This window comes from Medicago sativa, chromosome 1 (assembly GCF_051527215.1).
Source record: "Medicago sativa cultivar Bolivia chromosome 1, Bolivia_mono, whole genome shotgun sequence".
Classification (NCBI taxonomy): Eukaryota; Viridiplantae; Streptophyta; class Magnoliopsida; order Fabales; family Fabaceae; genus Medicago; species Medicago sativa.
In genome coordinates, this window is record NC_140749.1 from 56817901 (window position 1) to 56962079 (window position 144179).

The 144179-nt window shown below is 33.6% G+C and overlaps 12 protein-coding genes, 1 long non-coding RNA gene, 1 other non-coding gene and 1 pseudogene across 21 annotated transcripts; 8 read left to right on the forward strand and 7 right to left on the reverse strand.

Annotated features, from left to right (window-relative positions):
• Nucleotides 1–23422: 23422 nt before the first annotated feature.
• Nucleotides 23423–26740, reverse strand: LOC146955640 (2-Cys peroxiredoxin BAS1, chloroplastic-like). Its single transcript, XM_085722326.1, has 7 exons — nt 26491–26740; nt 25513–25587; nt 25289–25370; nt 25126–25205; nt 24382–24507; nt 23864–23977; nt 23423–23725 (listed from the first exon to the last, which is right to left on the reverse strand). Exons 1-7 carry the CDS (start codon nt 26698–26700, stop codon nt 23609–23611), a joined length of 804 nt encoding a protein of 267 aa, XP_085578452.1. The 5' UTR covers nt 26701–26740; the 3' UTR covers nt 23423–23608.
• A 6478-nt stretch (nt 26741–33218) lies between these two features.
• E2F3 (E2F transcription factor 3) lies at nt 33219–38938 on the forward strand. 2 transcript variants are annotated; one of them, XM_085722328.1, is made up of 14 exons: nt 33219–33589; nt 34660–34849; nt 34955–35008; nt 35124–35209; nt 35299–35387; nt 35505–35559; nt 36806–36858; nt 36942–36992; nt 37103–37151; nt 37277–37345; nt 37442–37518; nt 37683–37914; nt 38096–38162; nt 38271–38938. In XM_085722328.1, exons 1-14 carry the CDS (start codon nt 33389–33391, stop codon nt 38393–38395), a joined length of 1398 nt encoding a protein of 465 aa, XP_085578454.1. In that variant the 5' UTR covers nt 33219–33388; the 3' UTR covers nt 38396–38938. The 2 variants fall into 2 exon arrangements, with proteins under 2 accessions (XP_085578454.1, XP_085578455.1); XM_085722329.1 differs by having other exon boundaries at nt 37280–37345.
• Nucleotides 38939–42121: 3183 nt separating this feature from the next.
• Nucleotides 42122–43173, reverse strand: LOC146955642 (blue copper protein 1a-like). The gene is made up of 2 exons (XM_085712387.1): nt 42960–43173; nt 42122–42586 (listed from the first exon to the last, which is right to left on the reverse strand). Exons 1-2 carry the CDS (start codon nt 43120–43122, stop codon nt 42282–42284), a joined length of 468 nt encoding a protein of 155 aa, XP_085568513.1. The 5' UTR covers nt 43123–43173; the 3' UTR covers nt 42122–42281.
• A 14644-nt stretch (nt 43174–57817) lies between these two features.
• CKS (Nucleotide-diphospho-sugar transferases superfamily protein) lies at nt 57818–65080 on the forward strand. Of its 6 annotated transcripts, XM_085722343.1 has the most exons (11): nt 58801–58983; nt 59125–59369; nt 59457–59574; nt 59876–60217; nt 61541–61586; nt 62142–62228; nt 62303–62427; nt 62722–62861; nt 63171–63222; nt 63325–63435; nt 64481–65080. In XM_085722343.1, exons 4-11 carry the CDS (start codon nt 59987–59989, stop codon nt 64571–64573), a joined length of 885 nt encoding a protein of 294 aa, XP_085578469.1. In that variant the 5' UTR covers nt 58801–58983; nt 59125–59369; nt 59457–59574; nt 59876–59986; the 3' UTR covers nt 64574–65080. The 6 variants fall into 6 exon arrangements, with proteins under 6 accessions (XP_085578461.1, XP_085578496.1, XP_085578469.1 ...); XM_085722335.1 differs by lacking the exons at nt 59125–59369; nt 59457–59574 and having other exon boundaries at nt 57818–58983; XM_085722370.1 differs by lacking the exons at nt 59125–59369; nt 59457–59574 and having other exon boundaries at nt 58590–58983; nt 59914–60217.
• A 3215-nt stretch (nt 65081–68295) lies between these two features.
• LOC146955644 (histidine--tRNA ligase, cytoplasmic-like) lies at nt 68296–78710 on the reverse strand. Its single transcript, XM_085722380.1, has 7 exons — nt 77343–78710; nt 76503–76682; nt 76059–76316; nt 75200–75334; nt 74068–74349; nt 69369–69509; nt 68296–68918 (listed from the first exon to the last, which is right to left on the reverse strand). The coding sequence occupies exons 1-7, from the start codon at nt 78645–78647 to the stop codon at nt 68613–68615; spliced, it is 2607 nt and encodes an 868-aa protein (XP_085578506.1). The 5' UTR covers nt 78648–78710; the 3' UTR covers nt 68296–68612.
• Nucleotides 78711–82028: 3318 nt separating this feature from the next.
• On the forward strand, nt 82029–84661 carry LOC146955645 (uncharacterized). Its single transcript, XM_085722388.1, has 2 exons — nt 82029–82126; nt 82271–84661. Exon 2 carries the CDS (start codon nt 82328–82330, stop codon nt 84302–84304), a length of 1977 nt encoding a protein of 658 aa, XP_085578514.1. The 5' UTR covers nt 82029–82126; nt 82271–82327; the 3' UTR covers nt 84305–84661.
• Nucleotides 84662–89040: 4379 nt separating this feature from the next.
• LOC146955646 (uncharacterized) lies at nt 89041–91331 on the reverse strand. Of its 2 annotated transcripts, XM_085722399.1 has the most exons (8): nt 91210–91327; nt 90527–90814; nt 90332–90430; nt 90030–90239; nt 89807–89935; nt 89606–89716; nt 89389–89509; nt 89041–89299 (listed from the first exon to the last, which is right to left on the reverse strand). In XM_085722399.1, exons 2-7 carry the CDS (start codon nt 90795–90797, stop codon nt 89391–89393), a joined length of 939 nt encoding a protein of 312 aa, XP_085578525.1. In that variant the 5' UTR covers nt 90798–90814; nt 91210–91327; the 3' UTR covers nt 89041–89299; nt 89389–89390. The 2 variants fall into 2 exon arrangements, with proteins under 2 accessions (XP_085578525.1, XP_085578530.1); XM_085722404.1 differs by lacking the exon at nt 90030–90239 and having other exon boundaries at nt 91210–91331.
• An 8249-nt stretch (nt 91332–99580) lies between these two features.
• Nucleotides 99581–99654, forward strand: TRNAI-AAU (transfer RNA isoleucine (anticodon AAU)). Its single transcript has one exon. It is a non-coding gene; the product is annotated as a tRNA-Ile (tRNA).
• A 6900-nt stretch (nt 99655–106554) lies between these two features.
• LOC146955648 (putative HVA22-like protein g) lies at nt 106555–109239 on the reverse strand. The gene is made up of 7 exons (XM_085722418.1): nt 108867–109239; nt 108627–108701; nt 108417–108515; nt 108069–108125; nt 107884–107947; nt 107501–107716; nt 106555–107127 (listed from the first exon to the last, which is right to left on the reverse strand). The coding sequence occupies exons 2-7, from the start codon at nt 108656–108658 to the stop codon at nt 106801–106803; spliced, it is 795 nt and encodes a 264-aa protein (XP_085578544.1). The 5' UTR covers nt 108659–108701; nt 108867–109239; the 3' UTR covers nt 106555–106800.
• Nucleotides 109240–116981: 7742 nt separating this feature from the next.
• On the forward strand, nt 116982–118168 carry LOC146955649 (transcription repressor OFP6-like). Its single transcript, XM_085722435.1, has one exon. It carries the CDS (start codon nt 117153–117155, stop codon nt 117705–117707), a length of 555 nt encoding a protein of 184 aa, XP_085578561.1. The 5' UTR covers nt 116982–117152; the 3' UTR covers nt 117708–118168.
• A 4664-nt stretch (nt 118169–122832) lies between these two features.
• On the forward strand, nt 122833–123951 carry LOC146955650 (uncharacterized; annotated as a pseudogene).
• Nucleotides 123952–124363: 412 nt separating this feature from the next.
• On the forward strand, nt 124364–125026 carry LOC146955651 (uncharacterized). The gene has a single exon (XM_085748900.1). The coding sequence runs from the start codon at nt 124364–124366 to the stop codon at nt 125024–125026; it is 663 nt and encodes a 220-aa protein (XP_085605026.1).
• A 6862-nt stretch (nt 125027–131888) lies between these two features.
• LOC146955652 (uncharacterized) lies at nt 131889–134303 on the forward strand. Its single transcript, XM_085712487.1, has 3 exons — nt 131889–132457; nt 132661–132787; nt 133747–134303. Exons 1-3 carry the CDS (start codon nt 131889–131891, stop codon nt 134257–134259), a joined length of 1209 nt encoding a protein of 402 aa, XP_085568613.1. The 3' UTR covers nt 134260–134303.
• A 2739-nt stretch (nt 134304–137042) lies between these two features.
• Nucleotides 137043–137791, reverse strand: LOC146955653 (uncharacterized). Its single transcript, XR_015011423.1, has 2 exons — nt 137437–137791; nt 137043–137171 (listed from the first exon to the last, which is right to left on the reverse strand). It is a non-coding gene; the product is annotated as an uncharacterized LOC146955653 (long non-coding RNA).
• Nucleotides 137792–139599: 1808 nt separating this feature from the next.
• Nucleotides 139600–140604, reverse strand: LOC146955654 (transcription repressor OFP13-like). Its single transcript, XM_085712677.1, has one exon. It carries the CDS (start codon nt 140438–140440, stop codon nt 139745–139747), a length of 696 nt encoding a protein of 231 aa, XP_085568803.1. The 5' UTR covers nt 140441–140604; the 3' UTR covers nt 139600–139744.
• Between the last annotated feature and the right edge of the window lie 3575 nt (nt 140605–144179).

A 144179-nucleotide genomic window follows, 5' to 3' on the forward strand; every position in this document is an offset into this window, starting at 1 on the left:
GAACCAATGATGATGTAACTTTATAATTATGGTCCTGTACACTTGAACAAATATTAGCTAGTCCAATTTACAATTTTTAATACCTTGTTATCATCAAAACCCTTTAAGGTTCATTGTTAAACACATTTTGTTCCAACACATATAACTATGTACACGTGAGTATATATAGGATCGTTTCCACAGGGAGTTACGTTTATTATAAGCATTTTCACAATAGTTCACATTAAGGGTTTGGATATAATTTGTTTGTTTGTAACACTATATCCATAGATTACCAAAGTAAAAACGAGAGGGTATCGAACTATTTCGCTTGCGGTATAAGATAACGAGCAAGCACAACAGTAGCAATCTCTCGATCGATTAACAGATTCTAGCTTTATAACCAATATTATTACAATCATTTCTACAATATCCTTCGTGTCCAAAGCGACATCGTTATTTCCAAGTTAGCGTTTAAACATTCGTGTCCAAATTCCTTAAACGATAACAAAGTCGATCGGATAACTTAATCGACCGTGTCCAGCCTGATTAAGTATCCAAAAGCATTAAAATCTTGATTAAAAGTAATTATCAAAGGTTTACAAACTTGTCATGAGTGATATAACATAAGATAGATTGTTATTCTAGTTCTAGATTCAAGAGTTTGTGTCCAAATCATCTTGAATCTCTTTGAAAGCATTAAAAGCAAGAATAACAACAATATTGAATCATTAAGCTAGAACCTTATATATTAAAAGATCAAAAGATTACATAATAGCTTGATTGTTACCTCAATACTACAAAGAAGGTGATAGTTACACATAGACATGTAAACTAATGCAAGGAATGAAGGAAAGATGAAGATTCCATGCCAAGATCCTTGATGTCTCAATGAATCTAGGGTTGAATCTACTCCTTAATCACTTGCTTTGTGTTTCTCTCTCTGAAATAGCTCTAACCTCTCTCTAGAAATGTATAAAATGTTTCAATGGAATAGTGAATAGTCCTAGAGAGAGGGAAAACTTGTATTTAAATGGGCTGAAAACGTGTAATCTCGCTTAAGCGAGATACATCTCGCTCAAGCGAGATGCCTAAATATCCAACCATGGCCAATGAAGTCTTGCCACGTAGCCCTGCTCTTTGATGAAGTTGCATCTCGCGCAAGCGAGTTAGAACTCGCTTAAGCGAGTTTGCTTGATCTTTAAACCGCCTTAGAATCCTGCTTGAGCGAGATGGAAAGCGAGATGCTCATCTGCTCCCTGGAGAAATCTCGCTTAAGCGAGATGATCTCGCGTAAGCGAGATTCTAAAATTGCACAAGCGACCTGGAAGCGAGTTGTAAGCGAGTGTTGAGCTTCTTCCTGGAGAAATCTCGCTTAAGCGAGATGAGCTTGGTTTACACACTTGAGTTTTGGTCCTTGCTTGTCATTTCCTGCATAAATTGGGTAGAATTAGGCATATAAAGCATAAATGGTATAATTACAACAATTGATTGCTTTTCCGTAGATAACTTGCATAACAAGTCACTAAAAATGCCTCTTTTAACACATGAAATATATTACTTTTGAGCACTTATCAAACTCTCCCCAACTTAGCTTTTTGTTTGTCCTCAAACAAAAGAATCAAAAGGAAACTCACAAGGCTTTGGACAAGCTTTCTAGCACAGTACCAAGCAATTCAAATCAAATAAAAATTTTCAAGTGGTGATTCAAATGTGAATGCACCGGCAAGCATGAAGTTCTCCATTATTCCTAGCACAGCTATAAATGTGAAACAAGTCCTAAGCACAAAATACACATCATAAACTTCAAAACATAAACATAACTATCTATGAACCACACCTAACACACTTCTTTAAAAGTAAATACAATACTATGATAGCAATAAGTGAGGTAATGAACACACATCCAACAATCATGCTAACATCCTATTTAAGTTAGGTGTTCATCCAAATATCGTCTCAAAAAGCATAAAAGCATGGATCAAAAGGTCTTGCAAGGGTTATAACTTGGCCGGGCTACAAAGGAAATGTCATATGTGGGGCAATTGATCAGAAAGCCTATCAAAGAGGAACATTCTTTGTAATACAACTTGAAATTCAAAATCTTCTCTACCAAAAATTACAACCTTTGATGGTTAACAATCAAACCAATAACCTTGACAACTTATTCTATTTTTGATTTTTCTTTCTTTTTCTTCTTTTTCTTTTCTTTTCTTTTCTTTTTCAAATGTACAACTTTTTCTTTGATTCAATGTTGTCAGGTTATTTTACAACTTCACCAGAACTTAACATATAATGCCTCCTTTTTCTCCCCAACTTGAATACAACAAAACTCTAATTGAATGTTCCCCTATCCTAAGGCAAGGGACAAAGTACAAAAAGGTTAAGGGTTCAACAAAGTAAAATTATCAAAGTCCTATAAGATTCAACCATGAACTGGATTTTTGAAAAATTTCAGGCAAATTCAACAAGCATTGTGCTTATGAATATTGACAGTTCATGTTTGAAGACTTGATTCATTTGGCTCAGATTGGGGTATCAGATACTCACTCTTCTCACAGGTAGGCTTTATGTGGTCAAGTAGGTTACTCTCGATTCAAAAAGTGCCTTTATCCTTTCCATGCTTTCAAACAGTTCAATATAATTATCAGATTTAACATAACTAAAACAAGTTAGACGGTGATTATCGGTCTCCAGCATATATACAACAGATTGAAGCTACCTCACATTTAGGTTAAGTACTAAGTGGTTCAAAATTATTTATGTTTATGAAAAGAATTAAATGAGATACATTTTGTGCAAAGTACAAGTTTCAAATTCATAGTACGACCTAGAACAACAGGAAACCAATACCTTGGCATTGCGCTTTCTCACAACTCATATCATTATCACTCACCTGCTTTTGCTCAATAATTGGCTCAATGGAGCACTTTAAACTTTGATGTTCATGAGCAATGTTTCTTTTGACTAAACACAAGCAAGATTAAGCAAAAAATTTCATCCAAAGCACTAAGTTAAAAACCAAACAACAAGCTAAGTTATTTAACCCAAAACGAAATTAAAATTAAACCAATGTATTGAACACCCAAAACCGTGCTCAAAAAGTATAAATTCAAAAGCGATAAATTGTTCCAGCATAAAATAAAAACATACTAAAGAGTCAAAGCAAACTAAAAAGTCAAAGCAAACTAAGCATCACTAAACAATCAAGAAATACTGTCAATGTGCTGCATCGTCATCCATATCATCAGATGGATGGAAAGTGGCTGTCCTCTCTGGATCATCATCAACACCATGATCAGCACCCGCTCCACTGCCCCCTCCTGGGTAAATTGGCCTGTCCCCAGGCCACAGGCAAGAGTCAGTGAACTGTGTAGGTGTGAATGCAAAACACCTCGGGTCCATATGAGCATCGTAGAGATGCGAGTAGATCCCCTGGTTGCTGCGAAAAACAGCTGTCATCTGGCTCATCATGTGCATATCTCTCTGCTCATGTGCTTGAGCTAACTGAAAGGCTTGCTGCTGCTGTGCCTGAGCTCACTCAACTGCTCGCTGCTCATACTGAGCCATATATGCCTGAAAAGATGAAAAATCAAAAGTACCGAACTGCTGAGGTGCATCCTGCTGTGGCATGCTCTGATGAGGATCATCCTGCTCTGGATCGTCTTGGTGAGGCTCATCCTCAGGTGGAGGTATAGGTGGGGGAACAGTAGAGGAGGAGGGTAATGGCTTAATTGCAGCTTTCTTGATGTAGCCCCTAATGTATCGATCATCAATAGGAGAAACCAGCTCTTCTAAAAAAGGTTCGGTGACTGGCACCTCATGATGCTTCAGCAATCCCATAATAAAACCGAGAAAAGCAAGTCTGGTCTCTGGTCCCGCTACACCACCGAGAGCTACATGCTTCAGCTTTCTTGAAATAATCGAAGCCAGATCCACCGGCCTTCCTTTGCAAATATGCCAAATCAGAGGAGGCATTATTTTCTTTGGAGTTGTGGTGACATGGCTTTTTGGCCAGACATTATGAACTAAGAACATAAACAGAATTCCAGCTTTTGGCCTCATATCAGTGAAGGCCGCCAAATTGCGGTTACCCGCTTTGGACTCAGTATATGTCCTACCCGGTAGCAAAATCTCCCTCTCAATCTTACCCAGATTCCAATCAGCAGCTCTCTCTCTCTCCGCATAAGGACACAAGGCAGGTGTGTCAGGGTCATCAGACTCAGGTAAGGTGTAAGGGTTGCCTAGGTATTCATTAATCGCATCCCTATCGAAGCGGATGGTCTTTCCTCTAACCATGGTGGTGTAAGAAAACGCAGCATGCATTTCCTTAGCATCACAATCTGGTAAAGAATTGGCATAGAACTCCCTTAAAAGGTCCAGGTTGATTTTTGGGTAGGGGTTAATGAGTTTCTCCCACTTTCTCTCAGTGAACACAGCTGCAATGTCCGCATACTCACCCTCAGGGTTAATCCGGAAAATTTTGTCATGCCAAGTTTTCTCTTTTTTCAGCTCGAGAAACCTGGCATAGGTTTTGTTTGAAGTGTAAATGGTACGGTCCGGGTTTCTGGGTAAGGGTGCAGGACGGTCTACAACACCGGATGAGGAAGCAGTGGTTTTTCGTTTCTTGGTTGGTTGATTTTTGGGTGCCATCTGCAAAACAACCAGGAAAAACCATATACAGTATAGAACAATGATTAGCACATGTATGGAATCAAAATGGGTTAAGGCAAATAGACTTTAAAGGCATAGGTACATACAATCTCGCTTGTGGCTCGCTTGAGCGAGTTGCAAGCGAGAATTTTCCAGATTTCACTTGAATACTCGCTTGAGCGAGATTTTTGGTAAAGGATCTCGCTTGAGCGAGATTGTTCTGCACCTGCGAAAAATGACCCATTTCCAGCATAACACAACCAAAAACACAAAATTTTCAACAGAATTCAACCTCAATCCTCTACTAACCAAACCAATTCATGAAAAGGAACCAAAATCACGACTTGTGTTCAACATTCAATCATAACCCTTATTTTTCAAAGATTTCAAAATGGGTCAAAATATACAAAATTGAATGTTGAAATAAATCAGTGATGATTTTGATTCATTTGCATTGTTATGAACCTAAGGAAACAGTCTCTAAACACACCAAAGTCACTAACCCTAACCCTAGCCAATTCTACACATGTTCAAGAACATGAAATTTTTAAAATAAAAACAGAGCAAAGGCATGGGTTCAAACCTGTTAGTGATGATGAATGCTGTAAGATGAATGGAATGGATGCAATGGAATGCTTGAATTGAAGTTTGTGTTTATGTGTGTGAGAGAAGAGAGAAAAAGAAATTTTGATGGGAAGAAAGAAAGAAACCGTAGAAGAGAGAAATGAGTGGGTGTATGGTTAAGGGGAGTTATGACATATGTTGGGAACCGTTTTAAACCATCTCGCTTGCGCGAGATTAACTCGCTTACGCGAGATTTCTCCCGTAACCAACAATTCAAAAATGCAACAATCTCGCTTAAGCGAGATTAACTTCGCTTGAGCGAGATTTACCCAGATATGCTTCTTACTTTGCTTTGCAATGCTCATGATATTATTCTACATGCTATAAAACATAAAAATACTTACAAAACTGGGTGTGCCTCCCAGCAAGAGCTTGTTTTACGTCCTGAGCTTGACGCATTTTGAAGAAATCATGGTTCGATTAGTGAAATCGTCGTCAAACATCGATCAATTTCACCACCGAAGTAGGGCTTAAGTCTCTGCCCATTCACAGTCCAGTTGGCTTTTGTGACTGGGTCCTCAAGCTCAACAGCTCCATATGGTTTGACCTCTTTAACATGAAAGGTCCGGACCACTTAGACTTCAATTTGCCCGGAAACAGTCTCAGTCTTGAATTGAAAAGTAACACCATTTGCCCAGGTATGAATTGTCTCAGAGTGATCTTCTTGTCATGATACTTCTTGGTCCTTTCTTTGTAGAGCTTTGAAGATTCATAAGCTTGATTTCGCAATTCTTCAAGCTCATGCATTTGAACTTTTCTTCTTTCACCGGCCTTCTCTTGATCAAAGTTTAGGAACTTCAATGCCCAAAATGCTTTATGTTCGAGCTCGACCAGTAAATGACAAGATTTACCATAGACCATTTGGAAAGGAGTGAGGCCTATAGGAGACTTGTATGCAGTCCTATATGCCCACAAAGCTTCATCAAGTTTAGCCGACCAATCCTTCCGAGATGTAGAGACTGTCTTCTCAAGTATGCGTTTGACCTCCCGGTTAGAAACTTCGGCTTGTCCATTCGTTTGCGGATGATACGGTGATGCTACTTTGTGCTTGACTCCATAATGATCTAGGGCCTTGGCAAGTTGTGCGTTGCAAAAGTGTGACCCTCCATCACTAATAAGAACTCTTGGTGTACCAAACCGGGTGAAAATATTCTTCATTAGGAACTTCACTACCGTCTTGCTATCGGCTTTAGGCGATGCTACGGCTTCCACCCATTTTGACACATAATCAACAGCTACCAAGATGTACTCATTTGAATATGATGAAGGAAAAGGGCCAACAAAATCTATACCCCAACAATCAAACACTTACACTTCAAGGATGAGTTGTAGAGGCATCTCATTTCTCTTTGACATTGATCCAGTTCTTTGGCATTCATCACAATGCTTGCAATGTGTATTGGCATCTTTGAATAGAGTTGGCCAATAGAACCCGGATTGAAGTACCTTTGCGGCTGTTCTCTCCCCGTTGAAGTGACCTCCATAGGGCGAATTATGACATTGCCATAGGATCTTCTTTGCCTCTTCATCATCCACACACCTACGCAAGATATTGTCCGCTCCAATTTTGAACAAATAAGGCTCATCCCACACAAAGTGGTTAGCATCATGGAGGAACTTCTTGCGTTGTTGCCATTCAAAATCTTCCGGAATGAACCCGGTTGCTTTGTAGTTCACCATGTCGGCAAACCACGGTCTCACATTGATTGCTAGCAACCGTTCATCTGGAAATTCTTCACGAACCTCCGGTTCATTCTTGGTTACCTCATTGTTTGTCAACCTTGAAAGGTGATCAGCTACAAGATTCTCCGTGCCTTTCTTATCCTTGATCTCTAAGTCAAACTCTTGAAGCAACAACATCCAACGGATGAGCCTTGGCTTTGAGTCGGACTTAGTAAGGAGATACTTGATAGCTGCATGGTCAGTATAAACAACAATTTTGGAACCTACAAAGTAAGAACGAAATTTCTCCATTGCATAAACTATTGCAAGTAACTCTTTTTCAGTTGTGGCATAATTGATTTGTGCCTCATTTAAAACCTTACTTGCATAGTGAATAGCATGAAAAATTTTGTCCTTACGTTGACCCAAGACCGCACCAACAACATAATCACTTGCATCACACATTAATTCAAAATTTAAATCCCAATTAGGAGCAATGATTATTGGTGCGGTGGTCAACTTTTCTTTTAAAGATTCAAATGCATCAAGACATTCATTATCAAAAACGAAAGACTTATCTTTGTTGAGCAAGTTGCTCATAGGCTTTGCGATCTTTGAAAAGTCTTTGATGAACCTCCGGTAGAACCCGGCATGACCAAGAAAACTCCGAACACCTTTGACATTCACCGGTGGTGGAAGCTTTCCTATGACATCGACCTTTGCTTGGTCTACCTCAATACCCTTAGCAGAAATCTTATGACCAAGGACAATACCCTCGGTAACCATGAAGTGACATTTCTCCCAATTGAGCACCAAGCTAGTTTCAATACACCGCTTCAGCACGCTATCCAAGCTATTCAAACACACATCAAATGACGAACCGAAAACTGAGAAATCATCCATGAACACCTCCATGCATTTACCAATAAGCTTGGAGAAGATTGCTTGAACACACAGTTGAAAAGTTGCGGGTGCATTACACAAGCCAAATGGCATTCTTCGATAAGCAAAAATACCAAAGGGGCAAGTGAAAGCCGTCTTCTCGTGATCATCTGGGTTCATGGCGATTTGATTGTAACCAGAGTAACCATCTAGGAAGCAATAAAAGGATTGACCGGAGAGTCTTTCAAGCATTTGATCCATGAAGGGCAAGGGGAAGTGATCCTTCCTTGTTGCTTGATTGAGTCTTCTATAATCTATACACATCCTCCATCCGGTGACGGTTCTAGTTGGGATCAACTCATTTTTATCATTAGTGATCACCGTCATTCCTCCTTTCTTGGGAACTACTTGAACTGGGCTTACCCAAGCACTATCCGAGATAGGATAGATCATGCCGGCTTCAAGTAACTTCACTACTTCCTTTCGCACCACCTCTTTCATGTTTGGATTTAAGCGGCGTTGTGGTTGTGCTACCGGCTTGAAGTTTTCTTCCATCATAATCTTGTGCATACAATAAGATGGACTTATCCCTTTCAAGTCGGATAATTTCCACCCTATTGCTTCCTTGTTGGCCTTGAGAACCTCTACCAACTTCGTTTCTTCAACGATGGACAAGGAGCTACTAATGATTACCGGTTTTGTACCATCTTTCTCAAGAAAAACATATTTCAAATTAGATGGTAAAACATTTAATTCTACCTTGGTGTCATCAACTTTTGCTTCTTCCTTGGATTCTTCTTTCAAATCTTCAAGAATGGCTTGATTAGGAAGAACCTCCTTCAAGGAATCTAGCTCCTTCAAACACTCTTCAATGGCACTTGCTTCGTCTTCATCAATAGCATTGAGTGCGTCCACCAAAGCACTCTCAAGGGGTGTTCTATTGTGCAATTGCTTCCGAGTAGTCAAGATGACTTCTTCGGTTGCATCCATTTTGAAACATGCACCCTTGTCTTTCGAGTACTTTAAAGCTTCTTGGATGTTGAAGGTAACCTCTTCATCATTTACCTTGACCTTCCTGATATTATCATCAAGATCAATCATCATCCGAGCCGTTTGCATGAAATTCCTTCCCATTAAGATAGGCACATCCTCATCTTCTTCGACATCCATAACCACGAAATCAGCCAGAAAAATAAATTTGTCCACTTTTACAAGAACATCTTCGGCCATACCTAGTGGTTTTGCAAAGGATTTGTCGGCCAATTGCAACATCATCCTAGTCCGCTTTATACAAAGGTCACCAACTCTTTCAGCAACGGCGCCATTTTGATGTAAGATTTTTCCTACATGTCATATAACTATGTACACGTGAGTATATATAGGATCGTTTCCACAGGGAGTTACGTTTATTATAAGCATTTTCACAATAGTTCACATTAAGGGTTTGGATATAATTTGTTTGTTTGTAACACTATATCCATAGATTACCAAAGTAAAAACGAGAGGGTATCGAACTATTTCGCTTGCGGTATAAGATAACGAGCAAGCACAACAGTAGCAATCTCTCGATCGATTAACAGATTCTAGCTTTATAACCAATATTATTACAATCATTTCTACAATATCCTTCGTGTCCAAAGCGACATCGTTATTTCCACGTTAGCGTTTAAACATTCGTGTCCAAATTCCTTAAACGATAACAAAGTCGATCGGATAACTTAATCGACCGTGTCCAGCCTGATTAAGTATCCGAAAGCATTAAAATCTTGATTAAAAGTAATTATCAAAGGTTTACAAACTTGTCATGAGTGATATAACATAAGATAGATTGTTATTCTAGTTCTAGATTCAAGAGTTTGTGTCCAAATCATCTTGAATCTCTTTGAAAGCATTAAAAGCAAGAATAACAACAATATTGAATCATTAAGCTAGAACCTTATATATTAAAAGATCAAAAGATTACATAATAGCTTGATTGTTACCTCAATACTACAAAGAAGGTGATAGTTACACATAGACATGTAAACTAATGCAAGGAATGAAGGAAAGATGAAGATTCCATGCCAAGATCCTTGATGTCTCAATGAATCTAGGGTTGAATCTACTCCTTAATCACTTGCTTTGTGTTTCTCTCTCTGAAATAGCTCTAACCTCTCTCTAGAAATGTATAAAATGTTTCAATGGAATAGTGAATAGTCCTAGAGAGAGGGAAAACTTGTATTTAAATGGGCTGAAAACGTGTAATCTCGCTTAAGCGAGATACATCTCACTCAAGCGAGATGCCTAAATATCCAACCATGGCCAATGAAGTCTTGCCACGTAGCCCTGCTCTTTGATGAAGTTGCATCTCGCGCAAGCGAGTTAGAACTCGCTTAAGCGAGTTTGCTTGATCTTTAAACCGCCTTAGAATCCTGCTTGAGCGAGATGGAAAGCGAGATGCTCATCTGCTCCCTGGAGAAATCTCGCTTAAGCGAGATGATCTCGCGTAAGCGAGATTCTAAAATTGCACAAGCGACCTGGAAGCGAGTTGTAAGCGAGTGTTGAGCTTCTTCCTGGAGAAATCTCGCTTAAGCGAGATGACCTCGCTTAAGCGAGATGAGCTTGGTTTACACACTTGAGTTTTGGTCCTTGCTTGTCATTTCCTGCATAAATTGGGTAGAATTAGGCATATAAAGCATAAATGGTATAATTACAACAATTGATTGCTTTTCCGTAGATAACTTGCATAACAAGTCACTAAAAATGCCTCTTTTAACACATGAAATATATTACTTTTGAGCACTTATCACCGATTTGCATGATTTCTTCGTAAATTACTTCAAAAACCCCCTAAAATTGCTATGTTTTGGGAAAACTAGATTTCCAGACTCAAATATATAAATCATTACAAAAGCCTGAAAATCATAGGCAATCGTTCTAATACTCCTTCTTTTTGCTGCTAAAACCTACTGAAAAACATGCTAAGAATAACATAAGATGACCTGTCATCACAACCCCAAACTTATTGTTGCTTGTCCTTAATTAACGAAAGAAAAACATATTTTATTCTTTGCATTTTCTCAGGAAAAATATACCTTTCCGAGAATTGTGCTTAGGACATCGTTCATTGCATTTATAAAGAGCAGCATTTAACTTACCATAGTACATTCAAGCGGGTCCAGCTTGGTGAAATTAACCTATATTCTTAGCCATACTCTTTTCCATGATACATGTATGTATCTCCTAAAGCCAGTAGGGCTGGCCACGACATTTGCCCACTCCAGTCGTCACATGAATGTTTCTTGCTATAAATTTGAAACAATTCTAAACAGACAGTCAAAATCAGATTATTTACACACTTAGAGGAATTTGAGGGTTTTAAATTGGCTTAGGTTATGGGTGGATATATTTGGGAAAGTAGGCTATCAAAAGAACTTGGAGTTAGTTCATTAACCTAATGATTCCTACTAAATCATGAATGTGCTGCCAACCTACGCCTCCTTGATGTTTATAACCATCAAAATGAAGGTGTCAAAGCTTAAATACTACATATGTTATCAATTTTGTGTCCATTCAAGGGTTGACGAGATGCAAAAGCGACACGAGATTGCTATGAAGAACTTGGAAGTGCAGATGGGACAACTGTCTACTGACCTTGCAAATGCTACAAAAACATAATTTTTTGGAACAACTCTAGATAATCCTTGGAATGAAACTTGCAAGATGATGGAAGTGGAAAAAGATGAAGGGAAAGAGATTGATCCTCTGACAACTAAAAGCAAGATAACAGAAGCATTGATGCATATGGTGAAAGAATGGCCCACTCTTAGGGATGTCTTACAAACCAGGAAGGTGGCCAAAAAGTAATGTTGCAATAACCTTTTGGATTACTTAATCTCACCACCTGGTAAAACACTTCGTGAGAAAATGGTCGCTGTTACCATAAAAGATCGCAAGAAACATGATGACGAGCCTCCAAAGAAAAAGGAAGACCCAGGAGGTTTTAGCATACCAGTTACCATGAAGGGATTCCATGTTGGAGAAGTGATGTGTGACCTCTAATCTAGCACAAACATGATGTCACTATCACTATTCAATAAGATTGGAGGATTTGAGTTGAAGCCTTGCAAAGTAAGAATAGGACTTGCTGATGGTTCTCTCAAGAATGCAAAAGGTGTGATAGAAATTATGAATATCAACTTTGATGGAATCACATTCCCTATTGAGGTAGTAGTTATAAAAATGAGGGGATTAGATAGAGTTTAAATGATCTTAGGGAGATCTTTTCCCTCCACTGCTCGGGCTATAATAAAATGTGGATCAAGGGGAAATTATCATCAGATCAGGAGAAGACTACATCACCTACAAATTTTCTAGACAATACCATTACCTTAAGCAAGATGGAGTACCGAAGGAAAAACCTAACCTGAAGGTTGAGGAGGAGAAATAAATCAAGGAGCCTGAATAACAGGGGCTCCCATGCACAAGTTAGACATATCTGTCAGGCTCGGGACGCTAAACATGCGCTGAATAAGAGGCAACCTATTTTTTCAAGCTAATGACTCAAAAGAAGTGATGGATAGGAGGCAACCTATTGACCTTCGGGACTCAGACGTTAAACAAGCATTAAATGGGAGACAACTCATTATTTTTATTTTTCTGCATTTTTATTTTTGCTAAGCTGAGATGATCTGACTAATCAATTTCTTTTCTTTTTCTGTTGCTAATCCTCAGTATCATCTAATAAAATTTTATTTCTTTTGCATTACATTTACAACATTTCCTTTTATGCTTAAATTTCTTTTAGTCTTAGGTAGTCAATCAAAGCATTTACGGCGGAGGCTAGTTTGCCCTTACATTCAAGAGCACGATATTTTTCGGGGCTTGCTAGTGAAGGTACTTATAGGATCACCATCTCTTTTCTGAATTGCATAGACAAATATTTTCATATCCATTGTAGGTTGTTAGATACTTAAATATTCCCAATTATGAGTGTTCCATATGAATGCTATTTTTGCTTTAATTTACGGCCGTTCTTTACGGACGATCAGTTAGGTTATTATACACACGAGGCATTTTTCTTTGGTACCTTCAGCCTTTCAAGCCATCCTTTATATACTCTTGGCTTAAATGCACTTTTCACCCCCTATGTTTCAAAAAGTTACGATTTTGGCCCCTATAAAAAAATGGATATTTTGATCCCCTAACTTTTGGCCCTCTTTTGATTAGCTGATTTTAATGGAGATTATGACAATTTCTCAGTTCTGATGGTGTAAAGTGGCATGGCGATAGAAGGATGCTGATAAGTGGAGTCCAAACTGGCATTGTGTAACTTTTGGTCCCCCTAAAGAAGGATCCACTTAACAGTTTGGACTCCACTTACCATGTCAGTTTGAACACCATGCAAGTTAGGGGGTCAAAAGAGGGGGGGGGGGGTCCAAAATAGGGCCAAAATATGAGTTATTATTGGCATAAAATCAGCTAATCAAAAGAGGGCCAAAAGTAGGGGGTCAAAATATCTATTTTTTTATAGGGGGCCAAAATCGCAACTTTTTGAAACATAGGGGGTGAAAAGTGCATTTAAGCCTATATTCTTATTATCCTTTGTGAAACCACTTTGAGTCTCCAGATGAAAATTTCTTTCTTGTGACAAATCATGTCAAAGTCCTGAACTTAAAATGCTCCCTGATTGATTTCACTAGGAGTTAGGTAGGTATTATTATGGTTGTGTATGGTTTGAAACTAAGTTTGAGGTTGCTCTTTGGAATTAGCATTTTAAGTTTGGGTGGGGTAACAGTAGAACACATTTGTCAGAAAAAGGAAAAAAAGAAAAAAAAAATGTAGATGATCAAGGATCTTCACAAAAAAAATAGAAAAAAGAAAAAAAATCAAGAGCCAAGAAAATGGTCTCTTCAATTTTTTTTTTTATCTTTCTATCAAAAATAAAAGACAAATAGTTCTATTGTTTTACCCATTTTGTTTGAATTAAGGAAGGAAAAGGTTGGGAGCACATCATGATTAAATATGAATTCCTAGGTTGGTGAACTAACTCCAAGTTCTTTTGTTAGCCTACTTTCCCAAATATATTCACCCTTAACCTAAGCCAAGTTATAACCCTCAAAGTCTTGTAAGTGTGTAGATAATCTGATTTTGACTGTCTGTTTATAATTGTTTCAAATTTATAGCAAGTTACATTCATGTGACGACTGAAGTGGGTAAATGCCTTAACCAACCCTACTGGCTTTAGGAGATACATACATGTATCACGGAAAAGAGCATGACTGAGAATATAGGTTACTTTTACCAAGCCAAAGCCACTTGAATGTACTGTGGTAAGTTAGTTGATGCTCTGTTATAAATGGGATGAATGATGTCCTAAGCACAACTCCTGGAAAGGTATGTTTTTCCTGAAGAAAAAAATGCAAAGAATAAAATATATTTTTCTTTCGTTACTTGAGGACAGGCAATAGTTTAAGTTTGGGGTTGTGATGTCAGGTCATCTTACGTTATTCTTAGCATATTTTTCAATCAATTTTAGTAGATTTTAGCAGCAAAAAGGAGGAGTATTAGAACGATTGCCTATGATTTTGGAACTTTTGTAATGTTTTCTATATTTGAGTCTGTAATTCTATTTTTCTCGAAACATAGCAATTTTAGGGAGTTTTTGAAGTAATTCACGAAGAAATCATGCAAATCGGCAAATCAAGACCATCGGAAGAATTGTCAAGACTTTGGGAAGACCAAGAATGAAGATTCAAGAGGCCTCAAGAGACTTTACAGTGGGAGGAATTTTGTTCCCAAGTTCTGAGGCAAGTTGTTTGAAGACGCATACCTAAAATGACGGAAAATCTGAGAAACTGGGCCCAAGAAGCATAACCATGCGCCTAGAGTACATGTTATGCGCCTAGAGCATGGAAAAAAAATAAGCCATGTGCCTAGAGCATTCTTTATGCTCCCCGAGCATCTGAAATGCTCGGGGCACAGGCGTAATTTTATGTTTTCTTGTGGGTAAAGCCCGCATTTTTAGCCCAAATCTAGTTAGAAACTCTCACTATAAATACCAGCCTTCCTCATTCAGAATTTCTTGTTCAGAACTGTGGCATTTCAAGAGGAAGACAACTTTGGAGCTTCAGGAGAGTTTCTATATTCTCCTTGATTTTCTAGGGTATGTTTTTATCTTTAATAATTTGTTTTTAGTTACCATGTGTAACTAATTCTCTTTAGGTTAGAGTTCTAAGATGAACCTCTATTTATTTTTGTTGGATATTTATTTAATTTAATGTTGTTTTTATTCTATTTATCTTTTATTCGCTATTAAGTTTTATTAGGAATTATTTATTTCAAAGGATCGTAACCCTTGATTTTACTATCTTGTTGGTTATATCTTGACATTTATAGCTCGCATACTAATATCTATCTGTCTAGGAAGTAATTAGTTAGTAACTAGCGAAAGATACCAAAAGCGAGTTGACCTTAGTAGTAAGTGCTTAGGAGGTGACATTACTAATACTGAGTAAAATCTACTGAACCTATGAGGTAACTAGTTAGTCATTAAGGAAACAAGCGACTCCGGAGTATAAACCTAATATAATCATTCTCTTAAACCCTTGGTAAGGTAGAGGTTGAGATAAATAAACGTAACATGATTGTTATTTAATATCCAACCATATAAATAGAGGGGATTCGAAGAATCCTAACCGCTACTTACTTTTCTGCAACCACAAACATGTAAACTTGCTCTGTTGCAAACAGATAAAAATTGCAAGCTTTTAACCCTTATCTTTTATTATATCGTCAACTAAAAAAAATAAGCAACGCGAATTATTTGGACGAAACGCTATAGTACATTTGTCTAATCCACACATCAGCAGTATTATAGTCATATCCAGTATAGTTTCCGAATTCTTTTTTGTTCTTTCGACAAATGACTAACTTCGTCTCTTTTCCAGAATTTGAGGAGAATTGGGTCAAATGAGCCGAATATAATTTTTTGCACGGTTTCAGCAGTTTGAGCAACTTTCTCTTCGAAGTATTTATATCAACATGGACACATCTTCAATTCACCCCTGTTGTTTTTTTGACAAATGAAGTCGTTATATGTTTCATTGACCCTCACGTAAATGTCGAAAAGGTCCTTGCTGAAATCACCATAATAGCATACATTGATCATTATGATATTCATATGTTGCTGATACCCTGCTAGAAAGGGTTCATATCAACCTCCATGTATGATTTTTCGTTAGCAAATTTTAATCGTCCCGTGTTGATTGCTTCCTAAATCATACAATCTTTTACCATTTAATATGTACTTACATCCTAAATCATACAATCTTTTACCATTTAATATGTACTTACATGACAAACTTATTATATTTTAGAGTAAATTACATTTCCCTCCCTTAAAAGAATCTTGAATTACACTCTCCTCCCATCTTAAGTTAAAATATACACTTCCATTCCTTGAAAAATAAAATTTATACTCCCCTTCCTCATGAGATGCTTGAATTACAAGTCACTCCGTTAATAATAATATGCACTACAATTTAATCTATTTTAACATAAATAAATATTTTTAGGATATCTACTAATTTTTAAAACACCATTTAAGGAAAAAAAATCATTTATTTGTAATTTAAATGTCAATGATGATTAAATTTATATATTTTGTTATTATTTTTTTTTGAGGAAAATTTTGTTATTAATTGTATAACCTAGAATATAATTCATTTTTAAATAATCATATTTTATCGACTTTAGTAATTTTTCACTCATTTTAATTTTATTTTGTGTTGTTTTATATTTTATAATTTATAATAGAGTTTAAAACCAGATGTTAATGAAATTGTGAATAAAAAATAGAGAAACATGTGAATTTGAATTCTGATTATATTAAAGTGGGCCCACAATACTATTTTTCTTCGGAGTGTGTTCCATTTTTTTTAGATAAATTACTAGAAATGAAAAAAAAAACTTATTAAGTGAGGAAATTGTATATTTTAACATAAGAGGGGTGATGAATGTAATTCAAGCTTCTTTCAGGGGTGGGATGTGAAATATTTTCTAACATGTTTTGCATAAGAGAGGATGTGAGTGTATATTTTAACATAGAAAAAGGAAAGTGTAATTCAAGCATCTTTCAAAAAATAGAAGTGTAATTTACTCTATATTTTATCTCGTTTTATTCGTTTTATAATGGAATATGGTCAAGTCTAAAAATCAATGATGCCAAAGTGGATAACATGATATTGGATTGTGCTCATCCCTTTTTGAATTTACTACTCTGTATGGAGTGGTTAAATTCATGAAAAGTCTTTTACACATAATAAAAGTCAACATTCAAATTTCAATCTACAAAAGTAAAATTTTAGTGAACACAAAGACACCTATGTAGTTTGGTTAGATATGTTTTCATCATCTAATTATTCAATGACATATCATATTTTTATATTAATTTATTTTAAAATAAATTTAAATTTAAACAAATTTTACCTAGAGTATTTATTGATAACTAACTAAACTTCGTTATACCTAAAAAACCAAACTTCGTTATACCTAAAATTTACCTTTAGGTTTAGAAAGAAAAAAAAAATTAGCTTTTCGAACCATGTTAAAAATCTTGTTGTCCCATGCCACTTCTTTTAAATTATTTTATCATTTTCTTATTCATAATGGCAAAGATGGTTGTTTCCTTCATTTAAAACTATATTAAGAAATTTTTACTACATTGTCACTTGCCAGATTATATAATAACAGAATTATGCCACCATATATAGAATAAGAGAACCGTGATGTAATGCAATACATGTGAGGCACATGATATGTAGTAAATTAGATTTACAATACAATTATCTACTTGCTAAATGCATTTGATATTATTAATCGTTATCATATAAATCTAATCCCAATATGCTTGGAAAATTCCAAGTAACCGACCATCATAGACTATTTTTAATGAACTAAATGTTTGATAAAAAAAATATAATGAACTTAATGACGCTAACCAATTTCATTGGTCTAATGTTCTCGTTCAACAAGAAGCTAAAGAATTCCCAACTTCTGGCACCCTTCAAAAAAAAAAAAAATTCCTAACTTCTGGCAGTGGGTCTATATCTGGTTTGGCTGTTATAGCAATATTTGTATCATTCAATATTCAATGATCTCCTGTACTGTCACTTCAGCAATATAATCAAATAGATTCAATAAAAAAAACATATATATAATATTTTTTTCTTTTGGTGAAACAATATATATAATCTAATACTTCTTAAGAAAGACTTGCAAGAAATCATAACAAAAGACCGGCAAGAAATTAAAGAATTATTCCCATCCCTAGCTATGTTTGAAATATAATCCAATAAATTTGGAATCCGCTTCGGTCTCCTCAGCCAAACCTCAACAATAGAGGTTTGAAAGGGTTATAGAGTCCGCAAATGATTTGGGTTGATCGAAACTTTAAGTTAAAACCGCTAAGATTGTTTATAAACACACACGTTTTTAACTCACTAATGTGTCTTTTAACTAAGAACAAAACCCTGAGAACTTACATTGGTGTTGTCTGTGAGTAAGCATTTTTAAGCCACGTACCCTTTAATTAGCATTGATTGGGGACTATTTTTTAGTACAGTAAAAAGTCCCACATTGTTTAAGAATCGATATTAATAGGTATTTTATAAACTCCTCATCAACCCTCTAAGTCTCCCTTTAACTAACAATAAAACTGTGAGAATTTACACAAAGACCTAAAATGGACAATACTCTAGAAAAATGGTGCAACGAACTTGAAATCAAAACAAAATCCTTATCAAGAAATTTAGTAGACAAAAAAACATAAGAGAATTTGTTTTTTCATCCTACATGCTTCTCGCGTGCCCTTTACTTTTTCAGTTTACCCATATTCAGATTATATTATCCGAAGCATTTCACTTCAAGAATGACACAATGTTGGGTGGTTTGGGTTTTGGGTGTTTTGGTGGATTGTTAGGCCAAACATTGTAAGTGCCGGAATGAGAGGAGACTTCTAATTGTTGTTCATACATAGACATGTTTCATATTATATAATATGAACCGTGTTTTTTGAGTTCGGAATATATAATTTGAACAGGATAAAATAAAATAAAATAAAAAGGCATGTGAAATGCTTGGAGGATGAGAAAAAATTCTCAATTTTTTTTATATCCGAGTTATTTTCTTTATTCATATGGCCCATGTTTAACATGGTCACTTGCGTATACCCGTATGCCATTCAACTGCCAATCGTAACGACCTTAGATGCACCTATTCTAGTAGTGTATGAATGTTCACACAACCGTGTTGAAGGAATTCTAAGTCACAAAAATATTTTCAACTGAGAACGGCCAAAATGATATATAATAACTTAAAAAAGATATTGAACATAGATAATTAGATATGAGATATCCTATCATTAACTAAAAGATATTCATAATGAAGATCAACTAACATGTGAACATTATATTTGATGCAGTTTTATTAGTGTGTGTCTATATATATATATATATATATATATATATATATATATATATATATATATATATATATATATATATATATATATATATATATATATATATATATATATATATATATTATAGTATTGGTTCCGGATAAAATAGTGAAGGTATAACTTCTATCTTAATCAAAGTATTGTTGCATTTTATTTACCTAACAACAATTTAAAATAAAAAAAGCCAAACTGGATTTTATTGAATCTGCAGGCCGCAATACCCTAAACCAAATTATAGGGATAATGATAGTTTAACTTATGTAACATGACTCTCTCAACAAAAAAAAAAACTTATGTAACATGACATGAATCATGATTTTGTCCCATTGTAGGAAATTTGTATATATGAAGCAAGTGCTATGATACCATGTTTGGTGAGTTTGACCAATGGCTAAGGCTAAAGCAGTGCCTAAAATCGTGTTGTATCTAATAGAGATATCATAGATATACAGAGATTCTCTTTTGTTATTTATTTCTTTTTTATGTATTGTCAATCTCTAAATTGTCTCTAGTTCTTACTAAACCATTCCTTTTTATTAGTATTTAGTTGGGGAATTTGGAAGCTAGATACCAACTAAAGGGTTACAAAGTATTGGAAAAACTTAAATCTCATATTGAAAAGAGAATATACTTAAAAGAGTTTATAAATAATGACATTACTCATCTTGTGAATTGATTAAAGATGGCTTGGATAAAGTATTGCTGTCCTTGAAAATTAGTTGAGAATTGGACTAATAACTTTCAAAAGTGATACTTTTTTTTTCTTCAAACAATTGCAACAAAGAAGAAACTCCGTTTTTCGGTTGTGAGTTTCTTAACTCCTCTTAAGAATATTAAGTATGGATAATGATTTTTGAGAACCAATAAGCTAGGAAAAACATAAGTAAAACTGAAAACATAAAAATATAGGAAAATTGCTAGTAAAATAAGTTGAATGATTAAGTTTTTCTAAACTTAAATGTGTAAGTGATATTTATAAAACAAAGGTTCTGAACATGTAATCATATTGGCCATAAATGTTGCCTACAAAGACTAAGCTCTAATTTCATATCCGGTTAAACTCGTGATGTATATGAATGTGATTGTTGTCACATGTATGTTCGATGGTCGGACAAGATAGAGACAAGATATGATATAGAGCTGGATAGAGACAAGATATGATAAACATTAATCCTATCATGTGTTTGATGTGCACATGATAACAAATATGATATCATTATTTTATTATAATTAAATGTGAAAAATTACTCTTGTAATTAATTAAATATTTTAAAAATGACATGTAATTAATTATAAATAAGTAAGGAATGACAACATTTTAAAAATGGCAAAATATCATGGTAATAAATAAGTAATGAATTTCTAACGTGTCAGGATAGTTTCTAACTCAGCTTATTCTCAGAATAAAAATTACACATGCAAATTAAGATGCAATAGAAAAATGGTTTATTTTATTTTATCTCTTTAGTGAATCAAACATGAGATTTAAACAAAATATGAATTGTATAACTTACTAGGCAGGTAATGTGTAAAAGTGGTAGTATGGTAATTAGTGTCTGCCAAAAAGCAAAGGTCATTAAGTACATACATTCTGCTGACTAAGAATTCTACAAAGAGTCGGATACCGCAATACAACATTGTATGGTGTGTTCATTATATTATATATATTGACATAAAATGAAACACATATGTAGTCAGGGCATGTAGTGAACTTTTGAAGCCTAAGACAAGATTTAAAAGACATACAAAACTTCCCTCAAAAAAAAAAAAAAGACGAACAAAACTCAATTCTCTACTAGGAGCAAATGATTTTTCAAGTTTTACTATGCAAGGTGAAATTATGGAAATAGTGAATACTTGATGAATTTGTCTTATGAAAATGTTTTTGCTTTCATTTTCCTAAAAAATGTTTTTACTTTAATTATTAAGTGCTATTTTTTTCAAAAAAACAAAAAAAAAACATTATTAAATTACTTGATGATATATAATTAAACTTAAATAAATATTCAAATAGTTTTTTTTTGGTACAATAGAGGGAATCCTTAATACGTTATATAAGTGTTATTAGTGTGAATGGTATTAATAATGAAAAACAATATTAATTAACAAAATAATGTTTTTAAATTGTAAAAAATAAAATAAACCCTTGTACAGTTTTTCAAAATAGCAAAACAAAGAAGGAAAACATTGGACCCAAGGGAATATGATATTTTTTTCTTTTACAGAAGAATTATATGATAGACTTTTTTTTTTACAAAAGAAAAAGGATGGACTTGCTTACAGTGAAATAAAAGAAATCCAATCGAATGTTAGAATTATGAAATGAAATATCAAATGTAAAAAGGAAATCAATAGTTTTTTTTGTTAACTCTTCTGTTCATAGGGGAAATGGGCCCTAATAATTTGAAGTTTAGCTGGAAAGTAAGTAAAGTTTAAAAATGAGTCAAAATGGATAGCATTGTTTTCTTTGCATATTAATTTGTCTGAGATATAGACACTATATTGTTGAGATTTGTTCATGTTATTCAAGCAAGTTTGATATGTTCCAAGACATACAAAGAAATCAAGGTGTGCCTAGATGAAACGATGAAGAAATTAGTTTGATTGTTATTATTTTGTTTGTGTTTATTTATGTTGTCGTTGTTGTAGAATTTGATTTAATGCAAAAAAAAAAAAAAAATTGGTCTTCTATCTTCCCATTGCTTTTAGATTCTAGAATCCAAAACTCTAAAACCATGCATCGGATTCTAAGATCCAAACATGGGTAATTTTGGAAATGAGAAGGGCAAGTGAGAGGGGGGTGAATTTTAGAAACTCTTTCGTTTTCCTTTGAGGTCTGTTCTGATTGAGCCCAGTTTCAGATTTAGGCTTATACAATTTCTTTTCCCACCCTCCACGCCTGGTTCAGATTATTAAATCTGAAAAAATGTAGGGTGTTGGAGGGTGTTTTAACGTGTTTTTACACCTTTCAAATTAAATAATCAGAAATGTTGTAAGGTGTGCGAGAAATTAGTAGAATGGAATAAGAAATTGTGTTAGTCTTATGGCCGAAGGTGCCCTACTGTTGGTCCAATTGCTTCCTTGGGACCCCGGTATATATCTTTCCATTCAAGCTATAGTATCATTTCCAAAGAGCACATGCAAGGCTCTCTCCAGGATAGCAATATCTATATTCATCTATGGGTAAGCTATAGTTGGATGATACTCCATCACAATTGATGGTAAAAGATTTACTCACCGTTTTAAAATGAGTGTCATTTAAAGTTTTTATATTTACACATTAAAAAATGCGATGATGTTGTCTAAAGACACGTCACTTTTAGTAAAATAACCTTGTTAGCTATTGGTGCATCTCCTATCATTATAAATTAAAGTAGAATTTGATACTTGAGAATAGTGTGTAGTAATAATTAGGGATATTATTGGAAGGAAAATAATTAATACTACATTAAAAAATGATAATGACATTCATTTTAAAACAAATTTTTTAGGTAAAGTTGCCCTCATTTTGAAAGGAGCGAGCATCATTTTGTCAAAATTGCTAGGGATAAACAACATGGACAAACTATTCGAACACCAAAACTCAGCAACAGGAAATTCTACAAATAATTGGGTTAACCACTGCTTTGGTTTCTGAAGTGTAACTCATTCTCACATTGGTCTTTGATTGTATCAAAATTAGAAACACATCTACAAGTGTCTTTTTTATTAGTCATTTCGCTCATCAAATGTGTTTCATTGATCAAATTAGTCCATAAAATTACCAATAAAAGAAACACTAGGATGTTTTTGCAATTTTAACACATTTAGATAGCAACAACATCTCACACATTTACGGACCAAAATGGTTATATGCCCAAAAATAATTCAAGCTCTACACTGAAACACACATGTAAAGTTCGAGAGATTATAAACTCTTTTTCTTTTGATTTTTTTTTTTTTATTATTGTTCAAACTTATTTTTCTTTTTTTGTGTACAAACTTAATTTTCAGTCTGCACTAATTTCTAAATTTCATTTTACCAAAGTGATAATTTCCAATTCTATCCCATTTAGCACAGGATCTCTAGAAATGGTAAAAAGGTATACATCACACCCAAATATGATCATGCAGGCACCATAATCAAAAGAAATTGCAAATTATTATTATAAATACATAGTATACATAGTACAATACAAAATCGAAAACACCAGTGTGCAATTATTACCACCTTGAGGTTTCAAATTTTAGGACTAATATTACATGATACCCTTTTATAACTCACAAATTGATACAGATGCACATGGCTACTCTTAACTGTCATTCACGTTACACCGCGGCAAAGTAATCTTTGCTAAGTTTTGGGTCTGGTTTCATGGACTTCTCCCCAGGCTTCCATCCAGCTGGGCAAACTTCATCTGGGTTCTCCTGCACATACTGCAAGGCCTGCAAGACCAATGCAGATCAAGGGGACAATGAAGTTATGTACACAGTAGAACGATATAGAAGTGAACAAATAAAAATGTGATATTCTAAATAGATATTGTTCAATCTTGATGTGGTCCTAATTAGTTGTATAATCACCTGTAGTGTTCTCTTTGTCTCATCAACACTTCTACCAATTCCCAAGTTGTTGATGGTAGAGTGCTGAATAACCCCTTCCTTGTCAATAATGAACAATCCTCTCAATGCAATTCCCTGCAACATTGGGAATTTTTAGGTACATTATGACACGAGTCCAAAATAGTGGAATGGAAGACAGTAGTTTAGATGCCAACTTTTGACCGGTTAATGCTATTAAGCAATGTAAATTTCATTCCAAAACAACATTGAAATATGAGCGTAAAGGACAAGTGTTGGGAAGAAAAAGCAATGTCCTAGTTCAATTCCTTAAAAAGTCGAATAAAAACTTGCTTTGATTAGATAGCAAGTCTGATAACTCAGAAAATTCTGCAAATGGGAGAGCCTTCCCCGTAGATATGGCATACCCTAAGTTCGTTTAGGGAGAGATGATACAACAGAAAATCTAGACGGCTGTTGCTTTATTATATTTATAATTCAGCCATACATAAGTTACACTATTTTCATATGTTAGGACATACCTGATCAGGAATGAGAACACCATAAGATTTTGATATGGATTTGGTGACATCGGAAACCAGAGGATAATTCAAGTCACCAAGGCCACCTGACTTTCTATCTGTTTGAACCCATGCAAGATGCGAGAACTGCACGATAGAAACAATGGCATCGCTAATAAAAAAAGAAACAGATGCTGGAATTTCCGTTACATAGGTTATACCACATACATAAGAGCATAAAGAACCTATCAGATACCAAGACAACAAGCCTTGTTTTTCAAGGGTATGTGTCAGCACTCAGCATGTGAGCGTATCCTTGTAGTCTATGTAAAGACTGTGGGCATTGGTTTACAAATGCTATGAATCTCATTACATATGTAGATTAACAAGATATATTTGAATTATTTATGTTTGAACAAATGTTCATTCACATTTTTTCATTTTCCTTTATTTATGAAGAAATTCCCTCTGACAATATTCTTATTCAATTCAGCAATTATTCAGAGACGTAAAAATACAACATGTATGAACTGTTAACCTTATAGTAAGAACTAGTTTATCTCTACAAAATAAATCCTTAAACGATATGGAATCTTTAAAATGCCCTATAATCCTTTGCAGTTGATTCATTTTTCTTGCTAACTAATAGACAGACAGCAGGTATGTCATAATGAAGTATAACATGAAATTATGCAGACACACATTGACACACAACGTTAACTAGGTCAACAGTAATGATTAAAGAAACATTATAAACCAACGTACCACACTGTCCACTGAAACACCCAAAATCTCGGTATTTATTGCCTCAAACTCTGCATGTCGGTCACTGAAAGCGGTGATTTCTGCAGTCAAGTAGCACACATTATCGTTAGGAAGTTAAAGAAAGAAATTTAAAAGTACAACTAGATCGACCTGACTAACCAACCTGTTGGGCAAACAAAGGTGAAGTCCAATGGATAGAAAAAGAGGATAACATACTTCTTCCCAATGTAGTCAGAGAGTTTGACCTGGAATGACAATGATTTAGTCAATCAAACATGGAAATTTCCAAAAGCGATTACTCAAAAATAACCACATAATAAAAATGAAAAAACTTTTCAAGACATTAAGAATCAGTATTCGTATTCGCGTAGGTTGGTGGCTGCGTACCTTGATAAACTCCTGATCAAAAACAGCCTCTGCTTCAAAATCAGGTGCTGCATTTCCAACCAATGGAAGCTCACTCTGTGAGGTCAAACCAGAAATTTAAAGACTATACTTAGACTAAGATTTAGTCATTTAAAGAATAAATTCTCAAAAACGCACATGAACTGGAAATATTGAAGAAATTTCAAATTTTCAATACTTTATGCTTAAAATTTAAAAACACCCAAATGCATTAAAGCATTCTAGCTCGGAGCAAGGACATAATTTGGATAAACAACTTGCTTATGTATAGTCAAACTGTTTTCTAGACAGACGGTAAAATATAGTCAAATTGTTTTCATAGAAGCTATAACTTGCTTTCATAAGCTATCTTGGAGATATTATGGAATTTGGAAATAAGATGAAAACAGCTTATAAAAATGTTGTAAGTTGTTTTCATAACCTCTCTCAAACACACTCACAAATGCTTATATGCTAACATATTAGCTCAAATAAGTCAAACGAAGACCCTAATATTTAGTGATTAAAGATAAAAATCCCGAAAATGCACGTGAACTAGAAACATTGTAGAAATTGTTTTCATATAAGCTATAAGTTGTTTTCATAAGCTCCCCCAAACAGACTGACAAATGCTAATGCAAGTATATAAGCTCAAATAAGTCAATTCAAGCATATGCAAAATTTAGCAATTAAATACAAAAATCCCAAAAACAAGCATGAATTATAAATATTGTAATTGTAAAAAAAAAAATACATGTTGTAGAAATTTCAAGCAGTGTTGCTGAAATACTCAAATTAAAACAAATTGCATAACCAACTAGCATATCTAATTATCAACAAACCCAATAATCAATTAATGTTCAATTAACATAATTAAGATACAGAAAAACACACACAGCAATAAACAACAGTAACATTTTCAACAATGCAGAAAATTTCAAAATCAAAATTGGATAAATGAAAATTGTGGGAAAAGCTTACAGAGGATTTAACAAGGAAGCTACTACGGCGAGAAGAATGTTGAAGATTGGGGCGAGTGAAGGAAAGTGAAGGGAGAGAGAATGGTTTAGGAAGAGAATTAGGGATAGAGAGAGTAGAAGAAGAGGGTAATTTGGGAGAGAAAAGTGAGGATTTAGGGTTTAGAGATGAGAAGAGAGAAGAAGCAGAGGTAGTAGTAGCTGAGCATGCCATTGTGGGTGATGATGATGATGATGGGAAGTGCTATGAGGTTGAAATGAAGTGGTTTGGGTTTTGTGGGGTAAGATAAAAAAGTGGTGAAGCAAACTAGGTTGGTTGTGAGAATTGAGAAATGACAACACGGTCACGGATAGTAGCGCAATAAGACAAGGACCACCAAAAATACGAATTGTATCACAGTAGTTATGTCAGAATTATGTTAATCTATTGAGATTTTGAAAAAATTACGTGGGGATCTACCATAATTTTGTAAAAGTTACGTGTATCTTTGACAAAATCATGGTTAAATTATTGTGATTTCGACATACTCGTGATGATAGCAAACATGCATCAACTGGTAAAAATATTTGCATTTGCAGGTAAAACTAATGTGTCTTTATGCTTCTCTGTAACTAATGTTTGGTCTAGTCGTGCGAAGATAGGCTTTAGACATGGAGATTCGGAGATTGAATTCCCTTTAAAAAAATATAAATATGAATATCTTTGTAAGTCTTAGGTTTTGTTCGAAAGAGTAAAGGGAAGAAGATCAGAGAGCTATAAGAGTGGAAAATTAATAGGAAAATGGATAAATCTTTTGTATTTTTTAAAGAGTAATTTTTGTTGGTGTTAACCCTCTTGTTTCTAGGGGAATGAGTTCTAGTAATTCGAAGTTCGGTTGTAAGGTAAGTAAATTTTGGCCAATAATTGTTGCACTGGAGAATCGACATCGAGTTATTTCGAATGATTCGTCCTTTGGTGAAGCACATTAACCCTTGAGCTCAATCATTTGGTTTAAAGAGTGTTCTTTTAGAGGATTATAAATTAATGTTTATGATTAATCATTTTTAATTTTAAGAATATTAAAACAATATATATTTGTAGTATTCCTATAGGCCTTGTATACAACCTAATGAAAATAAAAATGCTGAAAAGTAATGAGAATGCAAGAAATAAAATGTTTACATGAGTGGTTAGGTGATTTTATGTCAACTATGGTGACTTGCATGAGGTAAGGGATGGTGCAAGTGAGGATAACCTATGCATATTGGGGGTGGTGCAATTAAGAGGTTCTATGTCTTGACTCGTATCATCCTCTCCGGGTTGAACTGAACTCTCCCCTGGTGAAAGGTCAGCAGCATTGACGGTTGTTGAGACACCATAGGTTCCTGACAATTTTACCTTGTAAGCATTGTCGTTGATTTTTTGTACTATTTTAAAGGGACGATCAACTCTTTGTGGCAACTTGGCATTTGGTTATTTTGGAAATTGTTCTTCGCGCAAATGTATCCACACCAAATCTTCAAATTTAAAGATTTATTTCTTTATGTTCTTGTCACGATTAGTCTTGTATCTTAAATTTTGTTTAATTATATAGCGTTGAACATGTTCATGCAATTTCTTGATCTCTTCTGCTCTACTTTCTGCATCTGCCTTAAATTGATGTTTATCGGATGACGGAGTCAAGTCTAACGGACTATGTGGTCGAGTTATGTATGCCACTTCAAAAGGGCATTTTCCTCTAGCTTGATTAATTGAATTATCGTAAGCAAATTCAACTTGTGTCAGTATAAGATCCCATTGTTTTAGGTTTTTACTGACAAAGCTTTGGAGTAGGTTTCCCGAAATCTTGTTAACAACTTCAGTTTGTCCATTTGTTTGGTGTTTGACTAGCACTACTAAATCGAAGCTTGGTGCCCATCTTCCTCCACAAGGTTATCCAAAAATGACCCAAGAATGTAACATCCCTATAAGAAGTGATGGTTTTTTGAATTCCATGAAGACAGACAATTTCCTTGAAATATAAGCCAGCAACTTGAATAACATCATTAGTCTTCTGGCATGGGAATGAGCCATTTTTTGAAATCTGTCCATAATTACCATCACATAATTTGCCTGGCGTTGAGTCTGAGGCAATCCAAGTACAAAGTCCATGCTAACATTTTCCCAAGGTGCTTTTGGAACGGGGAGTGGCATATAAAAACCAGTCTTTTGGCTTTTCTCCTTGGCCAAGTGGCGGACTCAACATCTTTAAATATGTCTGTAGACATCTCTTCCAAGTCTTCGCCAACAAAATTTTACTTTCACAAAAGCCACGATTTTATCTCGTACAAATGACTTGTTAAACCTCCATCACGGGCTTCCCAAACAATTGCTTCTCGTAGTGAGGACTAAGAAATACATAAGGCTTTTCCTTGAACAAAAATTCCTCGTGTTTGTAGTAGTCTTGAGAGGATTGTAAACCAGTGGCATTCCAACACCTTTTAAAATCTGGATCATCTATATATAACTCCTTTACTGTCTCAAATCCAATTACTCTCATTTTCATAGTGGTAAGTAGGGTATGACGCCTACTAAGAGCATCTGCAAGAACATTTTGAACTCACACCTTATGTTTAAGTAAGAATGGATAAGGATGTAAAAACTCACTCAAAGTGGCATGTATGTGATTGATCTTTTGTCGAGAGTTCAAATGTTAGGGATTCATGATCAGAATAAAGAATAAATTATTTATGCAACAAGTAACGACTCCAAAACAATGGCATAATTTTTTATCATAAGTTGAGTATCTAAGTTTACCATTGTTGAGCTTTTCACTAAAGAAGGCTATAGGATGACCTTCGTGACTTAGAACCGCGTGGATTCCAGAACAAGGTATCATGGAAGGAGTGTAGTGGTGAGACAACTAGTTTTTGGAAAGATGGTTGGGTGGGTGGTGCCCCCTTGTGTTTGCAATTCCCCCGCTTATTTTCAATTGCAACTGATAAGGATGTGAAGGTGAGGGAGTTGAGGGTGAGAAAGGAAAATATGTGGGTGTGGAAGTGGTTGTGGAGACGTATATTATTTGTATGGGAGGAGGATTTATTGCGTCTTTTGGTGGAAGTGGTTGATTCATGGGTAGTGGGAGAGGATGTTGATAGGTGCATGGTGGTGGAAGCCAAAAGATAGTGGAGTTTTCTCGGTGAGTTCGGCCTATTTATTGTTGGAAGAGAAACTTCTTACCACAAATGAAGTACAACCTTTAGAGAAAAAAGTCTTTCCGTATTTATGGAAGAGTCCGGCTCCATTGAAGGTTATTACACTCTCTTAAAAGGTGTTACTAGATCGTGTCCCAACTAGAATTAACTTAAGAATCCAGAGGGTACTGGCTCCTAATGAACCTTTGGGGTGTATTAATTGTGACGTTGGGGAAGAAGAAGCCTTGCATTTATCTCTACATGTGCGGCTATGCTAGATAGGAGTGACAATCTTGATTCCTGATAATTTGTGTTCCCTGTTGGACTTTGTAATGCGTGCGATGTGAGATAAAAAAAATCCCAAAAAGGGTTATCATTGGTTTGGCATACAACAACATGGGTGATTTGAAAAACAAGGAGTTACAAAAAATTTTACCAAAAGGAAGGGGGGGTAAACGACGTCGTCGAGGAAATTAAAGTGACCTCGTGACATTGGGTGTGTGGTAGACTGAATGTTGCACCTTGTTGAATGTTGGTTTATTGTGGCCAAGTGTTTTCTGCACAGTTGTACGCATGGTTTGGGCGCTGATTTTTTGTTATGGCGTGTGGTGTTCTTCTGTTTTTACCTCACTCCAGTTAAATTGTAGGAGAGTGTAGAAAAAGAGGAAGAGATAATGTTGCTATTCAAAGGTTTCTTCATCTTCACACTTCCAAGCATGTTGGATTATGTTTTTCTTTTTAAGAACGTGGGTTACAACCAGTGGCGGAGCCAGGATTTTTATAAAGCCCGGGCGAAAAAAAATTTGCAATACATTTAAAGGGGTTTACATAAGAAATTGCAAGCAAATAATAAAAAATTTAAGGAAATTGCCCAATTTATAGGGGTTTATATAAGAAATTCAAGGGGATTTACATAAGAAATTGCAAAAAATTTGGGCCAGAGCACGGGCGAGTGCCCGGGCTCGCCGGGCCTTAGAACCGTCCCTGGTTACAACTATATGCGGAAGAGTTTATAATACCAGCGCCATACTAGCTTAATTTAATGGTAAACAAATTCTTCACATGTACCTTATCATAAAATCATCTAATAGCCTTTCCAAAAATAAATAAATAAATAAAATCAACTAATTAATAACATTTACATGTATAAAGAAAAGCTGTTGTATCAAAAATGTGTATTACTATGACAATTTTGTGAGATATATTACTGTGACATATTCACCTCTACAATTATGGGTTTGGAAGAAGATGATGAAGATAGTGAATTATTTTGGATTTGAAGAACCCTAAAAAAGAAAGAGTATAAAGAAGAAGATGAAATTATTTATTTTTTCTTTGTTGTTTTCATGTTATTTAGTTTTTTTTTTTTTTATAAAAAGTTAATTAAATAATGACTCAGCCTCCATGTCAATGATTTTGGACAAAAAAATAGAAATAGGGATAACCTTGTGTATTTTTTAAAAAATAAATTACCTAAACAGGCCGAAAAAATAAGATAAAACACATGTGGAGTAATTTTTGCCTATTATTTTTCTATAGATTCCCTTCATCAAATGTAATCATGCGTATCGGACACAAAATATGGGTTCTTTTCTACGCCAAAATTTGAACATTGTTTCCATCATATTGTGGGAGTCTAACATCTTTGTTTAGATCCAACTTCCCTCGGTTGCACAATGTAATACTATTATCAAATAAGAATAAAAAGATTGTGATGATTTTTTAGCAAAAGGATTATAGCATTTCATCACTTAAACTTTGTTTCTTTCAAAAACAAAAATCACTTTTTTTACAAAAATCACTTAAACCTTGTTCAATACAATTTACACCAATATCTTAAATTCCTCAAAAAAAACCAATATCTTAAAATTAACCGACAATAATAATAAGATTTGCAACAACAATGTACACATATTACAAATGTACAAGCATTAAATTATACCATCAAGACATTTACTATTTTATCATGCACAATACTAATCACATTAATGACTCTAAAATAGTGGTAGTGAATAGTAAGTAGTAAAACATTTTTTTAAAAAGGAAATATTACACCATATCATTTTTTATGTAATAAAAAAAGTTCTATTTTTTTAGTCAGTAAATCCCGATATACATCTATGGTATTTCATCAAATTCACTTACACCGAATGTTCCTCATGTGAAGACGGTTCAAAAGTATCATATGTGAATTGCACGCATCTATTACTACTACTAATAAATTAAATAACACTTAACCAAAAAGATAAAAACAATAATACATTTCTGTCAACAGCAAAAACACAATAATAGATTTATAAAATATAAAAAAATAATTATAAAAATCATAATCATAAAAACTAGCCATATATGTTTGCTTCTAAGGTGCGATGAACTACGTTAACTTTTCTACCTAATAAGAGTTTTTTTTTTTTTTTTGACCGAATTCTACCTAATAAGAGTTGACAAACGTAAATGATAAAAGATATTCATATTTTCAGACAATGATCCCATATTTTGATGAATCCTCTCATTTGTTACCGAAAACATCTACATTTAATTCCACTTAGTAAACACTATCAAAACATTTTATGCGACTTCTCATGTAAAACCATCTACCTTTAATCACACTAATAATGACTAAATAACGAATATTTATACTTCCCTCAAAAAAAAAAAAAACGAATAGTATTAATCTAACCTTCAGATATTGTGTCGTGAATTGAACTGATCTATTAATACTACAAATAATAAAGATTTTTTTTTGGTTACTACAAACAATAAAGATGAAATGATAAAGAAAATAATAACTTTACAAATAAAAAGATTATAAAAAAGAGAAAAGCCTTGAAAAAAAGAAAAAACTACCCTATATCGATAATAATTTGATCATGAAATATATAAGGGTATCTCATCGAAGTCATAAAAGTTAGCCATATGCTACTAAAAATATGTTAGCCATATATTTTAAGGTGCATCAACTACATTAACTTCTCTAACAAATGAGAGTTTACAATCACAAACAATAAAAAAAAAATTCACATTCTTAAAGGACGATCCCGTATATTTTAAGTAATCCATTTTACATTTACGTCTGCACTATTAAACTCTACCAAAATACTTGAGTCGACTATTATGTAATAAAAAGACATTCATATTCTTAAAGGATGATCCAATATATTTCAAGTAATCCTCTCTACATTTACGTCTACACCAATAAAATCTATCAAAATACTTTACCCAACTATTCGTCGTGTGAAACCATCTACCATTTATCACACTAATAGCTAAATAACGAAGATTAAAAATAACATCGTGCCGTGCATTACACGGAATCCATTACTACTAATAACGAATAAGAAAATATATGAAGAAAAAAAAGAAATAATAAATGTATAAATAGAAATATTCTAAAAATGAAAAAAAGAAAGAAAGAAATCAATGATTCATTTCATTTCACATTAATAATCATAAATCCAAAGAAAGAAAATAATAATATTTTGTTTTTAATTTTGTCTTATTTGGTCACACTCCCACACACACTCATACACTAACTCACGTAGTCACGTAGTTATTATTAAGTTTCTTCCCTCCACATCTATCCGAAACAAAATTCCCTCCCTTCTTCCCTCCCTTCCTCATTTTCTTCTCTCTTCTCTCTTCTCTCTCTCTAAACCCCACTTTCTCTCTCTAAAACCCTACTTCTCCCCCAATTTCTCTCCGATCATTTTCCATTTCCGTTTCCACTTCGATTCTCCGCCGTAACCGTAATGTCCGGTAACGCTGGACCTTCCGACCGTGGCTCGCCGATGCCGACCGGAGCACAGATTCGGCCGCCGTTGAAGCGTCATCTGGCGTTTGTTTCGACTAAACCACCGTTTGCACCGACTGATGAGTATCATACTTTCGCTGCTGTTGATTCTAGGAAAGTCGCCGATCATGTCAATGAAGCCGTTATTGTTAGATCTCCGGTGTGTTCTTCGTTTTAGTCTTTCTGTTCTTCGATTTTGCTTAGTAATTTTGTTTCGTTCATTTTGCATCTTTTGAATTAGAAGTTTATGTGTTTGTGTTTGTGTTTTTGTGTTGTTTGTTTTGTGATTTTTTTTATTTTTATTTTTTGTGGAAATAGTTGGATTCGTGTTTTACATGCTTTTGATTTTTGGTTTATCGGAGTGAAATTTTGATTCTATTATTAGTTAATTTTTTGTAATTATTATTATTAAATATTAATTTCACTTTGAAATGTTAAAATTATTTCCGAACACTGGATCTGAATTCAACTTGGTTTAATTAAAATTGGAGGGATTTTCTGAGGCTTTGAAATTTCACTAGTATGGTAGTTCTGTGCAAAATTGTGTCGAAAACATTTTCTGCGGATACGATTGTTGTACATTGGTATGTTCATTTGCAGTTTTGCTCTTGAACATATGCCTATTCTTGTTAACTGGTGCATGCGAGTGTGTGTTTGTTTGATAGGTGTAGTTCATTAAGTCTAATGCTTGGCTCGGTAGCACTGACACTTTTACCAAAGGCGTGTCTGGTGTTTGGCATGTGTTTGTGTCTGACACTGACACATGTGATTACATTCAATTATGCCATTTCTTTTTAAATTATTACCGGTGTGGACGTGACCGTGTCCGTGCTTCATAGATACTTGGTGATTATGTGCAAAAATGTGTGGATTTTCGGCGGATAAGATTACTGTACATTGGTTGAAATTGAATGCATGTTTACTCTTGTTAACTGATATAGATGTTTTTGTTATGTGTAGTTCATAAACTTTGAGTGCCTTGGTAATGCTCACTTATGAACTCTTTTCATTTGTGGCTTAATGTGATGAGATTGAATTGCTTAGTTTGCTCGTTAACTTTTATAGCTATCATTGTTATAAACTTGTAATTGTATGATTAATTGCTACTTTGGCTTAGTTGTTTGAAATATATCACTTCCATTTCACCGATATATTGATGTGTGTGTGTATCTTTGGTCATCACTTTTCTCTTGCTAGTCTTATTGTTTATGAACATGTTGGTGGTGTAAGGTCATAAAGCGGAAGAATGGAATGAATGAAAGTGAAGGAGACTCGCAAAAGTCAAGTAACAGCCCTGGATACACTAATGTAATGAACAGCCCCTTCAAAACTCCTTTGTCTGCAAAAGGGGGAAGGGCAAACAAGTCAAGGGCATCCAAAGAAGGCAAATCATGTCCTCCAACACCTATCTCAAATGCTGGTCAGAAATTTTCCCGATTAACTTTCCATTTATCTACGTTATGTTCAAATTGTAATTTGCTTCTTCCTTGTTGTACCCCAGCTTATAGTTTCTTATGACATGTAGGTTCCCCTTCTCCGCTCACTCCTGCTGGTAGCTGTCGTTATGACAGTTCCTTAGGTAATTTTGGAAGCAATTTTAATCAACAAGCTCTTCCCATTCACCTTCTAGATATGTATTAGTGTAGTTATTTCTATAAGAATAAACATGAGAAACTTATACAAAAACTTCACAGGTCTCTTGACAAAAAAGTTCATCCATTTGCTCAAGCGTGCTGAGGATGGTATTCTTGACTTAAATAAAGCAGCAGAAACTTTGCAGGTCCGTATTTTATACAAAAGATTTGGCCAATATATCTGTTACTTTTTCTTTTTGTTTCCTACATGAATTTAAATTCTCCTATACTATAGGTGCAAAAGAGGAGGATATATGACATAACTAATGTTTTGGAAGGCATTGGTCTCATCGAAAAGAATATCAAGAACAGAATATATTGGAAGTAATGTGACACATTTTGTAATTTTTCCAAAATATATACATTTTTTCTATCGTTTAGCGTAAAGTTTAGATGTATATGTTTCAACAAAATTCTTACATCAAACCTTGTGGCATGCAGAGGAATTGAATCTTCTACGCCTGGTAATGTGGATGGTGATATCTCTTTGCTTAAGGTAAGTGATGTAGATGTTGTTTTCTTGAGACCTATTGACACCTGGAACTAATTGTTATACAATTGTCTATGTCAGTGACACCGCTCGTGTATATTTGTTTCCAACTATAATGTCTATTTGCTGCACTCAACATTTAACGGCTCGGACTCTTGTTGGTCAAGATCCATGTTTATATTGATGCTATCAATATTGAAAAGGATTAGTAATGAAAGGATAGTATCAATCTCTTGGGATAAGGGATATAGATAATGTTTCACTGTTGTTTTCTCATATTGATAAGGGTAGATATTTGAGTTTAAAGAAGCACTAGAAACTCCATAGGAGAGAGAAAATAAACTGAATATTAAACTGTACCTTAATAACCACCACTAGCTCACTGTGGCTCAAGGCTTTTCCGTCTCAATGGGGAGTTCTAGAGTACTCACTCTACAACTCACGATATAGTGATAACAGACACATACTCACACATACTCATTACATTACCTCCTCAAGCTCAGGGTGGTTGAGGCATAGGCAGTACCCTGGGATTGTTTCTAAGTAAACAGAAACATTGAGTAGACAGAGGCTTACTCAGAATATCATCTACTTTGTCCAATGCCAGACCACAAAGTAATCAAGTTAGAGCCAATACAAATGCATGCCGCAGAAGTAGAACGGCTGTCATCAATGTTTGAGGTCCAATCAGCATCACAGAAGACCTGCAAAGTGAACGGGTCATAGGAGAATGACGCTGCAGCAGAAGCCCATATGTTAGAGGAGAATGTTCCACAACTAGTTGAATATTGTAACTCAAACTAGGTTTCTTGTCCACTAACCCGAAGATCAGTACCAGGGTACTTGATAAAACTTGGCCCATCTCACATAATCCCCATGCTCCAACATGAGGGAAAGAAAGAGGACAGCGTCAATATGTTGTGATAAGGATAAGGAGAATATTCGATTTTTTTTGTTTTTGCATGTTGATAAGGGTAGATATTTGAAACTGAGTTTGGTAGTTTATTAGTAGTTCTACTTCTAAGATTATGTATATCAAGTTGTTAGAGGCACATGTATGCAAAGGTGATTATATACAATATTTAGCACTAATCAGTCAAACCAGAAATACATACATTTTATTAATTAGAATGACTTAGTGGCATAGCATGTTTTAACATATGAATTATGTTGTCAGCCTTGTGGCTTTGACTTAGAACTACCATGCAACATGTTGTTAATTGGCTGTTGGCCTTGTGGCTTTGTCTTGCAGTCGGAAGTTGACAACCTTTCTCTGGAAGAGCAGAGACTAGATGATCAGATAAGGTTATATGGTTGCTTTATATCACAAAAAGGAGAAATTTATATTACTATACTGTTGTCTAATGCTTTTGAACCATTATTAACAGGGAAATGCAAGAAAGACTGAGAAGTTTGAGTGAAGATGAAAACAACCAGAAGTAATCTCCCATTTAGTTCTTAGATTCATTTTTGCTTTGTCCTCCTTCCAGAAGGAAAAATATTATTATTGATAAATGATAAACTTACACCAATTTTCAATTCCTTTTAGGTTCCTTTTTGTGACCGAGGAAGATATTAAGGGCCTACCTTGCTTCCAGGTGAGTTCTTTGTTTTTGCATTGCACAACAACCTTTTCCATTGTTATTATCAACATTGTTGTGTTCTCCTTTCATGCTGTTATTGAGGTTTTTCTTTTTATTTAATACTAGTGCATTTCTTGTAGCAGAATGAAACTTTGATAGCAATCAAAGCTCCGCATGGAACCACCTTGGAAGTTCCTGATCCTGAGGAAGTAAGTTTAGGGAATCAACTGATGAAAGGTTCATGATCTTTGTAAAACTAGTGTTTCTGATACATGATGGAAAATTAATGCTTCCATATGCATTAGGCCGTTGACGAACTACAGCGGAGATATAGAATCATTCTAAGGAGCACAATGGGTCCAATTGATGTCTACCTTATCAGGTATAACTACTTGCTCATTACTCCTACATATTAGTAACACACACACACACACACACACACACACACACACACACACACACACACACACATTTTTCTAGTTTTGTAGTTTATCTCTTTGATAATGCATTCTCCAGTTAATTTTGGAATTTTTGAACCGTTTTCAGTCAATTTGAAGAGAAATTTGTAGAGATTAATGGTGCTGAGCCCCCCGCAAGCTTACCTCTTGCTTCAAGTTCAGGGTCTAATGAGCAACAAGTGACAGAAATGGTACCTGCTGAATGCAGTGGAAAGGAACTTGAACCTCAAGCTCTGCTCTCTTCTCAGACATATTCTGATTTAAATGTTTCACAAGAGTTTGCTGGGGGAATGATGAAGATTGTCCCTTCAGATGCTGATGTAAGTATATCACAGCCTTGTGAGGGTTCCCCCTCCACTTCATACTGGGGATTTTGGGCTGCACTTGTCTAAATCGTTTGTATTGATTAAACACTTCGGATGTGGTCCTGCAGTTGTTTTTTTAGTATTTAATGATTGGTTAAGTGTGATTCTTTGCTGATACTTTTTGTCATTTTTGTAGAATGATGCTGATTATTGGCTTCTATCAGATGCTGAAGTTAGCATAACAGATATGTGGAGAACACATTGTATCCTTTTTGTTTTAATGCTTTTCTGCAATGCTTTTTCTCTTTTCTTCATGTGTCTTATGTCTTATTTGAAGTAATATGTATGATTCCTTAACTCCAGCATAACAGCTAATGTTGATTGGAGTGGAGTGGACATGCTTCATCCTGACTTTGAAATGCTCTCGAGGCCACAAACTCCATCGCCGGGACTTGCGGAAGCACCATCGACTGTAGCTAACCCTAATCAGAGATGATTTTGATTTGTTTATTATCACTAAGTTAGAAAGTATGGTTATCATCCTCTGTATTGAGGGGAAGCTACTTCAGTAGAGTAATTGCTAGCTAGCCTTGTGAATGTTGAGGATGCTGTGAGGAGCTGTTGAGTTTCAAGCTGAGAGTTCTTACTACACTTCAAGTAAATCACCGACTCTCTTAGGCATAAACGAGTTATAGTAGACATACTAAGCTTGTGGAGAATTTAGCTTAGAAGTTAGAGAAGTTGCGATTAGTATTATTACAGAAAATGTTGCTACTGCATGAAATGCAAGGTAGGTAGACTCGACGATCAGTATTTGTATCTGGACAAGTTATTAGCCATATTTGAAGTGTGGCATAGTGGGTCATTTTTTTTCCTTTTTGAAAAGGAGAAGCTGCTATGCAGATGCTGACCCCAAACAACTTCAAGGGTGCACTGGATATTGTTAGGACAGGACTGCCTTATTATTCAATTATCATTCATGCTTGTAAACATTTCATAAACATTCTGCTGATAAAATTATGTCATTTATTATCCCAAACTACTCCCGTTTTTTCTGTCATTTTGCTCTATCTTTGGGATGCCTATTGCACGAAGGCTTACACATGTTTGAGCTTTCGATAGTTTCGAAAGCATCTGAGGATGGGACCATTTGCTATATGATTTCAAGCATATCTAAGTGGGAACAAGGATTTTTTTTCTTCAATGCACTGCTGTGTTGCGTAGTCAGGGACATTCGATCAACAGGTGTTGTTAATGAGTGCTACTGTGGTAAACTGTTTTCTTTGAAGCACGCAAAGTTAATTAAGTCGTTCATTGGATAATAAGGAGTGGATGCAGGCTGAAATATCATAGGATGTATTGGAACTAACCAGTCTATGGGCTATTTTGCTAAAGCATGGACAGTTTTATTGGTTTGTCTTGGTAAATTCAACACCAGAGTTTCGAAAAGAAGACATTATGTCTATAATATGATAATATGGTGCTGAAGTTAGAGACATCATTAGGATTGTGTTTAAAATCATCAACTACTCTCTTATCGTCCAACTCAAATCAAAGTTACTAAGTTGGAAGATGATAATCCATTGTAATGCTACTATTAAACTATAAGCTTCCCCTTCATCAATCGAACATAAAAGAGACTTTCAGACTATCTTGGTAACTTTGTCATCTCTAGTACACATACCGATGCCAACACAACCACATTGGGAGGGGGAAGGAGGCGTCTACATTACACTTATAGCTTCCTAAGCCAAACAATGTGAAGTAGATCCATTAAAAGGTTGCACCATAAGAAATTGGCATGACACTAAACGCCGAGGAAGTGAAAAATCTGCTAGCAATGATATCCTTCGACTCACAACCTAAATTGGGGATTCTTTTAAACCATCCGAAACCTTTACTTTCCTACTCTTCCACAAAGATCACTAGATGGTAAGCTACATAGGAGCCTTATATGTTGGAGTGGAAACAAGAACATATAAGAGTAAGTCTAAGGTTCTCTACAATAGAAATAACAATCTCCAAATCATGCCAAAATCCACTTATTTTCCAAAGGAAATTTGTGCCTGCCATCCTCCAGTTCAAACTCAGAAAAGACACAACCACTTTGGTATTGCAATCCCCTTATTTGCGATCTCACTCAACCAGTTAAGACATTCCTCCAATTACGCCACCAAAAATTATAGACTTTTGGTGGGGGTTTAACCTTCCGAATCAACTACCGAGGACCATTTACCTGACAAATAGGGATGATTAGGGTTAAGGAAATTGACGTATACAAAATTTATACAAAATCTTAACAGAATAAAGGTCATGAAGATCTAAGCGAGAACTGAGGTAACTAGCCACATCTTCATGGGATAAAAGCGAAGAAAGCAAGTTAGTTTTCAAAGCTTTAACATTGGGTTGCAATAAATCATTCACCATAAGAGTAGGTAACGACATTTCTATATTGGTATAAATATGCCACATTGAACCATCTTGTTGTCACGATTTATGTCAAACAGAAATGTCTTCCCCTTATTCAATGTTCCGTTTGAACCCCTTCTTTAAGAGGAATTTAGAACGCTAAATACTACGCCAAATATAGCTTGGTATGTGACTGATATATGAGCCTCTAAAAAATAATTTGTTAAAAATATTTAGCTTTATAAAGACGTCTGATTAGCCCATCAAGATTTGTTAAGAGATTCCAGCCTTGATTTTCTGACTACTCAAATTAAAGATACGAAGAGTCTTGAAACCCACACCACCACAAGACTTGCTCATATAGAGAACTTATTTATAATGCAACAGATTATGAAATCAAAGAATGTGGAGGAAGTTAAGTACTCATAATATAGGTAGGAATGACTTGCAAATATGATTTTATGAGCCGTTATCTGCTAGCTTTAGAAAGATTTAAAACTTGTCATTTGTCAAGGAATAATTTTTCATGTTGCTACCAACCGTAGATAGAAGACCCATAGAAGTATCAGCATTCAAAAAATTACGAACCTCTAGGCTTTCAAAAATTCTGGTTTTAAGACTATCATCCACGTATACCATTTATGTATGAGAAATGCTATCAACCCACATTTTAACACACTCTCTTTGATCGGTTAAAATTTACATGAGACCCACCAAATTTATATGTGACCCATATGATTTTTAACCAAGTAAAGACAATGTGCTAAAAAATCTATGCTAAAATGTGTGTTGCTAGCATTCCTCATTTATGTATTGGTCAGAAGCTGCTTCATACGTTATCAAAATATGTTTCATGAACAAAGCCTCCGATTCAATAGCCATAAGAATGAAAATAAAAAGCATCAGCAAAAAGAATATGGCCATTTCTCTACAAATAGGGACGACAGTGTGTAAAATCTAGGGGCGTTGGGTAGCTCCACGGGTTGTAGCTAAGAAATTAGGAATTGGATGTTTGGGTTCTAACCCGGATGAAAGAGAAAAACTTATTTAACAACGTTAATAACATATGACAATAAAAAAGGGTAAAATCTTCCTTAAAAAAAAAGGGTAAAATCTAGGTGTAGTAATAAGTTTTTTTTAAACTTAGGTGTAGTAATAAGCTGTCATTTTATAACATAAAGACTAAATCGGAATAAAAAAATAAATGACAAAAGTGTTACCTGAAATTAAGTTAAGGGACGAATTGTGTAATTTTGCCTAAAAAAACATATACTTACATTAAATTCAATTATTAAATAAGCAAAGAATTTGTTTTTTTTTACTGGGAAAGGCAGAAGTTTTTATTAATTAAATGGCTCTAGTGTGTCAATCAACTTTTTTTTTAAAAGAAACGTTGGGAATGAGTCAATTTTTATTAAGTAATATCAATGATCATTTTACAAACGTCTCAAGAAGGATTCAAACTCAACACTTTAAGATTAGAAAGATAAGTTCAATCCTCGTGAGCTTAAGTCAGTTGGTATGAACAATGCATAATATATGTAAGGTTCGGGATTCAAACCCCAACCACCACAAAAAAAAAAAAAAAACTCAGGTTAGGATTTTAAAATATAGTAGTGTTAGTCACTTATTTTAAAATAAAGAATTATATTATTAAAACCTATTGTTATTTGGAATAAATAGACTGTGTATAAAGATTAGAAATGTATTTAACCCTTTCTTCAATTACTATATGGTACCTCCCATCAATTAGTTCTCGCAATGGCTAAGGATTAAAATTGAAACTTATAAAAATATAGGAGTACACTAAAAATCAAGATAAATGACTAAAAATTTATTTTGGCCAAAATAATCATCACATGTAGTTCATTCAACAAAAGTAAAAAGAAGAAAAAAACAATACTTGCCAAATGGTCACTAGAAACTCTTATTTGAATAACAAATCAAAGACATAAGAAGTGAACTTGCTCTAACTAAAAGATGGTTGCAATGGCAATTGTGGCTACCATGATGACTCCGAAGATGGATGATACAATAGAGTGAGCAGACGAAGAAGGTGAAGGTGCACCTTCTGCTAGTACATTGATGACAAGCTTCATTTGACGAGCAGCGCAATGATCTGCCTTTCCACAAACATACCACTTTCTTCCATCGGTTTTCAGTGCAATAACGTCTTTTCCGGTGGAAAGTGCTTCATTTTCTGATGGAAAAGTGCAGCTTTGAAAGAGTTTACCATCCACTTTGAAGACATTGTGCTTGGTGTTATCATAATTGAACACTGAAATAAAAAAGACATAAAAGAGAAAGAGTTAATTTTTAAATGGCAAGTTCTATATACAGAAATTTACATGTTCCTAAATATTGCTAAGCAATAACATATGGAGCAGTAATGTCGAAATGGTGAAGACAATATCTGTGAATGGAATATATAGTACTTCATAACATATGGTACGTACTAAAAAATTGGTTACATGTTTGCTAGAGTCCAACTAGATTATAATATTGTGTAAAAAAACTAGATTATAATTAACAACATAACGTAAAATCATTTATAAAAAAGTTTCTTCTGAACAAAATCTAAAAAAAATTAACCAATTAACTATCTGATATGAAGCACATTATGTAAATGGTAGTACAAATCAAATTTTTACCAAGGTTGTCACCAACACGAAAAACTTTGTCTTGGGCCCATTGAGTGTAGTTGAAATCAACAGTCCAACCCTTGTCATCACCCACAACGTGATCAGCTGCCATTGCTACTGAGGAAAGCAAAACCATGGAAATAGCAAGGTAGATTGCACGAGAAGAAGTCATTTTATCGAAATTTGTGTAAAATAAGTATTTTCCTAAAATCTCAATCAAATGCAGAAGTTATTGCTTTTGAGTGTTATATGCATTTCAAGTTTCAACTTGGTATATTTATAGGACTTGTATATTGATCTTAACGAATTAAAATATATGAAGCCTTGCAAATAGCAATAGGACAAGTACCGGATTAGGTCGGCTTATATTTTCTACATTTCAAAAGTTCTAGAGTAAATAATGTTTGATCCTTGTTTTAGATTTAAGAAAATGGTATCTAATTAATTTAGATTTCAGAAAAAGAATTCATTAAGTTTAATTATCAAAAAATTTAAACAATCAAAATAATAATGTTTGATCCTTGTTTTAGATTTAAGAAAATGGTCTCTAATTAATTTAGATTTCAGAAAAAGAATTCATTAAGTTTAATTATCGTACTTGTCAAAAAAAAAAAGTTTAATTATCGTAATGTGTTCTAATGTAATAGCTATTTTGGACAATAGAGTAATAACTAATGTGTACTAAGTGGGCTAATTTTAAGAGATTATTTATAGATTTTGTTGCTAAAGACTAAGATCATTTGTTATAGGTTAAAATAACAATGATTTTGATATAAATATTTTGGAGAATTCTGTTAGACAATCTTAAGAAGATCATAAATCATGCTTGAAAAAGCATTTACGTTAAAAATCATGCATATTATTTTTTTTGAAAGAAAAATCATGCATATTATATTAATAGCTTCTTATTAATCTGGTTATAGATCCCGTAAAAATATATTTTATCTCTCTTCTATAGAAAATGACTTTCTTCAAAAAACTAATGAACATAGTTATTTCAATTTTATGAGAAACCTAAATGATGTTGAAAAAGCATTCAAGTTGAAAGCTATGCATATTAAATAGTTTATTATTAGTATGGGTGAAAAAACATGGACACCATAAACTATATCTTTTTTCTCTCTTCAATTAAAGTTTTTTTTTTTAGAAAATTATTTCATTTTTAATAAAATGATTTTTTTTATAGAAAATTTTACAAACAAACATAACTATAAGATGAAAATGGTTTCCAAAATATCTTAATCAAACGGCCCTGAATTGGATGCTACATGTTTTTCTTAAGATCGAATCTTTGCTCAACATTGATTAAAATGAAAAGAAATTGAAAAAAAAAAAACCCTCAATTAATAAAAAAGTAGACAATTGTAAGTACTATGATCTGTAAAAAAAAAAACAGTACTGTGAGTCCAAATAGAATTAAACTTTAAAGTAATTTGGCCATTGATAATTAAATAAATGTGCTTACAACTTTGTTTCTTTGTAAAAGAAAAAAAATAAAAAGGCTTGGTTTTGGAACGGCAAGTAAATTCTTCAACAAGCAGAAGTCAAAGAGAACAGAAAGATATTTGTTCCAACAGCCTGCAGCATTATAGTGTGTTCTAGTGTCGTATTATAGATATTTTCTCCTCTTTCACAAAATAATCATCACATAGTTTATTCAACAAAATTCAAAAATAAATATAGCAACATTAGCCAATAAATCACTAGAAACTCTTATTTGAATAACAAATCAACGATATAAGAAGTGAACTTTCTTGTAAAAACAAAAAAACAAAGAAGTGAACTGGTCTCTAACTAGAAGATGGTTGCAATGGCAAGTGTGGCTCCCATTATGACTCCAAAGATGGATGATACAATAGAGTGAGCAGACGAAGAAGGTGAAGGTGCACCTTCTGCTAGCTAGTACATTGATGACGAGCTTTATTTGACGAGCAACGCAATGATCGGCCTTTCTACAAACATACCACTTTCTTCCTTTGGTTTTCAGTTGAATAACGTCCTTTTCGGTGGAAAGTGCTTCATTTTCTGATGGAAAAGTGCGGCTTTAAAAGAGTTTACCATCCACTTTGACGAGCAGCGCAATGATCGGCCTTTCTACAAACATATCATTTTCTTCCTTAAGTTTTCAGTTGAATAACGTCCTTTCCAGCGGAAAGTGCTTCATTTTCTGATGGAAATATATAAAAAAAAAAAGTTTATTTTTGATGGTAAATATATAAAAAAAGTTGACCCTATGCAAAGTAAGGAAGACCATATTTAAAATATGTTATAAATGAATGGCTTGCTTTAAGGTGAATACTTGATGGAACTGTGGTACACATTGCGTTGGTGCACAACAAATGGAATTTTAACCCAGTTTTGTGTCAAAATTGAAAATACACTTAGTTTTGATGGAGCACAATAGATGGAATCCCAACGTCCTATGAAGTTTCAAATACATGTGGAATTCAATTTCTTGTGTCCCATCAAAACTATTGATTATGAACTACATGTGTGTTCCAGTTAATACCTATATATACATGAACTTTGTTTGGAGTTATCATATTCAATTGTCTCACATATATTCTTAGGAAAATTTTATGAAGTCATGAGAATGACTTTTTTGGTGAAGTTAACTCTATGATCAATCATTGAGCGTTGTGTATTTAATTCATGTCACGTCAGATTATATGGTGTATTGCACATTTGCCCAAAAGTTGTATCAATATATCTTTACTTATTGCAATTTAGTCCCTGATTAAATCAAAATTAAACATTTTTATTATTATTATTTTATTTCGTAAATCATAAAGCTTATGCATCTGAAACAAAATTTGTTCCTTTCGAATCCCTTTCATTTGCATAAGTCTGAATATGTTCATCTTCGTTCCTTTCGAATCCCTTCAATGAGTCGAAATGAATTGAGACTCAACAACAAATGTATAACTAACTGCAACTTTATGAATTTGAATCTCTAATCTTAAATGAATCGAATTTAATTGAGACTTCATTATAAACAATACCAAAAAAAAAACTGAAACAAACGTGAAAAACTACCTTTGAAAATCTCGGCGACCTCCAACAAATTGGAAGACGATGAAAATCCCTAATCTTGGAGACCTCCATGAAAATGCCTAATCTTAAATGAATCAAATTCAATTCGAGATTTATGACGGTGAAAGACAAAAAATTACTAACACAGTTAAATGAATAGGAAGATGAATTGAGGTCGAAATTTGAGGAAGATGAGTTGAGGTCAAAAAATTACTAACACAGTTCAGTACCTTAAATGAATACCAAGTACGCCATTATCTGAGATCGGAAGATGAATATGGGTTAGTGATTTTTCGTTTGGCATATAAATTGAAAGATATGAAGAACACGAACGAAAGCGGACACAAAGGAAACTGAATTTTCAATTTTGTGTGAATTCATGTTTGTATGAAGAAGGACGAGGAAGATGGAGACGAGGAAAGTGAAATTGTAATTTGAAAATGATTAAAGAGTTTCTACATAATTACAATGGTCCACCAGCAGTACACTGACATGGCATCAACAGTTATCCTATTGGTTAAACAAAATAACTTTTTCAAAAATGTCAGTTTCCCGACTGTACCGTAGAAGTGTCCATGTTCTTATGCTGAAACTATTTTACAATAACAATGCATAAAAATTAAACTCTTAATTAAATGAGAGCGCAAATCATATTTTTCTCAAGGTTGTCACCAACATGAAAAACTTTGTCTTGGGCCAACTAAGTATAGTTGTGATAGTTATTGTGGGAAAAAAGAGTAATAATTAATGTGTCCCAATATTATACTTTTAAGAGACTATGTATAGTTTTTCTTCTTCTTATGACTAAGATTTCTGGTTATAGATCAAAATAAAATTGATTTTAATATAAATAATTTGAACATTGAGCATAAATCATAGTTGAAAACACATTCAATGGCTTGATTTTAATATAAATAATTTGAACATTGAGCATAAATCATAGTTGAAAACACATTCAAGCTGAATCAACTTTTTCAAATTACTCATTTGAAATAACATCAGGTTATGTTAAGAATCTTTTCATCTAAGTGTCATAACGTTATGGCCAAAAGGAGTTATTATCATTCATATCACAATCTTGTATATTATTCCACTAATACTGTAATCTATCTTGCTCCTTACAGACAGCTCCATGCAGTGTTCAGCACCGCAGTTACAACTTTAAAGCCTGAAGATGCACATGATCGAAACAAAGTGAAATGTGTGGTTGATAATCGTGGTTATGCCATGTATTTTTCACGAGGATTAATCTCATTCAATAAGTAAGCTAGAACCAAAAAAAGTTATTATCTGCCTATAGAACTGAACATCCAGTGACACTCTTCTGTATTAGATGTTTTATTATCACTATCATGTTCTTTGCAGCTTGCACTACAGTAATCTTGAAAGTTGAAATCCTTCTCAAGGGGAATATGTAGCAAATGATAGCTTCCATAAACATTATTTTGAGGTGTAGTTAGATGTGTTCTACATAATTGTAATGAAGTTGTATATTGTCTTTGAGTGACATGAATCTGCATGTAAAGGTGGGGGAGAAAATCCCAGAAGTTGCCCTTAAATTTTGTTTTTATTAAAGCCTTAGGATTCCTAAGGCATATATTTCAAGCACGGATACCTCTCTAAAGTGTCGTTGTTTACGTGTATGCACATTTCCAACACCTATACTTCTTGGACACATCTTAGATATATGTTAGGCATTTCTCAAGGGTGTTCAATTAATAAGTTTTGGCTCAGACATCTACTCTTGACTGGACACTTTTAACTCCTAACTCTAGATTAGATCTTTTATACTTTGAGAAGATTGGCAAAATGATGCCTCTTATAACTTTTTGTAAGGCTCATTATCATTTAACGAGTTAGTTTTGTTGAAAAAATACATGATTAGTCTTATATTAGGATTATATATTATTTATGTCAGGATTGCATTGTAAATGATTCCTTTTAGTATACTATTCGTTTTTGTTAGGGTCGTTATCTTAACCATAACTTTGTTTTTAGGATGTTTACATGTTAATCTTAATCGTCGTGTATATAGATTTTGGTTTCAGTGTCTAGGTTTTAGATATTAACCGCGTTGCGGTGTTCATGTTAGATTATGTGTTTTATATCATAGGATACATTTCATAAAATAGTCTTCTATTGACATTTACACCAAGCTTATTACTGCTATAGAGTCATAAAATCATAGTTATATAGTTAATAACTAAGTTTAAGTAACCTTCTCATGTATTATGTCCAGTCATATCAATGTTGTGTATTTTTGATTTTAACATAAAGAGGTAGGAATCAATTTTTGTTGTGTTGTAGGTAATAAAGGTTGACCATGAGGCCCATGGTGTTGACACCCCTGAAGATGTTGAAAAAAAAGAAGCTCTAATTCGTCAGAGGAACTTGTCTTGAACATGAAGGTGTAGCAGTAAAATCGTCATAAAATTAGCAACTATTACTAGGAGAAGTCATCGATAAGGATGTGTTGGATGAATCTTTGAGTAAAATTACTCATCCTTTTGCTTTCGATAGAGAACGTGTACAAATGTTATAATTTGATTTATAATGTTACATTTTTTAGGGAGGAGAATAGGGCTAGATTTTCATATACACTCAGTGGCAGATCTTGACTTAAATTGTTAGGGGTGCCAAACTTCTATGGAATGTATATTAAATGGTTTCAGGTAATAGCAATAATTAATAATTAGACTAGTGGTATGAATTGTTTGAATGTGGCATGAGAATGTGGGTTTGAATCCCATCAAAAACGTTTTTTTTAATACAGTTTGTAAAAGTAAAAGATAAATATGTAAAAAAGAAGTCATAGAGGTGTCGAACCCACGATCTTTAGCATATTGTGGCACCCCCTATCCACTGCAACGCCCAAAATTTATTTGTAAAACCCATCTAATATAGTATATAAGCAAAAACTGGAGGATGTCGTGGCCCCCTCCGGTCCTTCAAGAGATCCGCCACTGCATACACTAGTATATGCTAGAATGGAAATTTTATTTATACATATGTTGCACATGAATGATTATCATCATTAGAAAAATATAGTGATCCTTGGATGATATTATCAATCTTTATTAAAAGCATCTACAATGCTTATAATGTTAAGAAATAAGCTAAAAACACAAGATCAAAGAAGAAGAGTAAGGAGAAGATGAAAGCACTTTGTATTATTCTCTTCACAAGTGTGTATTATACATGGAAATCTAGGTCCTATTTATAGGATACAATATGAGCAAGTGAATGATCAAAGTAATTAAGGACCACTAACCATCCATTCACTTATGGAAGTTATAGGAAGGTGGAAGACCAAGGATGGACATCCACTAAGGTTAATTATTCATAACACTCCCCCTTGGATGTCCATCAAGATATGCCTCATTAAAACCTTACTAAGAAAAAACCCAATGGAAAAAATCTCAGTGAAGGAAAAAGAGTACAACATCCTTTTGTGTCATAATCTGCCTTGTTAAAAACCTTACCAGGAAAACCCAGAGGGATAAAACCATGGTTAAGGGAAAAAGAGTGCAGAACACATATTTGTCTCCCCCTCATAAAGACAACGAAGAAATTTAAATAATCTTTTATACTATTTACTCAAAATCTTTACTTGGCGGTGACTGAGTAGAAAGATGTGATCTATCTCCATACTCTTCTTCAAATTAACGGCTCTTGAGATATCTTCATATTGAGTTGTCGAAAGAACCTCCTTTTAAAATTAGAAAATCGCAAGTTTCTTGTATGTATAAAATCATAATCTTTAATAAAGAGCATTCTCCACTTCCTTGATATGGTGTTAGCATTTTCAAACGATTGGGTGATATTGTTCCTTCTCAAATGTACAAATTGTATGCTTGAATATGCTGCAATACCTGTATTAACAAAACTAAAATACCACTATATATATATATATATATATATATATATATATATATATATATATATATAATAAGCAAAATACATTAATGTCCTCACTTGATCAATTCAAGTTGTTCATAATTTTCGTGAGGACGACATGATCTTTACTCACATCAAGTGACATCACAATCATTCTATTACATAATCAATTAGATTTGTCCATGTCAACATTTATATAATAACAAATTTTAGAATATCTTTAGGATTTCTAATAATATTTTATACCATTATCATAAAATTGATTATAACAAATTCATTTCCAAATCCTTAAAAAGGACAAATGATGTCATCTTTTTCAATAATTTTGATAGTGTGTATTATGCAAATGAAATCCATCAGGGAGTTTCATATATCACTATCAAGTGAGCCATACAAATATATTGTAGCACAGCTTTCATATAATTTGAGTCTTTCATATGCTACTGAACTTAATCAAGTACAAAAAAGTTCTTCAATTCCCTTCAGGTGAATATATGTCTAAAGAATATATGTCTCTTAAAAATAAATGGTATACATTGACCATTCTAATTCCCTTTTCGCGGCAAAAATCATATATATCCATTTAACTTCACATCTTCGAGTGTGCGGACTACATGTCCAAAGAGTTTGATTTCACTGGAACTGTCTCTTTTCATCTGCAGATATTTTCCTTTTCTATAATCTTTAATAGACTTGAATTCATGATCCTCATTATTACTTATCACATATAGCGTTGTATTATATCCAAAAACACGTCGACGTTGACTTCATTACGGTTCCATCTCATTCCATTGAGATCTTTCATTCATGACATAATTTATTAATATTTCATAAGTTTCAGGTACCTGATTAGTTCTTCTGGAACTAAAAAATCAATTATGTCATAAAGCTCTTTTAGAGTTTCTATATCCTTGTTTGGGTTTTCTTTCCATTAAGCTCCATTTCTTATTCAAGGATTTTTGTATTTGGAACCGATTGATCTATCATGCTTCAGGCACGATTGAGACTCATTTGCATATTAGATATTCCGACAAGGACATTTATTTCGTTTGGAGCATTAGCACTGATATTTGATTTATTTACCTTTGCAAATGAGTTATATCTTGAGGATCAAGATGAGACAATAATATTTCCTTTCAAATAATTTATTTGAACTTCAGGTTCACATTTTCAGCTGCTTATTATCTCCCCCTATTATTGGGAAAATTAATCCATCAATTGATAATCAGCCTACTGGGCTGTAAATAAGTTGGCTCAGCACAATTAATAATAGATGGAGATTCATATCAAATATATTTTCTCAATATTCTTTCAAGGTTTATCTTAGTGCGTTATATTGGAGCAATTGTGATATACACAACACATCCAAAATCCACTTGGATGAGAAATATTAGGTTGTTAACCTAAAACCAATGATAGATTAAGGGGAAACTTATATATAGTAATCAGTTGACTTGATGCAGATCAATATCTCAACATACAATATTGTTGATTCCCAAAATAGAGTTTATAAGACATGGTCTCATAACCAAACTAGAGTTTATAAAGTATGGTCTGATAAGTATCAATTATACAATTAACTTTAGACGTCTAAAGAATGGATCTTCAAGTCCATTTTTATGAGTATATGCTATTGTTCAATATCAATTGACAAATGATACTTATCAAATGCAAGTTCAGAAAATAAACTCTTAGTCAAATTTGTTGACATAATAATCTCACAAACTTCCGGTTGTGGATATACTGATGACATGCTGTCATTACGTAATTTTTAGGACTTATTTTGACATTTTGATAGAGTTCTAAGCAATATTAAGTATCCAGGAGATGTTAAAATCAACAAAATTGGAAGAACTGGAAGCTGTCAATCGTATTGCGATTATGCCAGTCGTAGTACGATTTCTTGAAGTCAAAGAGCATGTTTTTGAAGGAGTTGGATCGCAGTACGATCCATCTAATCGTGATACGATTTCAAGAAGGGTTTTAAAGGAAATTAGGGTTTAAAGTATCAATCTTGGTACGATTGTGCCATCGTGGTACGATTTTGGGCGATCCAGATTTGCCTATTTAAGCTGAAGTCAGTCTCAAACAAAGGGGATTACGATTTTGGAGAACTAAAGTGCGATTTTAACACCCAGAAGGCTGCTGCGGAGAGGATTTCATCATCTCTAACCTAGTTTATGTATGTTTTAATTCTTTCATTGATTATGCTATTTGTAAACTCAATTATGAGTAGCTAAATCTCTTAGAGATTAGGTCAGAGATGAATCTATGTAACCCTAGTTGATCATATGTTGCTGTGAAACTCTATTAGTTTATTAATGAATTTCTATTCTTTATTCAATTCAATTGTTCTTAATGCTTTTTATATCCTGATCAAATATAAACATGATTTTGTGAGAACGAATGACTACTGACCATAGCTTTCGACTTAGACCTAATTGAATTGTTCTAATAAACATGGTTAGTCTAAGAATGGATAATCGTTTGTTAGTGATATTAGGTTAACGTTCATAAAACCTTCAAGGATTATTAGACCACCTAAGGAATTAGGGGTTGTAGTTTAAGAAGAGGGTCCTAACTCAAGGGATTGATTAGGGCTAATTTGTTAACTATCGTGAAACTAGAGAATCATTAGTAATAATAGGTGCAGTAACCAATTAGGGGAAACATAGAGGATTTGACAGACCTGATCTCATCTCTCTCCATATTTTCTTAATCAAATCTATTTCTTTTATTTGATTTCATAAAATCAAACCAAATCTACTGCCTAGTGGCAAACCAAAATAAACTTTTATACATCCTATTTTTATAACACGATTGAATTATTGAAGTTAAAAACAGTCATCGTGGGATCGATATTTTTACTACTTCGATAGTATTTGGTGCACTTGTCAAACGCCTATCAAGAAAATTATTGCAAAAATGCTTCCCCCCATCACTAATCAATACTCTAGGGATATTAACTGTGGACAACTAGTTTTGTTGTATAATTCCAGGTTAAAGCTGTTTCCTGGGAAGCTCAAGTCAAAATGGTCTGGACCATTCTTGGTCAAAAGTGTGTCACCATATGGAGCTGTTGAACTAGTGACACCTGAAGGAGAACGAAGTTTCAAAGTGAATGGACAAAGAGTTAAACCATACTTAGGTGGCGACCTACCAAAAGGAAGGGTGGGACTCATTCTAAAGGACCTCTAAGGATCCTTGGCAGTCAAGCTAGTGACGATAAAGAAGCGCTGAGTGGGAGGCAACCCACTAGATTTACTTTGTTTTCGTTTCATTCCGTAATGTTTTTATTTCATGTATTGTCAAAAGTCCGTTGAACTTATTTCCCCGTTTGTGATAAATTTGCACTTGTTTATTATTGATGAATTTGTTTGTTAGTTGACTCTTTACAGTTTAGTAACAAATGTTTGATCAAAGTGATATTCCAAAAGTTCAAAAGGAGGAGTGACTTGGTATTTCAAAGGCGAAGTGTACGGCAGTAAAGATAGGTAGTCACAACTCCCAGAAATCTCAGCCATAAGGTTCATTGCCGAATTTTGTTTTTCAATTTACATATATTAGAATATTCCACGCATCTACATTTCTAGAACTTGCGATTTTTCTCTATTGTTGATTGATCTTTGTCATTAGCACACTGAGGCAAAAGTGTTTGGTCTTGTGAGCCTTTTGAAGCCTACCATGATTTTAATTGTTATATATTATCCATTTCTTAGCCACTTTGAGCCGGTAGGATTAGAACTTTTTGTTCGGTGACAAACTACATTACAAGCTTAGAGACTTTTAGGACTTGTCCCTCATTGTTTTTTCTGAGTTAAGGCATTGGGACTATATCAGTCGGAGGTGTGCCAGAGAACAATGTTCATGGGGTTTACTACGATGAGGGATGTTTTACAAGGCAGTGTCAGCTAAGTACGGGTGTTACAAAGACCTTAGTTGTTTCTATTTCAAAAAAAAAAAGACCTTAGTTATTTCCTTCTTAGAAAAAAAACGACCTTTAATAGGTTTAATTGAAATAAGCTTTTGATTGAGTGCCACATGGTAAAATGCATAGGTGGATGATCATGAGAAAAGAAGCATTAAAATTTGGTCATAGTAAATTCATTCTTAATTATGTGTGTGTGTCTACACACACACAGATATATATATATATATATATATATATATATATATATATATGCGCTTACGGCGAGTAAGTTCTATGGTATGCTTAAGTCAAAGAAAAATAGAGAGGGTATATTTGTTCCAACGACCTGCATCATTACAGTGTCTTCTAAGTAAAAACCATTTCTATTTAATTTACTTAAAATAAATTAAAAATATCATTTAGTGAGAGAAAGACATGAAAAAGTAGTTTGTGAGTTCTACTACTGAGTAGATCTTACCATTATTTATTATTTATATTTTTTTCAATATTTTTTGTATCTTTATCTCTTAAAATGAAAGAAATGAAGAAGGTCTTAACTCGTAGTGGCCTTGAGATGATTCGTAGGCATGCAACCAAGGCACATGAACAAAATTCACCGACGGGCCTTTTTTCCTCTAAATAGACAAATAAATATTGAAAGACCGGGTTTCTACAATTTAGGAGGAAAGGCATCATGATTGAAGTGTAACATACCACAAATTCTCAACATCGATTTCTCCAACTCAAAACCTTTGACTCACAATTACAATCACACCGTAAGAACTCGAAATTGAAAATAAAAAAAAATCATGATGAATTGTTGAATTTACCTGTTCAATTTGAAATCTGAACATGCTTAATTATGTGTTGTTTATGTATATGTATTGTTTAAGTTCATATTGGGTTCGGTGGAGAGAAGGAAGAATGTGGTGGTTGTTGGTGGTGATAAGGTGAGTTGTTTATGTATATGTATTGTTTAAGTTTATATTGGGTTCGGTGGAGAGAAGGAAGAATGTGGTGGTTGTTGGTGGTGATATGGTTGTTGTTGGAAGATGGATGATGAGGGATTTCAGTAATTGTGGCGTGGTGGTGGTGGTGATGATGGTGGTGGTCGTCGTGGTGGTTGTGGTTGTAGGGGAGAAAAGAGAAGTAGACAAGAGAATGAAGAAGATGAAATTGAGGGCATTTTGATAATTTTCAGTTGCCTGAAAGTCACATGGGTATTTCTGCCCATTTACATGAAATTTTGATGAGTCAGCAAGTGAATCAACCAATCAACAGTGTCACGTCAACTAATCAGTGACGTAGCAGTTATTAATTGGGTTGAGGGACTAAATTTTAAGTGATTAACATTTTCAGTGATGAATTAAAATAAGTCTAAGATAAAATATAAAGTGAGGGGATGAGAAAATTCTTGTAATAAAAGAATATTACAAAAAAAGTCCAAATATTGTTTTCTTGGAGCAACTTAACCCGTCTACTTATGCAGTTGTGTGTAAAGTGACGTATTTGGTAAACTAGACTCTTGACCCGTGCTACCGCACGGGTCCTACCGCTTAAAAGTTAATCGAATAAGTTGCAACAATGTAATCATATATAGTTAATAGAAGTTTTATAAATTAAACATTTAAAAGACCCGTGCTCAAATAGACCCGTACAATATAATTGGCAACGCAACATCACTTTTTGAAATTCAGATGAATATCGAGAAAAAAAGGATAACACCTTGAAATATATTACAACTTTTATTATTGCGGTTGCATTCTCACTATATTAAGGAAACCATTCTTAGAATTTTTTTAAAAAAAAATTGTAGGCATAAACTTTGTGTTAAAAAAAAGGTAGAATAATAAATTGCATCAATAAGGTAGCAATATTATGACTTTTCTTATTGCGGATGTATTGTCACTATATTAAGTACACCATTCTATGAAGCTTAAAAAAAACATTTTGTAGGCATGTTGTTTGTGTTAAAAAAAAAAAGGAAGAATAATGACTTGCATTAATAAGATAGAAGTTTAGTCACAATAGCCTAAACTATAATAGTTGACTTAAGATTTAACATGATTGATTTACAGGATCTTCTGGCTGTTTAGTATTTTGATATGAAAATCTGCAACTAAATTATAAGGAGACGACATCAATATATAGAAAGTATTACATGTGAATGACCATTCACTTCTTGCAGTAATAATTCCTATTCATTGCAGCCATAAAATCAATTACTTTCAAATGCTTTGTAATGCATTATGACGTTTCCAATTCCAAAAGTTGTTAGTGTCAATCAAAAATATACATTTGGCGTGGCCATTGGATAGTATTAATGAACTATCTATTGATTGAAATAATTTGACCTCTGCAATAATAAGTATTAATTTATCTTTTATTCACAATTGCATATCATTAAGTTCCATAAATATTTGAAATTTTAATCGTAGGTCTTTAAATGTATTTTCAAATTTGTTTGGTGTCGCCTATAAACTATAACTAATATCATTAAGTTCCACTAAGTTCTATATGAATGGCGTGATTGAAGAAGGTTAGTACTTGCAAATGATATTTGAAAAATGTTAGACTTGATGAACACCATATGTATGGAAATAAACTAATTATCCTTTCCTAACCATACTTAATTGTTATATGCTATTTCAAACTGTTTTATGTTGACATAAACTTTTTGACATGCTAATACGTTGACAGTATATTTAAATTAAAAATGTTAGACTTCAGGCACATCTAAGAAGTGAAAGTATATACAAAGCCTTAGTTGTCGAGTCGAAATAACCACTGAAATAAGTTTTGAATAATATTGTTTTTCAGAGTTTTAGCCTAATTGTAAATACACATGTGATTAGCCATCATTGACTTCAGAACAGATCACACATATTACTCGAAAAATTTTATCAAATAGAACTTGAAACAGAAGTGCAGAATTATAAATTTTATCCATAGATGTTGTTTGGATTACAAAACCATCAACATAGAAAATAAATACTCAAACTAAATAGGAAAACGCAGAAAAGAAAGCAATTAAAAATGAGTCGTTGATGAATATCACATCTGCATCATACATGCCAATAACCCCTTGATCACGTTCATTTCAAATTCATTGAATGCAAAAAACCAAACATAAGAACAAAATGAACAACAATGAATTATTCAATATTAGAAATGAGGAATACAAAAGCTGAAATTAACAATTAACCTTGCAAAGTAAAAGAAGCATCCGAGAGCGACCCTGACACAATGAAGAGCGAATTCCGACGTGGTGTACAACGGCGGTGGTTCAACTCCGGCGTGGTGGAAAGAGAGTGGGTTTGTAGATGATGAAGAGATGAAGACATTGATGTTTTTACTTTAGTGGGAGAAGGACGAAAAATGATCAAAATGAAGGTAGAAGATGAAGGGTTGGTGTGTGTTTTTGAAGAAGGAGAAGAGAAGGGTTTGTGTTGTTACGCGTGAGAGAGAAAGTGGGTTGTTAATCGAATTGGCATTAACTACGTTTTCAATTGCCATTAAAAGTGCGTTATTCGTTTTCAATTGCATTAAAAGTGTGTTATTCGTTTTCAATTATCATTAACTAAGTTTTATGAGAGAAAATGAGGAGTTTGAGAATAGAGATCGAATCAACGGGTGAGATTAGATTAAAATGTTTAGGAGGGAAAAATGCTAGGCATTAGGGCAAATTAGGGCAACATGTTTGCTAACCAAGTCTAGCTTTTATAATAAAGGATAAATAGCACATTCTTTAAATAAATAAATGACAAAATTTAAATTGAATGAGTGCTTGTGATTTACAATACATTTCTCTTATTCATTCAAGTGACGTGAGAATTTCAGATAGTATATTTAAGAATACCTTTTTTGAAAGAGTAATTCTAAGGACAAACGCTCGAACACTCGCTTTTCGTCACACGCTTAAACAGTGGTCCACGTTGCCTACTTTTTTCAATCACTCACCTGTTAACTTGTTCTGTGTGTGACCCTAGTTTTTATTTATTTATTTTTCTACTTCCTTCTTCTAATTATTCAACATCAGAATTAAACAATCCATCCAACAAGTCCAGAAACTCCATCAATCTCATTCAAGATTTTTTTTCCCTCAAATTTCTTCAAAAACAAAAAAAAAAATTCCTCAAATTGACATTTTTGGTCTCTTTCTTACATCAACCATGTTGGACAGATTCACCTTTCAATCAATTTTCTCAGTTATTCAACAAATATAGATAGCAGAGACATGAGTTTGGTTTCTGGGTTTGTGTTTTCTTCTCCAATAAAGCTGTCTTGACTTCATTGTTTTTGTATGCAAACTTTTCTTCTTCCTACATACCCATTTCTTGCACTTCAACCACATGCATGGCCTCTTCAAGCATGTGTTTCTTGTTGGTTGTTGGTGTTGCCGTGTTGGAGATCTGGTCAAGAAGGATTGAGTTTTGTTGATGAGGGATAATTTTTGAATTTGTGAGCATGAATGAGAACCAAGATGGTGTGAGCTTCTAAAATTGGTGGAAATCTCAATTTCTGGTATGAGTTAATGAAAATTGAAATTTCTGGTTTGAGTTAATGAAATTGATTATGTAAAAAAATTGTTACGGTTGTGGTGAAGGGGAATTCAGCTTGGTGTGGAGGATTTGTTATGGCTACTGGATATTGGTTTGACCGTTTGAGAGAGAGAAGGAGACGTGGGAGGAGACTTATTGTTCCGGTTGCCTGTTACACAATTAAATTAAAAGAATGACGTGGACCACTGTTTAAGCGTGTGACGGAAAGCGAGTGTCTGAGCGTTTTTGAAAATATTTGAGAATGCTTAGAGCATGTTAGCTGTATATTTTGGGGCATTATCATTGGAACGCACTTGGGTGACTTTTGAGCGGGAAAGGCATGTGCCTTTGGCTCAATCTCATCCATCTGATCAATCGTGCGCTCAACATAATGACATGTATCAAACATTTTTAATTTTTTATTATGAATAATAATAATAATAATAATAATAATAAAACAAATCAGATAGAGTCCATCCAAAATCGCAACCAGTTTCTTCACCGTTCGCCGTCGTCGTCAACCCTAACGTCGCCGGAGTTGTGACTGACGCCATCGACCACGCACTAACGTCTTCGCCGATCTTCCATCACTGCCAGATTTGTCTCTACTTATAAAACTCTTCAAATTATAGATTTACACAATTTTTTACAGGTATAGATTTGAACGAATGTTTCTCATACGCATCATAATTTGTTGATTTTTCATTCATCTTCAGTTTCTTTGTTGTTGTTGCATGTTGATGTTAGTTTTCTGTTTGATTTTGCTTTGTGTAATGATTCTGTTTGATGTTAGTATATTGGTGGTTGAGAAGAGAGAGGTGAATAGCTGATGGCCGAAGGTGCGGAGGAGGTCGGTGGCGGAGGAGGGCGGTGAAGGAGTTTTTGATTATGGGTGGTGGTGGATGAAGAGATTTTGTTCGGTTCTGTTCTAATTTTGCTTCTAGCTCTCCATGTTCTCCTTCCCTTAAGAAAAACTAGTTTTTGATTTTTTAAACAAAGCAAGGACACTTGGCAACATTTGATTGGGGGCAAAGGCAGGTGCCCACTCTCACCTTCACTTCCATCATTTTTATCTTCATTCCCATTCACCCGTTAACGTGATCCTTTCCACGGATTTCTCAATAGGAATTTCATCACCCGAAGTACCAAGCTTTTCGGCCACCGGTGACTCCACCGCAACAGGGTTGTTGTTAACGAGATTTTGAGGCATCAGTTCCGGTGTCTCCGCCGTAACAGGGTTCGGGTCAGTTTCCAACCCGTTGTTGTTTTGCGTTTCCATTGTTAAGGTGAAATTTGTCGGAATTGAAACACGAAATGGGGCTGTTTTGTTTTCGGGGCTTAAACCCTAACCTAACTAGGCCGAACCGCGGAAGGGGTTTTGACTTGATATATTTTTCACCATATTCAAACATTATTATTTTTATTTTTTTATCTTTATGTGTAATAATAGTTACTATATTCTCTGACGTTAAAATATTTAGTTAATATTGACATGTGTTTTTTTATTTTTAATTTTTTATTTTTTCTCTTGCTTCTGGATCCAGTTTTGTTCATGTTCTAATATGGGAAATGCATATAACAGAAGACAACAGATCTGAGACGATTGTCCACTTTGCCACTGTCACGTTCTCTCCCTAATTACTCTTCCTTGTGCCATGGCAACTTGTTCCTCACATTCGTCTTCTTCCAACAACTCCAAGGCATGGATCATCCATGGCATTTTGGTTGGAGTTGTTTCAATTGCAGCTGCAGCTGGTGCTCGCGCTTATCTCAATCGATTCAACAAATTCCGTAGCCGAGTCGTTGGCATTATACCCGCTAGATTCGCTTCATCCAGGTTCCAGGGAAAGCCTCTCGTTCATATTCTTGGCAAGCCTATGATCCAGGTACGTCACTTCCTCCTCTCTCTACAAAATCCTGATTTCAACTTCTTCTTTTTTAAATTTGTTTTGTTTAGTTGAAATCGTGATTTGTTTATGAATAAGTGTGGGCAGTCCTCACCTCATAAACCGGATTTTTAATGAGAGTTTTTAAAGAGTGGCACCGCAAATTCTAAGAATATTAAATTTTTTAGTTCGGCGTGGGCCTAACTCATCTTTACAAAACCGGTTTGTAAGGTAAGGAGAGGGGTGTCTAGTTTATAAACTCATCTTCCCAATAAAAGCAACAATGCCCGACATATACAATGATCAAAATGATTGTCTATTATTTTTATTTTGAGTTCATTTTTCATAAACAAAAGCGTAAGACTCCTAAGTTGATTTTCAAAGGTGAGACCATGTTTTGTCATCACATTTGCTTCTTGGTTGGTCTCTTCTAATATTTGAATCCAATATCTGTAACTCTTCCATTGAATACATGTCATTAATTATTACCAGAAAAAACACCTCATTAATGACTTAGACAAAAAAAAAAAAAAAACCCATTTTGTAATCACCTATACTGCCATCTTGTCTTGGAGTTAGAGAGAACCGTTACATTATGGAAACCCCTATCCTAAGCAAGTTTGATCCCGCAAATGATGGTCCATAAATAATGCAACACTAAGAGTAGTACAGCTGTACCTAACTGGTTAACTGTGAAGCAAACCTGACAACAAAATAACCTTTGTCATCTCTAATCATTCCCCTGCATGATGCACGGTGTCCATGATTTGAGGCTGCACCGTCGCAATTCAAAAGTAACTTCCCTAGGATTTGATGGTTCCCAACAAACCATCATCTCCCCTGTACTATTCGTATTATGAATCTTCCATATGCAAAGGTGCTCCCACTCAGAATAATGGACTCTACCATCATATTACTCCCTTCCGACAAAGATCTAGCATCTGGATGCTCTTCATTGAAGAGTGATTCATTGTGCATTCTCCACACTTGATTCATCATCGTCCTAAACACAAAGGAAATGGTACAAATTGTTGCTTACATCAAAATCAGTTTTGTAACCAAACAATATGTAACTGTAGCAACAGATTTTCATCAAATCCATTGAACTGAAATGAAATGATCGTTGGGGGCTTCCGGAATCTCAATCAAACATACACTACTAAATACTTGGTTTTTACATTTTATAGTTGATTAGAAGTAGATACTTTCAGTATGACTTGTTAACATATTAAACTATTCCCAACACTTTTTCTTGTCAAAAGTTGGTTGTCTCTTGTGATAAAATAATGTTGTGTTTTACCTACAATGAGCTGAATTTTACAGAGAACATGGGAAAGCGCAAAGCTGGCAGCTTCATTGGATCATCTAGGTAGGTCTATCAGTATGATCTTCCTTCAATCTGGCTTAAATAACTTTAATATATAAACTTGACTTGGAATAATCTCTGAGCATGACATAGGGATACGTGCCTCTAAATATGAATCTAGGACCACACACTATTTCATGCACTTGACTGTAAAATCCTAAATATGATATACGGAGAGTTTTGCTTCAAGAGTAAACCACAGTTTAATATCTGTTTTCAAATGCATGTCCAACATGTGTTGCTTCTGAGGGGCATATTTGAACAGAGCGAAATTTTTTATAGACGTGCCCGTTTATAACTATAACTGGATGAGTAAACTGCTTGTGTTTCATTTCACTTGATTTGGACTGTGGTTCTGTATGCACGCCGATTGATGTATCATATTTGTTGGAATATTTGCCTATTTACTATTTACCTTTAATTGTTACAGCTACTAGGATTCTACTGTTTTTTCAACAACAAAATATACAGTTTCACATTTTAGTATTTGCTTAATGGGCATGTGTATATCTGGCTTTGCTTCTTTGAGCTCTAATTAGTAATTTTCTTTGGTTCTAGTTGTGGCAACTGATGATGAAAAGATTGCTGACTGCTGTCGGAAGTTCGGTGCAGATGTCATAATGACATCAGAGTCTTGCCAAAATGGTAAGCATATCAGTAGCATTTTAGCTATTCACTACTCTCCAGCATGGTTTAACACACTATGTTTTGTATATTAGGTACTGAGCGCTGCAATGAAGCCCTTCAGAAGCTTGGGAGAAAATATGATATAGTTGTAAACATACAGGGTGACGAGCCACTTCTTGAACCTGAAGTAATTGACGGTGTTGTCAAAGCTTTGCAGGTAAGATTTGATAAAAAAAAAAATTTATTCTTTTCATACCACAAAAAAAAAAAAAGTTTACTAGCAAAACATTAATGATTATTTGCTTTAAGTTGTAATTATTATGTGCACTTTCACTCTTAAGTATCAGGTGAATCAATTTTTCTAAACTGCTCATTTGAAATAGCATCAGGTTATGTTAAGAATCTTTTCATCTAAGTGACATAATGTTATGGCCAAAAGGAATTATTCTCATTCATATCTCAATGTTGTATATTATTCTACTAATACTGTAATTTATCTTGCTCCTCACAGGCAGCTCCAGATGCAGTGTTCAGCACTGCAGTTACGGCTTTAAAGCCTGAAGATGCACATGATCCAAACAGAGTGAAATGTGTGGTTGATAATCGTGGTTATGCAATCTATTTTTCACGAGGATTAATCCCATTCAATAAGTAAGCTAGAAATAATTAAATCTTCTGAATTTTAGTCTTTGGGTATGTTTGAATGGATGATTTTGGAGGGGAGGGCTTACTTTTCTTTTTTAAATTGAAGGCACAAATGTTTTTAAAAATGAATTAAGTGTGATTTAATTATTATATCATTTATCGCGCTCTTTCAAATTTAAGACATCCAAAATACAGTCGCCATACATACCCTTAATTATTCTGTCATTCACCAGACATCTTGTGAAAATGTTTTCAATATTTTATTAGAAGTATACATTTGAAAAAGATGGATAAATGTCTGCATACTTGCAACAGGTCAGGGAAGGTCAATCAACAGTTCCCTTATTTGCTTCATCTTGGGATTCAGGTACAAATGTCAAATTCCTTTAATTTGTCGTGATAACAATCATTGCTCGAAGTTTATCTGTTGCTTTGTGTTTTAATAGTTCTTTGTTTACTGATCTGCCAGAGCTATGATACGAAGTTTCTAAAGATATACCCAGATCTTCAACCTACTCCATTGCAACTTGAGGAGGATTTGGAGCAGCTTAAAGTCCTTGAGAATGGCTATAAGATGAAGGTACTCTGAGTTTTTTATACCTCAGCAAATCTTTCAGTTTTTTACTTGATTACTTTCAGTTGACCTTATATAATCTCCTTTTCATAGTCAAATCAATATCATTCAAATCCTAGGTTTATCCAAAGCCAATTCATCTTCTGGTTCATTGATAATCAATTAAATGCTTTATAGCTTTTAGCAACTAATGATACCAACCAAAAAATTTATCTGCCTATAGAACTGAACATGTAGTGCCAACTCTGGTGGATTAGATTTTTTATTATCACTATCATGTTCTGCCGCAGTAATCTTGAAATCCTTCTCAAGTGGAATACTTGGCTAATTATAAAACTTCCAAAAATATTGTTTTGAGGTGTTCTACACAACTGTAATAGAGTTACAAATTTTCTTTGAGTGATAGGAATCTGCATGAAAATGTGGGGCGGAAAATCGCAGAACCCTTAAATTTATTTTTATGAATGTCTTAGGATTCCTAAGGCATCTTTGAAGCACGTATACCTCTCCAATGTGTGTCATACATCTCTTAAGGTTGTTCAATTAAAAAAGAAGTTTTGGCTCAGACATCTGCTCTTGGCCGGACATTTCTAACTCCTAACTAGTTGTTTGTAAGGCTCATTATCATTTGACTAATTAGTTGTTATAAAATACATATTTTTTTGAAGGATTGTTATAAAATACATAATTCTTCTTATATTAGGATTATTTGTTATGTATGTCAGTATTGCATTGTAACTGATTCTTCTTAGTATTCTACTCGTTTTTGTCAGGGTCATTATTCTAACCATAACTTTGTTTTTAGAATGTTAGTAAATTAATCCTAATCCTCACGGTTCCAGTGTCTAGATTTAAAATATTAACTGCGTCGCGGTGTTCATGTTGGATTATGTGTTTCATAGCATAGGATACATTTCATAAAATAGTCTTGAGTCGACATTTACACCAAGCTTATTGCTACTATAGAGTCATAAAATCATAGTCATATAGCTGATAACTGAGTTTAAGTAACTTCTGATGTAGCATGGCAATTCATATCAATGTGTTGCAGGTAATAAAGGTTGACCATGAGGCCCATGGTGTCGACACCCCAGAAGATGTTGAAAAGATAGAAGCTCTAATGCGTCAGAGGAACTTGTCTTGAACATGAAGTTGTAGCAGTGAAACAATCTAAAAATTAGTAACTATTAACACGAGAAGTCATCGACACGGATGCGCTGGATGGAATACGAGTGTTATAATTTGATTTGTAGTGTTACTTTTTTGGGACGGGGAATATAACTAGATTTTCATATACACTAGTATATGCAAGAATGGAAATTTTATTTATACGTATATTGCACATGAACCATTATCATCTTTAGAAAAAATGTAGTGATCCTTGGATGATATTATGAATCTTGATTAAAAGCCTGCAGAAAATTCATTTATATTATTTGTACTTTCCTTCTTTAGTCATTTAAAATAAGGAAAAAACTTGGCTACTGTGTGTTGAGATGCGAAGCATGTTTAGTTTTACTTTTTGGTTTGTAACCTTATAATTTCAATCCCATCAACATTGGTGTTGGATGATTTCATAAATTGGGTTCTTTTTGTGTGATATACAGTACATGAAAAAAGTTGACATGATCGGTGTTTATTTCTATACTTGAGAATTTCTACTCGTCATAGATCCATTGTTATAGGCGACAAAAGTTTGTAAACAACCAAATTTTGAGATTGCTTATACAATTGACATTCCATAATTTTAAACTCTTGTTACCACTTCCGACTCGTCGCAATAATATAGCCAAAGATAACTCATTTTCTTAAAAATCAAATATCTTCAACTTACCTATCATTTGATTTAACTCAACAGTTGTTTCCAATGAAACAATTTACACGGCCTAACCTTGAAAGATAAAATATAAATGATTTTTCAAATGAAATATTATACTCCTCTCTTCCCAAACTATATATCATTTTTTTAACAAAATATGTGTGTCACATCTTATATGTCATTTTAAAGTGACATATAATTTAAGACGGAATGTGCTCCAAAAAAAAAAAAATTAAGACGGAATGCGTAATCAGATTTTTTTTTTTTTTTTTTGCTGAGAGAATCTATATATTCTTTTCTCTCAATGCTTGATTTTCTCGGTTTCAATGATTAAAAGGAAATCATTTGGTTTTTTTTTTTTTTTTTTTGCTGAGAGAATCTATATATTCTTTTCTCTCAATGCTTGATTTTCTCGGTTTCAATGATTAAAAGGAAATCATTTGGTACAGCTGCATGTGGAGGAATTTTGAAGTAGTGTTGTTGTTTTATGGGTTGTTTTGCAGTCAACCTTGATACTAATACCGCTCTTCATGCTGAAATATTTTATGTTATGCATGCTATTAATCTATGGAAATTAAGAACTATATGTTTAATTGCTTGCAGTTAACTTTATTAATTATGAATTTTACTATTACTATCCCACACATTTACAAAGAAGAAAACTATTGTGCTGATAAAATAGTTTCTTAGGAAATTCACATAAGTTGTATGCAATGGTGTCATTCTATTCCTTCTAAGTTCACTGGATTCGACCAAAAAAAAGGAGAAAATTGCTTTTCTGACATAGAATACTTCCTATTGACACAAGTAAATGACCAAATTACCCCCAACGGTAGTTAACTACCGCTGGAATATCCGCCGGCAGTTAACTGCCGCTGGGACCCAGCCGTTGTTAACTACCGCTGAGTTACTTTAATTAAACAAGATTCACGCTTTTAATCGATCCTTTTCACTACTGTGTTTCTCTCTCTTTTTCTCTTGAAACTTCTCTCTTCCTGCTTGCTCCCTGCATCTCTTTTCCATGAAAAACCAGCATCGATTTAATTCTTTCTATTGATCTCTGTTATGGTTATCTATGTGTTTTTCTTGAAATTAATTAATTAGCCATAGATGCACCCCTGAACATGAAGAACGAAATTAATCTCTGCATTAAATTAAATGTGGAGATTGCATATTGGAATTTGGAAGGAATTAAAGATATGAATAGACATGAATATTGGGCAATTCCTTAAAATTGAAGATCTGAATCATTCAAATAGTCTTTTAAAATCGTGGATTACATCTGAAGTGGATTGGAGATTTAGAGTTTTTAATTGATAGATTTACGAAGAGTTTTATAAAAACACATAGAATTTGTGGTGGATGGCAGATTTAGAATAAGTAAAAAACACATATAGAGGTCGTGGTTGGGGTTGAGATTGTTGGCAACGAAGGTTCTGATAGTTTAGATCTGTAATTGGAAGAGAAGGGAAGCCGAACAAAAGAAAGGGATGAAGAAGATAGTCAAAAGGAATTACATGTGGGAAGAAGAAGAAGAGGATGAAGGAAGTAACTCAGCGGTAGTTAACAACCGCTGGGTTCCAGCGACAGTTAACTACCGGCGGATATGTCAGCGGTAGTTAACTACCGCCGGGGGTAATTTGGTCATTTACTTGTGTGAATAGGAAGTATTCTATGTCAGAAAAGCAATTTTCAAAAAAGGATCACTATGGATTTTTATTAGTCTTCCTGAATATAGATTTCATTAATCCATGTATGGACTTTCTTGTCGCTTTGGTTGTTTTGCAATATACTCTTTTCTCTTTCACCATAAATCTTTTAATAAGGTTTTTAATGAGGCAGATTTTTTTTAAAAAAAAAGAAGCTTTTAATGAGGCAGTTAGTGTTCATGCATTCTTTTGTAACCTTGGGTTTTCGCCTAGTTCATGATTATGAAAGAACTTTACTAAAAATCATAGAAGTTGGTATCTTTGACATGGTAATTTGCATATATGAACGTTACTTTAAATCAAATTGTTCCCAATTTATTTATTCTTTTTCCAGCATGAACGACATGTTGTGAACTCAGATACGCAAACAAGACACAAATGTTTAAGTGCACGAACGACTTGTGAACTATACGGCAACATGACACAAATGTTTATGTATTATGCTAGCAACACACTTTTAAACATTCACTTTTATTGATTAAAATTCATATAGGCCTACCAAATTTATACGGGGCTGACATGATTTAGTGGGATGCGGTAAATTTTAACCAATAAGAGTATAGTAAAGAGTGTGTTGCTAGGACATCATGTTGAATTATAAAGTAGCAACTAAATGACTCCATTGACAGAAGAAATAAGCACAGAAATTACCCTCGCGGTGAATATATTCATTCAACTTATTTTAAATTTGTTTAAATTCAAAGTAATTTATAAAAGGGTTAATTATGTTTCTAGTCCCTATAAAATAGCGACCTTATAAGTTTAGTCCTTACTTAATTTTAATAGCATTTTTAGTCCCTAATTTTGTTTTTCTGCACTGAGTATTAGTCCCTACTCAATTCAAATTTGTTTAATTTATGCTTAAACTCTTAAATTTTTGAACAATTTTTTGCAGACATGTTTAGAACATTACTAAAAGTTCCTCTGAAAAAATTATCGCAAAATTTGATTTCTACATCCAGATTTTATTACTTTTTATCTTTAACTTTTGTCGTTTTAAAAAATTCATATTTAATTCATTTCATGTCAGAAAATTCTAAATTTTAGTAAACGAACCTTTCATAGTGTTCTAATCTTGTCTCAAAAAAATCATTCAAAAATTTAAGAGTTTAAGGATAATTAATCAAACTTTGTTTTAGCAGGGACTAAAATTATAAGTAAATTTTTTTTATAGGGACTAAAAATGCTATTAAAATTAAGTAAGGACTAAACTTACAAGGTCGCTATTTTATAGGGACTAGAAACATAATTAACCCTTTATAAAAATAGAGGGTATAAAACCAAAAGCGTATTGGAGGAAAATTAAAAAAAGAAAGAGACAAGTACTACAATTTACAATTTTACACAGATAAACCACAACGGAACAGTTATTTTAGGTTGGAGCCAAAGTACAATTAGTCTACTCCACAACAAATATCTTTTTCGACAAAAACAAACTCAATATCTTCGTAAGTTATTATCTCAACTAAATTTGATAAATGAAAAATGAAACATCAAATGTTAGCAAAACCTATACTCCTTCAACTAGAGTACCACAAACAATGGAACCACCGTGGCACTGAGAAATTATCTCAGGTAACTTAGGTTGCCGCATTATCACTGTGAAAACGCTTACTCCAAATACATGCTAAGTAGGATGCTACAAATAAAGGGACTTATGGGTTTAACCGTTTCAGAAGTTCCTCAACAAAATTTTCTCTAGGGATGTTTATGTTTACATCATTACCTGACTCGAGGCTTTTCAGTTGCACCGTGCCTTCTTTTATTTCCTGCTCACCAACAAGTATCATCCAAGGGATTCTTGATTCTTTTGCATAGTCAAAGTGCTTTGGTCTTCTTTTGTTGACCAAGAATTCTGCTTTAACTCCAGCATCCCACAGTTCACCAGCTAGCTCTCCAGCTAGTGTTACATCATTCCCTAATATGCTCACTAAGACTTCTGTCTTGGTTGGTCGAGCCATCTAACAAAATCAACAGATTATAAAAAGGAAAACAGTTGGTTCATCTGTCTAGGCAATAATATAACAAGGACGTTCCCAATTTAACAAGGAAACAACTCAGATCAGTTTTATCATCACTTCATCAATCAGGTGAGAAAACAGGCAGGAAAAAAGGATCAGTTTTAATAAAAAAAGAAAACAGGCAAAAGTCAACTGCAAACATCTCGTGATTAGATACATCCCCGTGGTGATGAATCAAGTCATCAACCAGACAGTATAAGAAACAGCAGGAGTATCTGTCTGATGGAGGATATGGTTTAGGAAATAATTAGTGACACAATTATGTAATGGCAGTTAGGATTGGAAAATAACTTGTGTTAAAATGGGATTCGATACCCAGAATAATCAAGGAATATTTCTTTGTTTTGACATAAAAAACTACAAAAGTTAGATATCAAGCATTATGATCACCTGGTTCTGATCCTTCTGCTGTTGCTCCATTATGGCAAATACTCTCTCGATTCCCAGACTTACACCAACTGCTGGAACTTGCTTCGAACCAAACATCCCTATCAGGTTATCATATCGACCACCAGCAGCAATTGAACCAACCTGTGTAAAAACCATAAATCCATCACTAAAATATAAGCAGAAGATTTCAATGAAAACTATGTAAATGAAACTGACACAGGAGGGTATATGCAATGCAAAAACTTGACTGCCATAAGCCAGCCACTCACAAGAATCAAGAATTTCAATTTATTTCATACATAATCATATGCTTTCTGAATAAGAAATAATTGCAGAAAAATGATCAGAAAATCGTGTTGAGACCCATCCCAATTTACAACAACAACAACCATGTCTTATCACATTAAGAGGGGTCGGCTATATGGATCAAACGACACCGTGATGTTCTATCATATACCATATTTCTATCAAACTCATTAATCTCTAATTTTTATTAATAGTTATCCTAGGCCTTCCTCTACCTCTAGTGATTTGACTACCCTCCATCTACTATTTCAAGTTAATATAAGTGCTGATCACTGAACTTTTTCTACAATATATAGCATGCACAGAACATGCACTGCTTCAACCATACAAAAAGAAATTCTTAGCATCATGTTTCTCGTTTACTGATCAGATAGAGGAAAGGTGCTAAAGTAGCTTAACCACTATCCTGCATATGTTTTGCTACATTAGAAGTTAAAATTTATATGCCACGCAACAGAGAAAGAAAGGGCTTATAGGAATGCAGGTAGGTTATTGAACTTGGACCTCTTCTTTGAACAACCAGTTTGCCAAAGTTTGACTATATCCCATTGAAGTACAAGTCGAGCTATCAAAGAATTAGTAAAAATTAGGCTAAAATATATTTTTCGTCCTTTCTCTTTCACTTAATATCTGTTTGGTTCCTTTTTTAAGATTTCTTAGAATTTCGGATGAGCCTAACCTTAGAATTTCGGATGAGCCTAACTCAACCGGCTTTTAAGGTGAGGATTGCCCCCACTTATAAAGTCATGCTCAGACCTTATGCAATTTGGGACTCTTTTAACAAAAAAAAATACGACAGACTAACTTTACCATCACTAAATGAACAAGAATGCATAACCAGATTTGTCCGAAAGAGGAAATTAAATTTTGTCTCATACACGGTGCAACAAAAGTCTCAACTAAATCCAAATGAAGACCAGTCTTTAATAATAATCTAAAAGTCCCTATAGCATCTGCTGCAACTTTATTGCCATCGCCCACATAGATGAATCATTCAACATCACTTGGCAGACACCTCCACAAGGAACCCATTCTTTCACACCATGCGGTGTATTTGGAACAATTGTTCTTCATGTGTTCTGTTTTCTTGCAGAAGAAACATGTGGATTCCATTGGTTGTTCCTTTGCCTTCTTGTTTTGAGAAGAGTTTTCCGCAGTCCTTTTCCTTGTATTCTGAGAGCTAGTAGTCGGGTGAGCACTCTCAGATTTTTCCCTCTTCAGCATCTCTTCCTCTTGCAAAGTGAGATATAAGCTAATCAAGGGACCATTGGTCCTTCCGAGTATTGTAACTCACGTTGAATTGCCCAAAGTGTGGAGGGAGAGAAGTCAAAACCAAATGCACAATCAAGACAACTCATTTTCACCAGCACATGCAACCCCTTCTTTCACGACTCCATGGATCCAACAAGCCAACAAGTGCTCGTTACTCATCCCTATATCTTTGTGTTTCAGATTATTGCTAGAGACTTTTCGCCATGGATCCAGTTGTTGCTGCTACCGCTCCCAACTTCGCTGACCAGATTAACAATAACCTCGTGCCGAATGGGATGAAATTCAAGTCTTGGAAGTAATATGTGGAGATAGTCATTGGATGCATGGATTTGAATTTATCCGAGGAAAAAACGCCCCACTGCCACTGCCGAGAACCCAAATGAAACAATTGGAAAAATGAAACCGATACAATCGTATGTGCCTCATGATTATCAAAATATCCATACCTGAAATGATTAGGGGCTCAATTACAAAGTGAAAGCGCCAAGAAATTCCTTGAAACTGTGGAGTAATTCTTTGCCTTGAGTTTTGAGGTGAGATTGGCCATTTCCATAATATACTCCCTTATGTTCCCTATACCTTTATAATTCATTGCGCTATGGTTACAAGGAATTTCTTGGCACTTGTACTCTCAGTAATTGAGCCCCTAATCATTTCAGGTATGAACCTTTTGATAATCATGTAGCACATACAATTGAATCGGTCCCATTTTTTTAATTTTGCTTCATTTGGGTTCTAAGCAGTGGCAGTGAGGCATTCTTTGCTCAGGGATAAATCCAAGTCCATGCATCCAAGAACAATATCAACAGATTCCTTCATAAACTTGAATAGCATCCTAGGGATATTGTTAATCTGAGCAGCAAAGTTGGGAGTGATAGTATAACAACTGGATCCATGGCTGAAGGTCTTTTGGCAGTAATCTGAAACACAAAGATATAGAGACGAGTAACGAGCACTTATGGCTTGTGATTCTTCATCAACCGGTACTCCTAATGCTTTGAATACTCTTCAGATGAAGATAAGAGACAATATGCTTGTGATTCAGATTATTGCCGAGAGGCTTTTCGCCATAGATCTAATGGAGTCGTGAAAAGAAGGGGTTGCATGTGCCAGTGAAAATAAGGAGATGTGTTGATTGTGCACTTGGTTTTGACTTCTCTCCCTGCACACTTGGGGCAATTCAAAGTGAGTTACAATACTCAGAAGGACATATGTCCCCTCAATGAGCTTATATCTCACTGTGCGCAAGAGGAAGAGAGGCTGACGAGGGAAAAGACTGAAAGTGCTCACTTGACTACTAGCTCAGAAAATGAAAAGGAAAAGGACTGCGGGAAATTCTTCTCAAAACGAGAAGGCAGACATGTTTCATCTGCAAGAAAACAGGACATATGAAGGACTGTTCTAAATACACCCCATGGCATGAAAAGAAAGGGTTGCATGTGAAGTCGTCTACCAAGTGATGCTGAAAGATTCATCTATGTGGGCGATGGCAATAAAGTTGCCGAAGCGATCTTCTTTTAGTTGCGGGACGAAATCCGGCAGCCGCTGGCTGGTGTTCAATTGGATTTAGACGAGAATTTTGTTGCACCGTCTATTAGATGGAATTTAATTTCTACTAGATCTATTTTGGTCCTTCGTCTTTTTTAAATAGGTAAATGTTAATTTTGGCACATGTTCAATATGAAAAGGAAAAAAATGCTGACTTTCAATGGTTAAATAGGCGGCATAATTATTGTCTCAATTGGCATCCAATATCTCAATTGACATCCAACATGTCACAATTACTGTCTTATAAGACAACTAATCACCCTAAGCCTAATTTTCAATTTGTTGGTTTTGTTGAAGTAGACAACAATATTAAGGCAACTGTTAGTTCACGTATACAAAACCTCAAATAAGCATTGTTAAGTCAGCATTTTTTATATTTCATATTTAACCTGCTGTGAGAAAAAGGCTACGTTTACCCACTTAAAAAAGTTAAATGACCAATATGTAACTTAAAAAAGATAAAGGAAGGACCAAAACAAACATTAGGTATTGTAAAAAAAAAAAAACAGGTATTAGGAGAACCTATTCCTGAGTGCAACAATTCTTGGCCAAGCATTACTCACCGGCCGAACTCTGGATTACCACGGGCTCCCCTTGGGAACCGAAGGGTTAACACAAAAAAACAATATTCGGTAAAAGATAAAGGACAAAATATATTTTAGCCTTAAAATACTATTGCAGCAACCTTGATCTATCTAGATTATGTGTTTCTCTTGTGGAGGAAGTGATAATCTAATTAATTACTCAATTTTGTTTTTTTACCAAAGGAATAGATCATTGAGGGTAAGAAATATCCCTATAGGCTACAGCAGCAAAAGATAAAACACATGTGAGAATTAACAAAACCATCATTTCAAAAACAAACTAATTTCTCTGATTATCCAAACGCAATATACCCATCTACAAAAAGCAAGGGTAAAAACATAGAAACCAACAAAATAATTTTCTGACAAAAGATTAAAAACAATCTTAGTCTGCGCAGATTTAAATATTGCAGCATAAAAACCAAATCATCAAAAAGCAATTCAGCTCTTACTTAAATTCAACGCAAAATCCATTAAAAACTAAATCCTAATTTAGGAGGTAATCTGTACAGAAAACACATATAACCAAGGATTGGACCTTAAATCGCATTTGCTTACCTCCTATTTATCTTGACCACTCAAACCATTAACAATGTTTAAATTCACAATCTTTCATTCAAGAACTCTCCCAATTAAAGTTAATATCTCCACCTAAAAAATCTAAAGCTTCTGTTGTCTGATATGACTTGAGATTTAAATAGGTCTTTCCATTGATTTAATTAATCTCTTTTCAACCTTATATTGAGTGTGAAAGCTCCTTTGGTTTAATCCAGCAAAGAACTGTTAATCCTTCATTATATCTTGTGTTAGACTAGCATGTTTTAAACCAACTCGTGAAAATGGGTCTAGCTTGTTGCATCTAGAGTTTAACAAGACAGTGAACATCCACTATATCCGGGCAGATATAATGAATTTTTCCTCTCAAAGAATGAAGGAAATAAACAAGAAACATTTCAGAATGAAAAGAACATAAAAGACACGGGAATTACCTGAGCACCCCCTTTAAAAACAGCTTCAAATATAACTCCAGTATAATAATCAAGACCCCTGGCAAGACTCAAGTCAAATACAACCTTATCAAGGCGTTTTGATTTATCCAGAGCTCTGAACAAAATTTCCAGGTCATTCAATGCATCAACAGATCCAGCATTTTCTAAGAAAGCACTGCCTTCTTGTTTAAGTTTCGATAACAATGTTAATGGATGTCCTTTCTCTTTAACAAAAGTTCCAATTCTGTCGGCTGTCTCAGCAGTTAATCCTTTCTCTTCCACCTACAGCATGAAAGTCAGTAAAAACCACATTAATAAAGATAAGAAATCACAGTGTTGCAAAATATAACTTCCCAGTATTAACAGTTTAGATTTAATTTCACTACCAAAAAAAAAAAAAGTTTAGAGTTAATTTATTGTAATAATGTTACAACGAATTGTGTCGGACATATTCTAAAGAGTTAATATTGCACATGTTAAAGTAACTAAAAGTAGTAACTTTTTATTGAGAAACAACAATTATTTATCAAAAGGTTATATATTTTCCATTAAATGCACAAGTTCCAATGCAAATTTACTATTTTAAACTTCTTAACATGTGCAAATTTGCACATGATAGAAAAACCCTATTCTAAAAGGCAACAACTTTCGTATGTCTCAAAAAATCATAAGCTAGTGTAATGCTGTATACTTGAAAGATTAACACTCAGTCTGATGCATCCAATGAATCCTTTTTCATTTAATCAAGTCCAACATTTGAAAACATACAGGTCATTAGCAAAGTAATGTAATCCAGAGTCCAGATATTTGCTCAAAAATGAAGACACGGCAATAGAAAATGTATATGTGAAGTAAGTAACCAGTTACAAGGTGTTTGCATCTTCAATAAATCATGCAACTATATTTACCAAAAGAATGCTAAGGCACCAACTTAAATTTCATCCCTAAACCAAACTATTTACCATTGATAAAGGATAAACTATGAGTATTTAGAACATGAGTATAAAAATAAAAGCCTACATCTTTCCAAATGTAAAACACAATGAACAGCTTAAGCACAACAAAATTGGTCCGTTCAATTATAATAAAATCAATTACAAAGGGAATAGAAACAAACAACATATGCCCTCACCATTTCTTTTCTTATCTGTTCAAATGATTGTTTGTCTAACTTGTCAATACTTGAGCATATAGTTCTAAACTTCTCAGGAGGTACTCCACATATTTGCATCATGCCATCCAGTAACTTTCTATGATTCAACTTTACCTGTGAAACAAAAAATAATTACAACAGAATGATCGTAATGAAACAAAAAAAATATAATTTGAATACATTATTGGATGTGAAATTTAACCGCTAAATTAGAGAAGTACAGTCAATCACCAGACACATTAAAATGAATGATATTATACGGTTAAAATATCGCAGATAAGTTTGGATGAGTAAACTAGTCACATTTAACAAGATCATGGGTGCCCGCAAAACTCAATCAGCAGGCACATCCAAATGAATGACATTAAAATGTTAAATTATAGCAAATAAGCTGGGATGAGTGAACCAGTCACATTTAACAATATCACTGAAAGATCACATCAGCCAGCAGGTAATCTGATAATTGACATGACAAAGACTTGATAACAAGGTTAAACTGTAGCACATGAGACAGGTTGATTAAAATCAAATAGATTTAGCAAGACATTGCAAAAACTCATCAACCAGCCAGCAGGTATTCTTATGACCAGATGCCGACAAATATGGCATTTCAGGTTGAACTTCAAATGTATAATGAAACCTATAAGCCCAGCACATATACTAATACATATTCTGATATTGTGCTATGTTAGAAATCGCTCACCAAAATACATATAGACAGACCATGAAAAATAACGGTTATAGAAATATCAAATCATGAACTCAGTAAAAAGTCTAAATAGTTCTACAAATTCAGAAAACCAATACTTTTTGTAGCAGGGACGTTATAAACATTTACCTCAAAATCCCCAATATTCAGCTCATCAAGCAATTCAGTCAAAATTCTAACAACCTCAAAATCTGGAGCCATTTTTTCAGCTGGACCAGCAATATCAAAGTCACATTGATAAAATTCACGGTATCTTCCTTTAGATGGGTTGTCCCTTCTGTAGACTTTAGCTATTTGGTACCTTTTCAAAGATGTCAGGCCATTCATAGCTACAAATCTAGCAAATGGAACTGTCAAGTCATACCTCAAAGAACAGAGCTCTCCACCCTGTCAAACAAGTTGATTACCAGTTAGAATGAGCTGAAATTCATCAACTTTATCTATGGATTTGGTGCGAACCAATCCTTAATGGTGGTCTGGTTTATAAATAAGAAATCTAGATTCATGAACATGATCAGAAATATCAGAAAGAAAAATTATACAGAGCAAAAATATTCAAATAAGCAATAATACCTGATCAGCAAGATCATAAATCAACTTTGAGTCTTCTCCATATTTTCCCATAAGAGTTTCTCGCAATTCAAAGACAGGTGTATCCAAGGCTGTGGCACCATGCCTCTCAAAAACTTCTTCTATTACTGAAAAAGCTTTCTTTCTAATTGTCATTTGTTCTTTAGCAAAATCACGTGTTCCCTGATATTTTCATATTGTGAGACTCAAGGCAAGACTACCAACCAATTGCATCCCAACCAGGAACAGAAATTAACATATAAAAAAAATTCAATTATCTACAGACAACAATTAAAATTAAATGCCTCAAAACACAAGTTCAAAAAGGAACACCAGTTCCAAATTACATGAGGTAAGAGTTAGAATATTTGTACAAGATTCCTTGAAATATGATTTTAACAATGAAAATTATCACTCCTGTCATACCAGATCAGATTACAACTCCGCCAAGGTTGTCAAACTAAAAGAGTCTACGTAAATAATTTGTCAGAGCATCTGTAGGCTCGACTCGTAAGAGACTACTAATACATGATTGTTTTCTACATTCTGACTTTATAACTAGACAAACCATAATAATATGATACAAGCTTATATTCAATCAAACTTAACTATTTCATAAATTGGAAAAACTATGCACATATTCAACAACTATAACCAGCCCTTCTAATGAATGGTTTTTTAAAGCTCGTTACAGTGCACAAATGCATTGAGTAGAGATATAATCAATTAAAGTGTTCAAACATAGTTTCTATTTGTCCACGAAAAAAGTGATAAAGTTAAGAGAACTATAGCATGCGTAAGTAATGCATTTAATCTTATCCCTAAAAGAATCAATAAAATCACCTTAGGGATCTTGGGCAATCTTCTGCTTTCATTGCTTTCAACAACATCCTTTACTTTCAATAAAAATTCATTGAATTCAGGCTTAGCTAAATCCAAAAACGACAGAAAATCAGCAACCCAACTCTCCAATTTCCGCAAATTCTCTACATCACTCTTTTTTTCACTCGACAACCTTTCCTTAAGCAACGCCAAGATCGAACTAGTTCCTCTCCCCAAAACAGCTTTCTTCTTCTTCTTTTCTACTTTGTTATTCTCTCCATTTTCCCGAACATTTCCAATCTTTTCATTCAAATCAGCAGCCTCGAGTACAGCATAAGCAGTCACAAGTTCCCACGCCACAATTTTCCACACAAGCCCAAACAACACATTGATTTCATGTGCAAAATTATCATAAACCCTACCAGAATACAACTTAAAAGATTCATTAAAACTACTAACCAAACTAGCATCAGTTGGACACTCCTTCCCAAAGATTTCACCGAGACCCGATTTCAAATCATCGCTACCAATTGACAACAAATTACTTTTGGCACGAGCAAAACTACACTCACCCAATTCCCTCAACGCCATTGCCAAAGGAAACAACACATCACACACAGTATGCTCACTCCCAAGATCCAATTTCCCCAACTTATGTCCCGAATTCAACTCAACCCGCATCCTCGAATGCACCGATTTCGCTTTCTCCCTCATAACCCCATGAACTTTAACAATTTTCACAACCTCGGGAACACTTTCCTTTCCAACAAACTTAGATCCATTAAGCAAAATCCTCATATCACCAGCAACACCAACTTCCTCCTTAGAACTATGTCCATCACCAGAATCCATCAAATTGAAAACCGTCACATCAGCCTTCAACGCCTCACACGAAAACGCTGCCGCCACATCAGCAAACCCTAACAAACCCGCTGATTGATGATCCAAAACCGCGGAAACCCCAAGCAACGCCGCACACTCGTTGTTCATCAACAACGAGTGTTCATCTTCAGTTACATCAAACTCTTCGTCGAATCGAAAACTGGTTTGATTCGAATTGAGAGATTCTGAAATCGCTAATGCAACGTTTTTGGATGAATTGCAGAGGATGAGTTTGTTGAGAAGAACGATGAGGAAGGCGCGAGTTTCATCTAGGGTTAGGAATTCGGGGATAGTGATATTCTGCTTTGAGGATGGTGGTGAGGTTAATCGGTCGAGTGCGGAGGAATCGATTTTGATTTGAGATTTTCCTGTGGCGGTGGCGTAGACGGCGGAGGAAGAGAGTGATGAACCCTTGCCGCCGAGTGTTACGGCGGACAGTTCCATTTTGTGAGAGAGACAAACAGGGTTTAGGGTTCAGTTCAGAAATGCAGGGTTCTTTCTTTCGATAAACTGTTGAGTGAATAGGCAAATTATTTTTAAACAATTTAGTCCTTTAAATTACAAAGGCTTTTTTTTTTGAAAGATTTAAATTACAAAGGCTAAAATGCACTTTTGACCCACTATGTTTGGTTACGTAACAATTTTGGCTCCTATTAAAAAAAATCGCTTTTCAACCCCCCAACTTTACCCTCATTTGCAACTCAGTGACCCCTTCTATTTTGACCGAGTCAAAGCCTACGTGGCCACTCACATAAGTGAGGTGGACGCCACGTAGGCAATTTTTTAATTAAAAATAAAGGATAAAGTTATATGCGTATTTTATGCATTAAAAAAATAAAAGGAAAGAGGAAGGGGTGTGTGAGCTTCAACCCTTCTCTCTCTCTCTCTCTCTCTCTCTCTCTCTCTCTCTCTCTCTCTCTCTCTCTCTCTCTCTCTCTCTCTCTCTCTCTCTCTCTCTCTCTCATCAAACTCAGAACCGTGAATTTCTATGTCTTCATCTTCTTCATCCAACACTATTATCTCCTTCATCCTTCTTCACTCATCACTACCCTTCTCCTTAATTTATTGTTTGTTGAAAAACACAAGTCACACCAAACCAATAACCTTCCCTTTCCATTATCTCAAATCACCGTCGTTTTGGTACCATCGGCGGCGACGCCACCGTGACCGAGAAAGCAAAGCAACAGCGCGGCGGCGATTTCACATTCTTGTTTCCGGCGATTTCATAGAAAAGAAGCTGAAGCCAAATTTAAGCAAATCTCATAAGCTTATGATGTAAGTTTTTTAAAAGTGTATCTTAAATTTTCAATTATTAGTAGATCTTATATGAAATTATTTATTAAAGTTTTGATTTTTGCATCTGGGTCATGCTGATTTTGTGTTGGGAATTTGTTTTTTGTTATTAGGTATTGAGTGGTTCTAACAAAAGAGCTGTTTATGATCAATATGTGGAAGATGGGTTAAAGGGTCAAATGCCACCACCACCTGATTCTCATGCTTCTGGTAGTGGTGGGAGTATAAACCATTACTTTTCGTCGGATGACTTTTCGTTTCAGTTCAATCATCGGAATCCTGATGATATTTTTGCTGAGTATTTTGGGGATCGAAATCCCTTTGGTGGAATGGGAGGGATGGGAAGAGGTAGCAATGGTTTGGATCCTATGGGAATGCTAGAGGAAGTGTGCATCAAGGTCCTCCTCGTAAGGCGCCTGCTACTGAGAACAAGTTGCAATGCTCTCTTGAGGTATATATATATATATATATATATATATATATATATATATATATATATATATATATATATATATATATATATATATATATATAAAGGGACCACTAAGAAGATGAAGATCACCAAAGAAATTCTTGATTACAGTGGATGAGTTGTTGTTCTTTCTTGCCTGGTTCTTTTTTCACGGACCAAGATTGAGAGAATTAGATTGGGAGATGATGAATCTGGAAAAAAAAGATTGGGAGAATTAAAGCATCACGTTCCTTTCTTTTCCATTTCCTTTTTTAATTTTTTAATCAAAGAATTTCAAGTGGTTTTTTATTATTTTTTAATTAAAAAATTGCCTACGTGGCATCCACCTCACTCAAGTGAGTGGCCACATGGGCTTTGACCCGGTCAAAATAGGAGGGGGCCATGAGTTGCAAAAGGGGGTGATGACTTTATATATAATAGCTAAACGGGTTGCTTGGTAGGTTGGTTGGTTACCCGGCCCAATTCGATATGCTTTGCTTAATAAATCTTTTCTATGCTGAGAAGAGAAATGCTGGGGTCACACCCTCTAGCACACTCTTTAACACCCTCCAATAATAACTTGCCATGCTGTCCATTTTTTTTACTTTAGTTACTTGTAACCAGATTTTAGAAGACTGTCATTTATTTTATTTTATTATTGTTTTGTTATTTCGAATTGAACTGTTCATCTTCACTGCTCAACTCAACCATTCACCATTACTGTCTCTACATAACGTTCTGGCAAATTCAACCTTAGTTTTTTTTTTTTTACCCAAATTGATAAATACTTGCAAGCTTTTGCAGAAAACCTTCCAGACCTAAATTGTTTTTCTCACATGTTTTTTCTTCTTCTTAAAACACAAGAAAAATACATTTTTCCCCTCAACGGTAGTTAACTACCGTTCGGTCTTTCCATTAACCTCTGTCCATACACCTGTGTAAAAATACATATAGAGGATATACAAAGTTTCGTAGCATTCTAAATAAGCCTCGATTTATTTTTATTTTTCGACTAAAACGTGCAAATTCATAATTGATGCTATGTCAGAAACTGCAATTAACTGCAATTGAACCAGTGGTAGTTAACTGTAGCTGAGCCAGCGATGGTTAATTGCAGTCGGAAAGACTCAACGGTAGTCAATTACCGTTGGGGGCAAAAACGCATTTTTCATGTGTTTTTAGGAAAAAACACATGTGAGAAAAGCAATTTTCATGTGAGATTAATGACATCTTATAATGGCCACAAAGTAGGCCCCTTTGTCCTGAATGATACTTTTTCATGCCTTCTTTTCATTGTTGACACACTTTAAATTGATATGAAACTTCAACAAAAAAAAAAGTTTGCATAAATATATATATATATATATATATATATATATATATATATATAAGTTGGAGTATCTTACTTATTCGTCAAACATACGCATGTGCATATTTTGATGATACTGGTGAGCATGTATACATCACGTGGCTCGCTAGGATAGAAATCTAGTGTACGTGGCTCCTCAACCACAAGCAGCGACGTTCGCCTCCTCATCGTCATGGTCTGAAACATCTTCCTCCTCGACATGGTGATTTGCCTGGGGTTCAGACTCGTGCACCTAAGATTGTCCAGCTCTATTGGAAATGCAGCCCATGTCCCTATCCCTTCTTGCTATGCAATCCACTACAACCTTCTGCATTTGTTATCGAATAGAGAATGCAGTTACGTCGTTCCTAGCGTGGTCCATATATAAAAATCACATATTTAATCAACAAAAGTCAAACAGTTTCAGCATATTGAACATATTTAGATTATATAATCTCATGATCAATTTGGTTTGGCTTTTTTTTGGTTTGGTTTGGCTTATATAATACAAATATTCAGTTTCTAGAAAGAAAAAAAACTTACGAATCAACAATAATAAATCGAAGGAATGCAGCCTTATCTTCAGAGTATTGGAGCGTGTGTGAGAAGTGAGGAGAGTGGGAAAAGAAAAAAAAACATGTTTGGGCCAAAATGGCCCAATTTTCTCAACGAAATATCCAAGCCTCTGTACTTAGTTATGAATTAGTCCCCCAACTCTCTCGCTCGCTCGCTCTGAACCCTAAAATTAATTACTTGTTTCATTTTCACTCCGATCCCGCCACTTCACGGCCGCAAATTCAACACTTTCGCACTTCTCCATCTTTTAAGGAGGTATGTTGATATAACTTTTAATACTTTTTCATATTTTGTGTTTAATATTCTGAGCTTCTTATTTCACTTCATTGTTTTTAGATTTATTGGTTTATTGTATTTTGATTTTCTGGTACAATTATTTGAATTTTTGTTTGGATACAGGTTGGAGTGATTCAGTTCAAGAGTTTTTTGTATTTTGTTGGCCAGCCAGCCTCCATAATGGCTGTTCAAACAAAATACCGTCTTATTACTTACTCAGAAGAGCTTCTAGATGGGCAGCCTATTTTTGTTTCGTCAAACTGTCTTCCGGTTAAGGCGATGAAATATGACCCCGCTGGTCACTCTTTCCATGCCGCTGCACTTAAACTTCGCGGTCTTAATAAGAAAGAAGATAACAAAGATGATGATAATAATAAGAAAGTGGTTGAAGATAAGGAACATGTTTATTTGCCATCTGATTCTTACAGCAGCAAGAGCAAGAAAAAATCTGGTGGCGGCGGAGATAAGCAACAGCAAGATCATTATGCATTATTGGGTCTGAGTCATCTTAGATATCTTGCTACGGAAGATCAAATTCGTAAAAGCTATCATAAAACTTCCTTGAGGTTTCATCCGGACAAACAGGCAGCTGCTGTTCTTTCCGAGCAAACTGAAGCTGCCAAAGAAGCAAAGAAGATTGAAATTGACGTTCATTTTAAGGCAATCCAAGAGGCTTATGCAGTGTTGGTTGATCCCGTAAAAAGAAGAATTTATGATTCTACAGACGAGTTTGATGATGAGATTCCCACTGACTGTGATCCACAAGACTTCTACAAGGTGTTTGCTCCTGCTTTTATGAGGAATGGGCGGTGGTCGGTTAATCAACCAATTCCGTCTCTAGGCGATGATAAGTCTTCAATCAAGGAAGTTGATAGTTTCTACAATTTTTGGTATTCCTTTAAAAGCTGGAGAGAGTTTCCCCAGGCGGATGAGTTTGATCTTGAGCAAGCTGAATCCCGAGATCATAAAAGGTGGATGGAAAGGCAGAATGCAAAACTGTCAGAAAAAGCTAGGAAGGAAGAGTATGCACGTATCCGCACTCTTGTTGATAATGCTTATAAGAGGGACCCTAGAATACTGAGACGAAAGGAAGAGGCAAAAGCTGAGAAGAAAAGGAAAAAGGAGTCCAAGTATATGGCAAAGAAGTTGGAGGAGGAAGAAGCGGCCAGAATTGCTGAAGAGGAGAAACAACGAAAAGCAGAGGAAGATAAAAAAGCTGCCGAAGCTGCTTTGCAACAGAAGAAGTTGAAGGAGAAGGAGAAAAAGCTCTTGCGGAAGGAGCGAACACGTCTTCGAACTCTCTCAAGACCTGTCTTGTCACAACACATACTTGATATTGCTGAAGACGATGTAGAAGAGCTTTGCATGTCATTTGATATTGAACAATTGAGGGGTTTGTGTGAGAAAATGGAAGACAAAGAGGTATTAGAGCAAGCAGAAGCTCTAAACGATGCACTGAGTTGCAAGAAAAACATGGTTGATGAGAAAAGTAATCAACAAAATGGCTCTTTCAAGGCTAATGGAAACAGTAGTTCTCTAGCAGGCTACATAGAGAAGAAGGAGAAACCTTGGACTAAAGAAGAGATTGAGCTATTGAGAAAAGGAATACAAAAGTTTCCCAAAGGAACTTCAAGGAGATGGGAGGTTGTTTCAGAATACATTGGCACTGGAAGATCCGTTGAAGAAATAATGAAAGCAACTAAAACCGTTCTCCTCCAGAAGCCCGATACAGCCAAAGCTTTTGATACGTTTCTTGAGAAGAGGAAACCTGCAGCACAATCAGTTGCATCCCCACTGTCAACAAGAGAAGAATTGGAAGGGGTATCAATACCAGCCACAATAACTGAAAATGGTGAAGCCATAACAACAACTACTATACCAACACCGACGATGACGACGACAACAACAATTCCAACACCGGTACCAACAACAACAAGCAGCATCAACTCGGAAGACTCTCAAGGAGTTTCAGAACAAGAGGCGTGGTCTGCAGTGCAGGAAAGAGCGTTAGTTCAAGCTTTAAAAACCTTCCCAAAGGAAGCTAACCAGAGATGGGAACGAGTAGCTGCAGCTGTACCTGGAAAGACCGTGATCCAGTGCAAGAAAAAGTTTGCCATGATGAAGGAAAGTTTCAGGAACAAGAAAACTGCTGTTTGATTTATCATTCTTATCCCATATCTGTGGAATTTTTTCCTCCTGCTTTTAGATTTTACAACTTAAACAGAATATCGGCTCCTGCTCAATCATAGCTAGGCATCTTGATCATTATTAAAACCAACTGTCTATCATAGCACCGGATATATGTCCCATTTTTGGTTTGAAAGAGAACTTCGCTGCTTTAAATTTTTGTTATCTCAGCTATCTGGATCAGAAAGAATGCTTTTGTAGTTTTTATACTTGCTTCTTTATCTTTATTATTATTATTAAGTATTTCAGTCTGAAGTTTTCAGTGCAACAGTTCTGGGATATTTCTGTCATTTAAAAATTACTATGTTTTCTTGTTTGATTGAAAAATTACTTTTATTTATTTTTATCATTTATTACCAATGTTCATCGGCAATGGGTTGGAAAAAATGAGATAGACAGAAGTGCACTCACTTTTTCACATAGCAACGCAAAATGTGTCTCGCTGTGAACCGATGAGACATTCTTTTCAAAGCAATGGCTGCAAATGAAAAGGATGCATTTTTCTCTATTTAAATTGCAAGACCATGATGATCCCTGCTTCTCCTTCACTTCTAACATGAAGCATACAAGGATGGGCGGTAATTATGGAATCTTGGACCAGGTAATTTTTATCTTCCCTAAATTTTTAATCCCTGAAATGGGTGAAGTGTGTACTATTAGTAGGAATTGGTTCCCCAGTTAAAGCTTGCATGTATTTGAGCATTTTCTTTTCAATATATCCTTGACTATTGGGATTTAGTCAATAAGAAATGTTATGTCATATGTCTGTCCTATAACAACATCTTAAATGATGAAGTTGAAAAGTTTATCTATCTATTTGTTTGTCACTTGATGGACAGTAATGAGATACTGATGTTCAAATACAGTAACTATTCTTCCACTCTTTGGATAGGTATTATAGGGGTCCCTCAACAACATTAACAATTATTCCTCACTTTGAATAGGCTCGTACTACTGTGTCCTTGAATTCTAAAGAGACGAAAACAAAAAATATAGCGGTAGATGATTGATTTATTCAAAACCAAGTGTGGAAGAAGCAATCTTTATCTCCTCTGTTTCAACTTGCTTCTAAATCACACATTGTTTGCACTTCTTCGTTTCTTATATGGAAAATTAGATGTGACTGCTTCTGCTTGTTTATAACATTCTGCAATTGCCCTTGTAGACTAGTATTGCATTTATTTATTTATTTAAGGTTTTTTGGTGTCTTTTGCTTCTAGGTGTATGTAAGCAGAGATAGCATAGAATAGATCGATGCATGGGATTAAAGCCTGAGTTAGGAGTTAGAAATCGACGGTTGAAACAATGAAACAGCTAACCAACAATAAGCTATACCATAGTTGGAATGGGGAGAGTAAATAAAAAATAGTCTAGAAGTGAGTATATTCTACAGAGAATTGAGCAGACTACTATTACATATCATTTTTGAACAATTAGATGAAATTTCTTTCCTACGACTTAGTGGAATAAGACTTGGCTGTTGTTGTATTCATATAGGTTCTCAAGCCATTACATCTAGAATATTACAAAATATGCTTTCAATGATGATTATTGAGACTTTGAGAGTGTCAGCATTGATTGCTTGATAATTTGCAACTGATCTCAAAAACTTTGGTCTCTGTCATGATTATATTGAAAATGTTAGTACACAGTCATTATCTAAGATATGAAAAAAAAAAAAGGCAACCAAGTAAACCTTTAAGGTCATTCATTATCAGTTTATCTAAGAGATGAACATACAAAAGTAACGCTGTCAAAATGTACCAGGCCAGATGGTAGTTTAGAGTTTAAATGAAATCCTAAACAGGCCAGCCCGGCGCCGGCGTGCAGCAAGTTAACTCACAAAACCAAAAGAGTTAAAAAAGTTGACTAATTAGATTTTATGAAATTATGATCTTACTTTGTTTTTTTATTCTAATTGTGATTTTTAGTATGTATTTTGTGGAAAACAAATATATAAAGTATAGGCTATTGTAATTAAAGAATCATTTAGTCTTGCGAAAATGAAAGGGAATAACAAAAGTATAATATAGAAGCTAAAAATCAGAGAAAGTTTGTTAAATATAAATCATGTACTAATGTAAAAGAAATAGAAATTGAGCATTTCCTTCATTATATGAGTATAAATAAATCTATTTAAGCTAGTAGCAACAATGATCAATCTAGATGGTTAGTGAAATGAGTGGCTAAAGTAGCACATAAATGTTCAGTAGCTGCCCCAATTTCTCATATCAAATCTAACACATAACAAAGGAGCACTTGCAGATAGAAGTATACAACATGTAATGGTCACCCACACTAGGTGCATCAGAATGGGTAACATAAATTGAATGATTTATGAGCTCGATATAGATATAACCTGCTGTAGCACCCAAAATAGGTCATTGTTAGACTGAAATGGGTAAACATTTCTTGGTGTGTCTGTTTCTTTTCTCTCTCTATCTTTTGCTTTTGGTTTTCTGCTTTTCACTTGATTCCTAGATTAGATCTAGGTTTGTTGTTATTGTTGCTTGATGTTACTTTAATATTGGTTACTACTTCCCTTGCGCTCCACACATCTAAGTTTATTGGTGTGATTTTGTGTCCGAATTCACAATAATTTTTAAATGAAATTATTAACACTCACTTGTTAGAATAGAATCAAAACTCCTATATATTTGATTACCATTACAATGAATCACTACCAAAACTAGTTTAGTGTTATCTTCCACTTTTTGTTGTTGTTGTTAACGTTGTATAGTCAACAACTTTTCATTTTTCATTTGATTGATGACTTGAATCTTAAATTGTTGAGATTCGTATATGATATGTAAGCTTATAATCTAGCTATGTCATTTGTTTTTACTAAAAATATCACATTTTTATTCGTAATGTATCTTACAATTCATAATAAGATTCGATTCACAATATGGATTTCGATATGTTAACCATGAATACTACTTTTTCTTGACTCATACCTCATCTTACCTAATCTTTAGGAGGAGGATGTTGACATCATTGTGCACCATATCTTTGGTGTGGTGAAATCATTATGGACAAGGTAAGTTTCTTCATGCATTTTAAGTTGATATAATCGTACAACATTATATGAATATGAAAAAGAGTAATGTTCTTATTGCTGTTAATTCTCTGATCTCCATTAGAGAGCAGAAGTCTCACATAGAAGAACCTGAAGAAACAGGAGTTCATGACGTCAGTCTCTGAAGCAGCTAGAGCTAGACCTTTCCTGGGAGCTAGAACCGACAAATTTGTGCACGAGATTCAAATATTTCTTGCTTCAGGATTGACTATCGAAGCTTATGATGCGGTTTATATTCACCGATTAGGTTGACCTGGGGAAAACACTGAAGTTTCTCAAAATAAATTGGTTGATCGCACTACTGTGATTCCATACCCCTGTACATATTTGATGATGACTATGATGGAAATGAGTAGATTAATGTTTGTTGTAATTCTTGAATGATGGGATTGCTCCTCAAACGGTGCGGTAGTAAATTTTACATATATGAGAGAGCGATATTGTCGGTTTGGATCCTCTCGAGCTACGTTACAGTTCTCCATCCAAGGGCTTAAAGTTGTTAACATATGCTTTTGATGGATAGTTGTTATTATGTAGTAACGATTTTCACTGTCTTGATCTTATGGAGTTCTTCTAAAGTTCTAACAAGACTGCTGAAGGATTCATTTTCCGCTATGGAAAGGTTTGCCTCCACCATTGCCATTACAATGAGGTTGTTTGAACTATAAGGGCAGAGGGAGTATGTAGCAAACTAGTAGCAGGATTAACTTGTCTGTCTTGTAGAACTATCTTGGAGTAAAAATTGGATGACAGAAGTGAAGGTTACATGATCAATATCTGAGACTTAACAGCAGCAAAATTATTGTTTAAGCCTTGAAAAATATTATCACGCAATCATTCTCATAATATTTCAACACAGTATTGGAAGCGTCACAACAACAATCAGATGCAGAGGCACATGTAGCGATAGGTAATGATAACAAGTGCGAAGATTATCTCAGCACGTCACTTAGAAACTAAGAATGTAGAATGGAATTTAGCACAATTAACAATAAGCAAAATGTGTATCATTCTTTAATTAGATTGTTTTTTCATGAATGAGGATTAAGATGGATGTCAAATATTATGATATGTTATGTGAATGTGTATTAGCTACCAATGACCAATGGTTTACATGATATCAAATATTATGATGTGTTATGTGAACGTGTGTATTAGTTACCAATGACCAATGGTTTACATGATATAATATCTTTATTGCTGCTACCCTGATTATGATCAGCCCTTTATATTTGCACACTTTATGAATATGATGCACATAAGTAATTAGCTGAAATGATTATAAAATAGCACCTTAAGTCACGATCCATCAACTAACCCTGCCAATTTTATTCATCAAAATTCGCCTAAAAATCATGCTTAAAGTTCAGAAAAATGTTTAACAGAGTATTTTATCATGACCAGATATCAAAATAGTTATATTTTGCGGTATGCTTTATTTAGTTGTCATGATTAAAGCAGTTCTTTGGAATAACCTTTCAGGTTTGCATCTGTCAAAGCACAATTAATAATTTATTTTCAACTCAGTGCGGTAATTTCAAAGTTGAGTTTTAGTTCTTCCTCCATTTTAATTTAGGTGGTGATTGTGAAGATCTTGGTTTATTTGCATATTGTAATCTATACTACCTTTTGTTATAACTGATATGACAATAGGAAATAAGAAATAGCAAGAGTTTTGTCAAAAAATTAATAAAACAGAAAGAGTTCATCTGTTACTAACCCAATATTACAAGTGTCTACACGGAAATTTTAAAATATAATCATCAAAAGGGATAGATGCTTTGAACAAAAATCAACATATACACTTAATTTTTGATCCCATCTTCCAAATGGTGCAAAGGGATTGTCCTCTTTGTTGTTTGAAAGGCGCCCCTCGTTGGCAAGTTCTGTTTATTGTTTTGATCAAAATAACAAAAGGTGATGATATTTTAATATGTTTTGATCAAAAAAGAACAAGGGCATGTCTCAAACTTACCTTCATTTAGCTGTATCACTTGAAGATGCAGGTTGTGAAACAGGTTTGTCGTCAAAGTATGTCAAAGTATGCTTCTCGGCAATGTTGGTTGAATTACTTTCCTCTTCTTTCTTCTTAGAACCTTTTGTTCATTGTTTTGATCAAATAAGAACCCAAACGGTGAGGATATTTTAATATGTTTTTGATCAAAAAGGAATAAGACAAGACTCAAACTTACTTTCCACTTCCTGCTGATAAGCAAGAACGGGAGGCTTCTCAGCAAGAATAGGGTCAGTCGTCAAAAAAGGCTCTCCATCTATGCTCACTATGTTTAGCATCTTAGCAACTCCTGTTTATTGTTTTGATTAGATACGAAAGCAAAGGTTGAATTTTAATATGGTTGACTGTTAAAAAAGAAAAAGACATGGCACAAACTTACTTTCCACTTCTTGTTTATAAGCAAGAAAAAGGTTTAGAAACATGGTCGACACATGCTTAGCAACAAGAGGGTCGGTCGTGACTTGAGGCTCTCCCTCTATGCTCTCTATTTTTAGCATCTCAGCAAGTTCTGTTTATTGTTTTGATTAGATGAGAAAGCAAAGGATGAAAATATTTTAATATGGTAGAAAGGTAAAAAAGAAAAGGACAAGGCACAAACTTACTTTCCACTTTTTGCTGATAAGCAAAAAATATCTTTAGAAACATGTGAGTAGGCTTCTCAAAAAGAAACGGGTCAGACATCACAGGACGCTTCTCAGCAACAAGCGGTTTGGTCATTACGAACTTACTTTCCTTTTCTTTCTTAGCAGGAAAAGGGTTGCAAACCGGATTGGTCGTCTCAAGAGGCTCTTCCTCTAGCCTCTTAGCAACTCCTGTTCATTTTTCATCAAATAAGACACCAAAGGGTGACCATTTTTTAATATGGGTGAATGTTTAAAAAAAAAATAACAAGGCACAAACTTACTTTCAGCAAGAAACGGGTCAGACATCACAAAAAGCGAGTCGGATGACACAGGACGCTCCTCAGCAAAAGGATCTCCTTCAAAGCTTTCAACTTTTAATCCTGTTCATCGTTTAGATCAAATAAGAAAACAAAGGATGAGGATATTTTAATACTGTCGAAAGTTGTTAAAAAGAAAGAGAGAGGGCACAAACTTACCTTCATTTGGCAACAGCTTGGGAAAAGGCAAAGTATGATTGTCGGCAATGTTGGTCTTCACAGCAGGAGGAAATTCAGATAAATACTTCCTTTCCTCTTCTTTTTCTTTCTTCCTAGCAAGATACCGTTCCCAGTTTTGCTTCACAACTGGAGACCAGTCGTCATATTCCATCTTAGCAACTTTGGTAGTCACAGGAGGAGGCTTCTCCTCAGAAATAAACTTAGTTTCCTCTTCTTGCTTCTTAGCAGGAAATAGGTCGTTGTTTTCCATCTTAGCAACTTCAACTTCTGTTTATTCATCAAAGGCAAGATAATTAATTATATGATATGAAAACACAGTGAAATTCAAATCAAAGGTTTTAAACCCTAATAAGCACGGATTCACATAACATATTGATCAAGGGTGAGAGAGAGAACTGTGAATCAACCGAGAATTATGAAAGAACAAAAATAGTAAAATAAAACCAACAAATTATTGATTTAATGATGTTAATAATAATACTCAATGTGATTGACGGTTTGATTTCATGAAAAAACAGTCAATCTCTCACAGACTTAAAAATGCCCTAGTTAATGGTTTTAAACCCTAATCCCCCAATCTGAGAAGATTTGAATATGGTATTAACAAGATTTGGAAAGGAATAAAATCACTTGAGCAAAGCTAAGAATGGTAGAGAAAATACCTGAATGAAAATTCGAACCCCAAAAAGGTGAAGAACGAGCGGGAGAAAACCAAGAAAAACGAATGAGTGCTGAAAGAACGGTGAAATCAAGATTCAAATCAAATGGACAGCCTTATATATATAAGAAGGTTCTTGCTCTTAAGGGCAAATGGTTAAGGATTTCAGTATAGAAACTTTTTTGCTTGAAAATACAAGTCTTTGCTTTTTTCTTAGCAATAATTACACCACTTTTCGATGCAAACTTACTTATTTTAGTACTTTAACCGACGCCCTAAGGGAAATGATTAGCATTCTCCATAAGAAAATTGATTTTCTCCCGTCAAGATTTGCTCACTTCCATACAAACTGACAAAAATATATTCAGTGTGAGTTAACTCGCGTTGGGCATGTGTCTAGGTGATGATGTTTCCTTCATTCATTCATACATTCATTCCTATAAAAAAATCCAAGTTTTCATCATTCATTGAATAATTCAATCATTCATTCATTTATTCATAATTAACATACGCATAATAAAACAAAAAATAATGCAAAATTAAACTATCGAAAATGTCATCAAAATGTGCACCGACACGAGTGTAAATATAATACATTAAAGTCCGCCAAAATGTCATAAAAATAACTACAAATATACAAATTTCCTAAAAACGCTAGAAAACACCATACTCCTGTGGACTATTGGCTCCTAGCCCTCCTCCGCGGAACCGGCTCCTCCTGCAGAATGCTATACTCCGACCGAATGCCCTCCATAATGCCGGCAACGAGAGGATTTGAAGTGGAGGCTTGGTATTCACTTCGCACCTGACCTTCTCGATGATCTGGAGTGGGTCGGGTGTTGGTGTAAGCCCTAGAGGCCAATAGTTTATGTTAAACTTTATCTTATGTATCATGACTTTTATTATTGAATAATATATGACACTCTTTATTATATTTGTGTAATGTTAATAAAGTCCTTAGAATAGACAGTTCGTGTAATAATATATTAAGTGTGACTTAATCATGAGATTACATTATCATAAAGAACACTATTCTTAAATGTATCCGTAGTCAAAGCTTTAATATGAATAAATGATAATAATAAAGCGTCGAGACTATTATGTATGTAGACTGATGACCACATCTCATGGGTCATAGATATGAGATATTAAGTCTATACATAGGTATAAATATTAGGAGTAATATTTATACTGGATTGACCCATCGTGAGAATACTACATAGTAAGTTATGCAATTGTCATAAGATATTCTCATAATGATAATAGTGTATGTCGCTCTTAGACCTGAAAGCACTATGCTCCCTAGATGTGGACTCAAGTGCTTTGTTGCCATTCTAACGTTGTCTGTAAAAAGATAACCATAACGTTGGTTGATGGGTACTTGATGAAGCATGCTGAGGGACATGAGTGTCCTAGATGGGATTTGTCCCTCCTCATAAACGGGAGATATATCTTTAGGCCTCTTGATGAAATATGACTGTAAAACTGCATGGCCATGCCGAACTAAGTCAATATAAGATATTGGACTTATTCGTTATTCAGTATATTTCGGAATCAAGAAATATAAACATTGATCTATACAAGGGTGACAATATCTATGCCTTGGGATCAATAAAGATATCGAGACAAAGGAGTAATTGTACACATGAGTATTATCATGGAAATGTTTCGTCAGATCACTTGACATTCTTGTCACTTGGGTAGCAATGATGTGTTGCTAGGTACCGCTCATTGTTTATAATATTAAATATTAGATTTAATATTATTGCCAACGTGACTAGAACCTATAGGGTCACACACAAAGAACAGTCAAAAGAGAAATATATAAGTATGACTTATATAAGGGGTGCGTTTAGTAAATAACGCTAATTAGTTAGCAAAATTACTAAACTCGTTGTTGGGCTTACTGAAGCCCAATAGTGACTTCTGACTTGCAGAGCACACTAGAAGTTCTATAAATAGAACTCTAGTGCTGAAGTTTTTTGTTACACGTTTTTGAAGCAACCCTTCTTCTCTGCACTTCTGATTCCTTGGCTAGCACCGAGTTTTGGAGGAGCACTGTTCGTGTGGACTTGCTAGAGGCTTTGCTGCTTGCTGCTTGCTTGGCTGTGATCGAGATTCCAGTTTCCAGTTTCCAGTTTTCAGATTCCACACTTCGAGGTAACAATCGAATCACTGATTCATGTTTGAATTTCGTAATGATCCAAGGAAAGAAAATCGAAATTATTCCGCTGCTTCTACTCCGTTCTTGTATTCGATTTTCCTTCATCGGGAACCTGTCTGACCCACTGTTGCTCAACAATAACCTCATCGTAGGGAGGGACAAGAGTTGTGTACTCAGTAACGGGCGCAAGCACTCTCATAATAGGATGGGATACATTGTAGAACAATTTGATGTAGCCCCTCGCATACCTCCACATTTTGTCATATAGGCTAAGGACATGGACAACAAAATCCTGAAAGGCGATAACCACATCCTATGGCTCAAGAGCTGCAATCGTCGTATGAGGTCTAAGAATGGACATAGCCGTACTGTAACACCCCAATTTTCTATTTTTTAATTAATGTCATGAAGTTGGACAAGTGAAGTTTTGGTTAATATTATTATTGATGTTGCTTTTGCGTTAATGTTATTTTGTTGTTGAGAAAATATAATATTGATGATGACCGAGAAGCAGTATGAGGAATTAAATAAAATGAAGAGATGAATCTGAAGGTGAGAAAAACACAAGAAGGGAGGGGGTTGAATTGTGTTAGATTTTTCTTCGTTTCTCCTAAACCGAACACACTGATCAGAAGCAAAGTGAAACAGCTTCTGAAGTGATAATCAGAATCTAAATGCAGCGGATAAAAGCAGAGAGAGAGAGAAGAAGAAAGACACAAAGCAATTATACAGGTTCCTTCCACAAACCGGAAGTAGTCCTGTCCCCCTTGCACTTCCAAGGAGAGTTCACTAAAATGTAATATCTGATTACAATTGCTCAAGCACACATCAAGAGACTTCCTTTGCTCAAGCACACTTTGCAAGAGTCTTCCTATGCTCAAGAACACAATCAAGAGACTTCTATGCTCAAGCACAACTGCAAGAGACTTCTAATCAAACAAGATTACAAAGAAAAATGTTTGAGGTTAAACACTTGATATACAATCAGAGGTGCTCACAATACAAATCAGATACAGACTCTTAAGACTTTAGAATTTCTAAGACAACACTTTAAGAACAGAAATTCTAAGTGAACTTTTGGATGCAGAATGATTTCAACAGAGTTTTGACGCTTTCAAATTGTTGTAGAGTCTTATTCATTTTTCAAGTATTCACTCCTATTTATAGAGGTGTGAAATGAACGTTGTAAGTGCCAGCACATCCAAAAAGAGTCGTTGTGTATTCACTCCTATTTATAGAGGTGTGAAATGAACGTTGTAAGTGCCAGCACATCCAAAAAGAGTCGTTGTTGAAGCTTGATCTTTCACCAATGATCTTTTGCCTGATTTGGTTGTTGTCCTATGAAGAACCAATTTCAAATCCATTCCAGTTAAGAGGGAACATTTCTGCAGGCTTGGTTGTATATTCAGAGCTGTTATCTTGTCTTGTAGTGGAGACACAAAAACAGAGTAGTGGAGAAGGTGGTTGTACAGTTTGTACATAGTACAATGTCAACGCTCTTGTTCCTTTTGCAAGCGAATGCCTTTAAATACTTTTGAAATGACCGTTGCAAAGTTCCACGAGTCTTCTGCCATCTTTAGACAAGTTTTAATCCATGAAACAACTCTTGAATCCTTGAATTCTGCAAATTCAGTTGAGCTTCAGCTTCTGGTGAAAATGGCTTATGATGAGGCAGCTTCTGATGATGTGGCACTACAGGACCTCTAGTCTTCAGGAGCACTAGTCTTCAGGAGCTTCTAGTCTTCAGGAGCGCTTTGCCTTCAGGAGCTTCTAAGCTTCAATCTTGTTGATTCCTTTGCTCTTTATTTGCTCATTCAGAACCTTTGTATGATATAAATTTTTGTTTATGGTCCTGTACACTTGAACAAATATTAGCAATTCCAATTGTCAATTTTTAATACCTTGTTATCATCAAAACTCTAAAGGTTTATTGTTAAATACATTTTGTTCCAACATAATCAACATAAGAATAATAGAGTCAGGGGCTGTAGAATATAAGTTTTAAATAAGTGGGAGAAAGGATGGAGTAAAATAACTTAGGAGAGAAAGGATCACAACGAGTGACCAGTCCGAATATAAATAGAAAAATATAGAGGTTAGAGAGTCAGTATTGCAGATCATGGAAAAGAAAGAAGAAATGAGCAGAGGAAGAGGAATACCCTAATTGCAACAACATCATGCCAAACCGGAGATTTCGACGGATTCCAGGTAAGGGGGTAATCTTTTCATCTCTAGGGTTTAATATTCTATTTTGGGGCTGTAGAATTGATGGAGAAGGAAAACTACTGAAAATGTTGAAAAAGGGTTATTTTTGTGGGTGAAAGATTAGAATTCAAAACCCAAGGTTAGGATAATTGATTTAGAGCCTTTAATCATGTGAAGAACGATGTAATTAGGTAAATGGTGTTAGAAAGAAGTGTTTGGATGATAGAGTAATCCTAGGTAATGTTTGATATCATTTTGGGATCATAAGGACTTTGAAAGTGGACATTTTGGGCAATTTAAAAGCATTACCGTAACTAAAAAACGTAGAACTTGAAAACATCACAATGCTGCGCTGCAGTAAGGGCGCCTAGCGCCCACAACCCAATAGCTGGCGCCTCAGATGCTTGTTCCTTGCACCCAGTGCCCACTTATGAGTATTTTTCACCCATTTCTGTTCCGAACTGGGTCTTGGTGTAAACGTGAAAGTTGTAGGTATGGATGTTAGCTTTCATGTGGATTTGGAGTGACTCCAATATGACATCTAAAACTTGAGTTATGATCAAAATACTACACAGAGGCCAGCATGGTCGTGCACTCTGCCTAGGTTTAGGAAAAGCAACCTTTCCACCCCTCTCTGTAATGAATTTGATTTAGGTTCCTTCATTAAAGTTTTAGATATGGATGTTAGCTCTCTTTTAGATTTGGTTTGACCTCATTCAGACATTTCTAAGTTGAATTATGATTAAAATGCCGTACGTGGGTTATTCTGCATTTTCCATGAAGTTTCCGCACCACCCTTCCGGTGGACTCTTAACCCATCCATGATAGTATTAGTGATTTTAAGCAAGCCGTTAGCATGTAGAGTAAAGTTGATGGTCCTTAAGCTTTACATCCAAATGAGGGAGTGTGTTCAGGCATAAATAGTAGCGATTACCTCATGATAATAGCAAGTCTAAAACGTAAACCAATGACAGTGACCTAAGTGAATTTAATGATGTTAAAAGATGACTTGACAATAAGACGTGAAAAATAATGATAGGAGGAGACATAGGAGTTGTTTAAGATAGATAAGTATGATACAACACAAGTTCATTGAATTAAAGATGGGCCTAAAACGGTGAAGTAGTTTAAGTAGAAGGAGAAGTAGAAGAGATATAGATAGGTAGTGCACGGCGGAGTGGTAACGACGAGAGTAAGCCCTTGGGATATTTAAAGGGTATAATGTTCTAAGTCGATTAAGAGGGCATAAAATATGAAAGGGATAAAGATGTGAAAAAGGACTATGATAAGGGGAATTATGATGTAGGCATTTTTCGAGTAATTGACGAAGTTAAACATAATCTCCGTAAACCAATACCAATAATGAGTTTAGGAGTACTGCTAATTGAAGAGTGAGAGAGTCAAGGAAATTATAAGAACGTATAAAGTGTAAAATGAATAAAAAAATATAATCGTAGACGAAATGTAAGGATATATAGAGTTGTGAATTAAGTAATGTAAGATAATAGGAATGATGAGAGCGGTGAATAAGACGGGAATCGATCAGAAGAGAGCAAAATGAACAGGAAAACTGATAAGAAGTAATAGTTATAATGTCAGTAAACCAATACTGAGTTTGGAAGTAACTGTGGAAGTTAAAACATATTCTCATTCTTGTGTTATATTGTCAATATACTTACATAGTTGCATATCTTTCTTATTCTTTTGACCTCCGCCGTTCTCCTCACCTCGGTCCATCCATTTTCGTCATCTGTCCATTTATTATCGTCCTTCCTAGTCGACATTTTTTTTTCTCCTTTCAAATTCACATTACTCATTATTCTGAATTTCCTCTTTTCATTGTTTTGTAGTTTATGACTTAATTGATTTTGATTTTATCAAGCATGTTAGATATATTCACACTCTTCTTGCTCACCATTGTTTGCCACTATTTTTTCTTCCTTTTAATATGTTTCTGTTTATACTATTCATTCATCATTTACTTTCTCTTCTTTTGTTCACAATAATATATTAATTTCATGAATTTAGATAGGATAATGTGATTAAAATCTAAGTGGCAGTGTTTGTTTTAGCAAGTAGAAAACTGGAACTTACAAAATTTATTTCGTCTTTTATATCCGATATAATAAATGAATAGTTGAATTGGAACAGGGATATGCTTTTTTGTCTTCATTTTGATTGACTAACATGTGAGTAATTTGTAATGAAATTCATTTTATCATAGTTGGATTTGCTTCAATAGGAAAACTGGAATAATTTATGATCGATGAAAGTACGCCTTGTGAAATGATGTGATTTTAAGTGTGGCTTAAAGAATGTTGTGATTTTAAGTGTGGCTTAAAGAAAAGTGTTGGTACAAAGAATGTGGTGTAAATGCATCTTGTGAAACATTGTTTTGAAAAATGTGGAAGTTGTGATATTTGAAAGTAATTTATAATAAATTGCATAGCATGGCATATAGACTTACATCGTGGTAGGCTATCAAATGAGATATTTTATTACTATGTATGGCGATTATGTCTAATGACGCTATTTGAAGTGTCAACTAGGGTGATTGACATGATTCTTGTCACTGTATCTATCATTTTCCTTCTTCAAGACGATATTCAGATCTTTGAGTTTATTATCTTATGCATACTAACAATTCTCGCGATCGTGTTTTTTAAAAGTATGTGCATGTATATTTGATCCATGGTTATAACCACCGTAAATTTCATTGAGAAGGTTGTTGATCTCAAAGGAAATTCATTAACGTTAGAAATGGATCATGACATAGTTGAACAATGTGTTTTTAATTATAGGATGGACCTTAATGATTTAAGTGGTCATAAGGATTAAGGAATGTCTCTCCAGATCCATCCTGTCTCTAGGGTGCACGTAAGTATCACGTCCTATTCATAATTTTTTTTTTGGGAATTAGTCACTTTAGTCCCTGAATGGGAGAGGATTCGTCACTTTAGTCCCTGAATGAAGAGAAATTGCAAAACAGTCCCTGCATGGTCAATTTCAGGGACTAAAGTGACTAACGGAGTCTACATTCAGGGACTAAATTGACTAACGAAGTTTGCATTCAGGGACTAAATTGACTAACAAAGTCTACATTCAGGGACTATTTTGCAATTTATCTGCACTCAGGGACTAAAGTGACGAATCCCTTCCAATTCAGGGACTAAAGTGACTAATTCCCCTTTTTTTTTACCTTCAAAATATCAATTATAATTGATTCTATTCCACCTTGTATATATACTCTAGTTTTGAATGAAATGCAATAAGTTTCCCTTTGTAAAAAAAAAAAAGATTTTTTTTTTTGACAAAAACAAAAGGATATTCATTCATTCAAATCGATAGAGTACATCAGATACAAACATCGCTAAAAACGTAAAGGGTGAATCTGCGAACAAACTCACAACACCTAAGTTAATAGCATACAACGGAAAAATGCCTACAAATAATATGATGAAACCTAATTCACCGAAATACGCATGCTTCTGGATCTGCAACGTTGACGCCCAAATCATTGGTTGAATTTGTAATTGACTGATGTAGATCTTTCAATAGGAACCAAATGAACACCGCGACAAGACGCGAAATCAAGCGCCGCACAAGACGACGAACAACACAATGCCACACTTAGACGACGAAATCACAAAAAACACAAAAGAAAAAACTTGATATATGTGAAAACCACTTATTTAGATTGAAAGAAAAGGGAAAAAAAGATGTAGAGGGGTGATTTTAGGTCAAAAAATGACCTAAAACCACCCCTCCTCGATGAACGAAGGAGAAAGAAAGTTTAGAGAGAAGTTAAAGTTTCTCTAACTAGAAAACTAGGGCCGGCAGACATTGATCGTTTATATAATCCAACTTGTAAAAAAAAGAGATAAAATACGGTTTTCTTGTAACAAATTAAATTCAAACATTATTTTGAATTTGGAGTTAATTAAAACAAAGATAGAGATTTTAACTATATTAAATTAAATTGTAAAAAATTAAAATTTAGACATGTGGCCTATTAGCTCAGTTGGTTAGAGCGTCGTGCTAATAACGCGAAGGTCGCAGGTTCGAGACCTGCATAGCCCACATTTTTTTATTATAGGCTAAAGTGCACTTTTCCCCCCTTAACTTTCAAAAACTTGCAATTTTGGCCCCCTAACTATGAAAACTACAATTTTGGCCCCATAAGTTTTAGCCCCATTGCAAATTTGGTCCTTTTGGTCAATTTTGACCGGTCAATGCCCATGTGGCATGCCACATGGGTAATTATTAAATAAATAAAAAAATAAAAAAAGCCACTTAATCATTTTTTAATTAAATAAATAAAAAATCTAATTAAAAATATTTAAAAAATCAGAAAATTTGAAAAATTAATAAAAAATTGAAAAAAATTCTGAAAATATTAAAAAATTCTGGAAAAATGAAAAATTAATAAAAAAATTCTGGAAAATTGAAAAATTAATAAAAATTGAAAAAATACGGAAAAATAAAAAAAAATCAGAAAAAATACGGGAAAAATTTAAAAATTCTGGAAAAATTAATAAAAATAAAAAATGATTAAAAAAATAAAACAATCTAATAAAATGAAAAATTCAGAAAAAAATAAAAAAGATTAAAAAATTTTGAAAATATTAAAAATTTCTGGAAAAATGAAAAATTAATAAAAAAATTGAAAAAAATATTAAAAATTTTTGAAATTTTCGAAAAAATTAAAAAGATTAATCATTTTTAAAAAAAATGTAATTTTTGAAATTAATTTCGAAATTTTCATTAGTATATATGTCGACTTAGGTTTTTTCAGTGTATTTATTTCCAAAAAAAATTCCGGGAATTTTTGTGTATTTATAAACTGGAAATTTTTGTGTATTTATAAACCGAGAATAAGGGAAAAAATATTTGTATTTATAAACCGAGCTTAGGTTTTTTGTGTATTTTTCGAAATTTCGAAATTTTCATTAGTATTTTTTCGGGGAATTTTTGTGTATTTATAAACCGGGAATTTTACAATGAAAATTTCAAATATGCATATTACAATGAAAATTTTTGAAATTTTTTTAAATATTTTCCAGAATTTTTATTTTTCATTTTATTAGATTATTTTATTTTTTTAATCATTTTTTATTTTTATTAATTTTTCCAAAATTTTTAAATTTTTTCCGTATTTTTTCAATTTTATTAATTTTTCCAGAATTTTTTTATATTTTTTTCAATTTTTTATTAATTTTTCATTTTTCCAGAATTTTTAAATATTTTCAGAATTTGTTTTCAATATTTTTTATTAATTTTCATATTTTTTTCAATTTTTTTATTATTTTTTCATTTTTCCAGAATTTTTTAATATTTTTTTCAGAATTTTTTAATTTTTTTCAGATTTTTTTAATGATTAAGTGGCTTTTTTTATTTTTTTTAATTTAATAATTACCCACGTGGCATGCCACATGGGCATTGACCGGTCAAAATTGACCAAAAAGACCAAATTTGCAATGGGGCTAAAACTTAAGGAGCCAAAATTGTAGTTTTCATAGTTTGGGGGCCAAAATTGCAAGTTTTTGAAAGTTAAGGGGGGGAAAAGTGCACTTTAGCCTTTATTATAACTTGACTCTAAGAAGATTCTCCTTTTGATTCAATAGAAGGGGATGCTCCCAATGTGCTAATAGCCGGTAGAGACCTACGTTATTCACAATAGGTGAACTTGCTAGATGTAGATCCCTGTTTCTTGGTTGTGCGACGATGGCTGAGCCATCGACATCACCTCTCCTCCCGACTCTCCTCAGATGACCGGCTTTTGTTAGTGTTGCTCACGGCGGTCGCCACCGCGCCGGAGCGTTTTCTGTTGGGGTCGTCATTCTGTTTTGCTCTTCTCTTTCTGGTGACTGTTCTCTTTGTTTAATCCTCCTTTCGATGCTTAGGTGCTGCTGATTGCAAGGAACAAGGAGGATAGTGAGGGTGTCGTTTTTCAGATATGAGCTCTTTGGTTTGGTTTGAATCTGGATTGTTTGCTGGTTCGTTTCATGCCGACTGGGAGGTTTTGTGCAAGCTCGCCGTTGTTGATCCTCGATACACCGCCGTTTTTTATTCAGCTGGTTTTTGCTTTATTTTCATTTTTGTAGGTTTGCTGGTTGTTTTGTTCGTGCTTGCCGGATTCTATGTTGTTGGGTGGTTTGTTCGTTCAAGTCTCCGGTGGTTTCGTGTTTGTTTTCAAAGACTGGTGGTTCTGGATTTTGTCCTTCTTGGTGGTATGGAAGTGATGTTTCAAAAACCCGAAAGGGTCGGTTACAATAATCCGAAAGGGTCTGATTACTGACGTATTGGACTCATCCCTCGATCTGAGTTCTTACGCGTTGCTTGCTCGAAAGAGCTTTTATACTTGTTGTTCTTCAGGGAGCTTTTGGCACTTGGATTTTGTTACCATGTTGGCGGTCGATCCATTCGCCATAACTATACTCTAACTGTTCTGTGCAGATGTTCACTTTTCATTCTTTTTTTGTAACATGGTTTCGCGTCCGTACACGGGTTCGTCGGATTGCGTCTGTGATTAGTGATTTTTTGTTAGAATAGATTAGACTAGATCCACTTAGGCTGATATATCGAGTTGTATTCCCGTTTGGGTTTTCCTGGATAAGGTCCTACGTCCCCCGTCTTTGTATCTTTCTCTTTTTATTTATTATATTTTCTTCTTGCTTAAAAAAAAAACTGCTTTGTAAACATTTAAATAATACAATGATGTTATTGAAGAAATCAAATTAGCATCATTTTCAGTATCATAAATATATTCACAAGTTTGCACATAATTTTTAAAAAGAGGTTACATTATAATTCATTGCGCATAAAAAAACTTTTAAATCTTCTTTCATGTACAGTAAGAGTACATTTTAATTATTTTAATTCATTGCGGCTCTTCTCATTTTCTATTATTCTCATCACTTTGATTTGATTTGTAGAGAAACAATTAGTATTCGATCTTTTGTGCATTGTATAGCCTTTTTCCTCCATATTGTGTTCTGTCATGCCTCAAAAGTCTTTCATCCTCATGGGTTTTCTCCCCTTATATCCTTATTACACCGGAATCTCTTTTATCTCCTTTCCTTCCTTCATATTTTTATCCATCAATGATCCATTTATGGACGAAATTGAACGTAACAAGTAATAAAGTAGTAAGTTTATCGCCTCCACGTGGATTGTCGTTCAACTTAACAATTAACAAAACTTATTTAAAGAGTGAAATTAAAAGATGATTAAGAAAGGGTTACATAGTTTAATTGCTCATCCCAATGCGAGATTAAGTTTGTGATTTAGAGATTTAACGGCGATTAGGGAATACTTGAATCCCCCTTCGTCTTTGTTGGAATTAACTTAGTAAAACATCAGTTATGTGGTGTCTACTTATGATTTAAGAAAATAATAATTTCAGAAATCCTTATTAACCCTAACGATAACATGTGTGATAAGGTAACCTAGTTAAAGTTACGACGTTACCGAAAGGAAGAATTAAAAATCATCAAGTTTTATACTTCATTAACTATAATTAAGAAATAAGCAATTAGAACTGTCATGAACAAAAGAATAATTTTGGGTTGTCAATCCTACTAATTCTAAACGGGTCAATTTTCAATATTACCGATACAAATTCTCAATTAAAAAAGCATTAAGCACAAGAAAAATCAAATTAAATTGGACACAAAAAATGCATAACTGAATATAAACTTTATTAATTGAATCCAAAAAATAAGAAGGGGTTCATCTTAGAACTTAATCAAAGAGGTTTAGTTGCACATGACAACACACATCATAACAAAAAATAGAAAAACATACCCTATAGAGAACAATAGGAGGATGTAGATCCTCTCCCTTGGACTCTGATGCTTGACCGTTGCCTTGAATTGTTAGCTTTCTGAATGAATAAGAATGTGTGCAAGGGTCTCTATTTGCAGCATATGATTACTTAGGGTTTAAGAGAAAAAAAATGGGCTTTTTCCACCCATTCAACTTGAAAAGAATCAAGCAACAAACAATTTTTGCCCGCAGTAAAGCGCAGAACAGGGGCGCATGAGGTGCATGGCCTATGCGCAGGATGCACATGAGGGAGCCCCCGTGCGCGAATTCTTGCGTTTTCATCCCGTTTTCAATTGTTCTTTCGTCTAGAAACTCTAGGAACTTGAAATGAATTTTCTTTACTTTGTATTGTCTTCAAAAACCTTCTAAGAACTATTGGTCTTCAATCTTCATATCTTTACTCCTTCATGTGATATCTTAATTTGTCGATTTACACGATTTCTCATTACAAAACACTCAAAACCTATATGTAGTTGCATAATTTAGGATAAAAGTAAATTACAATGACTCGAGGGAAACCAATACAATATGTTTCACAAACCATTGATAACTCCTCTAACTCTCATCTTATTTGGTCGGTTGATGTTGAGGGTTGCCATGAGTAGAGAAAACAAATATGTACTCATTCTCTCTTCTCCTTTGAAACATTTGACTTATAAACTTCTTTTTATCAAGTAAAAAAATTTCAAAAAGGAAAATAATACTGCAATTTCATTTTTTAGAGGTAATACATCGAATTTATATACATGTAAAATGTTTTTTAAACTATCAATCAATCATCATATCCATTTCTAAAAGCAAACATATAAATGATTGTAATTTACTAACTCCGTAAAGTTTTTAAATTAACGGTGCGTGTAAAAATTAAACTCCTTTTAAATGATTTGTGTGACATGAAAATATGATGAATCTATCATTAGATACCAATGTAAAACTATTTTACGTACAGACGTTAAATTTTATATATTATCTGATTTTATTTTATTTTCGACAAAAGGAAATTTAGAGTAAGGAGATGGTGCCTTAGTCCAATACAGATAATATCTTTAGGTTTAAAGAACACTTAAAAAATAGTTACATTTACCTCATTTTAATGACATTAACGGGACTCGAATTTGGCACCACTCAAATTCAAAATTTATATTTTAACTACTTGATCAAATTATTGAGGTTATATTATTTAATTAATTGTTATTCTATATTAAATATTAACAATTTATTTTTTGGATATGGTTACTCAACCCAATCAACGGGTTCTCAGTTAGTGATGTTTATCACATGTTTACAACACCAGACAACAATACTGAGAGGGTTAATACGACTACTATTTAGCATAAACATGCTCCTTTAAAAGTTAATTTATTTGCGCGGCGCCTATTCCGCAAAACGACAATCTCATTAAGCGGAGTATCCTTGATGAAGAATCAATGACCTGTGTTGGTGGATGTGGGGTTCAGGAAACAACGGATCACCTGTTCGTTACTTGCAGTCACTTTCGTCAGTTATGGATGCATATTCAGAGTTGACTAGGTATCTCTTTGGTTGATACTTGTGTTCATGACCATTTTCATCAGTTTGGTCAGTTAGGAGGGTTTCCTAGACAAGCTCATCCATTTGTGAAACTTATTTGGCTCTCTTGCGCTTGGATAATCTGGAAAGAAAGAAATAATCGAATTTTTAATAGCAAAGCCTTGTCGTTACAACAGATGCTTGATCTCGTCAAGTCACTTTCTTATTCTTGGCTTAAAGCTAAAATGATAAACTTCGTTTACACCTACCATGAGTGGTGGCGACATCCATTTCTTTGTATGTGCATCTATTTGTAATTGTTTTGTTGTATTGTGGTAGCTTGCTTGGTTATGATTTTGCTCTCTTTGTAATAACTTTAGGTGGCCTCCCTTAGCACACCTTGCGTAGAGGGGACCCCTTTCGTGGGGTTATCATCCATTTGTGAAACTTATTTGGCTCTCTTGCGCTTGGATAATCTGGAAAGAAAGAAATAATCGAATTTTTAATAGCAAAGCCTTGTCGTTACAGCAGATGCTTGATCTCGTCAAGTCACTTTCTTATTCTTGGCTTAAATAAACTTCGTTTACACCTACCATGAGTGGTGGCGACATCCATTTCTTTGTATGCACATCTATTTGTAATTGTTTTGTTGTATTGTGGTAGCTTGCTTGGTTATGATTTTGCTCTCTTTGTAATAACTTTAGCTAGGTGGCCTCCCTTAGCACACCTTGCGTATAGAGGGGACCCCTTTCGTGGTGTTATTATTTATCTCGTTTTGGTTTGTTAAAAAAAATATATTATATTTTAGGTTACCATATTATCGGACTTTGTCTTTCACTGTTAATGTTGGAAGTTTTTTGTTTTTATTTTTTTATTTTTTTTATATATATTTCTTTTAAGGCTCTCACAAGAAGGTAATCCTAAAGAAACTAAATGCAACACTTCTTTCGGTTGGGTTCTAATTTGAATTTGTAATCTATAGTCTATTCAGTTAGACCAAACACTAGTTGGTATTTTTTGAAGTTCTTTTTTTTTTTGTTTTTGTTTGAGGGAATAATTTTTTGAAGTTATTAATATGACAAAAACATAAGACTTTTATTTTTCGAAAGAGAGATTTATATAATCATTTTAAGACATCTCATACTCTCATTATCCTCGATCTCTATTGTTTTTTCCTAAAACAAGAGGGAAAAAATTCTTATTTTAAAAATTGTCATAAAATTGTTGTAAAAATATCGTTACTTTTTTTGAAAGAACATGTGCTTTTATTTAGAATATCAATTGTACAACACAACGCTCTCTAGTTAATTTTGAACATTTTTTTCTCTCTTACTCACGTTATGTTCTTATTCTCTCTTTCGTATATTTTTTTTTCTATTGTTTTAGACCAATAAAAAAAGAGAAAAAGAAAGTTATCACAAAAATTGTTATCAAATGGTTGTACAAATATCATTACTCTTTTGTGTATTTCTCTATTATTGATTGCTGTTGCTATTTTTCGAAGTTATTAATATGAGAAAAACTAGACTTTTATTTTTTCTGAAAGCTTTTTTTTGGAATATTGTTTGTATGGCGATCCATAAATTGTTCCCATGCAAATGCAATCAAAAAGAGGTCAAGTACCAAATTCTTTGCTTCAGTGCGTGATTGAAGAATATAACACATGTTTCTTATTTTTCTTGGCTCAAATTATATCATTCTTTTTGTTTGTAATAATTCAATGCAAACCAAACCAAGTATTATAATGCCAAAATCACAATGTATAAATGAATGACAATTTTTTGAACATATGAAAGAAAGAGAAACAGAGTCTATTTAATTTCATTTCCCCCATCACTTTGATTTTTACGGGGAATAAAGTGACTATATAGTATGTAGTTATGTACATTTCTACGATTGTCGACGTTGTGGGGTCTTAGGGGTTCGAGGGTTTTGTGAATCTAACTTTCTGAGCCGTGCACGCGCTCGGTTGATTCTGTCTCTCACGCTTACGCGTTGTCCATCCTTCCCTTCTTCTGCCGTGATAGGTTCGGGGTCCCATTCTTCATCTTCTTCCTCGTCCACATATTCGGTTTTGGCATCAACAACGTTAACTTGTGCTGTAGTTGGTGTTGATGGTGGACTTGTTGGCCATTTCTTGCTTTTGGTTAGTGTACTATTTTGCTTCATGAAGGACGCTTTCATTGTTGGAGCGTTTTCACCTTGCTCCTCACTTTTCTGCAATTAATTAATGTAGCACTATTTGATAAAAACAAATGTAACTAAGTGCATATCAAATCAAACCTTAGAGGCTAATATAAAAAAAAATAAAAAAAAAATCAATCAAGGTAGTTCCAATTTTTTTTATATTTTTTTTTAAGTTTGGTATCCGATCCAAGAACCGACTAATCCAAGGGGACTAATCCCACCGTCCATTTGCGGAGGCCCCATTTTACGCCAGAGCTTAGCTCTGTATGGACTTGCCCACTGAAACTGGCACTGGAGCGAATCGAACCTAAGATTTTAAGAGGAACGAACTCCAAGATTTCAAGCCAACCACTAGGCCAATCCCAAATGGGTTAGGTAGTTCCTATTAGAAGGAAAAATTTACCTGAGCAGTGGGCTTGGCAGAAAGTTTTGAAGATTGAGAAGCCAATTGTTGAAGAGCTTGTACAAAAGCAGTTTGTCCAAATTGTGCTAAATATTGCCAATAAAATATGGCATAATCCCATCCCCTAGCCTTCCATTCTTGTATTGTCCTATCAATGTCATTCTCATGTTTTGATACATATGGCCTCAAAACTGTCTCATAAATAAAACCAGTTCCCTGCATTTACAACAAATAACACTTCTAGATGTATATCAAAGTTAAACTATTTATTATAAATTTCATTGAAAAAATATTTTATAACAATAACAATTATATTAAATATCATTAAAATTAATCAATAACTGCAAGGAAAAAACGACTATGTTAAAATGGAAAGGGCTTACTTTAGTTTTAGGATACCACATGTAGATAAAGAGCACCAACTTCATCTCTCCATACATTGGCAGCCTTCATACATGAAGTTAAATAATCAACACACGTATAGATTTAATAAAAAAAAACTATATATATATATATATATGTATGTATGTATGTATCTATATTATTGTTAAAAAGTTCCAAGACTTACCATGAAATAAATATATCCAAAAACTTTTCCAATACCGTGAAGAGTGCCACAATAGTCCTACAAATAGATGAGAAGCAAATTACACCCTAACATGATTCAAATGCAACGAAGCTTATATGTACCATTTCATGCAATGTTATGTCTATAAAAATAAAAAAATTCAACACATTTCATAATTGGATATTTCAAGGAACATTATTTTCCTAAAAAAAAATGAAAGGATTCATTTCCTAACAACTGGGTTAAAATTATGTCTAATATTGTCATCATTCTTCAACATCATCATATCCATTTCAGAAGAATTTGATTGCAAAAAAAATAAAATAAATGAGATTATAGATTATATACCAATATTTGCACCAAAAGCGAAGTTCCTCTATATCAACCCTATTTTTCTCCACTGTTTTATAGCATTCAAATCCAGGGTATGCATACCCTAGGAGAAGACTGCAATTCAAAATGAATTATAAGAATGTAACATAACATAAAATCACAATGAATCAAAAATAAATAGGAAAATATTCATCCATTATTTTTCTCAAAATTAAATGAACATACATGAGGCAACGATTAATGAAATCCCCCAACATTTTCAACCGCGCTATAATATACACAAATACAAATTGTGGGAACCTGAAAATCAAACCAAACAATTCTGAATAAAACATGTCAAAAAATAAACCAAAATAATGTCGCAAAAATAACAATTTGTCGTGTTGCATGTTATTGTAAAAAATAAATGTCATTTTCTACAACAAAAAAAAAGTTGAGAAAAAAGTTGCATGAATATCACATCACCTGTCGTTTTAGAATTAGATTCTGAGTCCCACAATTGAAAAAGAGGCACCCAAATATTATCAAACCTATAGTCTGGTAATTAGGGTGCCCCAAACAAAACTTGAAATGAAAATCAAAGACTCAAGTATTTTTTTTTTTATTCTTTAGAAGGTAAAGAAGTTTATTCTTTTGAAAGAATGGCCTCTGATTCTCTCTTTCTCTTGAAACAAAATGAGAAAGAAGCCTTTGATCAGAGGCAACAAAAAATATGCTCAACAATGTAACAATAGTAGAATGAAAATTTTAATTTATAATAATAGGAAAATGGAAAATTAGAAGAGAGAGAAAAATAATGAAGGGGTGTGTTTGATTCTCTTTAAATTTAGAATGTAACCGTTTGTGTTAGTTTGTGAATTTGAGACATTTGTGGGTAACTTTTCTTTCAAAACGGATGGTTTCACGGTTTAGTAGTTGGACATGAAATGGAGTGAGGGTAATTTGGTCATTTTGAGATTTTTTTATGAATTTTATAGGACGTGGATAAGTGTTTGGTTGTTTGATTAATATTAATAGAAATATTTAATTTAACTTAATTTTGTTAACAAGGGAACAAATTTAGTGGAAGAGCACGTTGTGAGTGTGGCAGATTGGCTGGGTAAAGCTTAATTATAGATATGATGATATAATGATCTAATTATAATGGTGGAGTGGTCAATAACCTCATAATTGGGTTAGTAAAATATTAAAGAGTTTGTTATATATTGTTATGTATATGTATATGAGATTAGGATGGAACATTTGATGTGTTAGGATGTGAACTCGAACATACAATATTTTTATTCTCCATATTTAACATATGTTTGAAACTATTTTGGTTAGGTATCAGTTGTAAACCGATAAACAAAAGTTTTTGTCATTTGATGTAGTTTATAGATTTGGTATCACATAGAAAATAGGTAAAGAATGTCTTCATTCGTTTTGATTGGTATGTTTGCAGTCAATTTGAAAGTAACATAACCGTGTGATTTTTGATAATTAGAAATCGTCTATTAGATTCATCTTTTGACATGGTTAAAACTATTGGTATAACCATGGATAAACTTATTCAATATTTTACATTTCAAATTCCGGCTTATGGAAATATTCACATTTAATGTTAACACATTTTTAATAGTTTTTTTTTTGACAAAACACATTTTTAATAGTTAGGATTACCTCAATAAATTTTCATGAAAAATTAAATTAGATGAAAGGATAATTTTTTTGTCAAAAAAAAATGAAAGGATAATTTAAAAAAGAAAAAGAAGGATTTGTTTTTTTAATATAGGAATAATATCAAATAAGGTTGACTAATATCATCAATTGTTTTCTCTGATATTTGAATCCAAATGAAGTATATTCGATTTTTTTTTCTTCTTTTTGACTAAAAATGAAGTATATTCGGTTGAAGTAGCAAGTATTAATATTTAACAAAGAAAAAGCCATCCTTTCAAGTAAAAAAGATAGAAAAAACCACATCCCCAATTAAGGTATATAATATATTTGGAAAATTCACAGACTTGACTATATAGTAATTGATAAAGAAAAAACATTGCTTGAAAAGTATCATGTTTAATCTCTCAAAAAAAAAGTAGCATGTTTAATCTCTCAAAAAATAGGGAAACTTTTCATTATTGAAAAGTATATACCTATTATCATAGAGTAATAATTATCATAGAGTAAATTTTAAAGGGTTAACTCTGTTTATAGTGATAAATATGTTTTTAATTCCTACAAAATCATGAGCTTTGAAGTTTATTCCATCAAAATAATTTAATCACTTTTAATCTTTATTTGCGTGCTTTTTTAGGTCTTTTTTTTTTTACAAGGCTTTTTTAGGTCTTAAAATCTCCATTTTTTGATTTTTTTTCTCTAAAATATAGACTATTCCGTCTGTTAAAAAAAAACTATTCCTACAAACTTAAGTACTATAAAGGACTAAAATTAATATTATAATTTAAAAGGAACTAAACTTTAAAGCTCGTGATTTTGTAGGGACCAAACGCAAATATAACACAATTTTCAAATATATATAATTTATGTATGCAGAAGATAATTGGAATAGACATTTAATTGTGTCTAAGAGCAAGCAACATAAGACAAATGAAAGGATAAAGTCAACTTCTAGTTTGTAAGGATGTTCGCGGTGCAGATTGTAAGCTTTGTCATCTAAACCGCAAGATAAAAAAACATACGGTTTGGTTTGGTTCGGTTGATGTTTAAAATAAAAATCAAAACAAACCAATGCGATTTGGATTTGTTCGGTTGGTGCGGTTTTTTTCCGAGACATACAATTTTTTGTTTTCAACATTAAAATCAAGTTAAAAAGCTAAAAAAATAAAATAAAAATTCCACCAATGTTTAAAACAATGTTTTAAATTTCATCCAACATTAGAATTTCATTTTCATCCAATAATGGTCTAAACAACATAAACCAAATTAAAAAGTGGACAAAAACTAATCATATTTTATAAGAAATACAAAAGTCTAATATTTTATCATTCTCTAAAAGTTCAAGTAATACATAAATACATTTTAGAAATAAAAAAACAAAGAAGAAACTTAACAAGAGCAAAAAATATGTCATTTTATAAAAGTTCTAATTGAGTTTCTATGAATATTGGACTAGGAGACATATATTTAGTTAGTGTTTTTCTTATGTTGCAATTTGGTTTGGTTTGGTTGGTAAAATAAAAACCAAAAATCGAACTAAACAGTGGGGTTGAGTAAAAAAAATGATATGAATACATCCAAATCAAATGTGGTTTTTTGCTGTTTAAGTTTGGTATGGTTCAGTTTGGGGTTTTTCTATTAGATCTGGTTTGGTTTTGAACAACCAGATATAGTTCGAATGCAACAATTGAATGTCTAAAAAAAGAAAGAGGTGCAACTATTTTTGAGGAAATGACAAGTGGTCATCAAGTCAAAGACAAGTTGATCAAGATCTTAGAAACCAAGCAAATTCTTGAATCAACACATTGTTAACAAACACATCATATGTGCCAAGTCATCCAAGCCACCGTTTGAAGTTGGTGATCATTTGGGTGATTGATATATTCAAATATCAAGACAATCATCTGGATAAAGTACTGAAGTTCACATGCCTAGCTCTTATTTGATCAGAATCTATTAAGATCTTCAAAGTACCTAGAAATGATTCTCTCATAGCTCTTTAACAGAGTAGTCACTTAAAAGACAAAGAGAGACAACAAATACTTGTACTTTGGAGTACGTATTCTTGTATCAACTATATCTCTTGTTGTAATCCAACGATAGGATTCTCGAATTTATTTAAAGAGCAACTACTCATGTTGAGATTGTTGTTGTTGCTACTCCAATCATCACCGATATCTCAAAACTACATATCCTTCCATGTGAAGTCCAACAACCAATATAAATGCTCAAAATCCCGCACCTAAAAGAAAAAGAATATGTTCTTATTTGAAATGAAATCAAAAGAAAAAAATCCAAGAACAGTGATTTAGAAAGTTAGCAAAATATCCTCTTAAGCGAGAGTATCTAGATTACTTGTAAATCAATCAAGAAGTTAGAAATACTCTTGAATTGATATACGAATTGAATTGTAATATCCTATCAAGGAGAGTTATCATCCTTCCGATGACTTTGTTTCACTTAGATACAAACTCAATCCCACTTTGTACCCTTCTTAGTATTGGAACTTTTTAAAATTCATGAGTGACTAAACACTTAGGATATTCTGCAGAGACTCTGAGCACAAGACCTCATGGGTGTGAGAAGACAAAGTAGACTTAGGAATCATGACATTGTCCACTAACTCATCATGGTTATGCAACTGGGTAAGTGATAGGATCATCATGGTTAGGCAACTGGGTAAGTGATGAGGGATGAGAAAATTTTGATGAAAATGAAGTTAAATGCTTTGATAAAGAACTATTACGATCAAACTTTTATAAACAAGTTGCCTTAATGAAAATGGTTAAATTGAAAAATATTTAAGAAAACGATGAACACAATAAAAACCCACATTTCTTGAGTTTTCCACCCTCACACTTCAGTTGTTAGATTAGTGGTAAGAGGTCAACCTTGTAATCTTAAGGTGCTGAGTTCAAATATCTCAAAGGAGCATTGTAAAATGACCATTAATGTCTCTTTAATTAATAAAAATTTCCCCTTCCCCATTCTTTTAAATCTCAAGAAAAGACATTGAAAACAAGTAAAAGAAAAATTATATTTACAATAGATTTGGTAAAAATATTTTTTAACATAGAAATGTCATATCCCTGATTTAGATTGTGTAATGGTACGAGTCTAAAAGACCAAACCCAAATCTCTCATGGGTCGTCCAAAAAGAAAGCCCGTTGGGAATGTGCTACACAAGCCCAAAGGGAACAAGATTCAGGTTCATCCAAGATGAACACATCGTCTCATCATACAGTGCAACACATGATCTTATTTCCTGCACCACCTTAAGGGACATAACGTCTAAGAACGACATGCAATAAATGATAAGGCTTGCATGCAATGTCTCAGGAACCATCTAACACCTACCTTAGGAATAAATGAAGTGCCAATAAGCTGCACCACCTAAAGTATTAGTAAACTAATGAATACACACTAAGTCTTGTTTATTTACAAAGCTTATTTGAACTAGATCGGCGTTGCACCTATCTCAAATTTGGTCACTCCAAGATAGAATGAACCAAATTGAAGGAGGAAAGATAGTAACAACCAATTGGCCGATCATCGATAAACTACTATAATTCTAACCTCAATTATAAACTATCTCACATTTGTGTTATCTTATCTTATCTTTTCTTATATATAAGAGAGTGTTTAAGTCTCTTAACAATTTTTTGGAGTCAAAAAAGTTGTTACAAATTTCCTACAACCTATGAAAATGCAACAATAAGAACAACCAACTAAAACTTAAAACAAATGATCCCATACAAAAAACTAGAGAGTAAATCGTTCCTAAATTGTAGCTCAATTTGTTAACTTGTGATTTTGTATATCAGCTACACAGAAGGATTTAAGGAAATAATTAAATTTCACAAGTTAATTAAATCTGATGGTTGATATAGAAAGTTCTCGTTTCTCATATAAGATATTGGTTCTCACTGGATATGCACCCTACACACGCACACGAACTATTCTACGAAGCACCAATTCACCTTTTCAAGACTTCACTCTGTAATCTTAATTCTCATGCATTCCATTGTATTTACTAACCATTAATTCTCATGCATTCCATTGTATTTACTATCCATTCATTGAAAGTATAGATGAACCCATGTAATCTTCTATTTAACTACCATGATAGCAATTCTACATCTTCTAGCCGAGTTTCCACCAATCCATTTTTGTCTTTAAATATTTTCCCATTACAACCTTTCCATATTACCCAAATGCAAGCAGACCAGATGACGTTGAACCAATCTGTTAACACTCTTCCATTATCAATCAATCCCTTAAACTGAATGAAGTTCTGCTTCACTGTGTTGTGTAAAACATTAGATATCTAATCTTCATCGAATTTATAATATGTTGCCAAAACTCTGAAACTAATTTTCAACCAAAAAATAAGTGTGAAACATTTTCCTCTTTTCCATGACCAATCTGACAAAACTTTTTAGATTCGTTTAAGACATCTCTTTTAATTAAGTTGTCCCTCAACAAGGTCCTATTTTGAAATATTCTCCACATGAAAACTGAAAATTTTAGATGAATTAAACCATTTCAAACCGCTGCAAGATCCCTTGAATATTCGGCTATTTTAACGAATAACCATTTCTCGACCAATTCCACTTGTCTTTCACATATTCATTAAGTAGTATCCGCTGCACCTTATCTATTATTTCCAACTCTACTCTTTTTTTCCTCATAAGTATTCTCCCCATCCCCTTGTCTCAAACCTTCACGCTGATATCATTGTTTTCAGCCAACAAAAAGAGACCTCGATACATATTCTCCCTTGTTATACCCTTAAGCCAATGATCTATAAAAAAAAGAGTTTCTTCTCTGTTACCTAATTTCTAGATAATTTTTCAACAAACCATCATGTTTTGGATCCCCACACTCCTCTTTCAATAATTTGTAAATCCCTCCACCATGCCGAGGAATGTCTCACATGCCTATTTACTCTACCATTTATTTCCCCGTATTTACTAGACAAAGCTTTAACCAACATACCTTTTTTTTTTCATTACGAATTCTCCACTCCCACTTGCCTAATAAGGCTAAATTGAGATGTAAAACATACAAGACAAACTTCAAGAGGATAACTCTACCACCAATAGATAAGTGTCTATTATTTCATTTGGACAAACAATTCCTCATTGCATCCACAACTGGTTTCCATAACCCCTCTCTACGATGATTACCTCCAATTGGAAGGCCCAAATATTTGAAGGGTAGGGCACCAACTTTACTATTTAAAACTCCAGCCGCCTCCTCCATCCAAGATTGTTGAATATTAACCCCTACTAAAAGGATTTTGTGAAAATTAACCTTCAAATCGTACACCAATTTAAACAAATGTAAAATTGACTTAATAACCCATACATTTTTCTAGCTCTTCTTACTTGCAATCATAGTGTCGTCTGCATATTGAAGATGTGACACTTTGATTCCTTCATATCCAAAGTGATACCTCTCAAATAGGTTCAACTGAAGTGCTGCTTTAGACATAATTACATTGAAACCTTCGGCTACCAATAAGAATACGAAAGGCGACAAAGGATCACCTTGCCTCAAACCCCTTCATACACCGAATTCTTTTATAGGACTACCATTTACTAGAACTAGCATGAGACTTGATTGAAGGTATTCTGTATCCATTTTATCCATTTGACATTGAACCCCATTCCCTCCATCACATAGTCAAGATATTTCCAATCTACCGAATAGTATGCTTCTTCAAAATCGACTTTGAACAACAAAACTTCCTTTTTCCTCCCTTTGGCCTCTTCCACTAGGTCATTTACAATTAATATATCATCCATCGGTTGACGACCGTCGAAAAATGCAAACTTAGTTTCTGCTATTACTTTTTGGATCACCCCCTTTGGATCTATTTGCAAGGATTTTAGATAACACCTTGTACATAACACCACGTAAAAAGATTGAACGAAAATCATTCAATTTAACCAAACTCTCAATCTTTGGAATTAGAACAATAAACACGTTGTCCGTACCTCGACGTGAAATTCTGAAATAATTTTTTGAGAAACCCCAAATTAATTTGTACTTCCTCCGGTCACATTTATAAACAAAAAACCACTTTTTAGGTTCATTCAACACCTAATGTATTTGGTCTAAAGAGGGAGTATGACTCACGAGGAAGAAAATATCCTAACACGTTAAAATCCAATCTCTCAAAAGGCTGATTATTCTTGATGTACACGTGATCCAATGGCCATCATGTTAATACCTTAACAAACATTTATTTATACATCCCATTCCCAATAAAAATTTGCGGTCCAGATCACTTTGTCATACATAAAGTTCAACAAACAAGGTCCCTCGTTGGTCACCACCTTAACATGCAAAAATAATTGGGGAAATGTTAACGAGTATTTTCAGAACCCTGTTTAAATATTTTAAATTATAAATTTGAATAAAAATTTATGTATTAATTATATTGAAATTCGTAGAAATATTTAATTTTTTAAAAGAATAATTGTTAAATACTCCCTCCGGTCCTTTTTACAAGAGACAAATGGGTCAACTAAAGTTGATGTATTTGGTCTACATTTTGAACCAAATACATCAACTTTAGTTGACCCATTTGTGATTTGTCTCTTGTAAAAAGGACCGGAGGGAGTATGAGATTCTTAAATAATGTCTGGAGGAAATTCGTTAGAGCAATGCTATATCTCTAGAAAAATAACATCAAGAATTCTTCAAGAATAAAGAGTAGCCAATCACAATGCACTATTTGCCACAATTCAAGGAGGTGTGGCTGAGAAATAGGAAGTGGACAAATAAATCATCCAATTAAAATTTACCAACTGTGTCTTGAAAAATTCTTGAAGCTATTTTTCTTGAGAAGTAGCATTTTCCAATTCGTTAACGAGACCCGAATAAATACTCATAAATTGTGAATTTTAAACATTATCTCACTCACACATACCTTTTCATCTCACTTTCTCATCCCAACCAAAACCCTCTTTCCCAAAATCCACTCACATTCCCAACAAACTTCATTGCATTTCTTTTCCTTTTCACGCCTCTGTTTCAAAATCCTCTGTTTCAAACAGAACATTGAAACCTTAACAAAAACAAAACATGTCTACCTCCAGAAAAAAACTAACCTTAAACACTGTCTCCATAAACCTTGGTTGTGGAACATGTACAAGACCAAAACTTGGTTTTATATTCAACACAAAACCAAAACACAAAAACCCCACTTACCAAAACCACAAAAAACATCACCTTAATAACAATTCTAGTTCAACCATTTGGAAACAGAAAGACAGAGACATTATCGAAACTTCAACAAGCACAACCAACACAACACCGAGAACAAACACGTCGTCCGGCTCAGAGAAATCATCATTGAAAGGATTTGGAAGAGTTGGAAATGAAGGAGTAGCTGTGGAGAAAGATTCTGATGACCCTTATCTTGATTTTCGACATTCAATGTTGCAGATGATATTGGAGAATGAGATATATTCAAAGGATGATCTTAGAGAGCTTTTGAACTGTTTTCTTCAGCTGAATTCGAAGGAACATCATGGGATTATTGTAAGAGCTTTTACTGAGATTTGGAATGGAGTTTTCTCTGTTAAGTCTGGTTTTTCATCTGGGTTTCACGTTAACCTTAACTCACGTGACTTCTAGGTCTTGTTCTAGATGATCACGTGGATGTTAACTTGTTGTATAAATAAGTTCTAGTAGTATTTGACTATGTGATGTAATTGGTGTCTGGTAAGTGTATGTTTGGACTGACGATGAGTATGATAGAATCGCGGTGGGTTATCCAAAATTCGGTAAAAATTGTATTTTGAATTCGGTCTAAATATATACGAAGTTGTTAACTTTGTTGTAGTCTTATGTTTAAATTGACGATGAATTTGATAAAATTAGGTTGTGTTGTGTCGTAACTCGTAAGTTTGTTAAATACTGTATTTTGAAGCTTCAACAAGATCATAGTGTCAATGTGATTTATCAAACTCACTATGAATTTATTTATGTACTAAGTTGCTGACTTTGTTGTAGTATTGTGTTGGGACACACATTTTGATCATCCAAATGTATAATGGAATTAGAAACTCTGTTTTATTTATGCAAGAGTAACCATAGACTTGCTATTGAATCAAACTCACTACTTTCTGAGTGGAAGTATTTGTACTGCTTAGCTAAGCTTATAAGCACCAAAGCTTAGAAGAATAAAGACCAAATCTTTACAGATAATTAACGTGGTAAAAAAAATAAGAATATAGTCTTATTAGAGAAGAGTATTTAGTAAATTCACAAAGAATCCAGGTGAGTTGGCCTGGTGGTATAAACTTGAGATGTTGAAAAATGCTCCTCTCAAAATCTCAATTTGAACGCTCCTGATGCAAATTTATGTGAGCTAATTTATAATAAGTTTTTACTCTTAACTTTAAACGAGGTTATCGCTAATGGACGGTGGGGTTGGTGTCCCACTCTCTCAGATTAATCTACCATTGAACTGGATACGGGGTTTTTTAATACAAAATCACATAAAAACTGTAATTAGCAAGACTTCTGATTATATTTTATCATCTTCCCACGTCATATTTCACTAAGCAGGCCAGACATAACATAGTGAAAAATATTTCAAGTGTTAGTGTAACAACTATCAAACACACTCACTCACACTTACATTTTTTCATAACATCATTTAAATTTCTCATGATTTCCATCATTTTCTTATACAGTATCGCTGTAATTTCATCATATATATGTCAGTTTGGAGCAATGAATCAATATTTTCTGGCACCCATGGGTTTGGATTTGGTCAAAAATAGTTGCCAACCTGCATCTTATTATTGAGTGTAAGACAGTGGTGGCCTGGTGGGAAAATATAGGCATTGGGATTTGAATCATAATAATATGAATGGTCCAATTGATGTGAGACATATCCATAATGATTTTTAATGACACTAGAATACATATTTTTGTTAATATTTTCCCAATATATAATATCATTATACTCCGTACTCTATTTCACAACTCCCTCCGTCCCGGAATATCTGACCCATTTTCTAAAAAAAAGTGTCCCAAAATAACTGAGTCATTTCAATTTTCAATACAACTTTCATCATTCCCAATACAATATAACACTAAATAATACTACTTTTATCATTCCCAATACAATATATTCCACCTTCCCCTTTATTTATACATTTTTCTTAATCTGTGTGAAATGAGCCAAGGGGTCAAATAAATTGGGACGGAGGGAGTATAATTTGATGCTAGTTGTGGTTGGTACTAGTATTTTGATGGTTGATATTCAAGTACTCGTATTTTATTTTATTTCCATTTATTTATGTGTACTTTCAACACTCATTACTCTATAGTACATGAATTTGGTTCCTGTTTGTATTTACTTGGGCATTAGGCATTGATATCATGACCACATGCATATTTGAATTTAATCCCTTCAAGAGAGGTAGGTTCCAATATGGGATCAAGGTCAGCAAGCATTCATATCTGATACCAAAGATTGAAATCATTCATCAAACATGAAATCAATTTAATCAAAGATTCAAAATAACATCTCAATCCTAACTTAAAATAAGAGAGCTTCTATTTTAACCCTAAAGTGGCTTTAGATGTACACTTCTAAAAACGTCACAATTTTTTATTACTTATTTTAAAAGTGTACATCATAGTTGGAATATCGATGGCCGTCCGATCTCGATTTGATGGTTATAGAAGAGGCAGATTTACTTTTTATGATAAAATTAAACATATCGAAATTAAGTGTTGACCGTCCGATCTTAATTGAATGGTTATGATTGTGTGAATGCGTGATAGTCAATTTATTAACTGCAGTGAATCGAGGTCCATTTTTAGGGGACTTGAGTTTCTTGTAGCCGTATGTTCGCGCAATTTCATGTATTAATTGATTTCAACCATTGATTTTAAATTGGCTGGTCCAGATTACACAATTAGCTAGCTTCACTTAGTGAAATAATCACGTTCGTTTATTTAGATCGAACGGAGCCATAACTGCGTCACAAAGTTGTTGCAAAGAATCCATTTCAGATTTTAGGGAGCCATGTTTACTTCCTGACATGTTCTGAATTTACAAAGAATATGATTAACATGGATTGAAATGAGACAAATAGAAAAACCAAATTTTTTTTGCAAGATCCATATGGATCAAACAGAAGGGGTGAAAAAAGCAATATAGATGCAGATATTTGTAGCAGCAGTAGTTTCAGAGAGTTCAATCCTAAAATGACAAAAGAACAGTCACAAAAAAGTGAGTTTGATCCTCTCTGTCACTCTTTGTACTCAGATTGAGGATCAATAGATGGATTAAAATGTGGCCTACCAACTTTTAAGGGATGGTCAACTATGCAGCAGGCATATTCATGTTAGTGGAAACATAGTGGCCCATATAATTCAAAACAAAATCCAGGCCAATAACACAATTCTTGATAAAGATATGGAACTAAATTTCCAACTTGTCCAACTCAGCCTTGTCAAATACAGTATTCCATCCTTTTTCAAAACTTTCATGTTAGATTTTAAGAACTTTTTTTTGAGAGAAGATTTTAAGAACTTAGTGCGGCTGTATACACAGTTTTTGAAGTTTTTTTTTTTATTTTTTTTTCAGGTTTGATTTGACTTTTCTACTACATATACATCTACAGCAAGGCGGTAAACAAAACCAAACAGAAGCTGACACGTGTCAACATGCAAGGCGGCTATGTACAGCTAAAAACTGAAAAATTACGAAAAAATAGTTTTTGCCCAAAACGGAAATTGAACTGCGCTCTTTCCAACAGTACATGGCTGCCTTGCATGTTGATATGTGTTAGCTTCTGTTTGGTTTTGTTTGTAGCCAGTTGCAGTGGCGGTATATAAAGTAGAAAAGTCAGATCAAACCTAAAAAAATCAAATAAGCTGAAGAAGAAAAAAACTTTAAAAACTGTGTATACAATCCCTCAAAAAAACTGTGTATACAAACCACACTAAGTGGCGGTAAAGCTACTAAACTAAAAGAAAAAGAAAATTGGAGAAAATGGATCATTTATGTAAATAATACTCATAGGGTGTCGGACATGAAATTTTTTCGTATTTGGGTCCGAATTTTTTTTTCTTCTTCTAGATTTTAACACACACAACCTTTTCAAAGTGATGAGTGTGTTAAAAATCTAAGGTGCTTATTTTAAACAAACAAACCCTTAATTTGTATACACCAATGACGATTATGTATAGTTTTTGTACATATGCATTCAATCAAATCACATTATTTTACTTTTTGAATTAGCTTTTACAAATGCATACTTTTATAAATGTGTTGATTGCATACTTTATATTGTTGATATAAATAAATTAATCTCTTTCCTTAATAAATGTAAAAACCTTAAATTACAAAAGAATTGAAACAAAATATTTGTTCAGCAGAGAAATGTGTTGATTACTTCCGACAGAAGTGTTTATCACACTTGTGAATAATTGCACTTAAATTTATTCCAATAAACATGTAGGTTCTATACTACAGGAACTTGATTAAAAGTGTGAACTGAATTGAATAATTTGGAACATGAAGCAATGGGAATAGACATAAAAACAATCTTTATTTGGTAACCTTTTTACTATATTGGGGAGCATCTTTGTACTTGTGTAGGCCATGAGTTAACATGATTTATTTTCTAAACTGAAATTAAAGTTTGTGTTATGACCTATCACCAACAGAGAGCTAAAAAAAGTTATACAGAAAGAAATTGGTCTTGTCTTGACAAATATCTATGTTTGCAATAATATTGTCTTTAGGATTTTGACACAAATAAAATAAAAATAGTGAGGGCAATGTCGTAGAGATGGAACTATTAATTAATAGTTGGATCAAATGCGTACTATACCATGTATAAATATAGTTAGATCACGATTCACGTGTATATATCATGTATCATTTTACATGAGTGAATAAACACTTCTTTATGTTCTATTTTCTTTTATTCTTTTGGGTCACACAGCTATTTTTATGGTGGCTAAATGATATGAATATTGTATCATGCACAAGTTATTTTTTTCTTTTTCTTTTTACTATTAAATCGATAAATCTCATCATTAAATCAAAGTGAGATCTTTAAGAGTTGCTATTTGTTCGTGTTCTAGTTTGAATTGTTGGTCCTATGATATTATAAGTAACCTTTAACACAACAGATTTGTTGCTTCACTTTGTAGCTACTAGACCTTCATTGGCTTTGTTGTCTTCATTGGCCTTCGATGTATTTTCTTTAGACCACATGGTGTTGAAAGCAAATTTCAACACTTGGTGGGTTTGCAATGGAGAGTTGAAGTTGGTTGAGAAATGATGTGGAGGAAAGAGGAGATGAAAGTATTCAACATGTTGAATGCTGAAAAAAGCCAGGAAGCAGTTGCCACGCGTTGCGTTTTTGTTGGCTACAGCGAGCGCGTGAGATGCACGCGCCGACAGGCGCGAGTGAAGAAAACAGTGACGCAGAGAGAGAAGAAGTGAGAGGATAAGGTATAACATGTGGCGCATCCTGATTGGCTGACTGGATTTATCTCATCTTAATAATTTAAACTCAATTATTTCATTGAAAATTAATTTTTTTTTATTTTTTTTTTACCAAAATTCATGATTTTTTTTGTCTATAAATAGAGACTTGGTTCATTTGATTTGGACACAAAAAAAAAAAAAACAAAGTTTTTCACTATCTTAATATTATTATTATTATTATTATTATCTTTCTATTAGTTTTTCATTTGAAGTTTTAATCTTCTTTTTAGTGAAATGAATCCCAATAATAATCATTTCAACACCCAGAATTCTTCTAATTACCCATTTAGCTACCGAAATCCCAACAATTATCAAAATCCAAATCAATTTTCCAACCAACGTCCTCAAAACATACCTAATTTTGGTTTTGCACCAAATTTCAACCACTTATCCTATGTTCCAAACTTTAATCCATATTATGGATCTATGATGAGATATCCATCTCAAACACCCCCGTTTAATGGTTATATGCCAATGGGGAATGAAAATTTTTCAGTGTTGGTGCACCTGAATTTCCCGAATTTTCAACACAAATAACTCTTGGTGGCATGACAGGTGCTAATGAAGTCACTCCAAATCCAGAGGATTCAACTCCTAATCACAAGAAAAACCAGCAACCAACATGGAACACTTAACAAAATTTGGTGCTAATTAGTGGGTGGATTAAATATGGAACAAGAAGTGTTGTCAGGAGAAACCAGAAAGGTGAAATATATTGGGGTAGAATTGCTGAGTATTGTAATGAGCATTGCTCATTCGATCCTCCGCGCGATGGAGTTGCATGCCGAAACCGTTTTAATTATATGAACAAAATACTGGCTAAATGGATTGGCGCTAAGCGTTGCAAGGAAGCGGTTGGTCGGAGAATGATATTTTGCCAAAAGAGCAGGAATTATACGCAAGTGGGAAGAATGTTCAATTTACTTTAATGGCAGAATGACACGCTCTTCGTGATCAACCACGTTATGGTAGTCAAGTAGGAGGAAATATTGGCTCATAAAATAGCGGATCTAAGAGATCTCACGAGAGTGATGCATGTGGCTCATAGTCTGTCGGATCTAGTGCTCGTCCAATGGATAGGGAGGCAGCTAAAAAAAGGGTAAAAAGAAAAGCAAGGAAGCTGCCTTAGAGGAGGTGGGCAACGAGCGGGCTGAATACAAACAATTCAAGGAGAAAGAGCTTGAACGATTGGACAAGACAACCTTGATGCAACAGGAGGCTAACAAATTGATGAAAGAAAGGACTCATACTAAGAAAATGAAATTGTATATAAAGCTAAGTTCCAAAGAGCATCTCGATGAGCGGAAGAAAGAGCTGTTTGAAAAGTTGGCCTAAGAGCTGTTTGAAAATTAATTTCAATCAAGTATTTGTCTGTATTCGGTCAAACTTGTCAATGTTGTCAAGTCCCCAGTGTTTGCTTTAATAATTGTCAGTGGTGTCAAATCTGTAGTGTTTGATTTAATAATTGTCAGTGGTGTCAAGTCTGTAGTGTTTGCTTTAATAATTGTCAGTGGTGTCAAGTTTGTAGTGTTTGCTTTAATAATTTTCCGTTACTTTTGGCTTTAATGTATGGGTTATTGTGTTTGAATATGTACCACCAATTTCGAATCTTGTCCTTATCTGATAATTAACTCTATACAATAACATATTTCAAATCCGTAAGTGTCTACCACTCAATGCACTTATATATAGGGACTCATAGATCCATTGATACCAATATCCCAAATCTCATTCAATCTACTTCTAATATCACAAAAAACTATTAATGAATCCATCAGAATATCCTTTTGATATCGCAGCCTACAATCAAAAAAGTGAAATTGAAGAAACTTATATGGTTAACCGATTTAGAGAGCGTCGAAACAAAATACTGGAAGATATTGCACCTCGTAGTAGAAAATATCTCAATAGAGATCATGCAGCGGCAAACCAAAGACTAATTGACGACTACTTTGCCAATGATCCTACATATGACGATGCAATGTTTCGTCGTCGGTACCGGATGCAAAAATATGTTTTCCTTCGAATCGTTGAGGACCTTTCAAGTAGTGATAAATACTTCACCCAACGAGTTGATGCACCCAATAAAGAAGGTATATCACCCTTAGCAAAATGTACCATAGCAATGCGAATGTTAGCATATGGTGTGGCAGCAGATGCGGTCGATAAGTACATCAAAATAGGAGGTACTACAACATTGGAGTGCTTACTTAGATTCTGTAAAGGAGTCATACGATTGTATGAGCAAGTGTACCTGAGAGCACCAACCCAAGATGACCTGCAAAGAATACTACATGTTAGTGAAATGCGGGGGTTCCCAAGGATGATCGAGAGTATTGACTGCATGAACTGGGAGTGGAAAAATTGTCCTAAAGCATGGGAAGGTCAATTTACTAGGGGATATGGGAGCCACCACAGTTATTCTTGAAGCAGTTGCATCTCATGATCTATGGATCTGACATACCTTTTTTGGATGTCCTAGAACGTTGAACGATATAAATGTTCTAGACCGGTCACCAGTGTTTGATGATGTGGAACAGGGAAAGGCTCCGAGTGTGAATTTCTTTGTGAATCAACGTCCCTATAATACAACATACTATCTAGCTGATGGTATCTACCCTTCGTATCCAACTTTCGTCAAATCGATTAGACTTCCTCAAAGTGAACCCGATAAGTTATTTGCAAAAAATCAGGAGGGATGTCAGAAGGACATTGAACGTTGCATTTGGAGTGCTTCAAGCTCGATTTAAAATTATCCGTGAACTAGCTCGCTTGTGGGACGTAGCCGATTTGGGTTTCATCATGAGGTCATGCATCATATTACATGATATGATTGTTGAGGATGAACGAGATACATATGCTCAACGTTGGGCCGATTTTGAGCAATCTGAGGAAAGTGGATCTAGTACACTGCAACCATACTCGACCGAGGTGTTACCCGCTTTTGCAAATCACGTGCGTGCTAGATCCGAGTTGCGTGATCCAAATGTTCATCACGAATTGCAAGCAGATTTAGTGAAGCACATATGGACAAAGTTTGGAATGTTTCGTGATTAAAGATGATTTGTATCGTACTAATTAAGTTATTTGTGTGTCGCGTGCTTAGTTTGTTGTCTTACATTTTAAGTTATTTGTGTGCCCCGTGCTTAGTTTATTGTATTACATTTTAAGTTAAGAAAATAAAAATAAATTATTTAAATAAATTTTGTTTTTAAAAAACACTAAAAAATAAATGGTTAAGTGTTTATTATTTTAATTTAATTATAATCGATAATTGTAATTTTATGTAATCATAAAAACAAAAATATAAAATTAAATAAGAATATTAAATAAAAAGTGGTGGGGTAGAGTGTTGAATGAAAAACCATTGGAGAGGGTAAAAGTTGAACGAGTGTTGAATTATTAGGTGAAAGAGAGATAAAATGATGTGGAGTGTTGGGAATTGAAAAAGTGGGTGTTGAGTTTTTTAACCATTGTAAATGGACTTAGATTTGACGTTATTTTGTCTTGATCATCCCAAGCTAGAAGTGTTATGCACACCTTATAGGCTTGCAGGGGGATGCTGGAGATATAAGTTAGTCATATAGTAACTAGATAGTTAGTGCATATAAATAAAAGGTAGTAAATTTGTAACTGATGTTTCTCATTTGTAATAGTACTCTATCTTATCAATACAAGAGTTTTATAGTTTTTCTGTCTTTCCTTCCATAGATGTCATGTTTCATAACATGAGACATGATGACACCTATTGATCTAAATGTGGAAAAATCTGGGAAATAGTACAACATTATTTTACTTGTGGCACCATCCAAATAACATTGGTTTAGGGTGAAATTATTGCTCTTACCGCTTAGCAACACTTACTTGGACACAACTTCAAGCAAAAAATGTTTGGATACACACAAATACAAAATATTTAAAAAAAATATTATGGTCACAACATTTAATCTACTACTCTTTTATTTATTTTTTCATTTGTGTGTTCATCCTTATCAATCTCTAATGCCGAGACCAGGAGAGTTGAAATGAGCTTGCTATCTATTTAAAATTTCTTGAGCACCTACAATGCATATTTTGTTTGACTAATAAAAGTCTCTACTTCATCTTGTCTTATTTGTAAATCAAGAAAAAATCATAAGCTCTCCAATAAGAGACTTTTCAAACTCTCCTTACATTAGATTGGAGAATTCTCCACAAAAATTTCGTTTATAGACCAAATATGATATCATCAACATAAATTTGAACTAGCAAAATATAATTTCCTTTTAGTTTGCTAAACAAGGTATTATCAACCTTACCACGAGCAAAACCCTTTTCCAACAAAAACTTACTAAATCTCTCATACCAAATCTAAACTTGTGAAACAATTGTTATCACAAATAATAAAACTATTTGATATATTATTATTAATCAATTGAAAAGATGATATAAAAAATGTGAAGTGATTGAAAGATTAAAATTCCACGAACTCTATGATGCTTTCTATAGATCTTTCTTTCTCTAAGCATCAGACAAGCTCTTCATATCAACAATAATTCCCTCATAATCTATTGGGAAACTAATACCATCCTCAATAATGTCACAAACTCATCATCAACACCAATTAATGGTGTGAATATACATTTTGCTTTTCCACCAAGAAAATTGTGCAGCATCTCCATACCAAGATAGAGTTCTGGTTGAGTAAGAATTTTTATCGGAAGTGGAAACATTGTAGTATCAGAAGACATGTTTTTCTCAGGATCTTTTAAATGTTGCACGATTAATTGTTCAAGCAACATACAAGGCGCTCTGAGCTCGATTGAAGGTCAGAAAAACACAATAATGGAGGGTTGAAGTGTGTCGGATTTTTCAAAAACTTTTCTAAGTGTTTATAAAAAACAGTTAAGAGTCTTATCATAAGCAGAGTTCTTATCAGAGCTGAAACAGAGTTATGCAGCGAAAATCAATTAAACAAAAGGAGAGAGAAGAGAGAAAGATACGACATAATCAAACTATACTGGCTCCTCTCACAAACCGAGAGTACTCAGTCCCCTTGCACTTTGAAGGGATTTTCACTATAATCTCACTAGATTACAGTTTGCTTAAACACACAAGTAAGAGACTTTCTTTGCTCAATCACACAAGAAGGAGAATTCTACAATAGGAATTTAACAAATAAATAAGATTGTCTTTACAGTTGATATACAATCAGTTGTGTAAGAAATTTAAGTTCAGATGACTTCTGATACTTAAGAAATTCTAAGATATGAAAGTTTGTAAGAATTTCTCAAAGTTTTTGTGCGTTATATAATTCGACAGAGTAAAGAAACTTGTAAAATGATATAAGTCTTGTTATATTTCTTCAACTACTCAGGTCCATATATAGGAGAGAATGAGAGAGCCGTCGTTGAAAAGGTGCCAACACATCAATTTAGTCCTTGAGATATTTGATCAGAGACGTTTAGATGTTTCCGCAAATGGATAATGTTGTTGAGTAGTCATTAGAAATTTCTTTGCTTCTAATAGAATGATCTGTTACATTCTCGTTGTCCTTGAATTTTTTTTATTTGTTTCAACACGTGGTCAGAAGACACAAATTGTACTACCCTGAGTCTGATCGCGACATTCCTTCAGAAAACAACAAACTGGTTCAGAGTCTTCAATGCCTGACGTCACCTTCAGATGCTTCATCCTTCAGATCTTCACTCCTTCAGATAATTCTGAACAAAAATTCTTTTTTGGTCAGAATGTTGACTTTTTGGTTTACCTTTCTTCAAATCTTGTTCCAAGTCTTATAAGCTTCTCTTTTGCTTCAGATGTTATCTTATGCATTCAAAGTCTTGATGTTTCATAATTAAAACTTGATTTAAGAGTTAGAATTTAATTCTATGGTCCTGCACAATTGAACACACATTATCATATCCAATTGTTCTTTCATTATTTGTTATCATCAAAACATATGAGCCATATTTAAAACCCATTTTGGTTCAACATATAAGGCTCTGTTTGGTAAAAATAGCTTTTAGCTGATAAGCTAGTTGAAGTGTTTGGTAAAATTAGCGGTTCAACTAGCTTATAAACGTAAAATGACATAAAAGGGTATTTTTAATGCATTATAAAATTTGTATCAATTGATATTTAAAATATTTAAAATTTCATATATTTTGTAAAAAAAAAATAAAAGCGTGAGCATATATATTTAGTTAAAGTGAAATCTGGGATTAAAAGTGTCATGTTTTTCTTCAACGTAGTTTTCTTTTTGAAGAAGTTTCTTCAACGTAGTTATTTATTACAAAGGGTAAATATGGATTTTGTTAAATTGATAAGGGTAAAAATGAGACAAAAAATGAGAAGCTATAAATTTATTTCGATTAAGTTTCCAGTTATTATACATTAATAAAAAAACTAAAGTTTACAAATTTATTTTAAGAATAAAATAAAAAATAATCAATTCATAAGATTAAAAAAAATTGTTAAAAGGAACGAAGGATAAAACAAAAAAAAAACATACGTAGACATACATACGCAGCTGGGTTTGTTTTGTTTTGTTTTAAATTATAATAAATTAATTATTAAGGGTAAACATGGGTTTTAGTTAAAGTGGTAAAGGTATAAATGGAATAAAACATGATAAGCTAAAAGCTATAAGCTCAAACGCTACTTGGAATAGCTTCTGAAAAATAGCTTATAAGCTCGTGAAATAAGCTATAAGCTCATGATGAAAAAGTGTTACCAAATAGAGCTACTTTTGTCAAACGAGCTTATAAGCTAAAAGCTAGAAGCTAGAAGCTAGAAGCTCATTTATATGGCTTACCAAATAGACCCTAAGTGTGATAAAGTGGAATGATCATACCTGGGGGGGAAGGCCCCCTATTTATAGTTGTTGATCTGATGACATGCTCCTTGTTAGTTGCAATTTTCTTTCCTTAGATTTAATTTGGTTTGTTATGAGGTTAATCAGGATATCAGAAAAACTAACCCTCTAGATTGGCGAGGATGCCTTTCTGGTTCAAGTGAGTCCTCTATAAGTAGGAATGACTAAGGTATATCTGATAATATACTCACTGTAACAGAACTCGACATAGTTAACACATCTAACCGATTCATATGAGATCTTGATACATAGGAATGACATATACATATGTTGGTCATGTTTGAGACAGTGGGACATGTAAGCGCTATGTCGGTTTTCGAGGTGGAACCAGGTGATTCCTAGTATCTCATTGTGGTTGTTATAATTGTAACCTAGAATATTGTATCATGTAACGTGCCACGTGTATCATCGAGGTGGTGACCCCGATAGTCTTTGTCTTGGCATGTCTATTGGGCCTTCTTGTGTTATTTTCGATGGACCTAGGTTGATGGACTCTAATGAATAATTGGATTGAACCTTTTAGTCCCATACCGATACAATATTAATATTAATACTTATTACATAAACATATATGTTAATTGGTTATGGGAGGGAGAGGCCAAGGCCGCTACCTGCCCACCCCTCCATTTGTCCCTTACTTGTGTTAGGGGAAACAATTGATTCTAGGGTTTATGATTTTATGTGACTTGAAGATTAAGAAACAGTTTAGAAAGAATGAGAAGGAGAGAAAGAATGATTAAGAGATTATGAAAGTATGAACAAGTGAATGCATTAGCTATTATTCAATGAGGAATCAGAATATATACACAAGTGTTCCTCCTATTTCTTGCACATCAAGTAACAGTTATAGGTGTAACAAACTTAGTAAAAACAAGGAAATAGTTAGTTACTTATGAAACAAGTAACTAACCCTAAAACAAACTAAACAAAACTAAAGAGATTTGAATTACAATTTAACAACTTGCTTGGCAAAAACATGAATATACTTGTAAAAAAAAGTGGATATAAATCCTCCACCCAAGAAGATTATGAAAGTTTTGTTCATCATCAATTACAACACTACATATGGAAAACAATTAAAGTTCAAACATAAGCAAAACACTATATAAGTTAATTGCATAAAAAAAAATACACAATCTACTTTCACACCTACTCACATGATTTTATGGAATTAAACAAAAAAAGCAATTATATCGCATTATAGAGGAGCATTACAATTGTGAGATGAACTTTTACCTTTTCTTTTGGGTATTGTCACGTAAATGGAGAAAAGAGGATGTAGAAGGTATTAAAAGTGTGAATTCATTGCCAAATATTATATATGCTAAAAAAGGGCAAACGTAGAGAAAAACAAGGAAAATAAAAGGAAAAACAATTGGAAAAAAGTGTGATATACAGATAAAACAACGAAGAAGCAGTTTTCGTAGTTGAAGAAATACGCAAAAGGAGAAATAATAAAAGTCCAAAAAATAACAGAACAAAGAATAAAAAAAGGTTAAATAGTATTTTATGAAAGTTGTCCATAAACTATATGATATTTTTGTTTTAAAACATCATTTAAAAATGAATTTTATAATGTAGTTGATGATTTTTCTATTTTAAAACTGCAGAAGAGGTGTCATTATGGTTTAACTCCATTCAATTTTTAAACATTTTAAATTAATATTTGAGTGGTCAAATGGATAATTAATTAAATATGTTTCAGTCAAAAAGTCATTATATTAGTCATCTTTAAATATATCTTAATGGTAAAATCAAATTAACTTTTTGCATTTTCGACACATATAAATTAAATTTTAAACATCACTAAGTTCTTCCTATGACAATTTTAACTAAAACTACACACACATAGAAAACATAAATTTTGTATGTGTGTGGGTTCATTTATGTTAAGAATGTTTTGATAAAAATGATTTCTTATTTTTAATTTTAATAATAATAATAATAATAATAATAATAATAATATTTGATTAAATCCTTAAAAAAAAAATTGCGTAAAGTTAAATAAGTAGGGGGTTAGGGGTTCAAATCCCAACCCCTGAATATGAAGAACCACATGTTACTCATGCGCTCATTATATTTGCTAAAAGCTTTCTCTAAAATACAAAATTCGTAACAACCTCATCATTTCTTTTTATTTATAAAAAATTATCAAAGTGAAGAAAATATCAAAATTAACAAAACTTGTAAAGTAATATTCTTAGTTATTAGCTTGGAAGCTTAATATTCATAGAAGTAATTAATCTCAGCTGTTTGATGTTAAGATGACATCAATTATCACATGTTCTACGAGCTCACTATCTCTTTATTTTTTTGTTCTATTTTCAAGATATAACAATAGAGCTTATAAGAGTTCTTGAACCCCAACTCCCTTTTATTTAATCTAATACAAGAAAATTTGAATCTCTCTGTATTGGATTTCTTTCTCAATCTAATGGAATTAGATCCAAGTTTTCCAGAAAGAATTCCTTATCTATTTGAAAATTTTCCTAAAATTCCTCTAGAAAAACCAGAGATCCCCGCACTGGTTCTCTTGCAACCAAGTTCTACTCTTACACCTGCACCATCTAATTACACTGGTTTTTTGTACCATAAATCCAATCAATATAACGAACATCCTCTTAATGGGGTGAACCATCACACTTCTATGGTAGTTCCTTCCTCCATCAAACCATTTTCAATGAACCAAACCCTTTCGCACACGACTGCAAACACCAATGGAACCCAGAGAGAATTTTTCATCGATCAAAATCCAATGACCTTTACACCAAACTATAACGAAATGGAAGCCATGCATGACCTCCTTCAATATGGTGAAACTTCACAATCTCGAGTAATTTCCTCTCTACCACCATCACTAGTTTATGGAAACCAACCAGAAGACCATGATCAAGGAAACATTCTCATTGACCAGAAGCAACAAAAGAAGGTTCACAAAGACAAAGAAATTCAACAAAAAGAATCCAATATAAGAAAAGGCCAATGGACTCGTGATGAGGATGGGTATATTAAATCATATAAAATTTGTACATTCATTACTATAAAATGTTTTCAGGTTCTTAGGGTGGATTTGTTATATACTCTATTGGTTCAATTTGATGGTTTTATATGTCAATTTGATTCATCTTATCTCGACTATGTTATTTTTATTTGTTAATGATTGTTAACATATGATGAACAATTAATAATTTTTTATATTCTTGTAGGATTCTTGTCAAATTGTTGGACTATTCTGGGTTTAATAACTGGTCTCAGATTGCTAAGTTTATGAATGGCAGAAGCGGAAAACAGTGCAGGGAGAGATGGCATAACCATCTTCGACCGGACATTAAGGTGTCTTTTTCTTCAATCCTTTTAGGCTTTTATCTCTTACACATACATTTTAATGCTCTTGTCTTCTATGCTTTTTCATGTAAATATTTTCATGTAAACATAGATGCATCAAATAAATCAAAAAATTAAGAATGCATATCAATTTAATGTGTTAAATTATTACATGTATATAAATTTATAACGACGTGCGGAATTCTTGAAATTTTTGTGATACGTCAACATTAGTTCATTAGTTTAGTTGTCTATATTTATGAATAAGTTTTCTAAGTAATTTTTTTGTAAACTAAGAGTGTTCTAAGTATCCATTTAAGAACATGTATCATAATAATGAACTATCATATTTCTGAATGTATAAAACTTAGTTTTTATATCCATTTATAAAAAAAAAAGTGTTCTAAGTAAAAAAAAATGTAAACTAAGAGTGTTTTAAGTATCGATTTTGTTGTTTCTCTTACTAAGAGATAATTTATTTTATAAAACACATTTTTTACACCTTTTTAAAAAATACAAATGATAGATATGCCATTTATCACTGGAGAACAAAAGAAACAATATCCATATGTATCCATGCTTTATCCATAAGTATCTTCAGTGATTTTTTTTTTTTTGAAAAAATATTTGGATAAGTTTTGTTTATAAAATGCTTCCTTACCGATTTCTTATTTTGGTTAATTTTGAACAAATGGATATTGTATGAATTATGTGTCCCGTTTTTACGCTTCTCCTTTCATATTATCATATATGTTATTTTAATTTGTCTCTCGTAAGACAATGTTTTCTATTTTAGATAAAAAAAAAGGACTAATGTTCATGATCTCCCTCATTTGCAAAAACAAATAGATGATATGTCTAGATAGCTAATTAGATTCACTCATTACCAGATTAGTGAAATTGAAATCTTTCTCATTATAATTAATCATATATCTAATCTAGACATATATTGTTTGGTATTAATGTAGAAAGAGTCATGGAGTGAAGAGGAAGATAGAATATTGATCGAAGCTCACAAGATAGTTGGGAACAAGTTTGCTGAAATTGCAAAGAGACTTCCTGGACGTACTGAGAACTCCGTCAAGAACCGTTGGAACTCCGCTAAGCGCAGCCTGAATGCTACAAAGAAGCCGAACCGGCGAAATAGTTCGAAAGGAACACTACTTCATAAATACATCAACGAAATCACTAATTCTAAGGATGTTCAGAAGGTGCCAAAAAATTCCACCAACATAATGAACATTGAGTATCAGACAAATTTCGACAATACCTATACCAACCCTGGTCTTAGTGATGTTCGATATGAAATTTCTGAGTGTGGTGTTAACTTTGAAGGTTTGGTTACTTCAGTGGAAGAACTTGGTGGCAATGTGACAATGATGTTGACTGGTGAAGATGGAATGGCAAGTGGCTCTGGCACAATGAGTCATGAGATTGGATCATATCAAATGGAGTTTTTTCCTCATGTTAATGATCTATAGAAACTCCTAAGGGTGGTGTCTCCATTTTTCAAATACAAATGAAAAGAAAAAATTTATTCCTATGTGATATTTTTTCTGGTTATTATCAGAAATGAGGAGAATGACATGCTTGTAGTTTTACTTTGGATATATGTAAGAGATTTGTTTATAAAAATAAAAATTGTTTATAAAAAAAAATGGATAAGGGGGAATTTTTATAAAAGTGATATTAACGATTATTTACAATTGATCTTGCACTTTTGAGTAAAGAATTAAGAAGTTTGAAGGAGTAGATATTAATTTAACAACTAATTACTAATATTTCTTGTCAAAAAACTAATTACTAATATTTGCCAAAATAATCTCAATAGTAAATATATAAGAAATTGAAGAATATAATTACGTTAAGAATATATATACTATGATATTAAGTGCATAAATATATATAATTAGTTTTATCTTTTTTTATATTTAATAACCATAGACATTTTACTTGTATTTTGAATGATTTGTTTGACTCACTAATATTTGTAAAGTTAGATTATAATAAAAGTGGAAGTTGCAAAAAATAATATTAAACTAGAAGTTAATGTGTTTAATTTAATAAATTGAGTTTGAAGATTCAATGTAGATAGATGGGTGTGGGCTGATGGGAGAGGGGGGGAGTATTATGATGGTTTAGGGTATGAAAATGTTTTTTTAAACTTCTAGCATATATATCTCCGTTGGTTTGTTGGCATGTTGGATTTAGTTGTTAAGAAAGTGTTTGAAATTCATTTGGTGTGTTTAGCTCATAGAGTGTTAGTGCTTAAGCTACAAACATTTAGAAATTTTCTCTCATAATCATTCGGCAAAATTAAATTCAAGAAGAAACAAATACTACAACACATGCATGGGCAAAATGTGGATATACATCCTCCAAACAAAGAAGATGATGAAAATTTTGTGCAACGTCATATTTACTACAATATAATAAATATGGAAAAACAATTAAAAAAGTAAATATAAGGAAAATACTATAAAAGTTAATTGAATAATAAGTACAAAATCTACTTCTCTTACACGGTTAATTTAAAGGAATAAAACAAAAAATCCAATTAGATTGCATCATATAGGAGCATTAGAATTGTGATCCAACCTTTTACCTTTTCGTATGGGTAGAATAATGTAAAGAAGAAAAAAGAGGATGGAAATGTATTGAAAGCGTGAAGAAAAAAAGACATGAATTTCACAGCCAAATATAGACTCAAAAGAATGCAGAATATGAGGGAAAAAAGGAGGCGAAAAAATAAAAGCAATCGAAGAAACAGTTTTCGTAGCTGAAGAAATACACAAAAGGATGTGCAAGATTTTGTGGAAAGACCTCTCAAATCAGTCCCTGATTTTATTAATATTTCAAACTAGTCTTTATCTTTGTCAAAAGTTTCTCAATTTAGTCCTTCGTCATGTGACAAAACACAAAGACAAGGACCTAATTGAGAAACTTTTGAAAAAGATAAAGTCTAATTTGAGAATCACATACAAAGATATGGATCAATTTGATGGTTTACTCGAAAAATAATAGAAGTCAAGAAAATGAACATAACAAAGGATAAAATAGTTGCTTAAAAAAAAGGATAAAATAGTATTTTATGTTTGGTTACACATCAGTCAAAAAGTTGTCCATAAATTATAGTATGATATATATGTTTTAAAACATCTTTTAAAGATATTTATTCGCAAAGTGTTCATATTTATATGTTTTTTTAGGAATATATGTTCAATATATGAATTTAATTAATTTGTATTGGCTTACGATTTGATTCATGTAGTCAACTTATTTAAAGGGAAAAAACTTGGTTGTTGTTGTATTGGCTTACAATTAACACTTTATCCTTTTTTTGGACAATCTCATAAGAGAGATCGTCTTTTCGGATGCATTTCCAAGGATTACACACAAAAAAATCAATATGCATCGGTTTAATTATATTTCACCATTTAATTTATTATATAAATATTTTAGATAATGATATTATTACATATATCTTAACACTAAAATAAATTTAAATGTTTATATTCTAGAGCACTTAGATTAGATGATAAGAAATCTGTCCTCGTGAGCTTAGCTCAGTTGGTAAGGAGAATGCATAATATATGCAAGGTCCGTGGTTCAAACCCCGGCCACCACAAAAAAAAAAAAAAATCTTTTCAAATATCATTTTGTTTTTGTAAAAAAAAAAAAAAAAAGAATCTTTTCAGGTCAGTGAGGTTCTGAATTTAGATCAAGCATGGAAATACAACCATGTGAGCATAAAAGGATATCTAGATTACACCAAAAAAAAAAAAAAGAATTTCAAATAAATCATTTTCATCTTTGGTAAATTTACCAAGAGCTATAGTCATAGTGATCCTCCTATTCAACTACTTCAACCATTTCCAAACACCCCCTAGCATTTTCAGGGATGGAACCTTCGAGGATTTTTTCATTTTATATATGATATGATTTTCCGAATATTATGCACTTTTGGTACATATAAATTAAATTTTAAATATAATTATTACCATGCACATAAGGAATGGATAAGGGACCCCAGATGTCAAAATGAAGAAGTTCAAAATTGACAGATGCATGGGAAAGACTATAAGTAAAAGGTAAATGTTTTTGTTTTGCATAATGACAAATATCACAAACTGATTTATTATCAATGCTAATATTGGAATAAAAAAGGGACATCGTATTCATTTTCTAATGAGATAAGCGACCCAATCTGAAATGCCATAAGGCTTTATTTGAAATCATGGTACTGGAATTACAAGCAAGTTGATTAACAAAATTACAAGATTTATTTGTATGACTAGTAAGTATACATCAACAAAATTACAGAATGGACATTAAATTTGAATAGGCCATCCACTTGATTAACCAAACTGATCATCTTCATGGAGATTTGGTCCTGCGTCAGGCATTTATCAGGTGAGAATTGAACAATTCAAGACAAAGATTAACACAATTTAGTAACATATATGAGGTTCAATTTAAAGGCAAGAGAATATAATATATTGGTGAGGTATAATTCTAGAGTGAAAGAGATATTACCAGCATAATGCACAATAACATGAGTACCATTTAGTAAGGTAACACTGACAAGTTTGATTTGGTAAAAGGGGCAAAAACAAGTAATATTTGAAAATATATGGTTATTGCGTGAGATTTGGTACCTTGCCTGAGATTGTTGATTGACAAGCGTAATGTAGCTATGTGAATATGATTAGCTTTAGAAAAATGCTCGTTTAGATTAGATCTTCCCAACCATCAAATGCATTATCATGAAAGACAATGGTTTGAGCAATTGAATCAAATACATAGTTAATTAGCCAAGAGTGAACGAGATGATTACACATTTCCCAAGCATTACGATTAAGATCATCAATAGCAGGAACATGTATAGATCCATTGATGAAAGGTAATTTGTTCTTAGCTCCTAATGCACATTGCATCGATCTTCTTCAAGAAAGATAGTTTGAACCATTGAGTTTGGGAGAAACGATAACAAAATTTGGCCACCTTATAGAAATATTGCTAGCTTCGCCGCTGGTTAGAAAGAAAGTATTCCTAACCTATTTGCAGTGAGGGTCTCATGCACAAGTCACGGTCTAAGCCACCTGATTTTAATATATTTGGATTAGATTAGATTAGATGTTCTATATTTAAATCCTCTCCAAAAAAATGTTCTACATTTAGACGTTCTATCGTATAATTTTTTTGGGTTACTTCTATCGTCCTAAAATTTTTTCGGTATCATAAATAACACGACGCCGTTGAAGCAAAAGCATGTCCTAAATTCATACGTGCTACATTTATTAGTTACTACCAAATTACCAATATATAAACCATCATGTGTCAATCAAAGAAAGCAAGTGAGAATTTTTAACATTATCTATAACTCCAGTAGGATTTAGGAAAATTTTTCAAATCCAATCTTTTTTTAAGGAAACAAATTTTAATGTGGACACTTTTTACATTGACCAAAATTGTTTGAAACTTCAAGCGCAATCCAAGTTACATTTTGGAAGCATAGACATGTTGTTCTCAAAATTTAACCTATTCATTTTCTTTATTTTTTTTGTTTAACCAATATTCAATACAAGACATGAACTCAACCATCCGGTACACTTGTTTGGTCACAAGCATAAATAAAACTCATTAGAGACACTCACATGTAAAAAATATGAAAGGGAAACGATTTAACTACTATGTGTTTTTAAAATAGTTCAATAATGTGTATTTTATGAATGTGTATATAAGTGATGTTGATTGGGTTTGTGATTATATAAGTATTTATCCTCAACCGTAAGAAAGAAATTTTTTTTTAGAGCTTCAACTTAAAAAAATGGTGTTAAAGATTATCAGTACTTCAATTAAATTATTAAGCATCAGCCCATAGTGGTACTTCAATTAAATTGTTTAGAGGGCAACCATTACATAGATTTTTTTGTCAAGTTTGGACATGCTTCAAAATTAGACGTGACCTTTTGGATGTGACCTTCATCGGAGTTGAAGTCAGTGTTAAGACTTGATTTCCTAGGCCGAGCCTGAGCCCTATTGTTATGATTTTTGTTTCTTCTTCACCATTCTACCAAAATACAACTGTTTACAAATAACTTGTTGAATAAAAACATTTTATTCACTTATTGATTATAATACAATAATTGTATCAAAATCCTTCAATTTATATTAGCATTTGTAAAAGCCTTATTCTTTTGGTACAATTCTTTTGGTGTAATAAAAACTTAGTGGTTTGGTATAAAAAATAAATACTCATAGTGGTCAACGGGGCTTTTTTTATATACATAATAATTTTAGTATGATAGGATAATATCATAATGCCTCAATCTATGGTAAAAAAAAAAGACTTTCAAATTCAAAAAGCATTCACAAAAGAATTTATATTTACCGCTCTGTCAAAACGATCAACATGACTCTATTATGAAATATTGTTTCAATCTAGGTTTGTCGGTCACTAATTCTCTTAAACGACGGTGTTGCAGCTTTCCGATGGCAACACTGCGCGTCTATGCTCATGGTGATGGTTTTGTTTTGTTTGTGTTTGATTTGTGATTCTTGGTTTCAGTGGTTTTGTCGCTCTCTGATTGCCGTTCAATGGCTTTTATTGAGTGTTTAATTTGTAGTGGTTGGTGTTCAGTTCAGTATAATTAAGTCAAAATATAGGAATTCCACCCTCTAAGAAGCTACGTGTTGAACACAGTTAAACACATTCAACGACATACAAATTGTACAAGAGACTAAGAGAAAATAAAACAAAGAAAACAAAACCATTGGAAGAATTTGTAAGTCTTCACTATTCATAATTAATATAATTAGAACATAAAAAAAAAAAAGTTTACTTGTGCTATTTTTGCACTACTTCTATTTTATTACATATACAATTCACTACTCAATATCATTTGGACCATTTTTTCAACAAAATACAGTCTTCAATCCCAATCTCCCCTTTTATTCCTTAACTTACCAAGGTGAACTATAAGATGAAATACAAGGTGTGCTCCACAATGAATCAAGAGAAGAACAACTATGAATAGATAAAGTAGAACAATCTTGTGAACTATGATCAAATCTAACAAATAAATCAAAAAAAGCATCAATAATAAATCCATGATTTCTTTTCTCATTAACTTCCAAATACCAACTCAAAAGCTTTTCTAGGGTTTCCCAATCGTTAATGCCATGAGCCTCCACCATTTCCACGATAGAATCTTTGAAATCTTCACAAGGATTTCGCGAATCCATTGAAAACTCAAGGGTGTTCTCAAATGGTAATAATAAGTTGTTATTATTGCTGCTAATTATTTCATTCGATGAAATATTAATTATTTCTTTGGTCTTTAATATCGAGCTTGTTTCATTCGGATCGAAGAAAAGCCTATCCGAACACAAACCGCAAATCATTGTCTCTATTGAATTGCCACTATTACCTTTGAAATACTCATAAGAAAATTCAGTTAATATGGAGTCAGAAGTTTCTAGGATATCTTTGTCGGTGGAACCTACAAAAGTTGGGTTGATGGATTTGAATACGGTGTCGTTTTTGTTGGCTCTAAAAGAAAGTGTTTTTGGTTGGTTACAAGATGGCCAAGCCCATGAAGAAGAGGATTTTCCATCTTTGTTTTTGAAAAGAGAAAGAAACTTCATTTTTTTCACCATTATGGTGTTAGCTTCTTAGAAAATCAAAGAAAGAAAAGAAAAACAAAATGAGTTGTTGAGGTTTTAGGAAAGTATTAATGGGGACTAAGTGAGTGAAAGTGATTGAGTCACAATTTAAAAGAGCGGTGAGAGAAGAAAAACCAGATTAGATTACCACCTTTGGATGTGGTTTTATTTGTAGGGTCAAATCAACTTAGACTTGTATTAAATTCTTACGGTTTGTAGAAATAAATGTAATTCAGTCCTATTTATTATCATTATTAATATTATAATTACTAGCATCCAGATGTGTCCGTGTGTTCATCTATTCGTTCTTTTTATCGCGCTAACACAGGTAAATTATGAATAATATTTTTTATGAAATTAGTTAGATTTTGATTAAAATTATTTATAGATGTTTGTGATTTAAAATTATAGCATGCTTATCTTTTTAAATACACCAACAATATAAAATATAATATAAAATTTTATCTTTTTCAATGACACCAACAATATAGAATTATTATAGAAAAAATTGTTTAAGATTATAATTGGAATAATAACTAATTTAACCCAAAATCTCATATATTTTTTAAACATTGTTATACATAATATTGTTCTTATTGTAGTGAGGTCGTTCCTATTTTAATAGAATTTAACTATTTTTTTAATTAATAGCTTAAGTAATATTATAAAATGGATAAAATAGTAAATAAAATACTTTAAATGAAGGGTAAAATTGAAAATGGAAAAACCCGCTCAAAAATTAATATTACTATCTTTATATAACCAACAATGAATTGATCTAAGTGTTAAGGGATTTGGGTCCTTAAGTAAATGTTTAGGGATCCGATCTCTGAGTTTGACGTGTGGAGAAAATTTGGTTTAAATGGAAGAATCCATTTTGTGTTTGATAGAAGTTCTCCGACGAAGATTAATCACCGTTAAACAGCAGCGAAAATTTTGTACCTATAATATGATAACAAAAAGAAAAACAATATTACCTCCGTCCATATATATAAGACTCTTTTGCTAAAAACATAATAATTAAGAAAATTGGTTTTTGCATTAGATTTGTCAACAATGTACATTCTCTTTTCAAAATTATCCTTCAATTATTAAGAGAGAGAGATAGAGATGGTTGATCTTTAATTTTCTCCATTTAATTAGGGGTATTTTTGTGAAAAAATAGTTAATGCACCTTGATATTTGAAGAGGGTCTTTTAAAAAGGGACAATAAAATTTTGCAAAAGAGTTTTAGAGTTTTATAGATAAGGATGGAGGTAGTATCACACTATTAAATGTAATTTCAAGTCATTCATGTCATGAAAAATAATTCTTAAATTGAGTCGTGGAAAAAAAAAATCATGAAACATGTGAAGGAGGGACTAAAATCATAAACTTAGATATAGGGTGATAAAATCATGTTTCGGTTAAAATAGATGGGTTTAAGACGAATTTTGTATTTTTATTATTTTTGTGGCTTTGATAAGACTAATGCTGTTTACTAATTTTAATTGCTATATGGTAGTACAATATTATTATTATTTTGATAAATTAGTGCTTCCTCCCACAATATTTTATTTTTTTAAAAGGGCCTCCCACAATAGTTGTAGCGTTTGAAAATTTCACACAAATTATGAAGAAAAAAGAGAGAGAGAATGATAATTTTTCTAAATATTATAAGAGAATGATAACCAGGGCCCTCAGAGTATTGTTAAGCAACTAATAAGTAATTTTTTACAAAAAATAATGTAAATATTACTTAATCAAAAGTCAAAACTTATATTTTTAAGACAAATTTTCTATTTATAGTTTTCTTATAAATCATTATCCTGAAGGCACTGGTTAGAAAAACCCATAAAATATTATAGGAAAGAGGGAGTACAATAAGTTTTTTTGATCTTTAAAAAAAATTAAGTTTTTGTGGGGAATGGATCCTCTCCAGTGACTGAGGGTCCAGTGAAATCTCAGCCTTTAAATCAAAATAAATTCTTGAAAATCTAAATGTTAAAAACTTAAAATTATGAGAGATAATAAATTTAATGGTGTAGATTCCCACACTGCAGAAAACAGGAGAAAAATACACTGGAGGAAATCCCCTCCCGTTTTTGTGATCCATTCAAAAAAATAAAGTTTTTGTGATATTTAATTTGTTCTTATCAAAAAGGATTCTGTTGTTAATACTATGTTCTAATCCAATTTGAATATGATCATTGAATGCAATTAATAACAATATTACTTCATCCACCTTTTTTGACTTAACTTTTTTTTTATTACCTTTGACTAGACTACTCCCTTCCTTTTCAATCTTTATTAATTTTAATTTGGGTCACGGGGTGCCCCGGGGCACTGGTTAAACATATCATAAAAGGGAATTATTAACATAAAAGGAAACTGTTTTTGACTTTATTATAAATTGATTACACAATTTCAATGCATTAACTACTATATAATTTCTTTTTTCATATCCTTAACTAGTGCTTCGAGGGCACCGGTTAACATTTCCCTTTTAATTTTCATATCTGTTAACCCTCCATGTTTTTTATTTTTAGTGATATCCCTCAAATTTTAGAGGAACAGAGTCCTAATAATATATAGTTCGATCATAAGATAACTATAGTTTAATCAAGAATTGTTTAAACTAAGAATCAAATTCGAGTTCTCTCGAACGAATTTTTTTTTTAATAAAGTTTATTAACTATCTGAGCTAAATCACAAATCACTTAGTTAACCCTCATGGTTTTTCGAGGATTGGAGCTAGGTAATCTAATTTTTTTTAATAAGAAGATAAGTAAATCTAGTTAATAAATATGATATCATTATTATTTGCTTTCAAGTGTTTGCGACACAATCCAAATAATCATTTTTCTAAATAATCTTAACTGGGTATAATTTTAAGATGAACCTCTATTTTATTGTTGGATCTTTTTAATTTAATTCTTGTATTCAGTTATGTTATAATTTCAATTTAAGTTTCTTATGCAAAAGTCTACGTCAAAAAAAAAAGTTTCTTATGCAAAAGTCTTGATACTTTCACGGAACTAGGGGGTGTGGCATACTTAGGGCTTATGACTGAACATAGAAACAAAACAAACATTATTTTATGAACGTTGCATATGAATCTTATTCTTTCTCCCCTTGGTAAAGTAGACGATATAGGGTTGCCAATTTGTAGAACTACTAAGGTAAGAGAGAGTATGTTATGAACTTCTAAAATTCATAGACGAAGTTGGAGCCTTTAGACGACAATTTAGGAACCCCAATTCTTTTATGTTTCAATTATCTTTGAGAGAATAAGACCTCACTCTAACATTACATACGTGTACCTATTGACCCATGTAGGATTGACGACCATACACCCTTAGTGTTGTGTATAACCTTAAAGTTAGTAAGTGAAACTTTACAACTAGAGGGACGTATTTCCCTATGAAATCATAACATAAATAGAACCCTTGTCGTATAACTGAATGAAGATCTGCCTTTTAAATCCAACAATTAAATAGAGGGGATTCGAAGAATCCTAACATTCTGCAATCAAACCAGGTTACTAACTCACTACTGCTTTGTGCAATCAAATCAACTTGCAAAAAACCCTTAATTTACTCGCTTTGATTATTTTATTTGTTTTTATTTTATGTTCTAATAAGTAACGCTAGTCGCCGAGTTGAAACAACAATCCTAGTGAAGACGATTTTACTTATTACTTTTTTACTTGTGAATGATATGATACACTTTCCGAAATTGTCCATCAAAGATT

What these genes read in the sequence shown, in the direction of transcription:
- E2F3 (XM_085722328.1), top strand. Translation starts at nt 33,389, where the DNA reads ATGTCCGGTAACGCTGGACCTTCCGACCGTGGCTCGCCGATGCCGACC. An exon ending in AACACCTATCTCAAATGCTG is followed by an intron (nt 34,850 to 34,954) that starts GTCAGAAATTTT and finishes TATGACATGTAG; the next exon opens with GTTCCCCTTCTCCGCTCACT. An exon ending in AGACTAGATGATCAGATAAG is followed by an intron (nt 36,859 to 36,941) that starts GTTATATGGTTG and finishes CATTATTAACAG; the next exon opens with GGAAATGCAAGAAAGACTGA.
- LOC146955642 (XM_085712387.1), bottom strand. Translation starts at nt 43,122, where the DNA reads ATGACTTCTTCTCGTGCAATCTACCTTGCTATTTCCATGGTTTTGCTT. An exon ending in TCGTGTTGGTGACAACCTTG is followed by an intron (nt 42,587 to 42,959) that starts GTAAAAATTTGA and finishes TTTTTATTTCAG; the next exon opens with TGTTCAATTATGATAACACC.
- LOC146955645 (XM_085722388.1), top strand. Translation starts at nt 82,328, where the DNA reads ATGGCTGTTCAAACAAAATACCGTCTTATTACTTACTCAGAAGAGCTT.
- LOC146955649 (XM_085722435.1), top strand. Translation starts at nt 117,153, where the DNA reads ATGTCTACCTCCAGAAAAAAACTAACCTTAAACACTGTCTCCATAAAC.
- LOC146955652 (XM_085712487.1), top strand. Translation starts at nt 131,889, where the DNA reads ATGGAATTAGATCCAAGTTTTCCAGAAAGAATTCCTTATCTATTTGAA. An exon ending in TGGACTCGTGATGAGGATGG is followed by an intron (nt 132,458 to 132,660) that starts GTATATTAAATC and finishes ATATTCTTGTAG; the next exon opens with GATTCTTGTCAAATTGTTGG. An exon ending in ATCTTCGACCGGACATTAAG is followed by an intron (nt 132,788 to 133,746) that starts GTGTCTTTTTCT and finishes GTATTAATGTAG; the next exon opens with AAAGAGTCATGGAGTGAAGA.
- LOC146955640 (XM_085722326.1), bottom strand. Translation starts at nt 26,700, where the DNA reads ATGGCATGCTCAGCTACTACTACCTCTGCTTCTTCTCTCTTCTCATCT. An exon ending in GTGTTTCAGTGGACAGTGTG is followed by an intron (nt 24,508 to 25,125) that starts GTACGTTGGTTT and finishes TCTATCGTGCAG; the next exon opens with TTCTCGCATCTTGCATGGGT. An exon ending in AGACAAAGAGAACACTACAG is followed by an intron (nt 23,726 to 23,863) that starts GTGATTATACAA and finishes TTGGTCTTGCAG; the next exon opens with GCCTTGCAGTATGTGCAGGA.
- LOC146955651 (XM_085748900.1), top strand. Translation starts at nt 124,364, where the DNA reads ATGAATCCATCAGAATATCCTTTTGATATCGCAGCCTACAATCAAAAA.
- LOC146955646 (XM_085722399.1), bottom strand. Translation starts at nt 90,797, where the DNA reads ATGGAAAACAACGACCTATTTCCTGCTAAGAAGCAAGAAGAGGAAACT. An exon ending in CAAGCTGTTGCCAAATGAAG is followed by an intron (nt 90,431 to 90,526) that starts GTAAGTTTGTGC and finishes AACGATGAACAG; the next exon opens with GATTAAAAGTTGAAAGCTTT. An exon ending in TTATCAGCAGGAAGTGGAAA is followed by an intron (nt 89,510 to 89,605) that starts GTAAGTTTGAGT and finishes AATGAACAAAAG; the next exon opens with GTTCTAAGAAGAAAGAAGAG.
- LOC146955644 (XM_085722380.1), bottom strand. Translation starts at nt 78,647, where the DNA reads ATGGAACTGTCCGCCGTAACACTCGGCGGCAAGGGTTCATCACTCTCT. An exon ending in TGAATATTGGGGATTTTGAG is followed by an intron (nt 75,335 to 76,058) that starts GTAAATGTTTAT and finishes TTTGTTTCACAG; the next exon opens with GTAAAGTTGAATCATAGAAA. An exon ending in TTTTTAAAGGGGGTGCTCAG is followed by an intron (nt 69,510 to 74,067) that starts GTAATTCCCGTG and finishes GTTTTTACACAG; the next exon opens with GTTGGTTCAATTGCTGCTGG.
- CKS (XM_085722335.1), top strand. Translation starts at nt 59,987, where the DNA reads ATGGCAACTTGTTCCTCACATTCGTCTTCTTCCAACAACTCCAAGGCA. An exon ending in GTGTTGTCAAAGCTTTGCAG is followed by an intron (nt 62,428 to 62,721) that starts GTAAGATTTGAT and finishes TGCTCCTCACAG; the next exon opens with GCAGCTCCAGATGCAGTGTT. An exon ending in TGCTTCATCTTGGGATTCAG is followed by an intron (nt 63,223 to 63,324) that starts GTACAAATGTCA and finishes CTGATCTGCCAG; the next exon opens with AGCTATGATACGAAGTTTCT.
- LOC146955654 (XM_085712677.1), bottom strand. Translation starts at nt 140,440, where the DNA reads ATGGTGAAAAAAATGAAGTTTCTTTCTCTTTTCAAAAACAAAGATGGA.
- LOC146955648 (XM_085722418.1), bottom strand. Translation starts at nt 108,658, where the DNA reads ATGTTGGGGGATTTCATTAATCGTTGCCTCAT. An exon ending in CGCTTTTGGTGCAAATATTG is followed by an intron (nt 108,126 to 108,416) that starts GTATATAATCTA and finishes ATCTATTTGTAG; the next exon opens with GACTATTGTGGCACTCTTCA. An exon ending in CTGCCAAGCCCACTGCTCAG is followed by an intron (nt 107,128 to 107,500) that starts GTAAATTTTTCC and finishes AATTAATTGCAG; the next exon opens with AAAAGTGAGGAGCAAGGTGA.